The following is a 144,179-nucleotide window of genomic DNA, read 5'->3' on the forward strand; positions in this document are numbered from 1 at the left end:
CTAGGGCAGCTAAAAACGTATACAAGATATTACTGTTATGTTATAAAGAATAAAATCTAAAACTACAACTAACGCTCGGGGATATTTTGCTCTAAACGCCTGACAACCCATGAGCTATAAAAATCTTCTTACTGCACTAAAACTTTAATTGTTTATAAGTACTTTTTAAATGCATTTTGTCAATGGTTATTACGTATGTTAACCTAAGTTTTTTATCTTGATTGTTTATACAAATTTATTCTAGTAAATTAGTTTTTATTTGTTTTGTTGATTTTGTTCAACCCGTAATTTTATTAATAGTTTTAGAGCTTTATTAACATGTAAAGCTAATAGTTTTTTTATAATAGCTGTTTCTTAAATATAAATTGAACTTGTTTTTATTTATCCATGAGTTTAAGATTACTTCACTTAAACATATGAAGAGTCAGCCAAACAACAATAAAAAAAAATCAAATATACTGGATTCTTTATAAAGAGGAATATTAAATACACATTGAAACATCTAAAGTTAAAACAAAGTTAAACTTAAGTTTGTCCTGAGTTGAAATAAAGTATTTGAAAGAGATTGTTTTAATCTAGTGATGAATTATTGACATTAAATAAAACTTTAGATAAATTTTCTCATGCTTTTAGTAATTACAAATAGAAAAAATACCTCCATAAAAATTACCCAAATAAAGTTTAACTTTAAGTTGTGATTTTATTAAAACTTTATCACCAAACTCAAGCTATTCGCTCTAAAGTTGTTTTATTGATTAAAAAAAATATTTTTCTGAAATCTTAAAGTTTTTAATTAAATTTACACCTTTAAAGATTTAATACTTGATTAACTTCCAGCATATAATAAATTTTAAAGAAATTAAAAACATTCAAGAATGGAAATTATTACTGACGAAACTTTTAAATATAAGCTCAAAAGGTTAGATTTAAACGCAGGGGAATTTAAATCTATAAAGGAATTTTTCGATCTAACTATTGACCCTGTAGGAAGTTTCAAAGATATTTGTCAAATAAAAGACTTTCGTATTTACAAAGTCTTTGAAAACAATCCAAGAAAGACGGAAGACAAGAAAAGTAACAATTTAATGTTGTTTCACGGCACCAACAAAGAAAGTGCGACTGGAATATTAAAAACTGGCTTTAAAAACTCTGAGAGCGGGTGGTTTGGCAAGGGAGTCTACATGACCGATTGTTCAGATGTAGCTGAAGAGTATGCATCTGACAAAAACCATGACAACCTTGACGGTTTTAGGTGCTTTAAGTACATCTTTGTTAACGAAGTTTTGGAATCAGAAAAACTACAAATCCACATATACGATAACGACCTTTTTGAAATGGATGAAGGCAACACTGCTGAGCTTCTTCATCCATTTCAAAAACATGTAAGACCTTATAGTCCGCAGCTAACTGAAGGAGACTACAAAAAAGATCTAATGGGAAGAAAATACAGAAATAAGAAAATTGATAGTTTGAACGAGCATGATGAGTTTGTCGCAGATGAAAAAATAACAATACCAAGATACTTAATTGCGCTTGACACTGAATTAAAAACTTAAGCCAGGACTAAGCTTTTTTTATTTTGTTTAGCTTTCGTAAAAGTTATACTTTTTATAAACTGAGTCGTTTTAAAGCTACTATAAGCTAATTCTAACATATATATTAACAACAAATCTTATTTAACCTTTCTAAACGTATTTTACTAATATATTCACGCTTAAAATAGCTTTTGTATGGATAAACTAACTGGGTTATTTGTGGTTTTCATTTTACTAATAAACTTAAGATGAATATTTGTTTACTTTTTAACCTTATTCTTTCAAACATGGAATGCTTATATAATTATATATTTAACACGTAAATGATTTTGCACGAAATAGTTTTTGTATTTTCCTCTACTTATAATTAAAACCATAGGGGAGGTACAAAAGTTTTTACAAAAAAAAAATTGGCTTGTATTTAAAAGTTTAAAGTATATAGTACAATAAAACAAACCAAAGTTTAATTTTAAGATATAACCAGTTTCATAATAAAAAATCCGATAAAACAATCAAACCCGATTTACTGGGAATTTAAAAAAATCACAAAAAATCTATCTCCTCCTTCACGTTTGTAGCGATTTAGTTCAAATTGAAGGAAATGTTCCTTCTAATATATCAAACATCTTTAGAAAGTAATCGAATGATTAAAAATAAATATTTTTGTTCGAAAAAAATTCAAATTTTGAATTTTGTTTCGTTCAAGCTGTTTAAAATCTAATAAATTTAAAAATTGGTAAAAAGCTACAGATAAATTGTTCAATTATGTATAAAATAAAAGTATCCTTCAAAAAAGCAGAGATTTAGTCTCTCCCCTTTTTTTGCCAAAATATTTAAAAAAAAATTTAAAACAATTGTAAAGCTAAGTTATTTTAATTGACTATTTACACAAAACAACTGTGCAATTAAACATGAACTTGTGTTTAAAACGAATGTTATGACTTAAGTTTCTACTATTTGACAATTTTAAAACTTTAATTTAGATGACAAATTTACCGCTGGATTTACAAAAACTTACTTAGCGATTACATGCCACACAGCGCTAGGTTTCAAATGAAAATAATACAAGGGTTGATCATACCAACTCGATCATCAGACCACAAACTTTCGATAATCCGAGACCGGTTTAGTCTTTATTATAACTCATCAGTCAGTCGCAACCGAAAAGCTTGTGGTCTGATGATCAAATGGTATGATCAACCCTTGTTAAACTTGAGCTTGTCTCACGGCATACAAAATCCAGGCTTCTGCTCTGCAGATTTTCGCCGGTTTTTTTTTTTTTTTGATAAAAATAATACACGATTAGATATAGTTCTGACTTTTCCCAATAATTTTTAATTACACAGAAACATATGTTACTATATGTTATCTGTTTTTGGATTAAAGCAGATACGGAAGTTTTCTGATCAATGATTAGGAGGTATGAAAAAAATTAGCTTTTAATTAAGTTAATGTAATTTACTGAATTCGCGCTCCTTCAACTAAAATCATGCTTATTTAAGTAAAAAATTTCATTTATCTTTCGGTATAAGAAACATTTATTTAATTTCTTTAAGTATTCCGTTCCGTATTAAAGAAAATTATAGCAAAGAAAGTATGACTACAGCAGTAAAAGCTTTTATTTGGTTGAAAACATTACATAGTAGTACTATAGTTGTTTTGGTTGAAAGAAAACAAAAAAATGTTTGTAAACATTATGCATCATTTAGCTTGAAATTTAAACTCATTACAAAATTCTAAAAATTAGTTAGTCACATTACATGTAGTGATCATTTATTTAGTTTAAATACGCTAACCGTGAAGATTTTTTCTGCTAAACTTATAAGTATGTTATTTTAAAAGAGGATTAAATTTGTTACTAGATCCTTTGAACTAGTATTTCATTTCGAGAACAAAATTATAGACTTAGTTTTTCTAACGGTCTATAGAAGTAGTTACACGTATTAAAGATATAAGACAGATTATGTAGTCCTGTGACAACTACCACAAGGTTGGCAAACTTTAATTGGAGTCTATTTCAAACGTTTAGGAGTTTCCCTTAATATTTGCTGAGTCGGCATAATAGAAATGTTTTTTTACATGACTTTTTTATTAATCTAAAGTTTATTTTTATCTTCTAACTTTTTTTTATTCTATTAATTATTCTATTAATTCAGTTTCATGAACTTCTCCTATGTATCTCGACTTCTTTAATTTATCTAATGTGCTTGGGTAAGGTGGGTTTAGGGACAAGGGTATAAACTAAAGAAAATCTTCAAAATTTTGGCTGATTCAGAAAAAAGCAGGGGCAACACCTTTACATTACAATCGGATCTCTTTGATTGACTGCTAAAAATTGTTTGGGGGTCAAACTTATTTCAAAATCTTTGCTATTTTGTAAAGTGCTTAAGAAAAACTATGGCCCACATGTTGATGCGTTTGTTCATGAATACCTAGCTTGTTTCTATTATAAAGAAATGACGGTTGCCATAGTTTTTGCACAGATCAACCATACAATTAAATAAAAAATTGTGACACATTACATTCAGCTAAAAAAAAAAGTTTAAATTGTAGGAAAGCATGCTAGTATACTTTGTTTCATTATATAACATTGACCAGAAAAACTCCTTTAACTATGCAGGCAATTAACTATCACTTCTGTCACTAACTTGCTTAACGAGGGAATATTAATGAACATTATTTTAAAACTTATTATGATGTCAAAGGCTCTAAACACTTTAAGATAAAACTTACATAATTTAGTGGAGAAAACAAGCGACTGTTTAATATTAAATTATTGTAAGCATGTTGTACAAGTAGTAAGGGTGGATCTACATGTGATAAATATGATTAAAAGACGTCTGTCCGCATTTTCAAACCTTTGTAAATACAGCAGAGAGAAAAGTTTACTTAAAACTCAGTCAGAGTTAATGGAAAAAAGACTTAGCATTTTTTTGAAAGTTTTCTCTGCTTATTACCATGTTCCTAACCCACCATCCCAAACATAACAAAAGTTAGTAGAAAATATAAAGAACTGATAGTTGAAAATTTATCAAAAAAAAATCTTTTTATGCTGACTCATATTATTTTCCAGCTCAGACTCACCTTTAAGTATAGTAGCCCAGCATAAAGATATCGAAGACTAGGCAATCTGCTTAAAAGATTTAAAGTAGTCTTTTTATATAGAAAACTATCGATAGCTTATTTGAAAGAACATTTTAATAAAAAAGTTTGCAAAGATGCCTTTTTACCTATTTAACAGAAAATAAAAGAATACATTTCAATTTTCTAAACATTTCAGCTTTAAAATAAATCACACCAACTTATGCTTATGTTTTTTGTATTTTATTTTAACTAGAAAAGAAGCTAAAATTTTAAAGTAATAATTGTTGCAAATATTGTGGTATTTTTTCAACAAAAAGATCTGAGAGTTTTTTTTGTTATTTCTCAGAAAACTACTTGTTATAAAGCTATTCCAACGAGCAACTTTTTATAAAGTAGTAGCTCCGTCACTTATAAAAAGCAGCCGAGCCGACCCCTTAACGGTGTCGCTACCTAGGAAAGGTTCTACTTATATAACTATTTTTTGGCCTGATTTAATACGCAACGTGCGCTCTAACTTATAAAGTAGAAGTCCCCAAGATAACGCTTAAATTATAGTTGACTTAAATGAACTAATATGAATTACTTACTATTTACTAAATGTTTGATAAATTAGTTACTTATACTAATTTAAACTGAGTTCGAATTTGTGATCATGAATATATTTACAATGAATTTGCGAAACGAAAAGATGATAAAATACTGCACAACATTACACTAATAAACCAAATTATCTATTCTTTTAAAAGACGACAATCTCGAAAAAAAGAAACTAAAAAACTAAATGTTTAAACCAAACTCAAAAAGTATTGACAACAAGATTGAAACCATTAAAACTTAAGTGCGGCGAAAAGCCGCACTGAGTTCAGACCGCTCAATGAAGTAGAAACTAGAAAAACTGAACTGTCTTACTCGAGACTGTTGAATACTTATACTCGCTTGAGAAAAAAGAAGAAAGTAAAAAGAGACAATTACCACTAGAGTGGCACAACGGGAACAATAATAAAACTTATATTTGTAATTGTTGCAAAATTTATGCAAGTTATGAGTAAAATTTTCTTCTGTAGAAAAGTCTGATAAAATTTTTAACACAAAATTGTCAGATAAATCTTCCAAGCAACCAAAACGTCATAATTTAAACAAAATAAAGTTTTATTAGAAATTCTACTTTTTCAAACTATATCCATTTATGAAAGTATGATGAAAAATAATCTACTTATAGCGTTCACTTTGTGCTTTGGGGCAGTTAGCTTTGTCATTTGGTTGGGCTCCGGACCCAGCAAAGAGCAAAACATTCCTAAAGACAATTTCAGAACCTTTTTAAAATTCCATGCTGGGATCAAAGATGTAGCTCCCAAACCTTACACCGAGATGAGCTGGGTGGAACTTTTAAAAGAAGTTAATCCGTGGCAGCCAGTGAAGAAGATAAACATCTGCAACGATCAGATCTTATGTTTGCTAGCAGAAGTAGTGAAAACAAAACTTGGTAATCTTTTGACTTATAGTGAAGATTTTGCTGCAGGTTTTTGTAATAAGTTGAAAGAACACAAGTTAATTGTTTTGATCGTTTGCAGTGTTTCGACGATCTATATGAATTCGAGGTTATTTTACTTTTATTTGCTGCGTTAAGAGTTATGCGTCTTGTGTTATTAATTATTTTATTAGTAGAAATATATTATTACTTTAAACCTTGTCTATCTATCTAAGTTTGGTTTTTTTTTTTACTTTCTTAAAACTTTATACACAACTTTTTATACAACTATATATTTAAACTCTGAATTTTTTTTTGTTTTTATTTTGTACCATCGCCATTTCTCAAATACGGAGAGCTATGCGTTACGAACATTACCCGTAAGCACATTGTATTCATCAATCTAAGAAGGGACGGTCCCCGACCGCTAAAAGGAGACTCCGGGAGCCCGCTGGTCTGCGGGGACTCGAGGTTGTTCGGGTGGATGAGAGGCGGAAGTATTCGTTCAAATTAGTTACTTATACTAATTTAAACTGAGTTCGAATTTGTGATCATGAATATATTTACAATGAATTTGCGAAACGAAAAGATGATAAAATACTGCACAACATTACACTAATAAACCAAATTATCTATTCTTTTAAAAGACGACAATCTCGAAAAAAAGAAACTAAAAAACTAAATGTTTAAACCAAACTCAAAAAGTATTGACAACAAGATTGAAACCATTAAAACTTAAGTGCGGCGAAAAGCCGCACTGAGTTCAGACCGCTCAATGAAGTAGAAACTAGAAAAACTGAACTGTCTTACTCGAGACTGTTGAATACTTATACTCGCTTGAGAAAAAAGAAGAAAGTAAAAAGAGACAATTACCACTAGAGTGGCACAACGGGAACAATAATAAAACTTATATTTGTAATTGTTGCAAAATTTATGCAAGTTATGAGTAAAATTTTCTTCTGTAGAAAAGTCTGATAAAATTTTTAACACAAAATTGTCAGATAAATCTTCCAAGCAACCAAAACGTCATAATTTAAACAAAATAAAGTTTTATTAGAAATTCTACTTTTTCAAACTATATCCATTTATGAAAGTATGATGAAAAATAATCTACTTATAGCGTTCACTTTGTGCTTTGGGGCAGTTAGCTTTGTCATTTGGTTGGGCTCCGGACCCAGCAAAGAGCAAAACATTCCTAAAGACAATTTCAGAACCTTTTTAAAATTCCATGCTGGGATCAAAGATGTAGCTCCCAAACCTTACACCGAGATGAGCTGAGTGGAACTTTTAAAAGAAGTTAATCCGTGGCAGCCAGTGAAGAAGATAAACATCTGCAACGATCAGATCTTATGTTTGCTAGCAGAAGTAGTGAAAACAAAACTTGGTAATCTTTTGACTTATAGTGAAGATTTTGCTGCAGGTTTTTGTAATAAGTTGAAAGAACACAAGTTAATTGTTTTGATCGTTTGCAGTGTTTCGACGATCTATATGAATTCGAGGTTATTTTACTTTTATTTGCTGCGTTAAGAGTTATGCGTCTTGTGTTATTAATTATTTTATTAGTAGAAATATATTATTACTTTAAACCTTGTCTATCTATCTAAGTTTGGTTTTTTTTTTTACTTTCTTAAAACTTTATACACAACTTTTTATACAACTATATATTTAAACTCTGAATTTTTTTTTGTTTTTATTTTGTACCATCGCCATTTCTCAAATACGGAGAGCTATGCGTTACGAACATTACCCGTAAGCACATTGTATTCATCAATCTAAGAAGGGACGGTCCCCGACCGCTAAAAGGAGACTCCGGGAGCCCGCTGGTCTGCGGGGACTCGAGGTTGTTCGGGTGGATGAGAGGCGGAAGTATTCGTTCAAATTACGTGCGGTTCATGAGACTGGATTTCTTCAGAACGTGGATCACCAACAAGAAACGACAAGTTCTAAACCAAAATCAGGCAGGAAATGTTTGCGGTTTAAATTAGCAAGCCTGGGGCTTATTGTAGTAGCAACTGTCGCGAAAGCAAGCAATAAATAAGAAAAAGTATAATGGTAGATAATTTTGTTTTCAGTGCTTTCCGAGTTGAGGAATAAAGGTTATACTTGTGTTTCAAACAGAGCTTGATATAAAAATTAGTTTTAGTTTGAAAAAATATTTTTAAAAATATAAAAAAAAATACTTTTAAACACGCTTCAAATTGTTACATAGTTCAACATGACAACAATTAAACAACATCCAATTTTAAGGCGATATACAGGGGTAAGACACTCGTTTTCATTTTGATCTGTTTTTGTAAAGGTTTGTTTGAATTTTAGAAACCAGTAACATTCAGTACATTCTAAGGCAATCTGTTTAAATGATTTAAAGTAGTCTTTTTATATAGAAAACTGTCGATAGCTTATTTGAAAAAACATTTTAATAAAAAAGTTTGCAAAGATGCTTTTTACCTATTTAACAGAAAATAAAAGATATATTTCAATTTTCTAAACATTTTAGCTTTAAAATAAATCACACCAACTTATGCTTATGTTTTTTGTATTTTATTTTAACTAGAAAAGAATGAGTAATTAACTAGAAAAGTAGAGTATGCGTCCAGCGCCGTGAAGTAAGATAAAGGCTGACAAGTTACTTTCCTACCATCGTCATCTAAGGTGACCTTAAATGAGAAGGTCTTTATCCTCTGTTGATAAACATTATTTTAGTTGGTCTTTTCAATAGTCAAAAACAATACTCTAACTACACACTACATAACAGTTTAAAATGCAATTTTTTCTTTAACAAAAATAAAATCGACAAAAACAAAGTGTGTATAGTACTTGAATTTGTAAAGTTCGATATTACGTTAGCAGCTGAACTAATCGAACTAACAATCGGTGTCGACTGTCGATACACAAAAATCATCAACGCAGTATTTCACATCTTTGATTTCTGGAATAGAAAGACCGTATGCACAGAATGTCTTAAACATGTCTCCTTTTCTCACATCGAAACTTCCAACCACAGTGACACTTCTCGGAGCTACAAATGTTAATTAATTGTAATTCAAAAAGAATAAAATTGTAATAAAATTTTAAACCTTATTTATTTTCAGAAAACTTTTATCTTTTTAAAAGTTAAATAGCAAATACATTGAAAGCTTTTACAAAAAGTATAAAAAAAATATTTTGAAAAGTAAAACATTTAAAAACAAAATACTTTATTTAACTATCTTTTAGGTATGATATAAACAGAAACATAAACAAGTAGTTTTAAAACAAAATAAAAGATTATTAGCAAATGAGTAAAATTTATACTTACTAGAAATAACGTTAAATATCAGTTTAATTATAATAATTTATATTTCAAGAAATTTCAATTTAGTGATTAAAATTATAGTTCTAACATTTAAGTAAGTTAAAACGTGGTATTTTCTATAAAATTCAATGATGCTTAGCAGAAAGTGTTCACAACGATTTAGAATTTAAAGCAATACTAGTCGTAGTTTTACCAAAAAAAAAAACTAAAAACAGTTTTGTTAAAGTCAGCCGCCAAGTTTTTTAGTCCGTTGTTTTTATTTTCGATTTTCAATTGTAACTTGTCAAAATTTTAAATGTTCTTAATGGAAAAAAAAATCCCACACCTCCCCAACACTCAAACATATTTCCGTGGCTCCACGAAGCGTTCCTCAGGCACTCAGTCCTGTGGTCGTGGTAGTTTTGAACTTTGCCATGAATAACATGACCCTCCCCGCACTTGAGAAACCCCGCGGCTTGGTACTGATTGGAGGCTGATTCTACTTTGAGATAAGGTACTGTCGTTGCGCAGTCTGTGAAAAAGTGCGAATAAGTACTGCAGGATTTTGTAAACTGTAAGTTGTTGTTACTAAGAAAAACATTGACAGCTAAGTGGAGTTAATCATGAATCTTGTTCTTGAAGTTTTGAAGAAGAAAAAATTTATTTTACAAAGCTTAAAAGTAAATGTTAAGCCTAAAATTTTAAGGCCAACAATATAATTTATTGCTATCAAGAAAGGAAGATGTGCAAGATATTAAACTTAGATTTTAGTAAAAAAAATCGGTTGCTATATAATTAACTTTGTTGTAACTAAAATTATAATCAAGTACATAACTAAAAATAACTAACTTTTAAACGTGATATTGCTTATCATACAACTTTTTTCTACTAAGGTATTATCTGTCATAATAAACTCAATATCTATTTCCGTACCTTCAGGTGTTTTTTTAAGTAGATTGACAGAAGAATATATAAAGTCTATAACACCATTTTTAACATTATTTTCAACTTCGTAAAACGTTGAAGACTTTGTTTCATTTTTTCAAAACCGTTCATATCTTTGAGAGTTGTATTCGCTTTCAAAAAAAAAATTCCTTAACACTTCCATTGTGGTTAATTTTCCATTTGTAGCTTCTGACTTTTGAAATGTCTGGCATGTACGCGTTGAAAAAATTTCCTTCATATCCGCTGGTCCATTGTGTTTCAACGTCGCCATTATGGCCTTCTAAAAGGTACCCGTCGACATTAGGATTCTTTGCACAATTTTCTAAACAAAATTGATACAATTGAATCTAGAAAAAAAAATTAGTATTTACAAAAATGAAAGTAATAAGTTTGTTATAAAAATATAAAAAACAAGCTAATTAAAACTCGCCTGGAACTCTGATGCAACGTGTTGGTGCTGTACAAGCAGCTACAAATGCAAACATGAAGTAACTAGGTTTGAAACTCATTTCGTACAACTTGTTAAACAAAAAGTAGAAAATAAACAGCACAAATCGATACTAGCGCAGATTGCGCTTGTAATGATTCACTGTGCCTCTTTTACGTATGAATAAAGTAAAGAGAAACGTTTAGTGATGATTTGCATTTGGTATGTATTTCAGCAATATTTACAGCATTTGCTATTTGTAACAACTTTTAATAACCACTTTTAAAATACAAAATTACTTTAAAAATGCAAACTTAGCAAAATAAGCAAAGTGTAGTTATTTTAATTTATAACAATCTACAAAGTGAATTAAATTTTTACACTTATAAAGCGTGAACCTTTTTATTCGCAAAACACTTAACTATCATTAAATTAATTGAACTAATATATTTATAAACTAAAGTAATTATTTTCTTTGTGAAAATTTTTAAATGGTTCAATTAATTATATAGCATTAGTTTAAGAACAAATTGAAAAAAACAGTAAATCAAACAAAAAAAGCTATTTTTGCCCTAACGAAAAGTACCTTTAAGAAATTTATTTTGAAAGTAGTTTAACATAAAAAAAAAAAATTAAATTTATCTAAAAATCTTTTGAAAACTTCTTTTAACAAAGTTAAGTTTTAATTTAGACGAAAAACTAATTAAGATTATGAAAACTATATATATATATATATTTTTAATATTGAATATAAGTTTAGTTTAAAATTTTTTATTAAACATAAAAAAAACTAAAATAAATTCTTTTTTCAGAATTTTTTTAAATATTTTCTAAGTTAAAAATCACTTTGATTATTTTTATTTGAAGTTTACTTATATAAATATGTATTTAGCTTCTAATATTTTCATTCATTACTTTAACTTTCCATACAGTTTGTAAACTTTAAAATTTCTACATCGAAAAACAAATTTTAATAAGTATGAAAACTAACTTGTTTATCTAAAGAACATTTATCAATTAAACAATATCATTTATAAACATTTTATATTTTTTGTTATAAAATAGGCACAAAAAAATTTGTAGCAAATACAAAATTTACCTCAATAAAAAACTTTATTAAAAATTTAAACATTTTTTCGTTTATTTACAAATCTTACTTAAAGAACATTTTAAAAAAAGTAGTTGAACTTTTTATTTTAATAAGAGTATACAATTACAATTGTTTAACATCGTTTTATAACTGTTTAACAGAAAACACAAGTCATTTAAAAATATCCATAAAATCTTTTTCAGCCTTAACAAAATAAAATTATAAAATCGAAAAGTAGTATGTTGTTAATAACAAAAATAAACGGAAATACTTCATTAGTGTTAATTAATGTTTGTATAAATAATTGAATAATATTTGTTTTTTATAGTTGTAACAACTAAAAAAAATCAGATAAATGTTTAGACTGTTTATAAATTAGTAAATGTTACACATTTCGAAACTTTCTGTATAATATAGATTAAATAGTTACCAAATTTATTTTTACTTGCTTATCTAAGCTCTAAAGTTTGAAACTGTTATTTTAATTCATTTAAATATTTAAGTAAAAAAAAAAAACAGAACTCATCTTGAAAAATATTTGTTTTTAGATTAGTTTTTTATAGAAATCATAACTTAGTTGTGTTTTTTAACTTAAATATGTTTTTAATCCTTATATTTGCGAAAAATTGTTTAAAACCTTGTTTTGCTAGCTGTAAAAATTAGTAATTATCTTTTTATATTCAAGTACAAAATTTACGAATAAGTTTAAAAGTCAGTTTTCAAATTTAATAAATTTAAAAAGGTTTTATTTATTAAATTTGTAAACTGACTTTTAAATTAAAAAATTTCAAATTGTAATGCAGCTAAAACTTACAGTCTTGTAAAAATATTCAAAATTTAATGAAATAACTTTTCAAAACTCGATTTGCTTTAAAAAGTGTGGATCATCTATATTATCACAACTATAGTCCTCTACTAACGTGTTTAGCTTTGAGTTATTTATAAATTCTGGGTTGACAGAACAGAAAGCCTTTTCTGATGTCTGCGCAAGCGTGGTGTGCTTAGTTGCATTTTAACATTTTCGAGCTTTTCTCTATAAAATACTTTTTCTTGCTTATTCCCACCACTCATAGCTTAAAAGAAAATACCAGAAATGGAATAGTAGTTTATTAATTAGTACTTAAGCAATGAGTCCGTAGTGATAGTTCTAAAATTAGTATGTTTAGCTCTATAACTTTAGAGCTACTGATACTAACCAATGCAACGGTAGGCAATCTGTTTAAAAGATAAAAAGTAGTCTTTTTATATAGAAAACTGTCGATAGCTTATTTAAAAGAACATTTTAATAAAAAAGTTTGCGAAGATGCTTTTTACCTATTTAACAGAAAATAAAAAAATATATTTCAATTTTCTAAACATTTTAGCTTTAAAATAAATCACACCAACTTATGCTTATGTTTTTTGTATTTTATTTTAACTAGAAAAGAAGCAAAACCTTTAAAGTATTGTGCAAATATTGTGGTATTTTTTCAACAAAAAGATCTGATAGTTTTTTATTATTTCTCAGAAAACTACTTGTTATAAAGCTATTATAAAGCTATTCCCGCGAGCAACTTTTTATAAAAAATTTGCTCCGTCACTTATAAAAAGCAGCCGACCCGTGAACTGGAACAATAATAAAGCTTATATTTGCAATTGTTGCAAAATTTGTGCAAGTTATGAGTAAAATTTTCTTCTGTAGAAAAGTCTGATAAAATTTTTAACACAAAATTGTCAGATAAATCTTCCAAGCAACTAAAACGTCATAATTTAAACAAAATAAAGTTTTATTAGAAATTCTACTTTTTCAAACTATATCCATTTATGAAAGTATGATGAAAAATAATCTACTTATAGCGTTCACTTTGTGCTTTGGGGTTTGCTTTGTCATTTGGTTGGGCTCCGGCCCCAGCAAAGAGCAAAACTTGCCGAAAGACAATTTCAGAACCTTTTTAAAATTCCATGCTGGGATCAAAGATAATGCTCCCAAACCTTACACCGAGATGAGCTGGGTAGAACTTCTAAAGGAAGTTAATCCGTGGCAGCCAGTGAAGAAGATAAACATCTGCAACGATCAGATCTTATGTTTGCTAGCAGAAGTAGTGAAAACAAAACTTGGTATTCTTTTGACTTATAGTGGAGATTTTGCTGCAGGTTTTTGTAATAAGTTGAAAGAACACAAGTTAATTGTTTTGATCGTTTGCAGTGTTTCGACGATCTATATGAATTCGAGGTTATTTTACTTTTATTTGCTGCGTTAAGAGTTATGCGTCTTGTGTTATTAGTTATTTTATTAGTAGAAATATATTATTACTTTAAACCTTGTCTATCTATCTAAGTTTGTTTTTTTTTTACTTTCTTAAAACTTGATACACAACTTTTTATACAACTATATATTTAAACTCTGAATTTTTTTTTTGTTTTTATTTTTGTAAAAGCTTAACTTAAAAGTTAAAAGAAAAAAAAAGTTACAATGAATTACTAGTTGATCAAACTTAAAGCGCTATAACATACAGTGAGCAATAATTTGAGTACTATTATTATCATTTTTGACTATAAGCTTAAATAAAGTACTTGAAATTAGTTTATTCGGTTTAGTTTTGTATATAAAAATTACATAAACTTTTAGTGTGTTGATGAAAAATACTTCTTGGCTTGTCAGTGCTATGAATAATGCAAAGGCAATAATGACATCAAAAGCTACTCGTAGAAAAGCCAGGTACATCTTGGTAAACACATACCGAGTTCTCATGTTCCTGATGCTAATCACAGCCGACATTTGTCTTCGAGCTGTCATTTATTTCGTAAGAAATTTTGTGCTTACAGCAGAGGTAAGTGTTATAATACTTGTAACTTTTTATTCTTGCAAATTCTATAATGTAAACGTAAAGCTTACACTTTTAAAATATAAAAAGCTTAAAACGTTATAAAAAATTATAAACAGAACGAATTATCTTCAACTGATATTGCTGAGCAACAAAATAATACAATCACTTCAACGTATGGTGAGGCTGCACTTGAATTACCAGGAAAGAAAGCAGCTGACACTGAAAAAGGGGCTTGTGACAAAGAAATCCGCAGTTCTAACAAACAACAAGAACAAGATCAGAAACAAAAACGAACAGAAGAAAAACTAGTAAGAAATTTAGTGTACAAAAGAAAGGAAAGAGTAGTTTTTAACGATCTCCCAACTATACTCGAAGAAGAAGAGGAGATCAAAATCAAAACCAAAAAACTGAAGCTACCGAAACTCATCAAAATGAGGAAAACACTCAGTAGCATTAAGAAAAAAGGAACACAAGTTAAAAGGCGGTTTAAAAAACTTTTTGCTTAAAAGGCTGCCCAATATGGGGACATATATTTTTTGTGTAAAAAAATACTTGACTTGTATCAATAAAAAATATGAAAAAAAAAACAGAACTGTATATTTTTTGTAGCTGTATTGTAGCAGATGTCATAAAAGAAGTTTAACTTTTACTTGATGATTTTTTAACACTTAATTTAATACATATATTAGTAGATAAATTTACGTTTAACCGTAAAGAATTTTTTGTTTTGGAATTTCTATAATTCTTTAAAGAAACGAAATTAAATTAAATATATCAATTAAAATAAACCAAATGTAAATTGTATACAATTTCTAAAACAAATTCAAACTTTTGAGATTTTTCTTAAGGATACATAAAGATAAATGTCATATAAAATACTGAAATCTAGTCATTCTAAAATTTATACAAACTAAACCACAACCATTGAAAAAAGATTGTAATACCGATTTGAAAATTTTTGTAGACTGTAAAAATAACTAACTTTCGGTCCGCTAACTGAAACCTGCCGGCCAAGCAGAAAAATAAATCCTGCTAAGTATTTTTTAGCCTGTAAAACTTGCACGAAACAAATAAAATTAAGCTTTTGTAGAAAATATTTTCGGAAATGTGCTTCCAGTTTGATTTTCAGTACACAGTAATTCTTATTGAATGATCTTTTACTACAATTTTGTTATTAAAAGTTCCTAGTTTCTATTGTTTTAAAACAACACGGCCTGCTCAAATTTCTTTAAGAACTTCAAACTGCAAAACACTCTTTTTCTGGTTTGGACTGCCTACTAGTCACGACTATAAATTTACGATATACTCGGTTTGTGACAATTGTGCTAAAAACGTACAATAGTATTGGTGTAAATAAAAATAAAACGTTAAAGAACTAATTAAGAAGAATAAATAAACAACTATACAGTTTTAAAACGTATGCAGTTTTAAAGTTGTTAATATTTTTAAATTATACTAAGTAGCTTTTACATTCTGTTTTGTTTCACAACTTAAAAACTTTTTTAATTTTTATCAAGTACAATATAAAACAAATTAAAAAAAAATTTTTTAATCTATTATACAGTTTTTTGTAGTATTTGAAAAGTTTTACATACTTTATTTATAAAATATTTAATTAAACTCAGTTATTTAAGTTAAGTAAACAGTTAACAGCATCAAACGTATAATAACTTTGAAATCACTTTTAAAAGTGAAGTTATATTTTTAAATTGCTTTCATAAATTTTTGCATCCTGCCGCTTATTCATTCTAAATTTCAATTGAATATGGCCCGCTAAACTCAATAATATAAACTTTAATAAAACCTGTTTTCATAATTTAAATAAACTGATGCTGTAAAAACTGATTTCAATAACCTTCATTGATATAAAAATATAAAAATTAAAAAAAGGTAATGAACTTACTAATCTCATAAGAAAATATAAATCCATAAGTATAACCTAAAAAAAAACACCATTATAAAGTTCTTTTTTTTTCTGCACAGTTCATGTTTTCTCAGTAAGGTACAAATTGCTTTAAGATTATTAAAATCTAAAGTGTTAGTAAAACTCTTAAAAATGTTTCTAAAAAATAATCATCATTGTGACTAATTCAAATTTGCTTTTTTACTTTAAGTTAAACTGTCAACAGCTACCTAAAATAGTTTTAAACGTAAATATAAAAAACTAATTTAAACATTTTGGTCCGTTTTAAGTGACTAGTTTAAGTTTATATTAATAACGAAAAGTCTATTTGTACACTGTTTATAAAAATAATGTTTATAAAAATCTAACGTTTTAAAACATTTTTTTCCTTAAACTTTTATATCGATAGCAAAAACATGTTTAGGTTTTAGGAGAACCTTACTATCTAAAATGATGGTAGTATTATGTAGCATTTAGGGTCAGTTATTTAAATAACAACTAAAAATAATTTAAAATTTTTACTTTTCTTGTTAGCTTTCATAAGTAAATTTTATATTAGTTACACTTTGATTTTTTTTTATGTTTTAACATATATTGTAAAATAAAATAACAAATTAAAGATTCATTAAAACTAAACCACCTAAGTATTATAAAACCAGCCGTGTTAGCCATCAGTTTATTTTTGGGAACTTTTCTAGTCGGCAGGCCATTTTTATAAGAAAATGTCTTTGATGGGCCTTATATTCTCAAAAAAAGCTTTATTTGTATTGCACAAGTTGCTATTAATCTAAAAAGTATTTCACTGATCAAAAACTTTTTTTAGCTGGCCGTATTGTACGTTTTCAAGCCCTAGTTTATACCGACTACCACTAATAAAACTATCAAACAAACTACACTTACTAGTTGTTTAACATCATAACAATAATACTACAAAACTGAATTTAGATTATCTTTTGAAAGATACAAACGGTTGTAGTTAAATGTTTTGTTTCTATCAATTACTTTTAACTTATAAATCTTTTATTAACAATAATTTAATTACTTTTTAAATTAGTAGTAAATACTTAAAAGTCAACTCTCTTCAAGAAAAGGGAAAACTTTAACATCTCATAAACCATATCATCTTACTTTATAAAGTTTTATCTCTCAAAGCAATACATTTTAGATACAAAAACATCTAAAAATTTAACTTAAAAAACAATAGTATTTGATGTTTTAGTAACAAAGTTAGTGAAAGGTACATACATTACAACAATTGAAATGAATAAATTTTAGATAACTCGTGTACCTAAATATTATATTATATTTTTTAGGTTGACCCTTAAACCAAGCTTTTTATCAATCTATATCTCTTTTAGTTCTCTAACTAATGTACATACGAGAAACCAACCAATTTTTTAACAAGAAAAACATATTTTTTAACAAAGCAGTGTATATTTTAGATAGAAGTATTTTGCAAGGTAATTTGCAATTATTTTTTTATTAATTTTAATTTTGTTCTAACTGTTTTAAAGTCGATATCAATTTCCACAGAAGTTTTGAACAAAAATAATCTTTTCACATATTTTAATTTATTCGCTTGTACTACATTATTTTCAAAAGTTTTTTTAAACTAGTAATTCACTTTTTTTTTGAATTTTCAAAATATAGGCTACGCTTTAACAAGTTTTTTACTTCACTCATGTTGTTAACAAGTTTTAGGCTTATCACGTGGCATATGAAACTTCTGATTACTTTTGCCCTTAGTTTTATTTTTGATATGCTGTCATCGATTATTAAAATTTATTTTACTTGAATTTAAAAAGTGTTTTTTTTTTGTAATGTTTGTAACTTGTATCTACTGTTGTAAGATAATAGTTTAACGGAAACAATCTGACTTAGTTTTTTTTTTATAACTAAGTTAAATATTTGATTCAAAGTATAAAATAGTTTTTCTTTGGTTATTTTTTAATGAAGACTATAAAAATTATTAACTAAAATACATTCTATGTGACATTTGTCTTTAAGACAAAATAGCATAGCTTAGGAAAAGGTTGTTATTTATAAATTTTTGTATTCACAAATGCAACTGAGACTGAAATTATTAGTTAACTTTTATAAATTCCCAAGTTAACGACCGATAAAGCATACAAGAATAAATGCCCTCAATGTTTTAGCTTCGACAATCGTAGTTGTAAGAGCAGTTGAGCCTTTTTCTCCAGTTTTGTCTCTTACCTACTTTGCAATAACACGAACGTCCGTACCGTAGCTCGGATCGTCAGCAGTGCATATTCGACCGATCTCATTGCAACCATGACTGTGTGCAAACACAAATCCGTTGATCAACGGGTCTTGGTTGTCTAGCGCAAAAACAATCGGCGCGCCAGAATCTCCGGGTGGCACTCGCGAACAAGTTCCAGTTTTACATCCGTAAGAAAGCTCCAAACAATTTTTCCAAAAAGTTCTAGTTTTCCCTGTCTTGCAACAGTTGTTGACTCTCCCGATGTAAATTAAAGGTTGCTGTTTCCATCATGGCCAATTTTGTTACACCCCCAACCTTGCACAACGCATTTCACACCTTTTTCAAGTTTTGTGCTGGTATCTAGAAGATTTGCCGGTTCAACTGCAAGCTCTACTGGTTGATCGCTTAAACGGGTTTTCTTGCTAAATTGAAAAGAGCTGTGTCGTACGTTGAACTTATAGGGTCATAAAGCTCATGTGTAATATTATCGTTATTTTATTGTTATTGGTGAATATTTTTGTGTTGGCACCATTTATGTCTTTTGCACCTGCTATGATGCGCATGTTTTCATAAGTGCAATATACTTTAACTCCATTTCATATCACTTTAACGCAACTTGCCTCAAGGTGAGCAGCAGTCAGGACCCAGTCGTAGTTTACAACGGTGCCGGCTAAGAGTTTGCTTACGCCTAGCACGCTTTTACACGTAGCAAAAAACCAAGTCGATCTTCACCAAGTGCTTCAGCGTTCACTCCCTTGCTACTGCTCCTACTGGAACCGGATCGTTTTCCTCGCCAGTTTTATCACTAACCCACTTTCGAATAATTCAGAAGTCTGTTCCTTGGCTCAGCCAGCCCGCAAGCAGAGCATTTCGCTTGAGATTGTTGCAACCCTTGCTGTGAACTGCAAACACGCAACCGTAATTGTCGTCGAACGGGTCCTGACGTTTTTCTAGCGCACAAACAACCGGCGCACCAGAGTCTCCTGGTGCTGCTTGTGAGAAAGTTCCAGTTTTTCATCCGTAAGAAAAAAAAATACACTCCTTGCGTAAAAGTACAAGATGTCCTCGCTACACTTGTCGGCTCATCCCGCGTATATTGGAGGCTGCCGCTTCGACTTTTGATTATCTTGTTGTATCCCCAACCTTGAACAACGCAATTCACACTATTTTCAAATTTCGTGCTGATTTTTAGCCGCCTAGCCTAAATTTTCAACTGTATCTGGTTGCCTAATTTTTTCTCCCTACATTTATCAGAGCTACACCGTATATAAGACCTATAGGATTATATAATTCATATACAATAATCATGTGAAATTACTTTTGTTTATTTCTAAAACTTGGCTGTTTTCACCATTATCGTTTACGTCTTTGACACCGGCTACTAACTTCATCATTATATATGTACAATGGTTTCCAGTTTCATTTACGAATCTGTTGAAATTTTCAACAACGTGACCTGCAGCCAGCACCCAGTTGTTGCTTAGAACTGTTCCGGCCCCTTGGGTAGATTTTTGTCGTTCAACACTTTGTAGCTGAAATGGGTATGTATGTACATCAAGTGTTTCAGCGTTCCTTCGCTGTTGTTCCGTTGAAAACTTGAACTTTTTTTTTGTATAAAAGCAGATAAAGAACTACAAAGTTAAAGGTCTTTTTTACACTGCGAGACATTTAGAAGCTTCCGAAAAACGAGGTTAAAACGAAAAGTTTATTAACAACATTTACACTTGGTAGAAAAAATCAGCTATAAAAACAATTCTTTGACGTAATTATATAAAGTTAAAGTATCTGCAACTTTTTTGCATGAAAAATTACCGGAAAAAGACTATGAAGGATTCGCTTTAATCTTTCAAAAGAGTGAACAGGCAAGAATAACACAAGCTATGATAATAACATATAATATTTAGAAAGTATATATGTTATTTTGTTTTAAGTTTTATACTTATTATACTTAAACATAAAAGTAACACATCTGTCAAATATTTTGCTGCTTTTTCATTATAAAACGGTTTTAAAAACTTTTCGATCTATAAAGAGTTCAATTTTATATTTTTCAAGTAAAATTATTAAGTATAAACAAACTGGTCTGTAAGCCTTTAATGAAGTAACTTGTGAAATTCTTCTATAACTTGTAATATTTTAACAAAACTACCCTCAAGCTAGGCTCTCAGTTTTTTTTATTTAAAAATAGCTTAAGGCTACATTACATACTAACAAAATTTTATTCTGTTGAGACTTAGTTAGTGCCATATTATAACTTGAAGAGTACCGAATAACATATTTAGATTTTTTTTGCTTAGTGTTTTTTATACAAAAATTAGACCATGTTGAAACTATTTTTAAGTTTTAATTTTAGGTTTTATATTTTGTACAAATATGTTTTAGTACATTTTCAGTTTTTATAATCGTAGTTATTAAGTCAAAGGCAAGTAAGTCAGTTATTAGTTGCATATTTTGACTTTATGTTAATATTTAAAAGTTGAAACCAATAAAATAAAAGCTTATTTTGAAAATTCCTGTAAATTATGTTAGCTTTACATCATGTTTTAAATCGATAAATTGAACTATCTCCTTTGAGATAAAAAGTATGTTAAGCTTAGAAAGTAGAATCAAAATATTTTAAAATACTATGTTAAGTTCTGATAATTAGTAAAAATTATTTAGTGCCTAAAGTACTTTTATTAAAAAAAGAATTAAGTTTGAAAAACTTAGCTTTGCAATGAAAACTTTTCTATAATTTAAATAATATACAATCAGTTTAAAGCTCTTATGACCATACTTATAAAACCAAGTGTTAGTTATAGACTTTAATTTAAGTAAATTTAGATCTAATCACTATTTAAAACAATATATACTATTATAAATCATTTAAAAGCAAATTAATAAAAATAAACTAAATATGTTTTACAACTTTACCAACCTTAGGTATTTATTGTCCGTTAAACTTTGAATTTAGTTTTATTTATGGTATCTTTAATCTTTATGTACATAAATAAAAAGATCAGAACTTAATTTAAATTAATTTATCAAGTGCTGGATGTCTCATAAAACAATTTTGTTTTTTTTTATGGTGAACTTATGAAAAATATTTTGAAACATTAAATTTTACTTTGAGTTTGAAAATAAATATTAAGGTCAGAGTTATTTAGTGTAATTTACCTTGTTAGTGCTTTGTTTAGGGAAGAATAAAACTAGTAAAATATAAAATTAAAAATTAGAGTTTATTTAAAAAATTATTTAAAAAGTAAATAAAAATTGTATCTATTTACAGAACAAAAACTATCTTCATAGTACTTGAATTTTTTAGGTTTACTTAGTGTGTTTTTGTTTATATATTAATTTAATCTTTTTGTAGTTTGTTCTAAGTTAAAGCTGTTTTAAGTTAACTCAAACCTTAACGTTTAAAGACTGTCTTATTAATATTCAATATAAGTTAATATAATATTTTTATTTTTTTAGGTGTTGATGTTTTTTAATATTACTTTTGTTCTTAAAACCCATTTTATAATTTTTTCACAACTATTTATCAGAGAAGCACTAAAGAATTTTTAAAGAATTTTTTATTTTTAAATGCGTGTATTTTTCTTTTTAGATTTTATGATTAGTTTGAAAAAAAAAATTTTTGGAACAACCTTAAAATTTTTCTTAATTTTGTTTGAAATTTTTCTTATGCATGGTAAGTTTCGCACATCATTGCTTTTACTCGATTGTAATGTGATTAAAACACAAATTTTTTAACAATTTTTCCGATACTCACACTACTTATTAATCCTAAAATTTCTTTTATGTAATTAATATCTTTATTGTGCTCTACTTCTTACTTAACATAGAAATACAACTTTTATATTTTGATTCAATTACAAGTTGAGTAATAAAAAATTGATAGGTTTTAAATTTAAAATTTTTTTAATGTATTTCGTGGAGTATAAAAATGTCAATTTTATATTATGATTTATTAAAGTTTTACAGTATACCTAAAATTATATATAACAAAATATTTTAGGGTTAAATTTAAAACAAATTTAAGACGTAAACTAGTCTTTGAAACTTCATTGCAAATGTTTTTATAAAAACAGATACTGGTAGTTGAATTGTTGACAAACCAAGAACTTTTTTTTAAGACTTATGTTTTAGCTTCATTATAGTTTTGTTCAATTCTTTATAATTACTTAAGTTTGATCGATACAAAAAAGTTATACATAACAACAAACAAAATCATTTACACCCAACTTATTTAAACTAGTTTAAACTAGTTTATGTAGTAAAAATAACAAAATATTTTAAACTAGATAGTATTATTACTTGTACAGCTTTTATTGCACAATCAAAAAGTTTACTTCTACAAAACTTAATTCTTCATTCGTATAAATTGTTTATCTTTATCATTTTAGTGTAGTGTGTTTAAAAAATAAAAAATTAAAAACTTACTTTTGAGAACTCAATGTGTAGTTAAAAATTGACTAACGGTACAACCGTTATAGGGCGTCAACGCGCTAAAATAATCTTGTAAACAAATTACGACTGCCTTTTTCACAGTTTTTTTATGCATATTAAGCAGCTCTTTAAATACAACCCTGTTGTTTAAATGGAGTCGGCAGTGGTTGTTAAAAAATATTTTTTACGGGCAGGTTTTTTTTTGTAATTTTTTTTCAGTTTTAAAATTTTTGTTTATAAATTAATTGTAGTTGAACTAGTATTATTGCTTACTTAGAAGTACATGAAAAATATTTTGTAGGCTTAAGTGTTAATAGAGAATATGTTTCATTGAGGTTTTTTATTAAAAACAATTTGCAGGCCAGATGTTTTGCTTGAAGGTTCGAATACGATAAGTGACCTGTAGCTTACTGGCCCTCTGCTTTAAACGCTTAAAACTGTTAAACTGTTAAAGTGTCAATAGTAAGTTACAAAGTAAAAAAAAATGTGTTTGTTGAGCACTTTAGTTAATAGGAGATAAGTAAGCGAAAGTTTTGGTTTTTTTATTTATAAAAGCGCTTCTAATTAAAACTAATTTTCAGAAAAATTTGCAGTTGTTCACTTCATTATAAGTGCTTTTTATTAAAAATTTACATCTAAACTAGTTGAAATTAATTAAGATTTAACTTTTTGCTTTTTTATAATTAAAGTTAGCTTAAAATAGTTTTCGTTTTACAAAGCAACTTCGGGTTTGAAGTTAATATTTAAAAAAAATTACAAATAAAATGTTTTTTATCATAATCAAAAAGCTTAAGTTGTAAGCCGTCAAGAAAACTTTTAAAATACCGATTTTTTTTATAATATTTATTGCAAAGGGACTACTTTACTAACTGATTTACAAAAATTGTTTCGTGAGTCAAAGTGGATTAAAATTAACGCCATGTGGGTCTTGTTAAAATTAGTAGAAGCTAAACTTAAGTATACAATGAAGTTATTTATTTAAGTATTAGTTTATTAAACTTCAACTTTAAGTATAAAAATTACAGTTTTAGCTACTAGTTCTTAAACATTATGCTTTATATACATCTTGTTTTTTATAAGTATTTTAATTACAAAAATTACAACGTTTTAAGACATTAATTTACAATAAAAAAACCTAACTAGCTAAATAAAAAAAATATTCATTAAGAAATTTTATAAGAACAAAACCAAAAAGTACCATTAAACGTTTTTCAAATATTGCACTCTTGTTTTAAAAAGTTTATGTGAGTAGAGTACAACCTAATCTCTTATGCAGTTAATAAGTAGCTATTTACCCTTTAACCTTTATAAACTTTTGTATAGCGGTGTAATAACACATGAACTTTCCATAACTCATGTTAGTAGATTGTTTTCTGTAACACATTGTCAAAATGATTTTATAATGTTAAGAATTTTACATAATAAGTTTTACTTTTAGTAAACTAAAAAAATTGTTTTTAAGTTTTTTTTTTTGTTTTAAATGATAATAAAAGTTTAAAAGTTTGGTTAAAAACTTAACTAGTGCAAGTACTAGATTATTTTCTTAAGTACTAAAAATTTGGCATTTTTTTAAATTTCTACAAATATAACACTTTTTACCTTGAAATAGTACATTAAAATATAAAATAATATGTTTTTTAACGTAAAAGTCTATCTTCGTAACCTTGTATAAATTATACTTATTTTGTTTATAAAAGTTGCTTTTGAAGATTTGTTAATGAGAACAAATATAAATAAAACAAAAGGAAATGAAAATTACATTTTCATGATATGAATAGAACAACACGTAATGTTATCGACAAAAGTTTAAAACAATGAACTTTCGCTTAAGTTTCGAATGGTTTGCCTGTTTTTAGAGCACATGATTATTTTAAAGTTGTACTTTTAAGTTGGTTATTGTTTTGTTTTAATTTTAATTTGTTTGTTGAAATAAAAAGTTACAACTAATAGAACATTTAGTTAATAAAGACTTAACATTTTTTAGATTGATTTTTTTTAACAGAATTAAAATTACTTATATTTTTCTTAACACATTGAAAAAAGATTTATATTTAACAAAGTTGTACAAGTATTAGTTTTTTAATTACTTAAAATTCTAAGGATATATTTGATTTTACTTTTCATAAACGTTATATTGTTATACATTTTAAAGTCATGCAAAGTTATTATGATTCTTAAATGCAAACATTTACCTAAAATCTAACATAACTTAATAGACTATAAACTTGTACTTAATGTATATGAAAACTATTAGCTATATTTGAATAAATTTCGAAAGCAAACTTAGTTTTGAAGCCTGCAATTTGAACTAAGCATAGCACAAAGCTATAACTTGAATCCCACTCCAATTACTTCCGGCTTTTATAAATGTAATAAGAACCCTTGTTATATTTTGTGTATTGCTGTATGACTTGTATAAGAGTGTTGCAATTATAGTGTGCTTAATTTAGATTCATTGTAAAGGTTATATTTAATAGTAGTTACTAGTTACAAACAAATATGAATAATACAAACTAAATTTAAAACTCTATGTAAACATAAGTTTGCACAATATGAGCTAGTTCATTAGCAAAAATAGTTTGAAAGAATATATTACTAATTAATTTTGTTTCAACAGCTAATTTAAAATAGTTTTTTGTTTGTACTATACTTCAAAAATTAGTTTTTCAAGCTGGAACAGTTTTCAAACACCATGGATAGAGCTGCGCGGGTGTACACTTGTTCTAATCCGGAACACAGTGCTTATTTTCTCAAGGAACTTAATAATCAACGACTAAAAGTATTTTGTTTTTGATTTTAGTACAACATAATAAATTTATGTAATTTTTTGTATTTGCATACCGAGCTTAAAAACCAAAGTAATATTGTAAAAAAAATTTTTAAGTCATTAATTAAAAAAAAAGTTTTAAATACCTAAATTGACTAAATAAAGCTTAAAGTTTTTTAGTCCTTGATTTTGAACTCTTTAATATATGTATGTTATTTGAATCGTGTCGCTTTAAATTGTTTTTTAAATATTTTAAACAATTTAAGTAACTCATAAAAAAACTTGTTACAAATTTGTTAAAACAGGGAATACACTGTGACGTAACAGTAAAAGTGCAAGGGGCTGAGTTTAAATCTCACGCAAATGTTTTGTCTGCTTCTTTAGGATATTTCAAGTAAGAATTCGGTTCTTAAATAATAGAAGAAACTAAAATTAATTTGAATTGTTTAAACACATAAATATACAATTTTGCTTTTTTATTATATTTTTAAATAGGTTTGTTTTTTTTTTTTTTAGTTTTACTCCTTTCGTATATTTAAACTTTTGTTGTTATAAGTTGAAGTTTAAAACTAATATTAAACTTTAAACATTTTTAGCTAGTAGAGAATATTTAAACTAGTTTTTAACGTTTTTAGTTTGCAATATGTAGCAATAATTATGTGTAAGAGTTAATTTAAGTTCTTATAAATACAAAGTTGCTAACAAGAAGCACTTTAGCAGCTGTTTAAGCCACATGTATCATTTACACAGTTACCAAACAAGCAAACTTACAATCGATTTTATTTATGAAGTGTTTTACAATAAAAAAAAGCTTTGAATGTGATTGACGTTTATATAAACAACTTAAAAAAAATTTCAGATTTGCTTAATATATTGTCTTGCGTATTTTAAAAAACAGTTGTTAATCGCTAATCATCATAAAGCTAACAGTAAACCCTTTTAAAATGAGGCTAATTTAATATAATATCTAGTAAGTAATAAAAAATTTTAATCGTATTAACTATATTAGTTTATTACATTTATTAATTCAAACTTAACAAAACGTTAATAGTTTAGCATATGTTATACCCATATAAAAGTTTTCAATTGTTCAATAATTAATGAAGTTTAGTGTTTTACTTTTATATGACCGGCGTGTATGAATTAAACTTGAAAACATCTTGCATTTTTTATAGTTAAAAATTTAGTTTCCTTTAATGAAAAGTATTACAACCATATTTTTAAGCTTAATTAATAAGCCTAGCCTAAAACATCTCTTAAAAAAATCCAATGGTTAGCAGTTGAGTCACATAGAGTTATAAAAAAATCATTTTTTTTTTTGTATAAACTGTAATTTTAGTTGATAAGCTTAATTTTGATTAGATTAACTTGAAAATAGTTTAACAAATGTAAGAATCAATAAATTAAACAGCTAAACTAAAAAAAAGCTAAAATCAAACTTCAATGTCAGTACATGTGTGTATTTGAAAATTCAAACTCACAAAATATATTGTACCAAAATCATCTGAAAGTTTTAAGCGGAATTTTCAAACTGCTTCCTATGATTACCCCGGGGCCTTGTTGTTGTTCAGTGTGCATCTTGTGCCATCCCACTCACTTATACTTCTTGTTGTTGCCCCCAGGGTCTCAGTCTTCTGTTGTTTGTTCGATGTCATGAGAGCTGTGCGAGTTTTAAAACTTTATGAATTTTTTTTAAGATACTTTCTTGACTTTATATAGTTTTTACTTGGTGTCATTTTATAACATACGCTTAAAGTAAGGATCACGTTTTTTTACAAGTTTTAAATGAGTTAATGCAAAATGTACTTTGAGGAAACATCTTTTTATTTGTTGCATTTATTTCTTATCATGCTTTTTCTGTCTGAGAAATGTTACAAATCTAACCGCTAAACCCAAGGGTATGATCGTTAAATTTGAATATTTCTAAGAGAATATTTCTTGTGGTTTTTGTGTTTTTTATTATCTATTATTTTTCTTTCGTTATTTGTCTTCGAATGCATATAAGCAAAGCAGCTTATATTTCAATGCCTAGATTTGTCAATTTTCGAATATAAAAATTAAGAAAGCAAAAAATCATAAAATTCTGTTGTGATTTTATTACAATTTTCTTACTTAAAAAATAAAAATACATATTTTAACATAAGTATAAAAATTCAATGCTCTCTGTCCGTGGGTGTTTAAACATTTGGACTTAAATTATAAAAATAATATAAACTTCATAATTAATGCTTATATTTTAAAAGTATTTATAGAAAAATTGAACAAATGACTGGGATATTAGACCTGAGGGTTTAATCAATTAATTGTAAAGAGAATAAAGTGCGATCATATAAAGTGTGTTGTCTATGTATAAAACCGTAAAAAGTGAATGATTAATTATCAGTTTATACCTGAAATGTTTTTATAAAGACCGCAAAGGTACCATAGAGAAATGAACTTGGGTAAGTTGTGACAGAATAAGACAAAAATTTGCAATAAAAAAAATGGTTGTTTGTTAACAAATACCACCAACGGGCACTGTTTAAAACAAAAAATTGTTTAAAATGTAGTTAAGTTTTATTATGTATATAAGTAAATAGGTGGTGTATTGGTAACATAATGTGTTATACTTAAGCACCTGGTTGTGATAGCAGCTATAACTTTGAAATGTTTTTTTTTTCTTTTTTTCTTTGTGTTGTCGTATGCTTACAGTTCTATTTTTTTAACAAAAAGGTTTAGTTTATTTGTTAAACTTAATTCTGAATTTACTATATAAGGAAATGTTTAATATACAAAAAAATACTGTATACGTTGATACACCTTTAACTTTTCAAATAAAATAAGCACCCTTTTTGTTACTCATAACATTTAGTAATGCTATTCTTAAAATTTAAAAAAAAGCATACAAAGTAATTTTTATGTTTAGGAAGGTAATTAAATGCAATTTTTTCCAGGGATATCCTCAACAAGACCCAAATGACGAGTCTTCCAATTACAATTGACATCCCTGATATTGTGAATCCGACTGGTTTCTCAAAAGTTCTGGATTACATTTACACAAGCAACTTGTCACTCAGTCAGAATACCGTAATGGAGGTGAATTTGTAGTTTATTATTTTTACATCTTAGCTGCATAATAAACATTTTTTAGAAGTATATGAATTAATCATACAAAAAAAATCCAAAAGGAATAGTAAAATAATAGTTCCTGAGGTTGTTTTATCAAATTAAAATGTAAATTTATGCAAATAACTTATTTTTGCTAAAATATTTATAAAATACACCGTATTTTGTTAGTGAAAAAGTAGGTAAAGGTATACATACGCCTCTATAAAACTTAGTGTATTCAAAATACGACATCAGAAAGTTTGATGATAATAAAACTATTAAAAAAGTTTTTTTTTTTTCAAAATATAGAAGCTAAGTATTTTTCAACATACAAATACTTAAAGCACAAACTGTTAGATTACGCTGTAAGTTCTATCGTTAAAGCTGCGTTCATGTTGCAAAATAATTTCGCGCGCCGAGTTGTCTTGCTTATCAAGCGGTTTTTTAACGACGCATAAACTTTAATTTGCAATAAAACACCGTAATGCGAAAACAAAGCGGATAAAAAGTTCATAAACTTCGTTTGATATTTAATACACATTTTTTCTAAGAATTACTTTTTAGGTGTTTGGTACACAAAATACTTAAAAAGGTTTTAATTTAGGTTATGATATTAAATTTCAAAAATAATGCAGTAAAAAAGTTTACATAAATTATCTATCTATTATATATTCATTTGCATACATGAGCATTAAGATGCATCTGTTGTCCCGAACTTGGAATTTTGCTGAGTAAAATTTTTTGACGTTGGGAAATCACATGAATAGAAAGCACAAAAAAATAGTTGTCTATCTTCAAGTCTGTAGGAGCAAATTATTTTTGAAAATTTTGCTTTATATCGGTATATTTAAAAAGAGTAAAAAAGACTATCTCAATAAAAATTATTTTCTCCTAAGTTTTTTGAGATAATTACCTGAAACGGTTAGGAAATGTTCCTTGCCATATTTAGAAAATTCTGTATAAACAAAATTAAATAAAATTAAAATAAAAAACAAAATAAAAAACTTAAAAAAATAACTTTTAATAAAATTTCTATAACAAGACATGAAATTAACTTCAAACAAAAAAAGTAAAACTAAAAAACCAAGAGACGTTTAAGTTCATGCCCAATTAAGAAGCAGTAAGGCGCTGTTCCATTCCAATGCCCATGACAATAAAAATAAAATCCCCACAGACACTACCATGGAGATAATTTCCCTTTGTTATTCCTGCGTTGCCATGCAACTAATCCAACGTGCCTGTGTTGCTACGAAGGATTGTTGCCGTGCGAACATCTCTGGGGACCTCAGGGAAGTATGGGGATGGAATTTGGTTTGTTCTAAAAGTCCTTATGTTTGCTTCCTTTGCTTGGAACAATGTTTCAAAGCAATTTCTTATCGTTAATTGTAATCCCATTGGAAATGAGATACGCTTAAGTTTTTGAGATGATTTAACTCTGTTACATTTAAGTTTTTAAGAGCCTTTTTGCTGATGTTTGATATTAAAAAGTGTGCTAAGTTTTTAAAATGTGCTTGATTTTTGACTAGTAATTTGCCAAAAAAGAAGACTTTCTTTTTAGTGAGTGTTTGTTAAGAAGAGTGTTTATTATTTAATTTATTATCATTAAGTTCAAATGACTTAAACATGAGTATGTGATATACTTTATGTTTAATAAGATTTGAGTTAGAAAATTATTATGTTATAGCTTTATACAATTTGACCTAAATACCTTAATATAAAAATATACATATGTTTTATCGAAAACAACTACTTAATCTTGGTCAACACTTATAATTTCTTACGATTTTTTTATAAAACGTTATCTTGATTTGTAGAAGCTAAAAAGTTTAAATGTGTTTAAGTTAGTCAATGAGATGACACTATCAACTCTTTTTAATTCATGTAAACTAATGAAATAATATCAAATTTTCAAACCTTTGATGTTAAGCTTTAATTCTTAAAATATTAAATTTAGTAAAGTTAAAACATATAACAGCGAAAAAATTAAAACAGTTTTATTTGTAAAATATAGGAAAAGTCCATTGAAAAAGTTGTAAAAAATACAAGGTTAAGCGAAGTATTCGCACAAAAACTGCAAGAACTAAAATACAACTTATAAATTTTAGCGAAAAGAAATAAGCTGTAAGCTGGCTGTTATAGATGGCCCTGGGGGTTTATACATGGCTCCAAGCAAAGTTAGCTTAAATTCCAAATAAATAACAGTCACAAGTGACTTTCATTTGGAAAGTTTTTTTTATCTAGTGTAAAAACACAAATTTTAGTTAAAACCTTTTTATTTTTTAAAATTCTTATTTAGTATTTTATTTTTCCGATCAAGCTTATTCTATCTTATTTTACCTAAAATTTGTTTTTTAAAAAATAGTTTTAACTTTTAGCTTAAGTATAAGGAATTTAAAAATAGTGTAATAAGTTCCATAGCTTTTAACTTTCAAAGCTACCTAATGCATTGACAATATCCTTAAAATTTAACTTTTAGATACATCTTTTAATATTTTTGAAACGAATACGGGCATAAAGTACATGTTGTTATATTCAAGTTAAATCCTTTTGTATTCAATTAACTAAAAACTATGAATGTTTCTTTAAAGTTTTAAAATAAACTTAAACATTATAGAAAATAAATTATCAAGTTGTGCAAACATAAAAAATTGGATTAATTATCTTTTACCTCAAAAAGCATTACATTTTATATCAAACATTACGAATTTCTCCAAGTAGACAAACAAAAACCGCTATCAAGTATTTTGAAATGCGTCTGTTTCATGTCTCAATAATTGAATTAATGACCTGCTGTACAGTTTAAACCCCTCTTTATGCCCCCTACTGTGTATGTTGCCATGACAACACAGTCTCGCCCTTTCTTATTAATTAGCCTGTGTGTGCTGTGCTATACAGTAAGACAGTGAGCTTAGAGATAAGAAATTTTCCAAGCGAAGTTTAACTCCATCAGATTAGAATGGATTTAGTGTGTTAAAATGTGTTCTACTATAATGTCTGGACTGGCATTCTATCAGTCCGTTAGAATTAAGTTTAAAGTTTTAAAAGAGCTTTCGATCAAGTTGTTTATCTACAAAGTTTTATTATAAAAAAATATTATAACTTTTTTTTTCACTAAACGTTTTCGAAAAATAACTTACTTAAAACCTGAATTGAGTTTTGCTTTTTGTGAAAAAACTATCGTGACAAGCTTTTTAGAACAAACAGAGGCACACTTAAAACTTTGCAGTTAATTTTTAAGTGCCCGGCTCATTATACACATTAAACAAATTACTTCTCTTTCAAGCCATCTACAAAAGGTGATATGAAGTTTTCAGCTTACCCTTAGGCTTACTAAAAACACCAGGTTTTGAGCCTGTCGCCTCGTGAATAATTAAACAGCGGTTTAATGGTTCGGCTGACCTTATGCGAGAAAAATTGAGCTATAATGTACAATTTTACACCCTTCAAATTACCCTTCTTAGATTTTAATCCACTTCTTAGATGTATTTTGCTTTTTTGACAGTGTTTTTCTGCGTCTTTGGACGTGAGTTATGCTTTACTCAAAAATATTTATCTTGAAAAAATCTAGCTTTGCTCAATTAATCGAGTTCTGTTTTACTTAAAAGACTAGAAAGCTAGTTAAAATAAACTACAAACTAAAAAATATTTTTTATTAAAACGATGATATGTTATCTAAACCCAACTATAGCTTTTTAAACTAAACAACTAGTTAAGCAAGTCTTCACAAAATTTAGTAATTAGAGTTTTCTTAGTAAAAATCTTTTTTAAACAGTCCAATACTATTTTATTTTATTTGCTCAAACAGACGCTGTGCACTGCTTGTTTCCTCCAAAGCCCTTTCGTCTACCAGAAATGCCAGGAGTTTCTCCAGACGCACGGGTTTACAGGTGGAACCCCTGATATGAAACCAAACAACATGTGGATGAACAACCTGAGTAAATTGACTGCGAAAATGCAGAAGCCTACGGTGCCATACAACCCTCGATCACATAATTCGGTTAGCAAACTTTATTGTTTGCTTTATTAGTATAAGTATAAGGTATAATTAACTATGAAGTAAAAAAAAAGAATAAAGTTTTTATACTTTGGTAAACAATTATAATGATAAAATTACCAGAAGTGTTATAAATGAATATCTTGTTATTCTGATGTAGTGCCAACTTGAATATGACAAACAGAAATTTTGAGTGTTGATTAAAGCTAGTTAAGTACTGCAAAATCATTCTTTAGAGTTTTAATATTTAAATATTAAGGTACTAACTAAAATGAATTAAATAAGAAAGTTAAATGCTCATGATGTGAGACTAGTTAATGAAAAAAGTACTTTTGTTGCTATTAAAGTACTAAACAACTAAATAAGTTTGTACGTGTGTTGATAAGTTGGTAGTGATAAAGTTATACGTATATATTAACCTTAACCTTTTATATCTTATTTATATCTATAATAATAAAATTTTTACAATTAGTTAGCTTAGAGATAAAGATAAAAATAATAAAATAACTTAAAGGAGTGGCGTCTTAACCCTTACATTTTATTACAATCTAAACTTAGTATGAGTTACCAGTTGAAATCGACAACAATAATTAGTTGTTAATTACTCAATACTTGACTTTGTGATAACCCTTATTTTAATTGTCACAATTAAAGTATTGAAAGTTAGTATAAACCACTTTATCACAAAATTTATTTTCGAATAAACGCTACTTTAATAATTAAACATAAGCTTATTGATTTTTTTTACAATGTTGAGTAATTATAAAATCTCTTTGAAAATATTAGTTTTTTTCTTAACTCTTTTTTAAGTTTTCTACGAAAAACACATTTTTTTAACTTAAGTCTTTCAAGTTAATTAGAAAACTAGTTCATGGCTTGAATATTCTGAGTAACGTAAGTGATTACTCATACAAATTGTATTTAAAGCAGTCTGTTGTTAAATCTAAGCTGAATAACCTAGTTAAAAAAACTTTACGTGAAGTTTTAAAGATAAACTTGTAATCTAGAATAGAAAAATATAAATGTTTTGCTTTCACTTTGAACTATTATAAAAAAAAACTGCTTAGTAAGCTACTCTTGTTTGACTTTTAAAAAAAAGCTTTATAGTAGTTTTAATATATATGGAAAATTGGCGAGTGTTAGAAAATAAAAAGCATTTTACAAGTTAAATCCAAAAAGAAAAACTAAAAAAGTTAAACCTAAACTTTTCTTTCAATTTGAGTTAAATAACCAGTAACAATTTTTTTTGAGACTATACAAAACAAGCTATGTTATTTGTAATTTACTTATGAATAACTTCTAAAAATCTAAAATATACAGATTTTCTTATTAAGTACATACTAATTTTATGAACGTTTTACTAACTTTATTTTTAATGCATTTAGTTTGCAATTTGCGCTGAAATAGAAAACTATGAAATAGCAGGAACTTATTACGTCACAAAGTTTCCTTTCATCATACTTCCTGGGTTAAGTTACTTGACAAAACTGTTAAAAAGTTGCGCTCTATTTTTAAAAGCTGCTGCTGCTTTTTATAAAGCTTTTTTTTTTAGCTACTGGGTGATTGTGTTTTTGTGGTGAATCTGCTGGTTAAAAAAGCATGTTATTTACAAAGCTTTTGTTAAAAAAACTGTCATAGTTAGTTTTTTGCTAACTTCACTAAAACCTTCTTTTTTATTCGTTATGTTAAACATAATTATAGAATATATGAAGTGCTTGTTTATAGTTATTATTTCTGTAAAACTGCAATTACAGTGTAAAGTGAAGAAAAAAAATCTAATAAGTCAAACTGTTTGTGCAGAGTCACATGAGCTTTTAAGAGTGGCAGTTTTTAAGCTATCTTTAACTAAAACTTATTGGTGTTCGTATGAACTTTTTCAACAGTTCTAATTTGTACTAGTACTTGATAACAACTTTCAATTTTTTTTTTACAAAAAAGTTTAAATCAATACAATAACTGTTATAATACTTTTAGTTTCAAATGTAAATACTTATTAAGTAAATCATAATAACTTGTTTAATTTAATGATTTTGATCTACTAGTTTATAAGTTTAATAAGTTTGTTTTATTATTAATGTTGTACGAAGTTTATCATAACAAAAAATTTATAGGACCTAATTGTGTTCGATGGCCAAGGAAAGTCGAGCATTATAAACCACGGAGCCCTGGCTTCCCAGATAGCCATTTCACAAAACGACATTTTGTCGCACAGCAGGGGAATTCCTTCAAACGGGAACAATTCCAGTGGATATTATGCTGCTAACAAGGACAACGTTGAAAAATTTGCCGATAAGTTGGCTGCGTTAGTTTTTATTAAGTTAATAAAATCAATTTTAAAGAATTAAGTGTTAAATGTGTACTGCTAATTAGCTATTAAGTTGAATTTGTGAAGTTTTTACTTTTAAACTAATAAAAAAGTTTTCTGAAAACTTGTATTTGATAAGTGCAAACAAAGTTGCACTTTATTTGCATTTAACACGACGTCAAAATTGTTTCTTTTACTAAAAAAATATTTTAACTCTACGCCAACAGAGAACTAAAAAATTGTTAAAATGTTAGTTGTAAAAAAAAACTATTTAATTTTTATAAAATAATAGTAGATTAGTAGTTTATATTTAACGATTCTTTTTTATATACTGCGAAAAAAAAGCGAGTAAGCAACACTAAAAAGTAATTAGTGTTTCAAATTACATTAGCAAACTGTATTAAAACGTTGAAAGAGTTTAAGTTTCAGGCTTTTACTTAAGTTTTCCGCTATCGCTTTGAAAAATAGCAACTGTCCTCTGCTGCTCATAAACTGCTTGCCTTTTTACCCCCTCAACACTGAACTCCCTAGAAACCAATAAATCAAACTAACTCCCCGGGGAAGAATTATCAAGTAAGAGATTTAGGAGCAGTTGTTTTTGTTGGAACAAAATTTAACGGGGAAACAGGAGATTATTTTTTATAAAAAACAATTCTCAGACAACTTACATGGTGTGTTTTGTAAAAATGCAATACATAGTTTTATGGAATGTCCTTTTAATTTATATATTTTACAAAGCTATTGTCTTGGTATTTATTATCAGCTGTTAAATTCGGTTACTTAATGTAATACTTTATCATTTTTTAAAGCTTAAGTTTTCTCCCTTAAAATAACTTAGTTTTAAAATTGAAAACTTACTTAAATGTTCTAAATTAATTTTTTATTCATAGGATGAAAAAGGAAAGGCTGAATGAAAGTTTTTCAAAAAAAGACGAGGAAAAGCCACGAGTGATGCAGCCAAAAATTAATTTGAACTATCCAACTAAAGGTAAGTGTATTATCAGACAGCAACTATAAAAAAAGAATTGAATCGATCGCAGTATTGTAACAAAAGTTTTTTTTAAATTAAATTAGTTTTCAATAGTTTTTCATTGAAAACTGAGCTTAAAAATTTAATTTAAACTTTATTTCATTGAATTGCTTAGCTTAATTTATACTTAAAGCATAGAGAATCTAGCTCCAACGATAAATACATTTTTATGAATATCTTAGTAATTGCTTTTAAGTAAACTTCATTGAACTTAATATCAATAAATTAAATTTTATTAATCTCATCAACAGCTGATAGTTTCGAAACAGCGATGATAGACCACCAGTCGTTAGCAGACTACTTCAGCAGCAAGAGAAAGCAGCAGCACGTCATAAACGCCGACCAGGACCACCAAATACACCACTCAATCAAGCTTCTCAACGGCCCACCGAAAACACAGGAGAGCGGTATGGCCCTGAGTTTGGTGAAGAGCAATGAGCAGGGCAACTACCAGAAGAAGGAAGGAAGGTATAACTTGAGAAATAAAAAGTCTCAGTAATTTTTGTTGTGCAATGCTTGTGAGATTAGATAGTTTGCTTTGTTGAATGAACAATAAATTTTTGTTTTGAAAACCACTGCATGTAGTTTTTATTATTTATTTTGAGTGTGTAAAGTGTGTTAAAATTAGTCTAGCTAGATAAAAAAAAGTACACTGGTAACTCTTCTTAAGTTATTACAAGTTATGATTATGTAAAGCATCTAAAAAAATTAAGTTAAAATTTAAAAAATAGTTGCATGAAGTATTTTTTGAGTGTTGTAGTATAAACTTAATTAAATTAGTCATCTATACATAGTTTAGTTACTGGAGTTTTAAGCTGAAAATATAACAAAGTAAAAACAAAAAAACTCTTTAATAATAAGAAGAACTGATAATATACAAACCTTAATAAGTAGGATTATCATTTAAGTTGTAATTTTTTTTGTTAGTTCTAATAACTACAAAAAAGGTTTGAACTAATTATTATGCGTCAGTTTAAACAATGGTATTTAAGTATAAATGATTAGAAGTATAAATTTGAAGTTATACTGTAAAAATTTACAATTGTTATTAATTTCAAGATTTTTGATTTATAACATACATACGTATACGGTAATTACAAGTATTCAGAACTTGTCTTCGCATTACTTCCAAATACCAACTGGTTAACTACTGAGAAAACATTAAATGCTTTTGTTTGCCAAAATAATCCGATATTTTAAACTTGTACTAAGCATTTACAAAAACTCGTTCCTTTTAACGAAAAGTTTCATCACAACAAAGAGATGTCATAAAAAAGCTTATCGAATTGAGAAAATGTTTACTTTTGAAAAGATTTCCATGGCAACGAAAAAACTTAACCTCAACGGAAACCGCCCCGGGGCCCATTGCTAGGCAGCGACCGTTGCCATGTAACTAGCGTCTGGTCCGCAAACGTTTCGTAGCCCTGCTGTCATGCGACTGTCGCCCTGAGGGGATTTTTTTGTGAAGTTGCGAGTGTCAGAATGCATTTATATGTTGAAACTTTTCTTTATGCTTTGCGTTATCAACTTCGGCTGTTTTTGTTTGTTTTAACCGACCGTACATTATATCGAGAAAGTTTTTTCTCAGATCTTAGTTATTTTTCTTTTCCTTTGTATCATTGTAATTTCTTCCTTCTTATAATAGAATTATAATTAGTAAGTTGCTAAACATAAGCTTTTAGACAACATTATTTTATCTTTGGTATCTTAAGTCATTTTTTGTTGCAGAAAAAGCTTTCTTTTTGCTGCTTTATGTACTTATAAATTTGTTTTAATACAATTTTGTAAATATATGTTCTTTAGAGTCGTTTAAGGGTTGTACTATTTTATTAGTTCTTCAAACAAGATTTTTGTAATTTTTATTTTTTTATCATGTAATTTATTTTAAAGTCGTTAAAATAAGCTGTTAAAATAATCATTTGAGTTGTATCGATTTCAACAATAGTTTTGTAATTTTAAAAAGTGCGAGTTTTTTATTTAAAAACGTTGTGTTTTTTTCATTTCCTTTGGTGCATTTATTAATAAACTTTCAATCAAAACTCATAAACTTTGTTAAATCGTTTTTCATTATTTATAAAAAATTGAATTTAATACCCCGTATATCTTTGTTATGGTACAATTTAACTAGAGTTAGAATAAGTTTTAATATTTCAGTAAATATTAAATCTTTACGAGTTTTCGAACTACTTTTGTCTGACTTTGCTAGGTTAAATTAGTTAAGTGTGCAAAGGTTTTATTTTTTAATTAATATTTTGATTTTGTAGCTTTTTCAAATAAACATTCATATGCACACAAATAAATTAAAGAAGTTTTAAAAGTTAATTACATTTCAATTAAAAACAAAAGTAGTTTTGAAGTACTTTAAAATCCATAAGTCTTAGTGGTTTGTATCTTACTTTTAAACGATTTATTTAATTCGTTTAAATATTCTTATATAGATTTTGTTTTGCTATTGCTTACTGCTTAAAATTCACAATTTAGTAATTATGCTTAAAAAATGCGTATATCTGCATACATATTAGTACATTTAAATGTTTAAATGTTTTGTTAAACTATAATCACATTAATATGTTACATTTTTTTTACAGTTTTATCTATGACATAATAAGCACAACATAAAAGTTTTAGTCATTGTTTTTAAACTTCATTAAATAAAAGTATTAAAATAATACTCGACTTTTTTTCTTGAAATTAGTAAAAAGGAAAAAATAATAAGTTTAAAATTTGTCACTTTTTCTAAGGCTCTACCTTTCTTTATAAGTAAATTAGTTTTAACATTTTTACCCAGCCAGTTTTATTGATTATTTTTGTATCCGGGTTTTGTAAAGTCCCGCTTCAAACATTTGATAAAAAAATTTCTGAAAATTAATTTTGCTCAATTTTTTAGCACTTTGCTTAGTTTTACTTCCTAAGTAGTTAAAAAGCAAACTTTTCGAAAACTAGCATTTTCATTTTTTAAATACGGTGAAACTCTTGTTGCTTAATTTTAAATTGTTAAAAAACATTAGTAAAGGTTATAAATTAGTTAATAAAAAATGTCTTTTTTAAAGATTGGAGGAACAAAATGACTTTAGCTTCATCAACAAAAAAGAAAAACCAAAAAAGGAGTTTAAGTAAGCAGTTTCATACTTTTAAACAAAAAAAAAAGCTGTTAAAGATTATTTTAAAACCAATTTATGTTGTGAGCAAACTTGTGTTCGAAAAAAACATTGTAAAAAAAAAAACTGTATCAAAATCGTTATATGCTAAACGGTTGTAATCAAAAATTCTTACTGTTTCTCAAAACTTTCTTAAAATTAACTTTTAGTCAGGCATTATGATTTAATGTTTTTGAGAAACGATTTAACTCAATGTTACCACCGGAAGTCATGAATGGAATTCCCAACTCTCGTAGCTCTAAGGCATTTAATTATTACGATTTAGCTCTTTTTGTTCAATCAGACAAAAGTGTTTTTTTGTAGTGTTTTCAGTCTTAACATTTAAAAAAAGGATGCATAAATAATTTTTGGTTTTACGATGGTTCAAAAGTTTTAAATTTTATATTTAAGATGTGCTGCCGAAAAATAAAATTTTTATTTCAAACTCTAAATTAACAAAATATTTTTCTAAGCTATTGATGATAACAAAAACTCTTAAGTTAGGCATAAACTGTTATAACATAGAAATGAACAAACATGTTTTTATACATTACTTTAAACATTTTCAATTACAATTACTCAAAGTTAGCTAGCTACAATTAAAATTTAACAGCGTGAAATTAAACCAGATAGTTTTATTAAGTAATAATCTAAACATACAGTAGGCAATAGTGTTTAAGTTTGGCTTTCGATGCATTTTATTTAAAATTCCAGTTAAACTACTTGACTTATATAAGCTAGTTAATAGCAAGTTAAAAAAAAAAAAAATTTGAACAAAAACTTATATATACTAATATGAAACATAACAATTACTGTCAAATTAATTAATAGAACTAACAGTAAAAAAACTTTCAAACAAAAAATACTAATATAAAAGTTCTATAAAAAATTAAGCAATGGTTCCATTTGTATATCTTAGCTTACAAAAAATGTTCGGAAGTCTTCTGTCTAATTATAACGTTGTTCAGCATATTTGGATTACCTCTATTTTTTGTTAAACTAAGGCTCAAATAGCCATATCAGTAATGTATATGTAAAGCGAGTTTTCAATAGACAGACCATCTTCTACAAATTTACAGCTTCTAATTAACTACGTAATCATTTCAGATGTGAGTTTTGCAGCAAAGTGTTTGGGAGACAACAGCACCTCAAGCGGCACATCCTGACTCACACTGGGGAGAGACCTTATCCGTGCACACTATGCGAAAAGAGATTTAGAAGATCGGAACATCTCAAGGTTTTATCTAAAAGTGTTTTAGGCTTTGTATGTAAATTTTAAACTTATATTCTAATTAAGAAATAAATATTTAGAAGTTTTAAACATTTAAAGAAAATAAGTGTTAACAAACTATTTTATATGATTTTTTTTATTAAGCTAACTGTTTTTTGCCAACCTTTTTAAAGTATCAATCTATATAAACACTTTATAATATGATGTCCAGTGTATTTAAATTCCTCAATTGCAAAAAAAATTGTTTGTTTTCAATATTAGTCTTTAAATATTGTTTTTTAAGTTAGTTTAATAAAAAAATGTTTTCCTAAAAGTCAAATAAGTACTAAAAATAGTCTGAAGCTTAATGTTTTCTAAAATCTTTAGAAAATGTTAGCTAAATAATTTGAGACTAAACTTTTAACTAATTTATTGTGTTTTCGATAAAAATTATTTGTCTACATACATTAAAACATTATTAATATACATGATTTTTTGTCATAGCTACTATTGTAATTATAGATAAGTGTTAGCTTAAAACTGTTAAAAACTTCTTTTTATTATATATTTTGTTATCTTTTTATAATTATTAACATTATTAGAGAGTAAAACTTTTTTCTACATAACAGTTTAAAATCGTTATAATTAAGTTAAGCAGTTCGATTCACTTTGAAAAAATATTAGCAATTTAACTTAATTATGTCGTTGTGTTAAATAGTATTTTATAAATCGTTTCAAATGCATTAAAATATTTTTTAAACAAACGTCTCGACAAAACAATATTAAATAAATCCAAGTGAGTTTCTGAACTAAACTAAACTTTTACTTTCTTCATGTGGTTTATTTTTATAAAACAAGTAGAAACTCGAATCAATAAATGACAACCCCAGCGCCAAAAGACTCCCCTTTTTGCTAATTATAAGATCTATCCGGTTTGTAAAAAATGTCATAAATTTTGAATGATTGATTATCTGTACATGAAATTTATTATTTATAAAATAATGAAATTTGAAAATGTAAAGAAACAATTGTTTTTGTCATTTTATATAATAACACAACTACTCTTAAGCAAAAAAATAGTTTTGAAGTAAAAAATAATTATTAACCTATAAAAAAGTCAAATGTATTTCCTCGCAAATAGTAAAGTTTTAAGCATCCTCAACTAAAAATTCAAAATAAAAGCTTGAAAAAAGTAGAACTAAACCAGCAAAAGTTGATTTAATTTTAGCTTTAAACAAGTTTTTAAAGATGTATTTGATAGAAACTATATGAATAATATTTAATGATTATTTAATAAACTAACAGCATCACTTAGCTAGCCATGATGCTGACCCTGAAGCAGTACAAAGAAATATGATGCAATCTAGAAAGAGGCGAGTTTAAATATATTGTGTGTATTGTACATACTTGTATAATATTTTATGCAATAGTGTAAAGGCGATTATCTATGCTCTAATCGGGTTATTATTGTAATAAAGTTGTATTAGAAGTGCTTAAAGTTAGACTAAATTGATCTGTATATTGTTCAAATTTAAATAGATGTTTGTATAAATAACAATTGTTAACAACAAACAAATACTATTCAATTGCAAAGGAGGTAAAGTAGTGATAAGAACACATTTTAAAAGTTTTATTTAAAAAGATCTTTTAAACCAGTTTATTTAATATACAAACTAATATTTAGTAGAATTTGTAATATAAGATTTATATCTGGTAAACAAAATAATGAATCAGTTTGTTTTATTACATTAGAAGTTTTTTTTTTAAAGCTTTTAAATAAACTATAAATTTGTAATTTTTTTGTATGTTTTAACTACTGGAAAAATTAAAAAAATTACTTACACTTAGCTTTCTACACCCCAGTTTAAAAATTCTTGTTCATTAACTTTGCGCTTATTTTATGCACAGAGCAGCGCGTAAACCCGAAGAGGACGCTTACTCCTTGTCCAAGATGATGCTGAACTACATGAAGAACTCCCAACAACAGTTCCAGCCCAACAATGAACCCATAAAGGCGTTTAATGGTGGTTACCACGGCAACCAACAACAAGCGAGTATTATGAATAGTTTTGCGTTCAATGATCAAAAGCGAGGTGAAGATTATTCAAAGCTGAGGTAGCTAAACACTTTTTTTTCAATGTTTATAAAATTAAAATTCTTGAAGTAATAATTATAAAAAAAAACTAATGTTTTAAATAAAAGTACTAACAACTCATCGTTTTAGTGAGCAAGTAGCGATTGGAAGTCCAATTAATTTGAAAATAAACGGAAGCAAAAAAGTTAAGCTTGAAGCATCTCAATCAGGTTACCAAGAAAATGACGAGAGAAAGAATGTTCTAAGCCTGATGAAAAAGACAAATAATGCTGGTAAGCGCTATTTCTTTTATTTTAGGCAAAAAAAATGTAATTTGATACGAATAAGGACCTTATTTTATACTAACGATCTCTTTTGTTTTATTTTCGTTAAGTAATTGAAGTATACCATTCTTATTCTATACAACTGAATTTCACGTAAAAATTTAAAACACAAATATTCATCAGAATCTAATTTCGATGACTCAGGAATGAGTGATGGAAACACACCGAGCCCATCAAGTCAGCAGGTAAAAGTAGAAGCTGAATGCAACAAAGAAACAGAAGAACATAAAGTAAGAACGTTTATGTTTTTGTAACCTATTGTTAACGGTAAAAAATTAAATTTAACTTAAACTGTTAAAGCTACTCAGTTTTAATGCAATAAAACTTAAGAAAAAACAAAATGAGACTGATTCTTTTTTAATAACGTTTTAATTTTTAAAGTCTCCCGACTTATAACATAGCAAATCACTTAAATGTAGCTTATCAGCAAGATTTAGCACTTACCAATAAAAACATAATAAAAAATTAGTTGGGAGTTCAAACTACTCGTAAAACGTTTAATGTAAAATTTTTATAAATTCAAAGAAAATAATGAAAGGCTAAACAGTTTTACACAGCAAAAATACTGGTAAGTTAAAAAGTACTAAAGTTGTTTCGTTTATAAACGTTTAATGATCGTTTATACTTTTATTAAAAACGTTATGGCGTTCTAAAACAGTCAGTAGTTTTAGTCGTGAATTACAATCATGATATTTGTTGATTTTTTATGGTTAGTTTTTAAAATTTTCCATGTAGTGCACGTTTTTTTCAACAAAAACAAAAAAACTTGTAATGAAATGAAAAGCTTTAAATAAAATAACTAAATTTTTTTGTTGGAGTATTCTAATTTTAGCTGTACATGCTCTTCTTATTTTCAAAAACAAAAATTCAAACTAGGGTATTAGAAGGTTTTTGTTTTAATAGACATAATTTAAAAAACATTCGAACGTTATATATTTATTTTGAAATATTTATCTAAAATTTTACATACTTAAAATTTACATCATTACTTTTAAATTAGTATTATAGTGCCACCAATTAAATTTAATCTTAAAAAACCTTAAAACTCATTAAACTAAATATTTTTCTATTTCTACATAGAACATTTGTTTTTGAGTCAATTCAATAAACAGTAAAGAAATCAACTTAATAATATTAATTCTGTTTTAAGGTGTTCTAAAGTAATTTTAATTTTATATGTTTTGATTTTTGGAAAACTAATGAAAATATCTCAATTTCTACAGGAGAAGTAACCTGAGTTTGCATTCAAAAGGTTGAAAGTATTAAAAAAATAATAAATATTTTAATACAGATAGAACTATACTGTTAAACAAACCTTAAATGTTATAAGATACTTTAATTATCATGTTGAACTTTGAGTGTAAAAGAAGGTCGATACGAACTTAAACTCATTTGTTTTTAAGCAATATGTATAACAATCAAGTAAAAGTAGAAAATTAGATTGTGAAAAATAAAAGTAACAAATAAAACCTTGTTTTTTCAATGTGGTTTCGAAAACACAATTGAATTTTCTACAACCCAAACTGAGCTAAAGACATAATGTGCCCTCAGGAAACAAAACAAGTTTCTAGAAAATGTTAAGAAACATATCTTAATCAAGTTTTTATGCTTTAGGCTTTTTCGAGAATTTAATTGTACCATACCAAATGGTGTAAACAAAAAACAAGATTTTCTTAGAAATGAATGTTTATAGTTTACAGAAAAATATTTTCATATTAATAATGAAATTGTAAATTTAGTAAAACAAACTACTTTTTAAAAAAATGAAGATTTTTTAACTTGTGGTTAACAAGTTTTGTTTATAACTTGTACATCAAAAAAAACATTTTTTAAAGTTTCTGGAATTGTTGCGTGCGTTCCAAAAAAAAATATTCGACAACTAAACGTTATATGTCAAATTTGTCGCGTCATTCTAATAAACAATGTAAAATGAAACTGAAAATTTTAAATTATAAAACACTTTTTATTACTGTTTACATAGAATAGCATTGTTAGTTAATTTTTGTTTTCCTTACAACAATAAAAATAAATTAGAATGTCTTTGTTTTCTTAACTTTTACCTTCGTCGTTAATATAAACAGATCTTACTTATTACAATAAAAAACAGTTATATTGATATTCAAACTTTTCACAGGATATAGAGCCGTTAAAAATAAATTCAAGCACCAAATCGAACTCGCCCACTCCTTTGTCGTTAGATGGCGGTAGTAACTGTGACGTCACAGAGCGATGCAGTGAAGCGGAACTGATGAGTTTGGACAAATCAGAGATGATGAGTGAAGATTTAAAAAGATTAATGAAAAGTCTCAGTGATTAGATAATCTACAAATGACTACCTGCATTTTTTGAGTTATTTCTAAAGACTTTTTTTTCATTGATTTTAATTATTTTTGTTTAGGATGTCTTTAATGCCGTGTTTTTTTATCGAGTGATAATAAAACTTATTCCAGTAGTGTTTAAACAAATTATTTTCTTCGTGAACAGCCTATTATGAAACATAGTTAACATTTAATCTTAAGTTTCTTTTTGCAGTTCTAAAACACCAGAAGAAATAAGATATATTGTTTGCAGCTTTCTCGGTTTCCACAAAACTTATTATTAACAGTCATCATTTAGCGGTTATGATAAGGAAAAAATCCTTTAACATTTTATGCTTATATGTAAGGGGCTATTTAATTTTTAAATAAATTATTTAAAAAAGTAGTATTCACTACGTCGTAGGCGAAAAAAAAGGTTGAAAAATCCTTATGACGGTGGTGTACTGTTCAGTCTTCATGGTTATTCAAAAAAAGTTATTTTGCTATGATTAGCAGTCAGTCGAAACCACTAAGTGTGAAAGAAATTTCAAGTTTATTTTTTTTTAAAACAAGTTCGTAGTATGTATAAATCATCACAAGCTATTAAAAAATATCCTATGGTTTTAAAAACATTTTTAGCGAAATATGTACGGAAGAAAATAAACTAACTTTGGACGGATCGTTTACGTCTGCGTTTGTCAGACAGAATAACATCTATGATTTGTATACCACTAACGGTGAAGTTCCCGATCATTCGATTACTTTGCAAGTACCCTGAAGTTCTTGTTAGTTTAAACACATATTATCATGATAAACTGCGCCCCATGATAACCGTATGACTTGTGATTACCCTTTAAACTACCATAGAGACAACAAATTTACTTTTAAAGTTAAAATTTAAGGTTTAATAGGTCGTTAAAGAGTGAGAAAGACTTAAGTACGACAGAGGAGTATCTCGAAATTAGATGCTACTTAGTAAACAACTGTTTTAGTTCGAATAATCATTTACTTTTAACGTTTTACACATGTTAAAATTTCATTCAAAGCTTGTAAAAGTTTAAATCAATTATGTTTGCTAACTGAAGTTTTTTATTTATTTTCGAATTTATTATTTTTTTCGTACATCTTTCTTTGTTATTTCAACGTCTTTCAGAAAAAAAACTATTTTGTTTGCTTTCTTCCAAAGGTGTGTAAATTTATTCGTATATGTTTATATTTGGTGTTTTTTATATCTTACATTGATATTTAATAAATATTCTATTAAAAAAATTCAAAAATGGAGTATTTAGAAGTGGTAGTTGCATTTTAGAAAACTTAATCGAAATATAAAACTCTATAGTTAAAAAAATCAATAATTCAAGTTAAAGATTAAACTCAAAGTAAGTCAAACTTTTCTAATTGAACAACTAAGTTTATACTAAGATCAATGGCCCGAACGAGTTTGCTAGCGACAAATAAATCTTTAAAAATATCTTTATGGTTAAAACTACTATACATCATTTAGTTCTGTCGTAATTTCTTGTACACATATCAAGTCTCGCTGTTTTATAGACATTTTTATAAAACAGTAAAGTTCTAAGTACTTATAAAGTACCTGCTATTTAAAAAGAGAGTTATCAGTTATAGAAAGGTGAAGTTTGTATATAAAAATTTTCGATTTTTACTTGTTTTTACCTTCTCTTAGTTTCTCATTCTATTGGATACAAACTTTTGAAACTGTTTCTCGCATAAAATACTTAAAATTTGACGCTTTGAAGTAAAACCTTTTTTTTTCCTCCCTTTGAAAAAAAAAGATTAGCATAGAAACTTGTAGTTTTTTATAATAGAATAAAAAGGCGCGTTACAACAAGAATTTTAAAATTTATTTTGAAATCTATTTTTAAATATTCAAGCCCAATCAAAAAAACTATTACTTTAGTTTAAAATTTCATAACTAAAACAACTGTGTTAATAAAGTTTTATCCTATTTTGTATACAATGATAATTAATTTTTACAACTATGTAACATGTAGTTGTTCTTATCTATATTAAATTTACTACTAAATATTATGATTTAAAATAGGAACAAAATAGATTTTTAATTTTTTGCAACATTTACTACATCACACAACACCATTGTGAATTGTGATGCGGCCAATACAATCCATTTAATAATCCCGAAGTTTTTTTCTAAGACCAAAAGTTTTTTTTAATGTTTAAAAATTCTTTATATAAAACATTTTTTTTCGTACTTTACAGTCTTTATACCTAAAAAGTAATATGTTCGTAAAGTATTTCAAAATAAAATAAGCTTCACAAAAATATTTTGCTGATGGTGCTTTTGTAGGTAAATGCGCGTATTGGACGTTGATAAAACAGTGTTTTGAATCAAGCAATTTATTCTTATTTTACTTACGGAAAATATTGACTTAAGAAATAGCTGAAAATGTTAAATTATAAATATTAACTGAAAACCTTAAATTTGTCAATTTTGGTGATAAGCATACTAGTTTTTTTATTAGGTTGTTTTCACAAACTTAAATTTATTTAAATAAATTCTAGACTAATTATTAATGAAAAGTACGATAACAAATATATATTTAAGCCGTTGTTAAACTGCAGACTTAATTGATATGGATATAAAAAGATTAATGAGACAACTGACAAAGTTACTGCTATGATAAATTAAAAATAAATTAATTTGACTTTAATCAAAGTCTTAAATAATCGAGTAAATTAATTAAAGATCAAGAAGCAATGTGGACGAAGGTTAGTACTGGAGAGAATTTTGTTAAATACTGTGTCAAAAATATTTTTCTCAACTCTTATATACACAGTAAGCATAAATTGGAATTTTATACTTATTTTTTGTGAAATAAGAACTGAAGTTGCATTATTCTTTAAGATTAAAAAATATTAAAATTATACTGTTTGAAGACGCAGAATGTTTATACAGTATTCAAAGTTTCTGATAAATCTCATATCTAATATATTATTTAAATCAATCCAGTGAACTAGTTAATTACTTTGTCATTTCATACGAATGAGAAGAAACTAAATTCGAAAACCAACTACTATTTTTTTTAAACTTATTTTATTAGTGCATGATGATAAACAGAAAAATCATTGGTAAGAATAACAAAACTATGATCATAACACAAAAAGAAGTTTGTAACCAAATCAAGAATAAGAACATAAATGTTTCAGCAAAAACAACACAAGCAGACAAGATTCTCACTAAACTCATTTTTGCTTCTTAGGAACAATTCCATTACCTTCATCCTTGTGATCACCACCACCTGACTGCTTTAAATCACCCAACACCGCTTCCTTTTCAATCGCCTCCGCAACCTCAGCTGGAGTGAGTTCATCAGCTTTCACGTTTGTTACGCCAGCAATTTCTGCGGGGACAAGTGCAAGCAGATTAACTGAGTCATCATCTGTGCGGAAAACGACGTAAGTGTATTCATCTAGCACGTGAACCCGATGGCTCAAGTCAGTTGCCAAGAGAAGTGTAAAAAATTTTACTTTCAAATCTCCTTCGTCCGCTTGGTTTTTGCCAATGTGAATCTTCAGTACCCGAACCATTTTTGTATAATGACAACTCAATAAGATAACTTGAAACACTGCCTACTAAATATTTTGTGCTTTTAAAAATGTGTCTGTTCAAAGTTTGTTGGAAAGTAGTTAAGTAAATAGTAATTAGTACGGACTAAATTACTAAACATGAACAGTTTTTATTTTAATTAAACATTAACATTTGTAATTTACTCAGAACTTTCAACTAAAACTTAATTTTATTTTGTGCTAAAGTGACCTAGTAATTTTAATAACTGCTAAAACAAGGTAAAAATCGTAATAAGCTTAAATGACTAATTGCGTGAGTTATAATAAAGCTTATATAGCGAGAAACGTATGGCCTACTTATTTAAATATTGCTAAAAGACATGCATTTTTTTATAACATATGAGTCTAAAATGATAAAATATAAAGTTTTTGAGAAAACATTGAAATAGCTTATTATATTCTTGAATAAATTTAATTTGAAATCGATTATTTTATTATTATCCTTAATAAATTGTAGAATAGTGTTTTACATTTAGCATGGATTCATTGCATTTCATGTTTCAGCCCTTTATTATGCCTTATAAACTAAGTTTGAGGGGAGTAAATACTTTATATACTCAAATAATCTATGAGAATGTTTAAATTAAGCTATCACCTTCTCTGATTACATAACAATTTTGTCAACACTTTCACTTCTACAAATAACCTTCAACATTACTATAATTTTATTGAGAAATAGTTTTATTTTTTAAACGCATTTTGTTTTATTATCAATTCTTCAATTCTTTGTTTGTATAGTAAATTTAAAATCTCTACGAGCTTAAAAGCTATGATTTATTTAATCGTCTAATAAATTTATATTAACTTATTCTTTTTGATACTTTTAGTTAATAAAAGTTTCAACTAAACAGTAAAGCATTATTGTTTAAAAGTATAGAACTATAGAAAAATTTAAAAAGCTTATTCAAATCTATTTTTTTATTGATCTTAAGTTAGATATAATTTAATGGAATTTTTTAATATAAGTTAACTAAATAATAAATAACTGTGTTTCAAAATGCAATACATTTTATGTCATCATAAAAAAAAAACTATAGGCTGTGCGCTACTTACAAAAGAGTGATACTACTTTTTAATTAAGGTTTCTATATGTTTTAATAATAAACTTAAAACTTGTCTGTAAAAACAAACTTAACTAGTATTAGTTTATTTTAAAACTATACATTGTAGTTTTGCATTAAATTACGTAGTTAAAATGAAATGTTTTTTACTCGTAAAATTTATTTATTTTTTAATATTTAGCAATTAAGTGCTGGATTACATTAAATCAGATGCCGGCCTACGAGAAGAATTTTCTTTTTAATATTCATGTTTTTTAGTTTATAAGGTTTTTATTCTTTTAGTTTACAAAATCTTATAACTTAATTTCAACTACTCGTTTCACCGGCAACATCGATATAACGAAATCTCAATTTATCTTAAAATTTGCATTTAGCATAAACCATTATATGTTAACATGTCCTTTTGAAGTTATTTGATTATACTTTAGCTATAACAATAAATATATTGGTAAAAATTCAAGTTATAATTGTTATATTAATTTTTATAGTTATTTATAAACTTGTACAGATTTGATTTATTATTTAAAATATATTCTCTATTAATGCATTATTATTTTGAGTATAACAGTTCTTTTTTAAACTTATAATTGGTTTTTGAAATTTTAACGAGAAATTAATATTTACTTTTTTGTTTACAACCTTTATCTACATTCTTAACCTATATTAGTTAATTATTTATTTCCTGTCTTCTATTTGAATAAGATTTTAAACAACTGAAGATCTCGTTTTTTTAAACGAGTAAAACATTGTATTGTAATAAAATTTTAAAAATTTATCATTGAATTTCCTGTCTTCAACAAACGTAGTACTTATTTTGTTTTAAAAAGCTAACCAACAGTGATTATACAAAACCTTTGTGCAAGTTAATTATTTCTTCTTTTAAACTTGTAATTTTTATTGTTTTAATTTTATATAGAATTAATGAATTTACAAAAACAACAAAAAATAAAATTAAAGAATAGTTTCTGGTAAATTTGAAAAAAAAAGAAGAATATTTCAGAAACATTTGTATATAAAAATAATATTAAAGTTAAAATTGATATTTTATTCATTTCTTAAGATAAATTGTATTTTTAATTGTTCCAAATATGTGTTTTTGATATAATTTATATTTTCTGACAACTTTTTATGACTTTTTAAGCACTTTATGATTTACACAAAGTCAAACTAAACAAACAAAACATATTTTTTATATTGTTAAGAACAATTTTTTTAGTTTCAAAATGTTGTGTTTCAAGCTACTAAAAACTCAAAATTTTAAATTAAACTTGCACTTATCTCCTTATATTTGTTTAATGTGTTTCTTTCTTTCTTTTTTTCACATCTACTCTAATAATGTTTAAGAATAGTTGAAGTAAAATTTATTCTAAATAATTTAAACTAAGTTTAAACAAATTAAATTTAAAAGCTTTACTTCAACATATTAAAAAAGAGCTTTTATGATTTTTATTGATACTATTGTTTTAAAGAAAATATTACAAGATTTGTTTTAAAAACCATATTTTATTAATAAATTAATGCTTCTAAAAATAAATTCAACAAATATGGAAAATTAAACCAAGTTTCGAGTAAACTTATCATAATTTTTAATCTATTTTTTAAACGTAATGAGTTCTAAAGAAAAAGAAGTTGTAGTTAAATAAAACTACTATATGGCATTTTAAGATGAGGTAAGTAACTAGCAATTTCACTGCATTTACTGAATAAAATTTTACTTTAAAGTCTAACTAAATAGAGATGTTCGTTAAAAATCCCCCAGTTTTATAACTTTAAGTTGCCTGGAAACTTAACAAGCTCAATTACTATTTTGAATTAGTAAAACAGAAAAGTAAATGTAGCCAAGTTACAACACAATAAATATATTTGTAATTTTTCAAGCAGTTTTCTCTAAATTAAGTTTTTGGAAAAGTATAAATTTTATATAAAATTTAAGAAAAATTAATATTTTCTAGTTGTATTTCAAAAATTCTAATAATAAACTTCAATTACTTTTTCATCAATAGGTGAAATTAATTTAAAAGAACAAAATTATATAATTTTTATGCACAGTTTCTTTTTTTTTAAATTATGCTTAATGCTAGTTAAAGGTTACTAGTATCAAACAAAGTTATACTTGTTTTGTACGACTAAAATAAAATAATCTTAAAAACTGAATTAAAAGTTAAACAAAAATCATTAAGGGCGTAGGGGGTCCAACAATTTTTGTACAAAATTTAACATTGCCTATTATATGAACTTTGAAAGTATAAACTACAATTATGTTTGTATAAAATAGAAAAATTTAACTAATTTTTGACATAAAGAAGTTTTTGTAAAACGTTTCCAATACAAATGTATTTACTGTAAATTTTGCTGGGTCAGTTTTTTCAAAAATTTAAAAATTCATTAAAAATATGTCTTCTTCATTTATTGAGCTACAGACCGCAAATTTTCAGCAAACGTTCTTATTATAATCTAAAAGATATTTCATGTTGGATTTTTAATTGTATTGAAAAATGGAATTTTTAGATAAAAAACAAAAAAAAAAAGAGAAATTTTATTATTCATCATAAAAAAAATTCTGCATTATAATTATTTAAAGTATTAGTAAAAAACATGTTGTGAAAATTTGAAGAAAATTAGTTAAAATATGAAGGAGGAGATACATTTTTAGTGAAATAGTCTTTCATTGTGTTATTTTGGGCCTTCCAAAAGAAACCTATTGAGGTCACTGATTTTGATCATTTATATCTTGAAAGTTACTTTAATTTTTTTTAAGTGGTTTAAAATTTCTTATAGCTTAGATAAAACTCTACAAAATAAAATCAACGTGTAAAAACTAAGGTGGAACCCCTATGCTCTTAAGGTCATGGTTAATAATCCATCATTAAAATAAAATTGAAATTGGCTTTTAAATAAAACTTTTAATTATGAAGTATAACTCAATTTTAGTAAAAAAAACACAATTTAGCTTTGAGAGTTAGTCAATTGAAAAATGTTGCAGAAAACAAAATTATTTACTGTGATACTTTTATTGTCAATTTTCTAGGAAGTTTTAAATACTCAAATTTTAAAAAATGCTCAAAGTTAATCAAAGTTAATGTTCAACAAAGTTTAAAGTATCTTTTGAGATTTAATGTATCAAAGATAGTGAGTTCAATAGGTTTTTTATGGGAGTACCAAACTAAAAATAATAGGCTGTTTCAAAAAAATCTATCTCTTCATACAGTTTTTAAGCTACTGTTTAAAAAAATTCTCAGTTTAATCTTAAATAAATTTTAAACTACTTTTAGGAAACATATTTAAAACTTATTCTTAAAACTTTCTTTTTATAGAAGATAAACAAAGTAATCAATGTTTTTAAAACTTAGTAATTTGAAAAAAATATTTTTAAGCATTCTGCTTCATACATAATTTTTGTAATATAAAAAAGAAAATTTTGTAAAGTTATTAAACAAATTACCTTATAAATGAAAAAAAAAGTTTTTTTTGTGGATTTTTCTTGAAACTGAAAAAGTTGACCTTAATATTTCTATTTTAACAATTTCTGTTTCAAATGGCTGTATTGGAATTTTTTACAAAACTGGTTATGACTTTTTCACTAAAAATCTATCTTCATCTATGTTTCTTAGGATAATTGCCTCAAACTTTCAAGAAGTGTTCCTTGAAATATTTCAAAAATTCTGTTGTAAAAAAAACAAAAGTTATACAAAAAACTACTTTATTTTACTAAGCAAAATAAGATTAAATTCTAAAAAAAAAGTAATTTAATCCCCTATGCTCTTATTAGTGTTCTTAGATTTTTTATTTTCATTTTAATTTATTTTCTTTAGTGAATTTCATTGTTTACTATCGATGGCATAAAACATCAAAAAACATCTTGTTGATGATGGCCAAAATAAATACTGGCTAAAACTGATAAAACGAGCATAGAGAGTAAAATCTCACATTAAGCTGACAATGTCAAAGACGTTTGGCTGTGAAGATTTGCAAGGGTCAATTTTTTTGACTTTACTCACAAACGGTTGCTTCAGTACTTTGTACTTAAGCCGCTTGGTTAAATTACAACATCAATATCTTGCGACTATTCCTGCCTGATGAGACAAAACCAGGCGTAGGTTTGTCTCGGATACTGTTGTTGTAGATTGTGCGGTGAAGTTCATTGTTTTTTATATATACTTTTTAATTTATAAAATAAAAGACACAACAACTCTACAGATGTACCTATAGAACTTCCTAACTTTGACCCACTATATGTCAACATTTATTTTGAATTGTTAAAAGCAACTGATAAGGCCGAAATGGGGAGGCACTTTTTCTTAGTCTTGAATATATTTTAAACATCTTAATTTAGCTAGCAGTTACTTTTTACCGTTTTGTAAAATTTAAATAAGTTTTTAAGATGTTAGGCTATAAAGTTGGAAAGAAAACTGTTACATTTTAAAACAATAGACAAGCTAAATATCTTAACATATCAAGAACTTATTAGAAATATGTGGTTTATATAAAGCTTTACATTGTAAATGTTATAGTCTACCAATTTATTCATTAGTTTCAAAGTTTGTGCAATTCTATGAAATCAAACTTAATTTTTTTTTCAGATATCGTAATAAATATCATAAATAAAAGTATAATTTAAAAAAAACTCTTTCTGTAATCATTTTTTCAATTTATTTTGAATAATTGTAATATGCTGACACTTCATTAATCTCAGAACTGAAGAAACAATTCAAACTATAGAGCTGCAAGATGGATTGTCAGGTTTTAAAATATCTATTGCATATATATAAGTATACTATTTTTTAACATATTCATTTTAATATATATACGTTTTTAAGTATAAATAGTAAAGTAAGGAGTTTTTATTTTTTCTATTTAATTTTCTATTTTGTTTAGGGTTTGTAAAATAGTTGAGCTAAGTCAAACAATTTTTTTTAAGTGTATAAAAGTTTTCAGAAAGTACTGTAAAAATCAAGTTTAAAGCCATCTCTGGGGTCAATAAAAATTAAAATTGCCTAATAATTCAGACATTTGTGCAAACTATAAATCAATTCAGAATTCCTCTAGAGTTTAAAATCAAGCTGTACACTGAAAAAAAGCCAAATATAAATTAAAATGTTGGTAAATGATAAAAGCTTCAAATAATAGTGTAATAACATGAATAAATTGTTAAAGTAGTTTTTTCTTACTGTTGTATTTTAATTAAGTTACTAAATTTCAACAGGACTCAGTAAAAAAAGGGACAAGAAAGATCAAAGTATCTGGCCCACAAACAAGAAAGTATTTACCGCAGTTATCACAAAAAAGAAGCAAACCTCACTGGTCAAACACTGCTCCATCTTTTATACTGAAAGGTGATCCACCTACTGATATACTAGGAAGGTTTTAAATTGATTTATTAACTGATTAGTTATAAAAAAAGTACTGATTTGAAAAATTAAATACTGTTCATAATTATTTTATATTGTTTTAAATTGAATCTTTTAAAGGTATTTACATTAATGATAATGAATAAGGTTTTTTAATTTTGTTCTGTATCATGTTTTTAAATGAACAAATAAGTTTGTATAAATCAATGTTCATCAAGCTTAAACACTTATTGTGTTTAAAAAAGTAAAGCAAGTAGCTAGCTTGTTAAAAAATACTTATAACATGTTTGTCTGAAAATAAGTATTTGAGTTATAATATTTTTTTGCATTCAAAGGTTTAATACTTTGGCCATCATTCTTCATAATTTTAATAAAATAACATGAAACAGTTATATCATTAAATGAATTAAATTTTTGTTATATTTCTGTACAAAGCTTGCTCAAGGTTAACACTAATTTAGTTGAATTCTTATTTTATTTTTACATTGATGATGTATTACAGCTGTCACAACAATTGATAACTGTATAATCTAAATAATTTAATTTATAGTTTATAAATACTGTTGATATTAATACATATTCTAGTAGAAAACTGCAACTTTTTAAAATTAAAAATTCTATATAGTACTTTTTTAAGCTTATCTGTTAACTTTTTTAAGTAATATTTCTAGATTCTAAAGAAGAAGAAAAAAAGTAAAAATATTATGTAAAAGTGTTTAACATAATTTTCTATAAAAAAACTTGAATGTCAATAAGTTTTGTTTTTCTAAGTTGTATAAAATAACTAAATGCAAGAATCATAGAAAAATCAGCATGTAAATTTTAGATTATAGTCTTATTATACCCATTATTTGTTTAATAGTTCTACTGATTGCAAGAAGTAAAACACTTTTACAGTTTAGGGCATTTACAGTTTTTTGAAGTTCAAAGTTAGAGAGTTAAAGGCAAAAATAGAGTATTTTGATAAAAATTCATAGTCTTTTACAGTTTTTGTGCAACCGTTTTAAAACTTTTATAGCCTAATTTTATAACAAAAAATAATAAAACCTTGTAGGAAACAGGTTTTAGTTTAGGTATACATTTTATTAAATAACTATTTTAAACATAAGTAATCAAAAACATTTTTTTTGTAAATTTTGGTTAGTAAAAATTAATAAAAATAAATTCAAAGTCTTCTTTATATGAGTGTTTTCTAATATTTAAAAGAATACTTCCTGAAAGTTTGAAGTAAATTGCTTAAGAAAATCAACAAGATTTATTTTTTAATTTTTTTTAAGTGCTAAAAGTATTTTATAACTTTATTCCATGAAAAGTTTCTGTTCCAAGTGTAAGTATCAAATTCTTTTCTTTAAACTAGTTATGTCTCAAAAATTAATTGTTATTTTTTTTGATTAAAACTTTTATTTATAGTTTATACTCAAAGCTTTCAAATAAGAGAATATGCAATTTTCTATAACAAAATTATTGAATCCCCCTATGCTTTTTAATTTAGGGTTAGTTTGAAATTTGATGTTAACATAATGATTATGAAATGTGTAACATTTATAATATTATTAATATTATAAAGACTATGTCAAAAAAACATAAAAAGTTGTTTTCATTTTTATTTTAGAAAACTTCGTTCTAGAAAAAGTTTAGAAAAATAATGATTAATTTAGTTTTAAACTAAAAGTTGATGTTTGTAAAAGTACAGATTATTATTTTCACATAGATTGTCAAAATAGCAAAGTATATACTATTTGCAAAAGTTTAATAATAATTTTTTTTATCAGAGACAGAGATGTGCTTGTGGATTTGAAGAGGAAACCCTCCATACCTCCGATTCCCCACTCAAAGAGGAACACAACAAAAAGGAAGACGTCTTCATCCTCATCAAGATTCAGTCAACAGCAGATTCCTCCTCATCCAAAAAAGACCAGGGAAGAGTTCAGAGCTGCTCTCGTTGATATTATCATGTATGTTTTATGTTGCTTTAACTTTTAAACTATTGGAGGTATGGAGGTTTACTAGTTTTCATTTTCAACAGGACATATTTATAAACTTCTTTATTCCTGCTTGAAATGTGAATTACAACTTAAGTATGCTTCATACTTTTATGTGCCTTGTTTTTTGTTTTCAAATACAAAATTTTGTATTATTAAGGGTATAGGGGGGTAAAACACTTTTTTATACAATTTGATCTCATTTTACAATGTTTTTACTAAGCTACAAGATGATTTTTATAGATTAAAAAAAATCTAAATATTTTTTTGAGATATAGCCGGTCAAAGTTGGAGGCAACAATAAGTTCCTTATGGGAGGCGCAAACTAAAATGGCAAACATAGACTATTTCACTAAAAAATCTCTCTTCTCCTACGTTTTTTGAAATAATTACCTCAAATTTTCAGGATGTGTTCCTTGATATATTAAGAAAAATCTGTTGGAAAGAATTTAAAAAAAAATAAAAGAATAAAAATTTTATATGAAAAATAAACGAATAAAACAGTTTTTATATATTTTAAAATACTATAAAAAAGACTCCATTAATTTTAGCTTGTATGCATGGTACGTGTGTATGTAAATATGTTTAGTTAAAAAATGTTTGAGTATTATTTAAAAAACATACAAAAAGTATATTTTTTCTTAATTATTTATCAAGTAAAGCTGTCATTTTGTTTTTACTATCAGATATTTTTTATATTAAGTATAAATTAAGGCAACAATAGTTGTTTCAATAAAAAATCTCCTCTTAATAGTCTTAAAATGAGCAAACTTTTTATTTTACACTTTATAATTTAACAAAAGTTTTGATCATACCAATGCAATCACCAGGCCACAAGCCTTCGGTAGACTGAGACCGGCTTCGTCCTGATTAGAACTCATCAGTGACGTTAGCATTATCTTTTGCCGTGCAATGTTCAGTACATTGTCCACTAGGCAAGACAGCTGGTACGCTCGTATTGTGAAAGTCCAGGCTTCGGCTATGTAGACTTTCGCCAATGTTTCCGTTGAACTTTTTGTAATCTATATTAAATACAACAACAGTTATGTAAAATTTTAAAGGGCAAACGACGAGCATAAAACGAAGCCGGGTGATGTAGAAGTTGAGGTACCCACTGGAAACCCAGGAAATCCGACAACCGCTGAGAAGGATGTACTCAGATATTACTACTACATCCACAACGGAATCGATACTGGTATGTGTTAGCTGCACTAATCAGAATAATATTTGTTTGTTTTGATCTATGTTAGGTTTTAAAAAGACCTTATTATAATCTAATCATTTAAAACCAACCATTGTATTTACACTGGTTTCTTGAAGTTGCAAAGTTTTATAATTTTTTGTAAGTATAACTGTAATATAACTATTAATTTAACACAATGCTTAAGAAAATTATTTCAATTTTTTATAGTTCGTCTACTAAAGATTTTAAATTAAACCAACTCGTATAAAAATATGAAATGCTTTAATATTTTTATAGGAATGAATACCATTACCTAAAAATATTTTCATAGTAAAGTTAGTGCTAAAGTTTTTATAGGTTTTTACTTTCGTATTTTAATTAAATAAATATACAGAGCATGTAGCCCCGATGGAAAATTCCTGGCTAAAGAGTGTCTTGGATCTCGTTCCAGATAGACTCAAGTTCTTCAAGAGATCTCTGGATAAACTCTCAGAAGAAATGAGAGAAGATTATCTTCTTTCTGTCAAGAAAGCTATTGGTTTGTTTAATTCTTAACAAAATAAGCTTTTATTACAGCATTAACATGAAATCGAAAATTTTTGTTCCAGTTGATTTCGTGCTCCGTGATCCCCGTCAGCAGGATGACTTTGAGGATTTTGAAGAAGACGAAGACACGAAAAGGGAGAAAAAGATGCGAAGGAGGAGCTACAATCACGCGTTGAGGAGCATCCACCGCAATCTGAACATCACCAACCCAACCATGCTGCACGTGCTCAACCTCTGGCACACTTCTTATAAGTAAACATTCTTTCTTTTGTAAAATTATTTGCTGCTTATTGAATATACTATTAATTATTGGTTTCATTTACTAGCTTTGAAATTTTGATTGTTAATTTTCTGTGTTAGGTTTTAAAAGCAAAGTTATGTTGCTTATAAATTCAGTTTTTTTGCTGTCCACAAAGTTTAAATGTATTGAAAATGTTTATTTATTTTTTGGTTTTGATTTTTTATGTACCGTAAACAATTTTTATTAAATTTTATAGTAATAATACCTAATATTTTAGTGCCCATATAGTTTTATTTTAAGAAAACAATAATGCTCATTTAAAAAACTAAAATAACGACTGACACATTATAGCAGAACAGTTTTTTAACTGTTTATTACTAAGTACATAGTTATATGCTAAAAATGTTTTATAGTTCTGTTTACTAAATATCTGCTTGAGATATGTGAAAACCTCTATTTTTATTAATTAAGTTGAATGGGAACGGCTCAAAGTTGCACGAAGTCAAGATTGCACGAAGATACTTTTGCAGGAAGACAAATTTTCACGAGGGAAAAAAATTGCACGAAATAAAATTTGCACGGAGGGTCATTTTTGCACGACAGTAAAAAAAAACAAAAAAAAAACTAAAAGATAAATTAATTGAAAAAATTAATTTATCGACTGAAGGTAAGGGTTAGGGGTAACAGTGATAGTAAAAAAAAAAATTCAACCCGTGCAAAATTGTCTGCTCGTGCAAAAGTATCTTCGTGCAATTTTGTCCCCTTGTGCAACTTTGTACGCTCGTGCAAGTTTGACAGCTACCCAAGTTGAATATATTTAAAATTATTAAATACTTTTTAAACAAAAGTGTACTACAGATTTTAGTTTTATATCATGTAAGTAAAAAAAAGACGAGTAAAATTTCTGTCAATAAAAAGTATACAAAAGGTAAAAAAGCCAATAATAATAATTTCTGTCAATATTTTAAAGCCTTAATACATGTATACTTGTAGTTTTTATAGTTTATATTATGATTAAATATACTTTACTGTACGAAATAGTTCTAGTATGATTTGTTTTTTTATTTTTAGTGAATATTAAAAAAAATCATTTAAAAATACGGAACTTCATATTTTTGTTGTAAGTCTGTGCAAAAATTTATTGCAAATTTTATGTTTATAAAGGTGTTATACTATTACTTGTAGTTGGCTTTATTCATCTAAATTTAATATTAGTAAATATGTATATATATATAATTAGATATAATATTTTTTAGTGGCTTACGTCTAGTAGACAAGGATGAGTTTCACAAAAAAATTCGTTCAATGGAGCTTGTTGCTTTTCAGGCGCTTATTGTTAGACAAATTGAATGTGCCAAAGAAATCCTACTCAAGAAGTATGATATTTTTATAACCCTATTCTATAACATAATTTTACTAATAGTCTGTACGTATTTGAATAAATAGTGAAGGATAATTTTATTATAATGAGTTGTTGATAGCTATCTAGGTATTTATGATTCAAATCTAAACTATAGAAAAATACATGCAATTAAACGATATTTTAAACTTTAGCTAATTATCATGCTTACAATATTTAATGGTAATAGAATTTAAAAAAGAAAATATAAAGGTTAAATATTTAACTTAAACAAGTTTAAACTAATTAAAATAAAACAAAGAATACCTTGAAACATGTTTTTGCAAACATTTTAACTTTATATATATTAGAATTTCAAATATTCAAAATTTAAAGTTAATGTTTATTAAAAGAGATCTTAGCGAAGCAAGTTCACTTGTATATGTAATAAAAATTTCACAATTTATATTATACTGGAAGTTAATACACAAAAACATATGTTAGTTAAATAAAAAAAGAGTACGGTGAATATTTGATGTTGTTTAAATTTTATTAATTTTACTTTATTTTACTCTATTTTTTATCCATATATAAAATGTTCAAATAAAGTTACCCTTGTTTTATTTTTTTTCTAAAAGCAAATAATAAGCTACTTTAATAGATTAAAAAGCTGTGAAAATGAACTAGTTTGTTGTTAAAAACTCGTACAAAACAAAAGGTAAACTTACATTACAAAAAGAGACTTACTGACTGTAGATATTATTTTAATAAAAGTATGGTTGTCTACCCAAGGTAAATTCTATCTTCAGTTTTATGCAGCTTTTTGACCTTAATCATTTTGTCGTCAAACACACACTTGACTGTGTAAATTTGTATGGAAATACTTTTTGTATTTGTTGAGTAGTTGAAAGCAAACTTAAAAATAGCTATTTAAAGTTATGTAAATTAGTGTCTATAAAGTCGCATAATTTTTTTTAACATATAATAGTTTTTAAGTAACACAAATTTAAGTGTATATTATAAGTGTATATTGTTTTAAATTGTTATAAAAAAAAAGTTCTTCAAATGTTGCTTTCTACATAGGTGGTTTCCCGAAGTGCAGAACGTATACTACCAGGGCAACAAACGCAAGCAAGTGCCCATGTGCACGGATGCCAGTGGTGAGAAGAAGTTGAGGTGCTTCTTCGACTGCGCTGGTGCTCTGATGACAGAACAACTGAAGAATCTGTGTCTCGACTCCATCAAGGACTACACTGACATAGTTGTTCAGCCTAAAGTTTGTTCATTTCAAATACAATGACTTCAATTGAAAAAAAAACTTAATTATTAGAAATGACTGAAAATTGTTTCAAAAGGAACATTAAAAAACTTCGATAGCTCGTAATAAACTGATTGTGTAGTTTTAGAAATATTAAGAAATTAAAATAAAGCAATAATTGTGCAAATAATAATTCTATCTATCCTTATAAATATTATATCAGTTATTGATCGGCGTAAAAATGTATTTAATGAGCTTCCAAGTTACCATACAATTTATTTTTATAAACTTTAAGTACGTTATCAATAGTTAGTCTACAATAGCATTTACTCAACTTTAGCTTAAATATTATTTCAAAATATGCATAGTTTAGGTATACAGATATTTTGTTTGAAAACCAAATAAAATTATTTTTAAAATGTTGTTGATAATGATAGAACAATCATGTTTATACAACAAAAACTAATAAAAATTTAGTTCGATATTGGAGTAGATATGTTATACTTTTAATAAAAACTAACAAAAGTTTTAGAAACCATTTCGATTTTAAGTTAATTAAATTAAACAAGCATTCAGGCATATTATAACTTTGGAGTTGTACTTGAATATAGTTTTTTTTTCATCATCAACTAATATAAGATAAAATAATTATTAACCACTACCTAAAAAAGTATATATATAGCTTTTTTTTGCCGTATTGAATTTGTTTTAAACAAAAAGTACTTATTTAGGGATCCACAAGGGCATACGAACACAGTGGTCTGATTGTAAACATGATTTTGGAAGACAACAAAGTATCTTTTGATCCAGAGTTTTCGGATTTCAAGCAAGTTATGTTGAATGTGTACGAAAACTTGATCAAAGCTGTTCACATTGTGCCCAGAGTTGAAACTAAGCTTTACTCAGAATGGGTTTGTTTGTATTTTTAGTTTGTGAATTTTTGATAGTAAGTATTTATAAACTTCAAAAAAAGACTTTAAAGCTAAAATAAAAATCACTCTGAAATATTATTTATGTATGAGTATATAATTTTTAACAACTACTGTTATCTAACTGTGATTAATTTATATTAAACAACACAAGTATGTTAGTGCTTGTTGACATGTTAATAAAAATATAACTATGTATAAAAGCATAAACATTGCTTTTATAATATTTTTATTACTTATAAAAAATTAAAAGTACTTTTAATATCTTATATGGTTTAAAATGACTCTAAAAATCAAAGCAGTACGGCTTTTTTCATTTATTTTTTGACGGCCACTTGTCAAAGGGTATAAATGTTTTTTTAAACTTATAAATCTAACAAATGTTATTTTGTTTTATAAATTTTTGTAGATTTAAAAATTCTGTTTCATAAAACTTCAAAATAGTTTTATGTCTAAAATTAAGGTTATTTTAATACATAAAATAATAAGCGCTTCAATTATTTTTTCAGTAGTTTTTAGATTATCACCTTTAATTTCAGGCCGATGAAAATACGTTTTTGAACCCGATTATTTTGGAAGACATAGTTAAAGAGGCAAAAGAAAAAGTAGAAAGAATGGTGGAAAAAGAGAGTGAAGGACCAAAGAGACACGTTTACAAATATGACAAGTATGAACTACTTATCAATAAACAAGTCAGTAAAAATGTTATATATACGAAGTACTTTTTTTTAACCATATTTGTATTGTTAGAGAAGAAAGAGTTTTAAATTTTTGATTATTTTTCTAATTAAACTAGTTTCTTAGAATTTTAAATTTTCTTATATAAATCTAAAATGTACTTTTATATATATGTTTTTGATAACTTAATAATTAATAAAACAATTCATGGTTTTTATTTTGTCAAAATAATTTTTTTTAAGTTGTTAAATAAAATTAAATGTATTGTTATGTTTAAAATTATTTTTAATATATTTTTTCTATATAATCTTCTGATGAAATTAAAGTGTTAAGTAATTTTTGATAAATGAGTTTATTTATATTTTAAACCATTTTACTTTGAATAAAACATCCTGTTTTCTTTGATATGTAGAAGTATAACTAGTTTAGTATTTAAATTATGATAAAGATATTCCAAACTAATTTCATATAAGTATAACGCTTATTAAAATAATGCTATTAAAAAAGTATAAACACATAAAAACTTATGACTTTAATTATCAATCAACACAAACAAAATGACAATAAAAAAGCCCATATAAATTTAAATATGAAAATTTTACAACAGTAGTAAATTATTTTACTTTACAAACTAAAAAACATAATAATAGTTTGATTACTAAAATAGTATTGTCTTTAATTTCCTATTGAATCCTACAACAAATATGCATATAAAAAAGTTGTTTATTTTCAAAATTTTTGATTAAAGTGAAGTTTATAATTTTAAATATTTAAAAAAATTTAAAATTACTAAATACAATAAATAATTTTAAAGAAATTGTTATTTATTAAATATTCCTTCGAAAGGCGGAGATGGAAGTAGATCAAATGATAAAAGATGAACTTCCATTTAAAGATTTAAGCAATCAGTTCAGAAAATATCAAGGAATAGCTGATGAAATTACCTACACTTTGCAAAAGGTGTTTGTTGTTATAACTTTTATGAACATAGTCAAATTTTACACTTACTGAGTTATTTTTATTAGTTAGGTAAAATTTGCTCGTACAAAGATGTATTTCATTACATATTTATATTTTCTCAAATACATTTAAAAGAATAATTTTTGCTGTGACAGTATAAAGCACTTCAAAAACTTTAATATTATTTTAGTGTAATGAAAACTAAAATAACTCCCTATCTCTTTTTGTTATAATAATTTTTTTAAAACCAAAGTGCTTTTTAATAAGTAATGTATTGAATTTAAGGTGATGAGAATGGGAATATTTGAAGTTCACTGCGAGCAACTGAACTCATCCCTGGCAAGGAGAAGCGAAAATCTCGCTCAGAAAATTATCAACTACATGTGCAAGAAACACCAAGCTGAAAATGAAGCGTTTGTTTATTTATTTAGTACTTAGTATCGGTCTTAAGCGTTTACACTTTTTTAGGATATAAGAAAAAAACAGCTTGTCACCACAATAAGGGTTTACTTTTTCAATAGTAACATAATTTTTCAAAACTTATAAAAAATTTAAAGATAAACTGTAATTTAAATATAAATTTATATATATTTTGTTATATTTAGTAAAGCATATTATTAGTTGTAAGACCCTACTCATAATATCTGTGTATTTTTTTAAAAGTAAAATTAGATAAACGTGTATATTTTGTAGTTTTAGATTCTTTATTTAAAACCAATGACTATATGTGTTTACCAATATACGTATTCTAACAATTAAGGTTTAATAATTCAATCTCAAAATTTCGACACTAAAATACAGGTTGTGCAATTATTTCGATGAGGTAGCAACAAAAGCACTCAGCACTCCAACAAATACTGCTGAGCTAGTTCAACTACAAGAAGATGTTAAAAAAGTTTGTCTTGTTGCATATAAATTAGAATAATGATTTAAAATGAAACAAAATGTATTAGTAATTATTTTGGTTAGAAAGAAAAGAAAAAAGCAGTGCTTTCAAAGATGCTTTACAGTTTTTGCTCTTTGAAAGTTTTAAAACTGTACAAAAAACACATTCAATTTAAAAAAGTAAAACAATAGTTTTGAAACTTTGTTTTTAGTAGTTCTGTTTAATTTTAATTAAATATCATATTCGTAACAATGTCTCCAAACCTCCATTATTTTCATTTAAAACATATCTCTTTTATTTCCTGACGAATTAAGCTGTAAGTTTTCCCACAGTTGCAAGCGGAAGAGATGCCGCTGCTGATCACGCGCCTGGAGAAGAGCAAGGACCGCCTCCTCCTCCTCATAGATCCCGCCCAGTTCACGCCCAGGGAGATGCGGGTGAACGCGGAGGTGTTCCGGTGGAGCGATCGGATGGGCCAGGTGTTCCAGGAGCACGCCTCCATCGTGCAAGACAAGACCGCGCAGTTTCAGGACGGCCTCACGGTTTGAATGTTTACTCTTCAGTGTATGTTAAACTGGATAAGGTAATAACAAAAATTGGATGTTTAAACAAACTGAGCTTTTATTCTTATTAAGTTTAAGTAGGAAATTAAATGTTTCAAATAAAAATTCAGTGAATAAAACAAATAGTTTTTAAGGATTTTAAAATGCTTTATTTACTTATGCACGTTTGTAACAAAAATCTTGTGGTTATTAGAGACAATTTACGACTACATTGAGGGTTTTTCGAAGTACAAATTAATAAATGGATTAGTAAGTACTTAGATCTTAATAAAAATTTGTGAACTTAAGTATCATCGGGAATTTTTTATTGAACTTATTCTTTTAAGATTAGTTAATGATTTTAGAACTATAAAAAATATGTATGCTTTATAACAATTTTCTTATCAAATTTTTGTCTCAAAAATAAAATACTTAAATCAGTTTATTTTATAATTAATACTAAAATAAAGTTTTTCTTTAAACAATTTTTCAACCAATGAGGTATTATTAGCGAAAAGCTTTATTAAAATTTTGGGAAAAAAAGTTTAACGTATTTTTGTAATGAAGTAGCTAACAAATTTAGTATACTAAAAAAAACATGTTGATAAGCACTCACATTTATCAATATTAAAAAAACTGTTCATGCAATTTGTAAACTCATTTAAACAGTTGAGAAGAGAGAGGTTTATCGAGGAATTGGAGAGTTATGAGAAGCAAGCAGAAGAATTTGAAGACTGGGGAGATGTTAATGAAGTGCAGAAATATTTCAAAAAATCGCAACAATTGAACAGTTCGTTTTATTGCAATTATTTTTGATAGAATATTAATAAAAAAAGTAGTTTGTCACATAGCTTTAGTTTTATATTTTTTTATAAAACGGTAAAAATAAGTATATTGAAATGATATGAAAATGTAAGTATATTATAGATTTATAGGCTTATATTAAAGCTTATTAACACTATTCTACATAATTTATTTAAATTTATACGTAAACAACTATCAAATATATCGTTAGTATAATATTATAATATTTAAACTGAATTGCATAAAAAGGTTTAATAAAAAACTTAATATTTTGAATAGATACAACGGTTTTTTATAGATAGAATATACAGAGTTCAAAAGTATTAAATTTAAAATATGTCGGAACTTTTTGGTGTATGCCATCTTAATGTTTGATTATACTAGAACTTTACTTTCATTTTGCTTCTTGTAAACTGTCTGAGTGTGTAGTTTTATTTAAAACCCACAATTTGATTTCAGAATAGTAAAAAAAGGAAATAAGTTGAATAAAAACTATCAAGACTTAATTTTTACAGGCAAACTTGAAAAAGCAGCAGAACAGATCGATCAGTTCAACCTAGAAGAAGAATCATTCAGCTGGGAGCTGTCTCAGTATCCTCTCAGAAAGAAGATCGTTCAACAGACTACTCCTTACATGAAACTTTTCAAAGAAGCTGCGGAGTTCTCCAATAAAAACAAGTTCGTCAATATCGAAAAATAGCGATTTTAATTAAATTTTTATGAGTTTTTAACAGAACACGCTGTTGTAAGAACTTTTTTGTTTGTAGTTATTTTTTGAGAAAAAAATACATGTGTAAAATAAAAAAACTAAAATATATTGATCAACTGTATAACATTATTTAAATATATCAAGGTAAACTAAACATAAAACTTTTAATCTCTACATAGCTTGAATCCATTTCACAGAACTGTATAGTTTTACTAAACTAACTTGTTGTATCAAAACGGTTGTAAGGATTTGTTTAGTTAGCTAATAATACTCCTTCCTATATACACAGAGCACAGAATATCGACTTTCAATATTTTATATTCAAGTCAGCTTAAAAATAAAAAAATACTGTTTACAGTTTTTTTTAACCGTTGGATTTCTTTGCGAACTAAATTAGTAAAAAGAATAGTTTCAAAATCAATATAAAATAGTTTAAAGTTCGTTGTAACTAAAAAAGTGAAACTTTTTTTTGTATATATTGTTCTCCTTGCATGATATACTTTAACAAAAAAAAAAGTAGAACTTAAATTTTATAATAAAATTAAAAAAAAACATACATTTTTTAACAAAGGTCGTGGAGAGAAGGAAAGTTTGAACTAGTAGATCCTGAAACAGTTGAAAATGACGTTGGAAATTACTGGAGAAATTTGTACAAACTTGAAAAAACTTTCACTGATAATCCTAACGCAATGAACATTGCTCAAAAGGTTTGCAATCACAAACTTTATTATTTTTGCAATCAAATTTGTGTTTAGAAGACGTGCTAAATGTTTGTTGTTGGCCTTTAGATTTAGAATTGTAAATATATAGTAATATATCTCTAACGTATTACTTGCAATACTAAAAATAAAATGTTTAAATTTTGTTCTTAATTTTTTTTGCACGATATTTTAAAAAAGCTGAATTTTAACTTGCTTATGTGTGAAAAAACTTTTTAGTTAAATTTTTTTCAAAGACACGTGAAAAAGTGGAAGAGTTCAGGGAGCATGTTCCTCTGATCCACATCATTTGCAATCAAGGTATGAGGGATCGTCATTGGGATAAATTGTCTGAAATCGTCGGTTTTCAGCTGAAACCCGATGAGGTTGTTTGAATTTATTATGTTAAAATTTGTTAATTTCCAGATTATTTGGAATATCTAATAGTTATTAAAAAAAAAAATAAATGAAAATAAGTAAACTTGATTGAAAAAAAAAGTTATGGTAAAAAATAAATGTTTATGTTTGAACAAATAAATTCAAAATGAGACAAAATGCAAAAAATATAAACAATACAAAACTGTTTTCGCACTCCCACATAGACTTCAACTTTATCGAAATATTTGGACATGCATTTGGAGCCTTATATTGAAAGGTTCGAAACAATTTCAGAGGGAGCCAGCAAAGAGTTTGCTCTTGAAAAAGCTTACCAGAAGATGCTCGTTGAATGGGAAGATGTAACTATTTGTTTTATGTCTAGTGTTTGAATTATTAAGTAAAATAAAAGTTAAAACAAAATTAACGATGCTTATAATTAACTATTAGTATTTTAATTTTTATGTAAAGAAAGTTTTAGTTAACAATTTTAAAAGACATGCTCAAAAAGTTTATTTTTTAAATTGATAACCGCTGCTAATAAACATGCACAAAATTATTAAATAATAAAATACTATATTTTTATATCCAGTGTAATTAAGACATGTAAAATTAATGCTTCTAAGTATTTATTTGCAAATTAACTCATAACTAAATTTTTGTTTAAGTATGAACATATAAAACCATACCCAAATTAATATACATTCATTTTTACTACATTTTAACTAAATATTTAAACAAAAAGTCATCCCTTTGATTTTGCTTTTACTGTAAGAATTTTTAATCATAACTATATCCATTATCTTTGTAAAACAGAAAATATAATCAATAAAATACGTTTTTTAGACTTGAGTTATAAAGTTCTGCATATAAACTAACACATTACAAATAAAAAAAGAACTTTCTTTGAATTGTTTAAAAAATTGTTGAGTAGTTTATGATAACAGTTTAAAAACTTTATTTGTTGTAATTTCTATTTGTTAAACAAGTAAACTTTTAACAAGACTTTAAATAACTTTTTATTCACTTTTGATTAGATCGAGTTTGAAATTAAACCGTACCGAGAATCAGGAACTTACATTTTATCGGCTGTTGATGATATTCAGATATTGTTAGATGATCACATCATCAAAACTCAAGCCATGCGCAGTAACGCATTCATTAAACCCTTCGAAGAAGAAATCAGGTTAATTTGATGAATTTTTTTGTTTTTATTACTTGTTTGTCGATTTTCTTAATAAATAAAAAAATATTATTTGAATAATAAGTACTGTTTTAAACATTAATACCATATGAAGTGTTTTTATTCATTAATTTTTACACGACTGTGTGGAAAGTTTATTTAAAACATTAGTTGACTCAAAATACTTCGATTTCAATAAAAAAACACTTAGTAATAAAAGTTTAAGTATTAATAAAAGTTTAACAGTTTAACACTTTTAGTTGAAATTTGTATCCACTGTGGTTAATTTTTTACATCAGCCTAATAAGTAAATTTACTTTTTTTTTCAAAGCTGATGTTGTTTCCACTTTATAAATTTTACTTGTATGTCAAGTATGAAGTTTTTCAAAAAAATAAAAGAGTTACTATAATAAAATAAAAAGAATGTATGCAAATTATATTTATAAACCTAAATACCTAAAACTCCCCATTGTTACTGTGCAGAGAGTGGGAGAGCAAGCTGACGATGCTGCAGGACATCTTGGACGCGTGGCTGAAGGTGCAGGCCACGTGGTTGTACTTGGAACCGATTTTCAGCAGCCCCGACATCATGGCGCAGATGCCGGAGGAGGGCAGGAGGTTCACCACCGTCGACAAAACGTGGAAGGACGTCATGAAGCACGCCATCGTCGTTAGTTGTTGTGAAGAGTGAAATTAAAAAGTCAATTTTTAGATTGAAGCCTTGTATGCTTTAACACTCTCTGTCGTCAAAAAAATATTTTACTTAGCTTGATTTAAAATTGTTTACCAGATTTTTTTTTAAAAAGGATAGATATTGAATGCAAGTTTTAAGCAAAACTAAATAACAATAGATAATTCAGTATAAATTCTAAACAACGATCTGCTATGTACGTAGATAAATTAAATAAAGATGATAAAACTTTTAAAAAAGTATATAAATAAGACTGTAAAATACATTATTGATTTAAACAGGCAAATAGAAGGATTGTAATAAATAAAAACTTTTATAACAGTTTTATTAATATTTTAAAGAATAAAATTGAATATACAAATGAGCTATTTCCAATATATTTTGTTATTAAGTTGTTGTAAATAAATTATAAATGAGTAAATATTTAAATTAAATCTAAGAATTATATGCGTTATATAATCTCAAGTTATATCTATATTCTTTTAGCATGCCTCTCACAAGTTTTGAAAATATTAAGTATTAGTTTTTAGTATTTAAAATTAAAATTATATACTACAGGACAAACACTGCTTGGTGGTGATAAACATCGACAAAATGCTGGACAGACTAAAGAAATGTGTTGATTTGCTCGAACTTATATTGAAGGGACTTAATGAGTACCTAGAGCGCAAGCGTCTCTACTTTACAAGGTTTGTTCATATGTGAAACAGCACTGTACAAAAGTAACAAAAATTGAACCGCTAAAATGACTAACACTAAATTAGTTAAGAAATATAAGTTTTACATACAAGTTAAAAATTGTTTGTTTTACATGCAATGTTTTAAATGAAGTATACTAAATTTTTTTAGATGCTTTTTATATTGTTTGATATGTCATCAGTTTTTATCTATTTACAAGTTTTTACCAATAAAGGAAAATTTCAAAATATAATTTAAATGCCCAAAATATAAACAGATTTTTCTTCTTATCGAACGACGAGTTGTTGGAAATTTTATCAGAAACCAAAGATCCTACAAGAGTTCAACCTCATCTCAAAAAGTGTTTTGAAGGAATCGCCAAGCTTAACTTCACTGATATCCTCGGTTTGAACTACTAAACTTCATACAATTGTCATGAAGTTTTCTTATATCTATAATTTTCAATTAATCTATCAGAACTTAAAGGGTACTTACAGTTTTATTGTTGTACTCGCTTTAAATAGTTGAGATAGTACTTTAAATATCTATAGAATAAAATAACAGGAGGTTGTTTAATTTTTAACTAGTAGTTGTTAATTACTACTGTTAGAGCAACATCTAAATTATTAGTATTTTTGTGTTTAGTACTAACTTATTTTGAATAAAAAATTTTCGCTAAACTAAGAGTGTACTTTTGGTTTAAGCAATAATAATATGATAAAATATTTTTTACTGAAATAAGTTGTAGTATTTTGAAGAACTATTCCAAAAAAACTTATAATTTTAAAAGTATAATCAACATAAAACCGAGACATTTTTTGATAGATAGGAAAAAAAAAGTTAAAGTTATCAACAGTTTTATAATAAATATGCATTAATTATCATTACTTAAAATGTAAACTACCTCTCTTTTAGTATAAGTCGTTTTATTATATGCTAAATACACATGTTCAGATATAACTCACATAAGATCAAGTGAGGAAGAAGAAGTAGAATTAGTTGATCAGATATCAACAGTCAGCGCGAGAGGACAAGTGGAAAAGTGGCTGTTGCAGTTGCAAGACGACATGGTTAAAAGTATAAGACATGTTAGTTATTTGTAATAAATATCTAGCAATAAATAGCTCAATATTTTTTGGCTTACTTTAGAAACATACTATAATTGTTTTTCCAAACAAATCTTAACATTAATAAAAACAGTGAGTAAGTTGTTCGAGGTTCAATTATAAAGAAAATTTATTCTAAAACGTTCAAAGCTTTTAATATAATAGTTTTCTGACAAACAAAATGAATGTAATAGCTATTATTTATGTTGATAAGTACATAACATTTTTTAAATGTATAGTATAAGCTATTGGTAATCTTATTTTTTATATTCAGCATAAACATATAGATTTTTACAGTCGGTTATTTTTACAGGTGGTAGCGAAATCACTGGAAGCTTACAAAGTAGAACCGAGGACTGAATGGGTGAGAAACTGGCCAGGACAGGCCATCTTGTGCGTATCATCCAAGTACTGGACAGACAACATGCACCTTTCACTCAGAAATGGTCCTGAGGTATGTTTAGACATTTTGAAAGCTTTTCTTTTCAAAACGTCTATAAATTACAATTGATACAATTTTTAAGACAATTATTTGATACAATGCATCAACAATTGAAATTAAATTGTTTGTAGGCGATGGAGGCGTATTTGAAGAAGAGCAACAAAGACATCCAGGACATTGTGTATATGGTTCGCGGCAAACTGTCCAAGCAGAACAGGGTGACGCTGGGCGCCCTCGTCGTGCTGGACGTCCACGCCAGGGACGTCCTCCAGGACCTCATCGATCAGAGAATCGAATCCGAGCACGACTTCTCGTGGCTCTCTCAACTCAGGTACTACTGGGAGGTGAGATTTTTGCTGTTTAGTAAAAATGATACAGCTTAAAACTGTACTATTTTCTGATTTTTTTTTCGATATTTTAACTTATCTTTTATTAACTAGTTTAAACTATTGTAAGAATCGATAATAATGTTTTGCTAAATCATGTAAAACTCCTGAAAAAAGTATTAGTTGAAAACAAAGTTCTATCTTAACTAATTAATTAAGTAAAAAAAAGAATACCAGTTGTTATTATTTTTATTAAACACAATATAGGAGGGACATATGCAAACAAGAATGATCAACGCGGGACTTCCTTATGGATATGAATATCTAGGAAATACTCCAAGACTCGTTATAACTCCTCTCACTGATCGCTGTTACAGGTTAATTTTTTTTTTGAGAATAACTTATAGTGTTTAAAATGTGTCCTTTAAAAAGTTTATTAGTTACAATGTCCAAGTTAGTTATGCTGTGTTTTAAAGTAACCTTAAACATTAGCTAAGTTAAAAAAAAACACTTGTTAGAAATAATTAGTACTTTACATAAATAAAAAATATCTAATTCAAGCGTTCTTGAACTTGTGCTAGTTAAATTTTAGTTTACTAAAGTTTATTTTAAAAATAAACAAGATTGTAAGTTACTTACAGATATAATTGATTTAATAAGTTTTACTCAATTTATAATTTTTTTTATCAAACAAGCAAAACCCATACTTTTGTTAACAGAACGTTGTTTGGTGCACTGAACTTGTGCTTGGGAGGCGCTCCGGAGGGTCCTGCAGGTACAGGTAAGACTGAAACCACGAAAGATCTGGCCAAGGCTGTTGCTAAGCAATGTGTCGTGTTCAATTGTTCTGATGGTCTTGATTACATTGCTCTTGGAAAATTCTTTAAAGTTGGTTAAAAATCCATGTATCAAAGTTTTACTTAAGCTACATACAATTTTCTTTAATGGTTTAACTTTATTTTAGTGATAACATTGCTTTTGATATAAATAAAATCATTACACTTGTTAGAATCTAACAATAAAAAACAATATTTTTTCAAGTACTAATCATCCTGCTTACAGGGAGTGGCATCGTGTGGAGCTTGGTCATGCTTCGATGAGTTCAACAGAATCGATTTGGAGGTGTTGTCTGTCGTGGCACAGCAGATTCTCACCATACAGGGCGGTATCAGGTCAGGTTCAGACATCCTGGTGTTTGAAGGAACAGAACTGAGCCTGGATAGAACTTGTGCCGTGTTCATCACTATGAACCCTGGTGCGTTTCAAAATCAAAAAGTTTTATTATATTTTTAATAAAATCTTGTTTTAGATTAAGTTAATCATATATTTTTATATTGTAAAAGAAAAGTTTATTTTTTCTTGAAAAGTTTCGTTAAAAAACCTATCGATAATCTGAACCGCAGAGTTAGGCGCTTTATTTGCTATGAATTTAAAATTTAGATATTTCCTACACTATTATTTACAAAATTTCTACTCAGTAACAATTTCGGAATATAATTAAAAAAGTTTGTCTTATTTTCCTATTATCTTAAACTGTTTTCAACCAAAAAATTTCATATTTTCAGGTTATGCGGGTAGATCTGAACTTCCTGACAATTTAAAGGCACTTTTCAGACCTGTAGCTATGATGGTTCCTGATTACGCTATGATCTCTGAAATTGTTCTTTACAGGTTTGAAATTAGTTACCGGAGCAGTTGTTATTTTGCATTTATAAAACAAAATATAGAGTTTTAGTCTAGAACTTTTTTATGGTACCACTTATTTAATCTTTGCCTTCAATCAAACAAACATCATAAGTTTATTTATTTAAAGTTAAGTTCCATAGAATTTTGTTTGGCTATATTAAACTGTTTTTTTCATTATTTAGAAATGCCTAGCTTAAATTATATTCAATCTCTATAAAAAGGCATCCATTTACTTACAGTTAATAAAGAATAATAAAGTTTTAATGATAACAACTAGCTCTAAAGAAACAAATGAATGTTTCTAGGTTTATTTATTAGTTTCAACGTTTAACTTTGCTTCTTAATGTCGCTAAAGTTTCCTGTGTAAGGTCTTGAATAAATATGTTACTTAATAGTAAGCAAGAACAAAAAAAGTTAATAACATAATACTTTTTAGTTGTGGATTCATAGATGCACGTCCACTATCAGTGAAGATTGTGGCAACATACAGACTTTGCAGTGAACAATTATCTAGTCAATCTCATTATGATTACGGTATGAGGGCTGTTAAAAGCGTACTTACCGCTGCTGGTAACCTTAAAGTTTGTTGTTATTATCATAAACAAAGTTTTTTTGTAGCTGATAGAATGTGCCAACTATAACAAAATTTTGCCTTAAGCATATATATGCTTTTTCAATACCATATTCAACTTCGTGCATAAATAATTTTAAATGTTCATAAACATTTTATGATAACTTTTGAACTTTCAGAATTTTAATAATTAAAAATAACTTAGGTTAGAATTCTTGCTATAATCTTAATATTTAGTTTTCGATTTTAAAAACTTAGTATTAGTATAAAAATTACTTAAATAAATTACATTGACTTTTAAAACTACCTATTTATATTTATATAGTAACAAATCTTTTAATACAAACAGTTGGCTTACCCGGATGAAAACGAAGATATTTTGATGTTGAGGTCCATAATAGACGTGAACTTGCCCAAGTTCCTCGCTCATGATCTGCCCCTGTTCAGTGGTATCACGTCAGATCTGTTTCCTGGTGTCACTCTACCCAAACCTGATTATGGCGCCCTGTTGGAAGCAATTGAAAATCAATGCAAGAAACTTAATTTGCAGGTGAAATGTTTGTTTAAAGCTTGTTGGATTAATAAATATAAGCTAAAATTCATAAACGTTCAAGCTAAAACAAAAATAACGTTAAAAAAAAAATTAAGCTATTTCTTGTTTTTTTTTTTAATATTAACAGTGATTAATGTTTCTTTTAACAATTTTTTAAATTTCTTCTTTATTAAGATGAACGAGTTCTTTGTTATGAAAACACTGCAATTATACGAAATGATCGTTGTTCGTCACGGTCTGATGATTGTAGGTGAGCCTTTTGGCGGGAAAACTTCCGCTTACAGAGTTCTTGCTGGTGCTCTTGGTGAAATTCACGAAAAAGTTTTTTTTTCTTTAGTATGATTAAGTATGAGTTTTAATTAAAAGTAAAAACATGTTTTAGCTTTTTAACTTCAATACAAAACCATTTACTAATTATTGATAAGTTGTAAACTTTATTTAACGTAATTTTTTTAATACAAATTTAAACTATTGATTTATTGATTTTAGTTAAAGTTTTAGCAATATTATGTGTTAATTTTTTCTAAAAATAGTATAAAAATGTTCTATATAAGTTTATAACGTTACAAATTTTATTAGGGTTTAATGGAGGAAAACAAAGTCCAAATCACTGTAATAAACCCGAAATCAATCAGTATGGGTCAATTGTACGGATGTTTTGATCCGGTATCTCACGAATGGTCTGATGGTATTCTTGCTGTGTCCTACAGAGCTTTTGCTAGCTCCCAGGTTTCAAAAAATATTTAATACAAATCAAACAACTTACTGAAAAGTTAATATAGAACGAAAATAGCATAATAAAAAATGTTTATATTGTTTTCTTTTCTAAACTTTTGTTTGTTAGTTTGAGTTTAACACAACCTTTAGCTTTGATATAAGGTTTAAATTAAAATTTTAAAAATACTTTAACTTTAGTTTTATAAATAAATACTAAAAATCTAACATTTTAGGTAAAGTTCTTATAATTTTACAATAACCTTGAACAACTTGTACTGTTGTTTTTTGCCTATTATGTGTATTTGTTTGTTTTAAAAAGCACAATAAAGTTGAAGCTTCGATTGTATAAAAATGTATATACTTAGTTATTGTTTAGATACTTTAAAAATAAGTAGTTCTTCAAACCTGCAGACGCCAGACAGAAAATGGTTGATGTTTGACGGACCAGTAGATGCAATCTGGATTGAGAACATGAACACAGTGCTGGACGATAACAAGAAGTTGTGTCTCATGAGCGGAGAGATCATCCAGATGAGTAATCAGATGTCCATGATGTTCGAACCCATGGATCTCGAAGTCGCTTCACCCGCTACTGTTAGTTGATTTGAAAAGTAACTTTTTTTAGAATTTTTTTCAAACTTGAATTTTATTAAGTTTTTTAATTACATTAAAACTAAATCAACTGTTAAGCTTTGAAAAATTTTGGATGAGATAAAAATATATTTAAGAAAGTTATGTTTTTGCTTTTGAACTCATATCCTTAATATAAGAAAATTAAAATAAACTTACAACTTTAAGTTCTGATATACATGCATCATAATTTAATTTTAAGAGATTTGAAAAAATCTTTAGAAGGTATAATGAATATTTTTAAAATGTTTAAAAATCTAAGTTTTTGATCTTAATATCTCACACCTGCTTTTAAATTAAAAAAAAACATTATGTTGGTATAAAGTTGTACGTTTAACAATAATTTAAAGTTAGATTTTCGCTTGTTAAAACTATCGTATAATATTTTAAATGCGTTATTGTTAGTGTTTCCTAAATTGCATAAAATAAAAACTGCGTTTAAATACTAATTTAGAAGTATTTTACAATGTAATTCACAACTAAGTATCATAAAACAAAATTAAAAAAAAAATCGTTTTAAAATTTTCGGTATTTTCAAGTTAGCAAATGTTTAAGAGATATCTTGAAAGGGTTACAAGTTTAAAAGTTTTGTTTACATTTTTTATAAGATTAAACTTATACTACAAAGCATAATTAAATTATCAAAAAAAAAATTTTTTTGAAGTTTTGTATTTGTTAGTGTTCTAATTAAATAGATTATACGTATATTAGTTGTTTTGATGCATAAGCGTTGAAATTAATGTTTTTTAGCGCTAGTTAGTCATTAATCGCTTGTAACTTCTTTAACGATAAAGTTTGTCTGCAGATGTTTTTAAATATTTTAAAATTGTTACGCCGTGAATACAAGTAAAATCTTTATGCAATTGAAAAGTAATAAATAATGAAGAACATTTTAACTATAAACTCTTTTAATAGTTGTGTTTAATGCTAGTAAAAATTGTTTCCAGGTATCAAGATGCGGTATGGTGTACATGGAGCCCCACATGCTCGGATGGCAACCTCTCTTCCAATCCTGGTTGGATCTTCTTCCTCCTAAGATCTTCCAAGATGAAGACGTGAGAAGGTTCATTACCAAATTGTTCAACAGAATGATCCCTCCATTCCTACAATGGATCAGGAAGGGATGTGCTAGGGTCAGTTAAAAAAAAGTTAAATAGTATAAACTTAATTTAAGGTTTTCATTCTTTATAAGAAATGTTTTTTAGCTTAAGTTTTTAAATAGATTCTGAATAAATGCTAGTTAGTTTTTTTTATAATTATTTTAAGTTTTGAAATTTCAATTTGTAAAATTATATGTTACTTTACAAAGTTAGAGTTCTAATAACTTTATTTAAAACTTTTCCTACTCATTACATATAAAGCTTCATTTTCATCAAATTAGGTATTTATTGAAAATTTATTTTATTATTTTCAAAAATATGCTATACGTTTAATATATTCATATTTGTAATTAGATTCCCATTTTTTAATCATCAGTAAAACATCATTTCATTTATACAGGGTGACCTTAAGGTAAGATCATTAGTTAGCATGAAAAATAATAGCATTTAATTAGAAAAATTATTTAATTAGTGGTTGACAAAGTTGTTGTAATTTGTTAATGAAATAGTAATAATTATTTATACGTAGAAGTAGTTAGTTTGTATAAAATAAGCTATATAAATTTTAGTCTAATACCCGTTTAATTTTATAAAATAAGTAAAACAATAGTTTCTGCCTTAGTATAAAACAAAATGCAGCTGTATTTCTGATTTTTAGAACATAGTTTTTTTTTAATAAACTTAAAAAGGTTTTAAGTACAACTACTACTTTTAAAATACTTATGTTTAGGCATTTCGAAGCTATTTATAATACTTGAGTGTTGTTATATATTTTTAAATAAATTAGTCTATTTCTTTTGTAATTACATAGTTCTGTTAGAGTCAAGTTTAAATCAATTATAGGATCTTGTAAACTATCTTTTTCTATACAGTTTATGCATGTAAAACTTATAGTTTTCTAACTATCATACTAGCAAAATATCATGAATCAACTTAATGTAAATAACTTGTTTTTATCCACTAAAATGTTTTATACATTTTTTAATACAAGTTTAATTATAGCTTGCACATTATTTTATTTATCAATATAACTTAAATATAAGTTAATTTTAATAGCATTTTAAAATGAAATAAAATTGAAGACTAATAATGAGTATTTTTCTGAATTAAAAAAAAAAGTTATTTTTAAATAATAAATTTACGACAGCTATGAAAACTTTTTAAAACCATCTCTAGCTTCTAAACATTAAATCATTTAACAATTAGACTTAAAAAATAATTTTATTAAAATAGAACAACAACTGGTTTGTATATTTTATCTACTAAAGTTAGCCTTACAACAGTTTAAAATAAAACTTAGGTAAAACCTAATGAATTTATGTTTTTTTTATGTAGAACGTCAAAGTAACATTTTATATTTACTTTTATTTAGAAAAATAAAGATAGCTTTAAATGATTCTTTTTATACTATCACAAAGTTCATGTTTATCAAAATAACAAATCATACATATCCTACAAAATATTTAAACCCCACTTATATAGGAGTTATCACCGACAACGAATTCCAACTTAGTTGTTTCTCTGATGCGAATGATGGAAGCTCAGATGGACGACTTCAAAGATGACGAGATTGCCGATGATCTCATGAAAGATCCCAGCGTTGTTATTTCCAGAGTCGAGGTATTTATAAGAACTAATTTTTTTATTTGAGTATAATAAATCTAGGTCATGTATGATTTTGTTATACTGTGATTTTTATTGTAAAAGTATTAAATTATGTTCTAATTAAATAATTGTTGCTAAAGTATATACTTTTAAATACTTAAAAAAAATTTAAAGAATTGGATTTTGAGGTCATAAAGTAACAAGTTTTTGTTTAGTTAGTCTTTTAATATTTAAAACCACAAAACAACTAAAGTTCACAGAATCATACAGTTCTTAATTTATCTATGAAAAAGTTCAAATAAACAAAACACATTTACTTGTACGTACTGTCTATCAAGTTCAGCTTAATTTTTCTAGAACAAATGTAAATTTTAATTTCAAAGGGAATATTCAACTTCTCGTTCATATGGACGATCGGAGGCACAACTGACTCTGCGACGAGGGAGAAGTTCGACATGCTGTTCCGGGAGCTGTTGAGAGGAAAGCTCACTCCGGAAACCAAGCAGTCGTACATGATCATGGATGACGTTCCCGCTCCCCAGAAACCCGTCAGCGTCCCCATACCTTCCACTGATGACGTTTACTCGTGGAGATTCGTTCAAGAAGACCACGGAAGGTTAAGTAAAAGTAGTGGATTAGATGTGTTAAAAATAGAAAGTTGTAGAATGAAATAAAAAAATAGCTGATATGTTTTCTTTTGCTTGCTCTTTTAATATACGCATAAAACTATCATAAAATTATTTACTTTATAGAAATTCAGCTTGTTTTATATATCTAAAAGTAAAATTTCAAACTGATAAATATTATTACTGATTTTGTTACTTTAAATAGATGGGAGAAATGGAGTGAGATAGTAGATAAAGCGTCACCGCTTGACAAGGAGATGACATTCAATGAACTGATGGTGGTTACTGAAGACACTGTCAGATATTCGTACCTCATCAAATTATTTGTCACTCATCAAATTCCCTTGCTGTTAGTGGGACCCACTGGTACTGGAAAATCTGTTTACATCAACGTGAGTATATTAAGTTTTTGTATATTAAATTGTAACTTGGGACTATTTTAAGAGGCAGTTTAACTGTTTTTGTAGAATTGTAAATTGATAAAGTTTCTGAACACTCTGATTTAATTATTCAGCTTATTCAATTTTAGTGAAAATTTTACTTTTATTATACATTATCTGTCTATTTATGATGTAAAGTAAAACTTGAAAAAGTTCACAAATTTAGTTATGTAAAAAAATTTACATCAACATTTTAATTTTTGATCGTGTTTACCTCAGAAAGTTGAGATCAGTGAAATTTTTTTTTAATCTAATAACAAAAAGATATTTACTACAGAAGGAGAAAAAATTTTGATTTATGATTTAATTAAACTTTATAGTTGATAATTCGTAATTTAAACGTCTTTTTTTTACTTAGTTTAGATACGCAACATTATATATACATAAATCTGATAAAATATTGTTTGAACAGAACTATCTATCAAATGATATGGACAAACAGAAGTACAAACCGGTGACCATAAACTTTTCAGCTCAAACTTCTGCACAGCAAGTTCAAACTCTTATAATGAGTAAATTAGATAAAAGAAGAAAGGGTGTGTTCGGCCCTCCACTTGGAAAAAGAACTGTTAGTTGATATATAAAGTATTTGAAATGCGTTACAAAACATTTAAGAGCACATTAAAAGGTAGTTTCATTTAAAAGTTTAAAGTTAGTACTGGCATAAAACTTTCATAGTAATTTATAATTCGCTTAAAGTGCAAACTATTTGTAGAATTATTTTAGATTAAAAGTATTATGTGTTTGTTTTACTATTTATATCTTTTTTATTTCCGAATTTTTTGACGTTCCAGTTTGAATTATTTGTTTTTATTCTAAAACATTATAATTAATAAATAATTTAGAAAAACCCAATATTTAAAAAAAATAATTTTTACACACAATAAACAGGTGATATTTGTGGATGACATAAACATGCCGCAACGTGAAGAATATTACGCACAGCCTCCTATTGAACTGTTGAGACAATGGCTTGATCACTGGAACTGGTTTGTATAAACACATATGAATTTGTATCAGTGTTTCTTTAAATACTTGGCTTTTAAAGCCTTATCTTTATAAAAAATGTCTATTTGTTTTACAGTTTATTTTTTATGTTTTTAGTAACTATTCTATGTGTAGTTTTAAATTGTAATAGGATTTTAAGCTGTTGTAACTTAAGAAATTAGTTTAAACATGTTTTTTTTTATGTTAGGTTCAAAATAAACTCTTAATATTTTTATCATAATATTTTGTTAAGTACATAATGAGTCTTAGTTATCTTTTAAAAGCTGACAGAAAACACCAAATATTATAAAAAAGTAAACGTTTAAAAACCATAAACCAATTTGAAAATCGGAACGACCATTCTTTTTACAAAAATTGCAAGGATTAATAAGTTACACCTTGTCAGGTACGACTTGCAAGATTGCAGCATGATCCGACTGGTCGATGTGCAACTGATGGCTGCCATGGGGCCTCCGGGGGGCGGTAGAAACCCGGTGACACCCAGATTTCTCAGGCATTTCAACACTGTTACCATCAACGAGTTCCAAGATAAAACTCTCAACACCATATTCGGTGCCATACTAAAGTGGCACTTTGTAACCAAGTTTGTTCAATTACGTGTTATACTGTATATTTGAATTAGATAGTTTTATAATTTTTCTTAGTTAAGTTGTAGTCTGTGATGTTCTAAATTAATTTCTAGATGTTTTATTATGATAATATATTAAATATTTATGATCATAAAAAATTTGTTATAACATGATTTTGTTTTGTTTTAGGCAATAGTTAAAATGTTTTAAGTAAAAACCTTTTTATATATACTTTAGTAACTAAGAGTATATTTTTCATAGAATTTTAAACAAAACTTTTTGTCTACCCATATTTTTTTAATTTATAAAATATGCATGTGGATAATGACCCTAATACAAAAAAGCTTCATCTTAACCCATCGCACAGAAATCAGTTTACAGAGGACTTCAGTGAGCTGATCCCTCGCATAATACAAGCCACGTTGAGCGTCTACAAGGAAGCATCCATCAACCTACTGCCCACTCCCGCCAAATCTCACTACCTCTTCAATTTGAGAGACTTCTCTCGTATTATCGGAGGAGTGTGTCTCTCGAATACGTCATCTGCACTGACCACCGACGTCATAAAGAGATTGTGGTGTCACGAGGTTTACATTTTGATGTCAATTTTCAATTGCAATGAAAAATTGTTAAGTCAAATTATTATTTTAAAATTTATTTTGTAAATAAGTCAATTGAATTTAAAGTATTTCTTGAAAAGATTACGGAAACATATATATGGTTTTTAAGTATGCTGTAAATCTTTAATTAATGACTATAAAATATTAACTACATGAAGTTTAAATGTATATACTAAATGAATATATCTACTCAAATAAGTATATATAGAAATATGTTGTTTGCTATAAAGGTCTTAAAAGTATCTAAAATAATTTTGTTAACAGATATCCAATCAATCTATAGTACTTTCTTTGAATTATTTTATTTAAAACTTGAAATAGTACAACTTTTATAAATTTTACAATGTTTCTATTTGCAGGTGTTCAGAGTTTATTACGATAGATTAGTAGATGACAACGACAAGTCATGGTTGTTTACTCATGTGAAAACTGTTGTTGAAGATGTTTATCACACCAATTTCAATCACCTGTTTGAACACCTCGACTTTGATCAAGATGGAAATGTTTGTTTTTGATGTATTTTTGATTTAAACTTATTTTATTGTAAATTCTAAAATTACTAAAAAAGCAATTGTAGATGCTCTAAAAACATCATCATAAAAAGATTAAAACATTAATTGCAGTTCAAAACTTGTTTTTTTTCAATACTCAATGTTTACTAATATTTATAGTTTATTACTAAAGTAAATGTTTTATATTTTAAATAAAAAAGGTTTTTAATTAATAAAAAGAAGTTAATATTATTTCGAGTTTTACTTTTCAATAATTTTTCTCAAACACCATTCTAGGTAGTAGAAGATGATTTGAGGAGTCTGATGTTTTGTGATTTCACTCCGAGGAACGACCAGAAAAACTACGAGGAGGTGACAAATGTCGCTAAACTGAGGGAAGTTGTCGAAAAAAATTTGGAGGAATTCAACCAAGTTTCGAAGAAACCCATGAACCTTGTTATTTTTAGGTAAAAAGAAACTTGTGCTCATTAAATTTATTTACATTTAATTGGAGTTTTTTAATATTAAGTAGAGAACATTTTTACTTTTAGTAATAAACTAAAATTTCTTACGTATTTTTTATTTTATTTTAGTATTTAAAAGTTAGTTTACATCAAATACTGCAGACTTGATTAAAAACGTTTATTAAAGAAAATAAATATTAAATTTACACAGGGGTATTTTTTATGATTCACTTTCTTGCAATATATTTAATTAAGAAGTAGTTAGTACAATAAAATTAACTTTTTGTTTAGTTCTATAAAAGTTGTTAGACTTTCTGTGATTTTAAATAGCAGTTGAAATAAAAGTCAACTCTTTTTTATAAAAAATTCCAATACAGAATAACTCAGTTAGAATTTTTTCAGAAAATTTTTAGAATGTTTTATAAACATACAAACAAATTATAAATTTAATACTAAGTATGTATTAACAAAACATTTATTATTGACATAGATAGGGCTATTCTCAAACAACTTATTACTTAGGTTTGCGTTGGAGCATGTGTGCAAGATCAGCAGAATACTGAAGCAGCCGAAATCTCATGCATTGTTAGTGGGAATGGGAGGTAGCGGTAGACAGAGTCTTACAAGACTTGCTGCACAAATGGCCGAATACGAACTATTTCAAGTTTGTATAATTTAATTTTTCAGGTTTAATTTAAAAATCAGTAGTATTTGAAACAATGTGTCAGTATCAAACTTAAAAATAAATCATTATTGTGGTCTAATAAAGTTAGTTATCGTTGTTTAGTTTGGATTTAATTATTCCTATGATATTAGTTATTATTGAAATACTTAACCTGTCTTAAAGTCAATTTTTTAAATTAAGGTATTTTAAGTTTTATAAAGTTTAAGCATAACAAAATTCAAATTTATACATTATAGTTTATCTTATTTACAAACAGGTGGAAATATCAAAAGGGTACAGCACGCAAGATTGGCACGATGATTTGAAACATATTCTGAGGAAATCCACGGAGGGTGATCAATGTGGTACCTTCCTGTTTACTGACACGCAAATAAAACAAGAAAGTTTCCTTGAAGATATCAACAATTTACTTAATGCTGGAGAGGTTAGAAAACGTTTATCAAATAAGTTAGTTACAGCATTAATAATAGAATTTTAATTAATCTTTTTTACAATTTCCTTCAATTGTATAACTAAATAGATAAAATACAGCTTGTTAGAAATATATTTTGTTCTTAGTAAAAAGAATTGTTTTAAGCAAAAAAAAAATATATATGTTAAATAAAGTGAAAAGGATAACTTTATTACTTCAGTTTGTGTTTATAGAATTATACGAATACTTCTTTGAAAGGTACCAAATATATTTCCATCTGATGAAAAAGCAGAAATTATTGAAAAGATGAGGAGTTTGGATCGGCAGAGAGACAAGTCAAGACAAACTGACGGGTCTCCGAACGCTCTATTCAACTATTTCATTGGTTTGTTGTTGAACATGTATAGCATTTCAAAGTTTTAAGTGTTTTAAAGTATTTTTTAATATTTTAGGATAAAGTCTTAGAGCCTTTAAAACTAATTACTAGTATTTTTAGAATTTATACTATAAGTAACTTTGGTTACACTATTATTAATACTATTTAACGTTTAACTTTTAAAAATCATTACTATAAAGGATTGGTAATTTTGAATTATATTGAGTTTAGAAATTTATTCTTGTAGTAAAACAATCTAGTAATAAGTTTAGTACTTGAAAAAAAATTGTTGTAAAATTAAGTTATATAAAAATAGAAAATACACTTCTTTTTTCCGTATCATTGATAAACATTAATCGAGTACGAAATGTCCTACAAGAACGTGCAGTGATTTTTTACAATAATTTTTACGAGTATTGGTTTAAATCAGATCGTACAAGAGAACAACTTCATATTGTACTGGCAATGAGCCCCATTGGAGACACTTTTAGAGAAAGATTAAGAAAATTCCCGTCTCTTGTTAATTGCTGCACCATTGATTGGTTCCAGGTTGTTATATATTGTTTGATATAAAGAATCATATATTTTGTAAAATTAGTTTAAATCAATAAGAACTTACAAATTTAAACATGTTGTTCCTTATATTTTACTGATACTATCTACATACGCAAACTTTTTGACAAGTTGTTGATTGTACTTAAATAAAGTATACATGTTTCTTGCTAAAGCTGATCAAGACAGTTATACACATACTTGTCAAAAACTTAATTCGTGAAACAAGTGTGCATCATAGATGTTTTTTATGTTTATTCTTTAAAGCTATAATTTTCAACAGAGTTGGCCATCTGATGCGTTATCAGCAGTAGCAACAAGATTTTTAGAAGATGTTGAAATGAACGAGGATCATAAAAACAGCTGCATTGAAATGTGCCAGCATTTCCATGTGGTATGTTTTTTAAATGAACTAAAATGTTTACAAACAAACTAAATTAACTCTTAGTCAAACATTGTTTTATAGTTTTTTTAATGTTTTGATATACTTTTCTTGATATATTTAGAATTATTTTAATAAGCAATATTTACTTTTTTCTTCCTAAGTTTACAACATTAGTTTGTTTTTAGTATCCATACTCACAGATCTTTGAAAATATCAAGTGAAAGATTAAATAATTATCATAGTTATCAGTTTTTAAAATTTTTATTAAACTTATTCATTAGTTAGTTTAGTTCATACTTCTAAACGTTTCAGTAAGTATGTACTAAGTTTAAATTTTTAGTTATACCTCAATGTATTTCTTACTTTTGTACTTATCAAAGGCATCAAGAGACTTGTCAACTCGGTTCTACACTGAATTGCAACGCCACAATTACGTGACTCCGACTTCATACTTGGAGCTGATCTCGACATTCAAGGAGCTGCTCAGGAAGAAGAGACAAGAAGTCAACCAGATGAAGAAGAGGTACGAAGTTGGTCTCTCAAAACTCATGAGTGCTGCGTCGCAGGTTACTGATTTGTTACAAAATTACTTATATTTATCGTTCATAACTTTGTGTCTCAAGTTATTAAAGGATTTTACTACAAACTAAGTGGGCTTTTAAGGTTTGCTCATAACAAAAGTAATGTAAAAGTTTCAATTGTTGACAATGAAGAAGTGATGAAAAGTAACTATTAAGTAATTTATGAAATAAACTTAAATATTAGATATATTATTAACTAAAACAAAATATATATTTAAATACAACTTAATATATATTTTATTTAAACTTTATATATATTTAGGTAGCAGAAATGCAGACTGAACTCACAGAGCTTCAGCCATTGTTAGTTGTAGCTTCTAAAGAAGTAGACACTATCATGGTCAACGTAGAGAAAGAGAGTGTAGAAGTGTCCAAAATCGAAAAAGTTTGTCTAAGCTATTATTTTTGCTTACTTTCACACTAGTTGTGTAAGTTACCATGGGTCAATTTAAAACATGTTTATAAAAAAACATAGTTTGGTATGATATAAAAACATTAAGTTCTGTTTTAGTAGTATAATCTTAAAATTGAGTTATACTTACAGTAAAGGCTTTTAAACTTCGTAATTTTAATTAATGTAAATGAAAGGTGGTGAAAGCAGATGAGGCGGTAGCCAATCAACAAGCAGCAGGAGCAAAATTGATAAAAGATGAATGTGACGCCGACCTTGCGGAGGCCGTTCCAATCCTTGAATCCGCACTTAGTGTTAGTTGATATACAACATTAGTTATAAATTATTGTTCTAAACTAGTACGTACTCACTGAGCTTAACTTAAATGCTTATGACTTTGTAATGCAGTCTGACTATTTATGTAACTATTTTATTAGACCTTAAGTAAAGATTCCCCCTGTTATATCGTACTGTACGAAAACTTTTAAGTACAAGGTTTGTTTTGTTCTTCAATCAAACTTCAAGTAATTATTTTTTCAGGCGCTCAACACTCTTACACCGGCTGATATTACGGTGGTAAAGTCGATGAAAAATCCCCCAGCAGCCGTCAAATTGACCATGGAAGCCATTTGTATCCTGAAAGGTGTCAAGCCTGAAAAAGTTAACGATCCTTCTGGTTCTGGTGAGAAAAAATACTATTTTCCTCAAAAAGTATTTTGTTTAAAGCTATGGTTTAGTCACGATTTTAACTAAAAAGTTATGTTAATTCTACAAAGCAACTATGAGCCAATAAGCTTGTTTTAATTTATAAAGTTAGCAGAATTAAGGTAATAATTTGTTGTTATTAAAACTAAGTAATTCAAATTATTTGCAAACTCTAGTTAGTTTCTAAATTAAAAGTTGTTCATCCTTCAACTTCCTTTATTAGTTAAACTTATATATGTTTTGTTTAAACGCATATAAAAATTAATATTTTTTGTTTTTTTATTGAAGAAAAAACATATATTATAAGTCTCAAAATTTAATAAATATAAATGAGTTCACACCAATAGGTCTCAACAATTTTTTTCAGGTAAAAAAATTGAAGATTATTGGGGACCTTCAAAGAAGATTTTAGGAGACATGAAGTTTTTGCAGTCTCTTCAAGAATTCGATAAAGACAACATTCCAGCTGCTTACATGAAAACTATTAGGTATAGTTTAAACTTCTTGTTAATTTTAGGATTAAAAACAAATAATACATAGCTGTTTGCAAGTTTGTTAGTATGTTTTAGTCTAAACTTAAGCCTTAGTTTAGATTTACTCTAATTCGATACTAAAATGTTTTAAACTAGTTATAAATACAGGGTTGCCAAAAATCTTTGAATCCTGGAAAAACCTGGAATTTGACAATTTAGACAAAAAAAAAATGAAAAACTTGGATTTTTGAACAAAAATTACTAAAAAACAGGAGAAACCTGACATTTATAACTATATTTACATGTGAAGTAACAAAATTTCGTTCAGATACAAAATATCCATCATAAAGATAAGACATTTTTAGTATCACTTAATTTTCTTTCTATAAAAAATATGTTTAAAGTAGCTTTGCAATACCTATTCAAAGTTGTTATACTATTGAAGGCGGTTTTTTTTTTATCTAAGTTTAATTTTGTACTAAGAATAGAACAAAAATTTTGTTTTCTAAACTGGATAAAAATTACAAAAACTTTTCGCAACCCTGTAAATAACTGTGTTGAGTCAATAAACAAATTTTTCCTTAAAAAAAATCTTAAATTTTACGTTAATAAAGACTTTGTTACTAGCTCTCAAAACAGCAACAATATATAATAAATACTTTGTTTACAGGAAGAAATACATTCCGGATCCAGAGTTTGTTCCTGAGAAGATCAAGAATGCATCAACAGCTTGTGAGGGTCTTTGTAAGTGGGTGAGAGCTATGGACTCTTATGATAAGGTTATCAAAGTTGTCGCTCCCAAGAAAGTTAAACTAAAGGTAAGAATTTATGTTCCTGCTAAATTGTTTAAAAAAAAAAACTGAAACTTTTGATTTATTTTATCTTAAACTTCATAAAATTAAAAAGTAAACTGGTCATTTAAAACTGTTCAGTTATTTAAAAACACTAAAATTTATTTTTTTTATTTGTAACAGATTTGTTGTGATTATTTATGGTAGTTTTACCTCCCAAGCTGAGTTTTTTAAAATAGTATTGAACATAAAATAATGTGTATAGTTACATTAAAGCTTATAGTTGATTGCTATCTAATGATTAGTTAAGAAAATTTAAGCTAACAGTCTTATCATTTTAAATGCCTTTTTTTAACAAATAACTTGTATTACTCTTTTATTATTGAAAACATTTTTTCTATCAATAAATGTTCATTAAAACAATCAAACAGGCAGCAGAAGCGGAATTGAACGAGGCAATGACGGCTCTTCGTAAGAAGCAAGATGCCCTCAAGGAAGTTCAAGACAAACTGCAAGCTCTCAGGGACAATCTTGAACACAACAAGAACAAAAAGGCTGACCTCGAAAATCAGGTTTGTATGTTGTTCAGTATTTTTAATGGTTTGTTGGTAAACGAATAACTAAGGTACTTTTATATCTTAAGCTTCTTCCTTTTCTCTTAATGACATAAATATATCACTGAGAATGGATAAAGTAAACTACTAACTGGTTCATACAAAACTAAAATTAACAATACATAAATTAACAATTTTTTTTTTAATAATTTATTTTAGGTAAGGACTGAGACAGCTTAAAAAAAAACTGTAATTAAATAAAACTAATAATATTTTTACTAGGTCGATTTGTGTAGTAAGAAATTAGAGAGAGCCACGCAGCTGATAGCTTCGTTGGGAGGTGAGAAAGCAAGATGGAGCGAAATGGCGAAAGATCTAGGAGTTACTTACAATAATCTCGTTGGAGATGTACTTGTTTCATCCGGTGTTGTTGCATATCTAGGTGCTTTTACTAGCAAGTATAGGGAGGTATGAAACTAGTTTATCCAAAATTGAAGATTATTTGTTTGAAGACGACTTGTTTCAATTAATTTTACGTTAAGATTTTATTTAAACTGTTTAAAAACAAAAATGTATTACTTAAAGTTTTTTTAAGTTTTTTGCTACTAGTTAAGTAAGATTTGAAAAAAAAAGCGTTTACTTTTTTAACTCATAGAAAAATTTATATGTTAAAGATTTTTTACTTAAAATTGTATAAAAGTTTTAAATGTAGTAAGCCTTAAGCAAACTTTGTTATGAAAACTCAACATTGTATATTTTCAACGCTAGTATATCAACAATATACAAGTGTATTATTTGTTTAGGATCAAACACACGCGTGGCTGGATAGTTGCAAGGAAAACAAGCTACCATGCTCAGACAACGTGACATTGCTGAATGTCCTCGGTGAACCGGTCAAAATTCGTCAGTGGAACATCGCAGGTCTGCCCACGGACAGCTTCAGTATTGAAAACGGCATCATTATATCGTGAGTTTCATTTGTCGAAAATGAGAAAAACTTAATGTAGTTATACAGAATTAAAAAATTAAAAACTTTTTTATAATGTTAATTAAGGTGATTGATAAAACAACCATGTTAAACAAAATTTTGGTCCATCAGTACTATTTTTTTTCCACTAAATGTAATAAAATATATTAGAACAATTATATTATTATTAAATTACTTAACTTTAATATCTGTTAAAAGGTAATTAAATCCAGTATAAATTACTTTAACATATATGCTTTTTGGTTTATAATCTTTAAATTTCTTAAGATACTTAATATTTTTACTTTTTTTTTTTTTTTGACAAATCAATTGTTTGAGCTTCTAAAAAAATTGTCAAACTATCAAATTTCACTAACTTATTCTCCATAATCACGAAAGAAACGCACGAAGATGGCCACTGTTGATAGATCCGCAGGGGCAAGCAAACAAGTGGGTGAAGAACATGGAGAGACCCAACAATCTTCACGTCATCAAGCTCACTGATGGGGATTTTGTGAGAACTCTTGAAAACTGTATTCAGTTCGGCACCCCTGTTCTCCTTGAAAATATCGGTTTGTTGAATACAATAATATACGAATTACGTTTGAGTTTTTGTTACGAGTTTTAAAAGAGAGTTTTTTTTTATTCAACTTGAAAAACATAACTAGAATATTAAATTCATGTCATTTAACATATAAATTATAAAGTTTGTAGAGAGTTACAATTTAAAAAGCAAAAAAAAAACTGTAATATATATAGTGCAGTATTTTGTACTACAAGTGATCAAAAAACAAATATTCAAAACAGGAGAAGAATTAGACACTTTATTAGAGCCACTTTTATTGAAGCAAACATTTAAACAATCTGGAGCAATTTGCATCAGATTGGGAGATTCTACGATTGAATATTCCAATGACTTCAGATTCTATATAACCACTAAACTGAGAAATCCGCATTACTTACCCGAAACTTCTGTTAAAGTTATTTTTTTATTATTACTATTTGAATTAATTTAAAAAATTCTCTTTCTTCTTCCAAACTTAAATAATTAAATATAGAATATATAAAGTGTAGTCTGTAGCATCTTGTTTGTTTCTATTGTTACTTATAAATAAATTTTTGTTTTAGTTCAAAAAAAAACTTTAATCATTTTAAAATACAGTCGTTAAAAATTTTCTTAAAAGCATTAACTTGTTTTTTTCATTTAAATAACTCAAATGAGCTAATTAAATAGCAAAGTATTACGGTTTATTTATTTAGATTAGTCTTAATGTTGTTAAAAAATTTAAGGTGACTCTATTGAATTTCATGATAACATCGGAGGGTCTTGAAGATCAGTTGTTAGGGATCGTAGTTGCCAGGGAGCGACCTGAGCTTGAAGAAGAAAAGAATCAGCTCATCTTACAATCCGCTCAAAATAAAAAGTGATTTTACTTTTTTTTAATTTTATTGATTATAAAAAAGAAAGTTTAAAGTTTAAAACTTTTTATTTTAGAATTACTGGGTACTTTATGGTGATTAATTGACTCCTACCAATTAAAAATGTATCTGCCAAAAATAAACAAACACTAGTATGTTAGAAATAATATGAAAATATATAAGTTTGATTATTAAAATGAGACAACTACAAAAATAAAATTGAAAACTTTCAATAAACAATTAAAGCTAATTAGTTTTTTATGAGCGTTGCTATCGAAAATAATATTGTTTACCCTTCTAGCTTAGCTTAAAACATTATTTAGGTAAGTTATGGTTTTTAGATTCAACTGATTCTATAAAATTAATGATTTAAAGCATTCAAATTTTTTTGTATAGTTAAACTAGTGTAAAAAATCATTCTAGAACTTGAGATATACATTTAAACAACCCAATTCAAAAAAAAATTAGAAATATATATTGTAGCTATTTGTAAATTATATGAAAATATATAATTTTTATTTATAAAATAAAAAATTTTAAACAGGTAAAATTGAATAAGTTCAATAATTATTAGTTATACCTTATTTCTTTCAGACAATTAAAGGAGATAGAAGACAAGATTCTCGAAGTACTTTCTTCGTCAGAAGGAAATATATTAGAAGACGAGACAGCCATTCAAGTTTTGTCCTCATCAAAAACTCTTGCAAACGAAATTTCTGAAAAGCAAGCCGTTGCAGAAGTTTGTTGAGTAAACTTAAATAAAACTTAGTTAAATATAAAATGAATTATTTTAGTAATCGCAGTGAAGTACCAAAAAGTTTTATTTTTTAATTCTTTTGTTCCTATGTGTGTTTTTAAAATTTTGTTTTATTTTCCTAACTATTTTCCTGATAAGAAAAAGTAAAGATTATATGACATACTAAATTCAATTTATAAAGCTTGATTCATATTAAATAAAATTAAGCTAATAATTAAAAACAAACTTTACGTCTAAAATTCTTTGAAACTTTAACACTTTAAACAAAAATAAAACTTAGGAATTTTTTTTTTTTATTTGCTCTAACAGTTTATTATCAAGTGTGTTAGACTAGTTTTGATACTAATGAATAACTCTTAAAACATTAATGTTAACTTACTTCTTTATTCAGGAAACAGAGAAGAAAATAGACGCAGCTAGGATGGGATACACAAAGATAGCAGTCCACTGCGGTATCCTTTTCTTCTGTATTTCGGATCTGGCATCCATAGATCCCATGTACCAGTATTCACTTGTCTGGTTCGTCAATCTGTTCTGCAATGCAATTGAAAATGCCGATAAATCTGACGATCTTAAAACTAGGTTTGTTACTTTATTTTGTGTGATTTCTGTAACTGACGTATAAAGTTTAATACACATTAATACTAGGTTTTAAAAGTGTCTTAATAGTTTTAATTAAACGAAAAACAACAACAATTTCAAAAAGTATGTGGTTTGAATATAATCTTGTAAAGCTTTTAGAACTTAATTCATACTAATGTTTAAATGTTTCTTTTAAGTTTACGGTTATCAGTTTTTTTAATAACAATTAATAAAAGATACTCCAAGTTGTTAGTACATTAAAACGTTGACTACATTCAAGGTTACTAAATTTAGGGTACGAGTACAAATCTTTTAGAGATCAGTAAAGTTTTCAAAGCAAGTCTAAGTCATATTTTATTGATAATGGTTTAATTATAAGAATTATAAAAATTATTTGTGTAAAAAGTCTTATATAAATCAAAGTTATATTTTGTAGATATTTAAGACCCTTTTTTTTTTTATTATAACTACGTTTTCCAGGTTGAAAAATCTACAAGATTACATGACATACTCTTTATACTGCAACGTGTGTAGATCTTTGTTTGAAAAACACAAGATGTTGTTTTCTCTGCTTTTGTGTGTTGCTTTGCTAATGCACGAAGGTAAGGTTCACGCTGATGACTGGAGATTCTTGCTCACCGGAGGTTGAATATTTTTAATTGTTTATTCTTGAACAGCATTTTAAAGTTAAACTTTGTTTATGTTGAATGTATTTTTAGCTCCATTGAGTTTTAATGATTACATTTTTTTATACAATTTTATATTATTTTACTAGTTTGGTTATTATGGTACAATTCTTTATAGAAATTTCAGTATTATCTCTGTAAATAGAGCTTGTTGAGTTGTTAAATACCAATTAAGAATGTATGTTTACTATTATATTAGATGTTTTAAGTTTTCTAAAAGTTTTTGTTATAAGAACTAGTTTGTTTAAATTTTTTGATAACAGTCAACAATTGGTTTCTTGTTATAATTGATAATATTTAAAGGTGTTGGTTTGGACAACCCGTATTCAAATCCAACTCACTGGCTTCCACAAAAGTCCTGGGATGAACTGTGCAGATTGGATAACTTTTCTGCTTTTACCGGAATAAGAAAAAGATTCCTTCAATTGAAAGATACTTGGAAGGTTTAAAGTTTATTAGGAAACTTATTTTTTACTGACTTGTTTTAGTACTTTTTAGCATATTTGAACTTATTTCAAGTTAAAGTTTTTGAAAGTAAAAAGTTTTTTTTATAAAACCATTAATGATACTGAAAAACTCACAAAATTAAGTTAAATAAACTAAAATATAACTCCAATATATACTTATTCTCTTCAATCGGAAAACGATTAGTTTTAATTATTTGCATTTAAAGTTAATACAACTATAAAACTGTTTTTCAATCAATAAAACATTTGTTTTTTCTTTTCAGATTTATTACGATTCAAACGAGCCGCAGAAGCACCCACCACCTGAACCTTGGGCGAGATTAGATGAATTCCGCAAGATGATGATTCTCAGGTGTCTCAGACCTGATAAGGTATCTTATGTGTAATATGATTTTTTTTTAAACTGATTTCATATCTCTATAGCCCTAGTGACTAAATTGATCATACTTTAAAGCTGTTTACAATTATTTATTCAAAAATATTTTATTTTAAGTTTATTTTCAATATGATTAATATTTTTAAGTAAACAACTTAAATTACATAATATTTGTTTTTTACTTAAAAATACATTAATTTGTATGTTATCGTTGAATATTTTTTTTTCTTAGTAAGTTTTATCAAGTTATTCTCACCAGATAACACCAGCGGCAGTGAACTTCATAGTGAACAATTTAGGAGTGAAATTCACAGAGCCGCCTCCGTTCGATCTTCCGAATACATTTGCAGATTCCACGGCTACATCTCCTCTTATCTTCGTTCTTTCACCGGGAAGCGATCCCATGGTAGCACTACTGAAATTTGCTGATGATCAGGTTCATGTCTACTTGTTATCCTATTTATAAGACTAATTATTTGATTAAAAGTATTTTTGTATTAAAAGGAGTTTGAAACTAGTATCAATTAGATAGTCTTTTTCCAAAAACTTGTTTTTAATTTAGTTTATCGTTTTAACAGGGATTCGGATCGAAGATGACATCGTTGTCACTGGGACAAGGGCAAGGACCAATAGCAATGAAGATGATAGAAAGAGCAATAAAAGATGGAAGTTGGGTCGTTCTGCAAAATTGTCATCTTGCAACTAGTTGGATGACTACACTTGAAAAGATTTGCGCTGTTAGTAAACTTCTCTTATTTTTTAATTACTAATTCTTTTGCACTAGTTTTTATTCTATTTTCTTTAACTAACTAGTTGTTTACTCTTAAATAGGAAAAACTGATTTTAAGAAATTTTGAGGTAAAAAATAATACCAAGAAAATGTTTTGCATGTTTTTATAGTTTTATATGCAAACTTATACGTACAGTAAATTATATATTCAGTAATGCAAGTTTAGAAATGTTAGCAAAAATATGTTTTGAAATAGTTTGACAACAACAACAACAAATGTTTAAAGGATTGTTAGTATATATTTTGTTCATAAATTATTTACTTTATATCAGGAAACTTTGAATCCTGAAACGATTCACCCGGAGTTCAGATTGTGGCTGACTTCTTACCCGGCCCCTCATTTTCCAGTCACAGTCCTCCAAAACGGAGTTAAAATGACCAACGAGCCTCCCAAGGGTCTCAAATCCAACATCTATAGATCTTACCTGAGCGATCCCATCTCTGATCCTGAGTTCTTCACTTCATGCAAGCAACCGGTTTGTTTTCACATAGCTACTTATTAATGTAGAAATAGTTTATAAATTTTGTTGTTTTGTATAGTAAAAAATAATGTTATATATTACAATTTTTAATAACAAGTCGAAAAATCATTAAATAAATGTAATGTAAACACATGTTTAAAAAACCATAAGTTCTAGAATCTAAGAGATTTTGAAACTATGCTTTTAAAATAAGTTCAAAAACAGTAAAGTAATAAATGTGCATTTCAGTATGGGTTTAACTAATCATAAGTTAGTATCACTTTATTTAAATTAAAACTAACGCTATTTTACAGCAAGTTTTCAGAAGATTATTGTTTGGATTATGCTTCTTCCACGCTTTGGTTCAAGAAAGAAGAAAGTTCGGACCACTGGGTTGGAACATTCCTTATGAATTTAATGAGACTGATTTGAGAATTTGTACTCGGCAACTGCATATGTTCCTTAATCAATATGATGTTAGCTTCGATTCATTTGATAAAAAATCACAAATGAAAAATTGTACAAGTATTGATAATCTCCTTATTTATTGTATAGTGCTTACTTTTTTTTTTTGTTTAATTATATAAAAAGACAATAGTTTAATGAAATAATAATATCTAATTAAAAATTTAGTTTGTACCTCTTGTGGCGATCAAGTACCTGGCAGGGGAATGTAACTACGGAGGAAGAGTGACTGACGATTGGGATCGGAGGACACTCAACACGTTGTTGGAGAGGGGGTACAACAATCAGGTTGTTGAGGAGGATTACTGGTGCTTTGACGAGGGCAACGAGTACCCGAGACCTCCCGACGGTGATGTTAGTTTCATGTGTAAAAGAATTATTTGATGTTTTTCACTAATTAATTGCAACATTTTTTGAAGATTGGTTAATAACAAACCTTCATTTAGAAATACTTAAAAATAGTAAGTTTTAAATAATGTTGAGTTTTATGTATTTTTACACAAAGTTATAGATATGAAATGTTAGGCTAGTTTAAGGAAAAATAAGATAAGATTTTTAAATGTTTTACTAAAAGTTAATGTTGAATTTTTAAACCTTATATAACAAACTGATTTTTAACCTCTAATATATTGCTGTAGCACAATTAAATCTACTTCCAGCCAGCAGTTTTAAATCAGTACAAATGTCACGTACAGAAATAACGGTTTATACTTCACAGTACGACGATTACTTGAAGTCCTGCAAGAGTTTACCAGTAGTTGCGAGACCGCAGGTATTTGGAATGCACGCGAACGCAGATATAGCGAAAGATATGAATGAAACCACCACCTTGTTCAACTCCATTCTGCTTACTTTGGTTTGTTAACTATACGGAGTTTATTTTAAATACTATTATCAACTCAAACAAACTTTCATAACAGCATTATTTAAAATAAAGTGTTAAACTGATGTTCGTTTCACTCTAAATTTTTTGAACTGCTTTCAAAATTATTATAAAATTTTGTACTTTTACCAATTATAAGTTTAAAGGTTGTAAAGTTATTAATATTTAAGTAAATCGTATTCAAATTAAATGATTATTTTGCATCCGTTAAGTTTTTAGAAGCTACGTTAAACTAATCACGGAAAAAAATTATATACATAGATAAGTTTTTGAAATTTAATGTTATATAAAAAGTAAAAAGTACTACTAATTGCACTTGGTCATTTAAGTTGTTGATCTCAGAGAGTTAGTAATTTTCTAAAAATATATGATTTATTCTTATTTACTTGTAAGTTTTAATAATGTGTAAAATACTATCAGTCTTTCCAACATCTCTCAACTACTTCAAATAGATACTTTTTTTCTTAGATTTTTCTCTAACTTTAAAACTGAAAATTGTTTATTTTACCTCGAGGTCGGCTACCAACAAGTTATAGTTAACAGTTTGTTCTCAAAAATTTTACAATTTTACATTTTATTTTTTACATTTTTTTCAGTCTCGCTCTGGAGGTGGTGGGGACTCATCAGGTGATCAATTAGTTTACAACGTCGCTAAAGACATCCTCGAAAAATTACCTGAAAATTTCGATATTGATCTTGTTATGAGAAAGTTTGTTTTAATTAATTTTAAATTAGAAGTTGTAGTATAAAATTATGTTTTGATTCTTTTTTTGCAACATTTTTTATGATAAATTCTGTTATTTTTGCCTTAATCTCTTAGAAATTGTTTTTGATGTTAACTTCGAAAAATATTAAATAAAATATTCTATTTAACTACCTATTTTTTTAAAATAAGCATCTGCTAAATAATAATGATTGTAGATATCCAACTGATTATAATCAGTCGATGAACACCGTTTTAGTTCAAGAAATGGTCAGGTTTAATGCACTTTTATCCACAATTAGATCTTCACTTATCAACGTTCAGAAAGCCATCAAGGTTTTAATTAAAAAAAATATATTTTCTGTCGCATGTTGAAAAAATAGTTTGGTTAAAATAGAGCCTATAAGTTATAATACTTATCAAATTAATTAGTTTTAAAATCAGTTATGCTTTAAAGCCTTGACAAATAAAAGTTTATTGTTTATTTTTACTCAAAGTTAACTGTGTTATCATTAAAATAAATTTATTTAATCATTGCGTTCAAAATATTAGTTACAACTTAGAATTGTATTAAATTATTAAATGTATTTTAAACACGTTTAGTAGAAATTATTTGAATTAAGCTACTAGATTACCTCAAAGCTACATTTGTAAACATTTCAGGGTCTTGTAGTGTTGAGTCAAGACCTTGAAGGAGTGTTGAACGATGTTCTTCAAGGAAAGATTCCAAGTATGTGGATGAAGAAGTCTTACCCGAGTCTGAAACCTTTGGGAGGATACGTCAATGATTTCCTACAAAGACTCGAATTTCTCAATGTTTGTTATTGTAAATTTTAATCAATAAAAAGAACTGTGACCTTCTTCAATTTTTTAAAACCAATTTGTTCCCCTTCCACAGAAATGGTACCACCAGGGACCGCCGCCTCAGTTCTGGGTTTCAGGATTTTTCTTCACGCAGGCGTTCCTGACGGGAGTGCAGCAGAATTACGCGAGAAAGTTCACCATTCCCATCGATCTGCTGTCGTTCGACTACCTGGTTGTTGAGGATAAGGACTACAAGTTGCCTCCCGATGATGGTGAGGAGTTTGTTGAGTTGTTTGCTGTTGGTAAAAAAATAGCTGTTTTATGGTTTATTATTTGTAACCGTGTGTTTTTATGTACCGTTCAAGGTTGCCAAAAAACCTGGAATCCTGGAAAAACCTTAAAAAACCTGGAATTTGACAATTTAGGCAAAAAAAAAAAGAAAAATCTAGAATTTTAAACAATTTTAACGTGATCAGTAGTAAAATTTCGACTTAACACAAAAAATCTATCATATAGATTAAAAAAAATGTTTCATCATCATAGTTTTTTATCAAAAAACACATTTAAAGTAGCTTTACAGTATCTTTTTAATGTTATATATTACTTAGCACAGTTTTTAACCTTAAATTAAACTTTAAACTAAATAAAAACCCAAAAACGTGTACTTTTAAAAACCCGGAAGAAATTTCTCAAATACAAAAGACAACCCTGACCATTGCGTTAATTGATGGTTTAGGTATTTACAAGTTGTTATATTAACAATACAATTCTTCTTACAAAAAAATATTTTTCTAAATCTTTTTCTTTTAATAACAATGAAAGTGATTAGTGAAGTATATAGAAAAAAACAAAACTAAGAAGTAGCTTGAAAACAGCTTGTTTAATTGTTGATAGTATTTTTCAAACTTATTTTTTTTACCTTTAATGCAAGCTTGTTTTGTAGCTTCATTGAGACCAGTCTTGAACTTTACAAACTGATACTTATGTACTTGATTCAATGATTAACTAATAGTATTTTATGTCTCATATTTTATTTCTGTGTTTGCTCTTTAATGAAGGTTTGTAAGGTGTATGACTATTTCGTAAGTGTTATAAAGCAACATTATTTAAATGTGCCTAATTTTAGGGGCGTATATTTACGGGTTGTTCTTAGAAGGAGCTAGATGGGACAGAAAACACAAACAGTTGGCTGAAAGCACTCCTAAAGTTCTATTTGATCCCATGCCTAAAATACTTCTCATTCCTTGTAAAAAGGTAATATTTAAAAAGTTGACTTCGACTTAATTCATGATATATAATTTTGATAAGTATACATTATGTTGTAGGCTGGACGTCTTATAGTTATAAAACTGCATTTTTTAATGAGCTAGCTCTGTAATCTGTAAAATTTTATGATAAACCGTTTAAAATCGTTTCTTAATATCAAAGTTTGAATAAGAGAAAATTACAGAACTGTGTTAGAAATGTATAAAAAAGAAATATTATAATTTGAATGTTAAAACAACTTACAGAGTAAACTATTTTGAAAAATCCTGTTAACATAGTTACTATTTTGGTATGCTTATTAAACATACGTAAGCTGTTAAAATGGACTTGATTTTATAAACACAAATATTTTTATAATTATATAAAATACTTTGAAAAACAAACCACATTTTAAGTATTATGAACAGTATAAACCGTCATAATACAAGTGTACTAACTTTAGTACAAAAAAGTTCTAGATCAAATGCTTAATAGTACCAAAAATAAAAAGTGACAATTTAATTTTTCAGAGCGAAATAGTCGCGAAGCCTTCGTATATAGCACCAGTTTACAAGACAACTGAGCGCAGAGGAACTTTGTCAACAACCGGTCATTCCACTAATTTTGTCATCAGCATCAGTCTACTCACCGATAAAAGTCCAAGCCATTGGGTCGGCAGGGGCGTCGCACTTATGTGTCAGCTAAATGACTAATTTATTGTTTATTTTTTTTAATTATTTATAAAATATGTATTTTGTGTATACTTAAAGGCATTAAGATTTTCAGTCTAGCTTAAAGTTTTAATTATTTTCATTAATAGTTATGTGAACAGTTTTATATGAAGCAACTTTTTAAACTTTTTTAGTTATTTTTTGTACCACATAAATAATTTTAAAGCTTTCTGTTTGTTTTTAGGTTTTACCATTGTTAGAGAACAAATCATTACTATTCTTAAAAAATTTAATTGAATTTATTAGGATTTGAAACTGTATATAGCATATCACTTAAGCATCAAGCAAAACTTCGTATATTTAATTTTAGGGGTTTTAGTAAAAACTATAAATTCTTTTGGTTTTTGAAACTCAGTTAAAGTTTTTTTTTTTCTAACTGTTTTAATGCTTTAAAGAATTTTACTGTATAATTTTGTCGACTTTTATTAAAGTCAATATGTAATTGATTTATCTAAAAACTGTTATTGTAATGTTTTATTTTACACTGTGAACTTTCACTGTTCAAACCAAATTTACTGTTTCACATTTTACAAAAAACTGTGATTTTGTTAAACTTTTTTCGTTGCAATTTCGTAATCACTTTGAAATAAAAAACAATTTTGTTCAATCTGAATCAGTTATAACTAATATAATTTCTTCTTTTCAGTGTTAATAATATTTAATGTAGTAGACACAGAAAGTTTGCAATAACTAATAACATATTACAATCAATAATTGTCACTAATTTGTGTTTTATATTTTTGAAACATACATAAATTCTTCCTAGATAATAAAAAATTAGTAAACCCTTTACAACTTTGTATTGCAACTTTGTATTGCATACGTCAAAGCGGACCGTAAACAAGGCTAAGTCTTTCTCAACTCTAAAAGTCTTATATATATTTTGGTTAGAGCGTAATATAAAAACCACCCGCGGGCAAAATGTGGCCCGCCATGCAAGAACTCTTTAACGTTTTTTTTGGCTAGAAAACGACTAGTTCAACATTTTTATGATTAAAGTATACAGTATATTCTTCTTGGATTGTAACTAAACTGCAGCCTGTTCTGTGTTTACTTCATAAAACACTTGATCTTTTATTTATATACTACCTTTATTCAAAGTAGGGTTTTTTAATTAACTTTTCCTAAAATGGACTTTTTTAATACTACTTTTTAATTTTTTTTTAGTAAATCTAACAAATTTTTCATTAAAGGATACCGACCGCTGCTTCAATATAAGAGTCAACGATAGTTTTTGTAAAAAAAAAGATTTTTCTATGGCATTAAGTACTTTAATTTTACAACAATTTTTTTTAAAGAAAAATAGACAACTTTGGAATTCTATCAATAAAAAATATCAGTTTCTCTATCTTCTTATGTACATTTAAAGATAAAAAACCTTGAAAAAACAAATACATAAGCTTTCTAGAATAGTTAAATATATCTTAAAGAGTATCTTATTTCTAATTTATTACTATGTATACAATATAATGTACTTAAACTTATTATTGTCCTAGACAAGACGTTGTAAGGTATTGAAGTGGTGTGCGACTCGATAACCAAAAAGGTTATTCGTGCACCAGGTCCTAAGACCAAATATTTTGAGCGCTTTTATTGTCGTTTAATAAACAATATACATATTTGTTCAAAAGCTTTCAGACAAGTAATAACATTTACTTCTTTGTTATAAAAAATTAGCATTGCTAGCAGTATTTTTAAAACAAATGTGTTTTAATTTTATTAGTTTTTAAGTATACAATTTCAATAACTGTTTTTATTAAAAGAACAAAACACTTTTTTTTACCTTCATGACCCATTTTATTTTTCATTAGACTAATTAATTAAGAGTTTATCAATTGTTTACATACTTTTTTGCAAGTATGTATATGGAAGTTTTTTTTAATTTTTATCCTAAAATAAATATTTGTAGACAAATAAATAAAAATGGCATTCTTTTACTTTTAACATCAATTATATTGGAAAATTGTATGTATTGTTCTATTAACTTTTAACACAAAGCTTGTGAAGGCAAACGTAAATCTGTCGACGAATGCATTGTTGATAATACTGCTTCTAAATATGGCTGTTATGAGAAGAATTACTATTTTATTTATATATTGCTTAAACAGCAAGTATTTTCGAAGGATTAGCTTTAGCTGCAAAACTTAATGACTTTGGAGTTAACTGATTTCATATGTTTTGATTTGTTAGTTTATATACTTAAAGCATTGATTCAGTGTCAAACTTTTTTTTTATATACAATTTTACTTAAATATAAGTTTGTTTCATTTAAAAATATTAAGTTTATACACATGTTACATCAAAAAATAACTTCTGTTAGGACTTTAAATTTTTTTTCATTTATACCCAGAATGTTGAGTTATCATGTTGTCATTTGATTTTGATTGTTTGATTTAGTACTTTATTCAAATTCTCGATTAATTACAACATCTAACTAATATAATTTACAATTCTAGTTTACTTGTTTTGTTTTGCTTTATAGTATTTTCCATGTTTAGTTTTACTTTTATTTTTCAAATTTAAATTGTAACTGAAGATCCCTTAAAGGGTGAAATTAGTTTTGCAAATTAAAATCTTGAATAATTAATCTTGTATTTTTATTAAACAATATATAGATACCATCTTCTTGTTGTAGTAAAAGTTAACTATTTTTTACAGTCTCTCGTTAAAAAAATAAAAATTGTGAGTTGACATTCTTTCACAGATATAAGCATTTCTTAATTAGACAATATTTATTTCAGCCATCATCAACAATGTTGAGATGTTTTATGCCATCGATAATAAACAATGAACTTTACCGCAAGATCAACAACAACAGCATCCGAGACAATCCTACGACCGGTTTCGTCCTTATTAGGACTCATCAGGCAGGAATAGTCGCGAGAAACCGCTATTGTGATCTTAAACAAGCGGGCTTAAGTACTAAGTACTGAAGCGACCGTTTGTGGGTAAAGTTGAAAAAATGACACAGCTATATCATTCACAGCTCAACGTCTCAGACATTGTCAGCTTGTTGTGAGATTGTAGTCTGCGCTCGTTTGATCAGTTTTAGCCAATATTTATTTCAGCCATCATCAACAATGTTGAGATGTTTTATGCTATCGATAATAAACAAGTTCATGTAAATAATAAATATAAATAAACCGATAATAAACTTGCGGTAAAGTTCATTGTTTATTATCGATGGCATAAAACATCTCAACATTGTTGATGATGGCTGAAATAAATATTGGCTAAAACTGATCAAACGAGCGCAGACTACAATCTCACAACAAGCTGACAATGTCTGAGACGTTGAGCTGTGAATGATATAGCTGTGTCATTTTTTCAACTTTACCCACAAACGGTCGCTTCAGTACTTAGTACTTAAGCCCGCTTGTTTAAGATCACAATAGCGGTTTCTCGCGACTATTTCTGCCTGATGAGTCCTAATAAGGACGAAACCGGTCGTAGGATTGTCTCGGATGCTGTTGTTGTTGATCTTGCGGTAAAGTTCATTGTTTATTAATTAGACAACATACATTTGATTAATAAAAAAAAATTCTTAGCTAGCCAAACAAATTATCCGTTAACTTTTAAAATAAGTTTATTTTAAATTCATTTATCCTATGGTTGTTTTATATTAAAATATTACTAAATAAAACAATTCTTGATTCGGGCAGGAGACTGCTCTAGGCCTTGTTCCGGTAGCTTTCGGTCAGCAGACCATACGTTGCCCAACCCTAACTAAATGTAATTTTTTTAAAGCTATTATTTAGGTATATGCTTATTTTCCTTTTAAGATAGTGGTATAGTTTATATAACTTCTAAAATTACTACTTCTCGAAAATGATTATTACATAAGTTTAATTTGTAAATTTATTTAGTAGCTCTAAAACTTCTTAACTTTGATTTTTTTAGAATTTTTTACAAATTACGTTTGGCTTTTATTATTTGGCACATCTGATTTAACTCCTTTTTTTTTTTGAGAAACATAGGAATAATTGAAAATGTTTACAGTTTAATGTAAATTGATATACTCATATGTCTATCAAATTAAGTTTTTAATAAATAATAAGTGTAGAAACAAACTTAAAGCTTGTTTTTTAGCACTATCACAATCCAGCAATAAAAACGTACATCTCGTTTTTTTTTTCTTATATTTTTATTAATACAAGGCAAAAATTGCAACAACACAACAAAAAAATAACTCAATATTGGGCAACCTTTCAAGTAAAAAGTTTTTTAAAACGCCTTTTAACTTTTATTCCTTTTTTCTTAATGCTACTGAGTGTTTTCCTCATTTTGATGAGCTTCGGTAGCTTCAGTTTTTTCTTTTTGATTTTGACCTCATCATCTTCTTCTTCTTTTTCTTCAATGACCGTTGAAAGAGCGTTGAAAATGACTCTTTCCTTTTTTTTGTACAGCGCATTTCGTACAAGTTTTTCTTCTGTTCGTTTTTGTTTCTTTTTTTGTTTTTGTTGTTCGTCAATCAACATAAGTTGATCTTTTTGTGTCTGTTGTTGTTGTTGTTGTTGTTGTTGCTGTTGGCTTTGTTGCTGTATCTCAATGTGACTTCGAACTTCGTTTTCAGCCTTTTCTTTTGTCTCTTCACTAAGTATTGTCTTTTCTGGACTAATTTTTTCTAAGTTTTGTCGTTCAGCAACATTCATGGAAGGTGCTTCGTTCTGTTTAGTAATTTTTATAATCTTTTAATGCTTTGTATAAACTTTAAAATGTGAGCTTTTCATTCACATTATAGAATTCGCAAGTAGAAAAAGTTTCATTTGATTTAATACTTACCTCTGCTGTAAGCACAAAATTTCTTATGAAGTAAATGACAGCTCGAAGACAAATGTCGGCTGTGATTAGCAACAGGAACATGAGAATTCGGTATGTGTTTACCAAGATGTACCTGGCATTTCTACGAGCAGTTTTTGATGCCATTATTGTCTTTGCATGATTCATAGCATTGACAAGCAAAGAAGTATTTTTCATCAACACACTAAAAGTTTATGTAATTTTTATATACAAAACTAAACCGAAATAACCAAGATTAAGTACTTTATTGAAGCTTATAGTCAAAAAAGATGATAATAGTACTCAAATTATTAAATAGTACTCAAATTTAAACTTGTGTTTAATCATCTACGATACCGTTAAAAATAGCATTAATATTGTTATTATTGCTCACTATATGTTAGAGCACTTTAAATTCTCCGATTATTAATTTAATCTAATTTTAAAGATAAGTACTTTTCTTTTACTTTAAAGTTAATATAAACATTTTTTAAATCTAGAATTTATAAATGTTTAGTCGTTTTATTTTTAAAACTACATACTTACAAGGCATATGTTATTTCTAAATTTTTAACATAGGTTTAAAAACTTATTAAAAAATACTTTATACTAAATAATTAGTACTAATGCTAAATTATTAATAAATAGTAAATTATTAATACTAAATAATTTAAATCAGTACTTAAATACGTTTCGCTACATCTAAAATATATTTAAAAAGAACTGTCGTTTTTCTAATCGTCATATAAATTTGTAAATTATATTTAAGAAAACTAAAGAAAAAAATTATAATTTGTAGAAAAACAAGCATTGCATTTCCAACTTATTTTTACCACCAAAATAAATAATAACAAAAGACACAAAATTCTTAAAGCTGCAAATAAAAGTAAAATAACCTCGAATTCATATAGATCGTCGAAACACTGCAAACGATCAAAACAATTAACTTGTATTCTTTCAACTTATTACCAAGACCTGCAGCAAAATCTCCACTATAAGTCAAAAGAATACTTAGTTTTGTTTTCACTACTTCTGTTAACAAACATAAGATCTGATCGTTGCAGATGTTTATCTTCTTTACTGGCTGCCACGGATTAACTTCTTTTAAAAGTTCCACCCAGCTCATCTCGGTGTAAGGCTTGGGAGCATTATCTTTGATCCCAGCATGAAGCTTTAAAAAGGCTCTGAAAGTGTCTTTCGGTAAGTTTTGCTCTTTGCTGGGGCCGGAGCCCAACCAAATGACAAAGCTAACTGCCCCAAAGCACAAAGTGAACGCTATAAGTAGATTATTTTTCATCATACTTTCATAAATGGATATAGTTTGAAAAAGTAGAATTTCTAATAAAACTTTATTTCGTTTTAATTATGACGTTTTGGTTGCTTGGAAGATTCATCTCTCAAAAACGATTGAATAAAATTGTAGGAAAAAATTCTGCACAAACTTTTAAACGATGGCAAATATAAGTTTTTCTATTATTATAGTTTAGGGGGTGCACGACTGTTCAAATTCTGACCATCAAATTGTAATACTTCTTAATTATTTTAAATTATCTTTTTTACTAACTTTTAGTTTCAATTTATGTTTTAATATTTTTATCTAATCGAATTGACCTACATGAACATTTTGTTTTCAATTTTTTCAACTTAAATTGTTTTAATTTGAATAGCCGTGTGTCGTGTTTTCGGGTGGGCAACCTTCCATATGAAACCGACCAATTTTCCTAAAAATGTTGCTTAGGGCAGAACTTTACAGAAAGAAGTCTTCGGCGGGCCGCAGTTGTTTAAAAGGAGAAATAAAGGGCGACGCGTGGTGTTTTAGGTGGAAAGGTGGAACTGTTGGTCCAACTACAAAAAATAAGCAAATGAAAAATAAAGTGTACAAAAACACAGCAAATTATAATCGACCGTCGTTAGGTTTCCTTTTTCAAATTGTTATATTGGATATTCAAAACTTTTTTAATGTTGGATCTTCAAGCTCAATCTGTGTCAGCTAAATCTTGTCAATCTGAGCATCTAAAGCAGGATTTCCCAAACTTTTTTTTCAAATTGCCCCCTTCAACAAGATTACTCAAAAAACTACCAATAAGACTTTTTGTTATGTTCTTCATCAACCACTCCTGGATATCTAGAGAAAGTTTCAAATTATGACCTCATGGCCCCCCTGTGGCTCCTTAACTGCACATGGCCCCCCTTTAGCCCCTTTGCTGCTCATCGCCCGCTGAGTATCTGTCATGGCTCACATTGGGAAACCTTGATCTAAAGCATGCCAGCTTAATGAAGGTGAAGATAGAAAGTAAGCGACACGAGCTAGCAGGCGCGCGCGTACAGAAGCAACCAAACCAGCAGACTACGCTAGCGGGTGAAGCTACAAGTGAAGATTACCAAAAACGAGCAAAGAAGTTTATAAGAGTGAACTTTCACAGCTCAAGACAAAAGTTTTAAGTTTAAGGACTTTTTGTATATGTAAATTATCTGCACTCCTTAAGAAAAAACCACGCGTCGCCACTGCTAGCAAGTAAAATATATTACTGTATTGAGATAGTTGCTTTTGCGAGAAATAAGTAAGATCGAGAATATTTATAAGCTAAGTGTTAAGATATTATGGGCATAATTCATATCTTTTTGTAATCTAAAAATCTATATCATAAAAAAAATCAAAATATTTTGAATAAATTAAGGCTTTTATTACAGTTTGGATATCGAAAAATTGTATACTTTGCTAGTTAGAAAACTTTGAAAGAACAGTTGTTTGTTTTCATAATGTACCTTACTTAATAAACTGTACAGTAAGTTGTCCCATACAAAAACAAAAAGAACCATTTAAAATAAAAAAAATACGCCACTACAAAAAGGTTAAGCTATATCTATTAAATAATTAGTCTAACAGTATATATTTTTTTGTTTTGTAACACCTACACATACTTTCTCGTAATACTATACACATCATAAACATAATATCTGTAAATATATTAACAACATAGTTTGTTTTCGCGATATCAAAAAACCTTCAAACATTACAATAAAAGTTACAGTTTATAATAACACATATGTCAAATGCTTTTTTCTTAATTGAACATTTGTATTATAATATATAATTTAATTTTTAGAATATACTTAATTAAATAAAAAATAAACTCTATTAGTTGTTAAGTTTATTTTGTATAGTATTAATAAGTTTAAGTGTATAAATACTATTTAAAAATTAGTAACACACACATATAAAAAAACAATTAAAATAAAAAAGAAAGTTTTTATCAATTGTTAAAAATAAAGTGGTTTGCTTTTTAAATCGAAAAAAAAAACAGTACAAACATTAAGTTAATATTTAGTTTTGAATGATTAAGTCAAATTTAAAGTTTTGGGTTTTAAGAAAAAAAAACTGTAAGTTTAATAGTTATATGTGAACTTCTCAAATAAGTTTATACAAATTTTGAGGCTTATGAAACACTCTACTGAAAAGTGATGCACTACTGCTGCGAACTACTACATAATAAAATGTTTATTTCATTACTTTAAATGTCTTCTGATTATTTTTTATTCGATTAATTTCCACGCACTTCTGTATTTTAGCTGAATTTCTTAAAAAGCCAAAAATATATTAAATCAATCAACTAATTAGAATTTTACCACAACTAAATACAACAATGGTTTAATATAGTTTGCAAGCTTATTTAAATATGTGATTAAAAGACTTAAAACTGATAAGAAAATAAACAATATCTAAATACTTTGTCGTTGATAGTCTTATTATTTTTAGTTTGAATATTTTTATTGTTTTGTTTTGATTTAGTTATATTTAAAACTTGTTGACAGTAAGTTTTATTTTAGATATTCAATTAAACGCTTATACAATTTAAACTTAACTTTTAGTTATTAGTATCTAATTTTGTTTTATTGTGCCATAAAAATAAATACAATATCTAAAACTTTTATCCTTTAAAAATATTTAAGTTAGCTTGTGTACATAGCATAAACTAACAAACATAAACTGTCTACTAAACCTATGTAATTTAAGCACAATAGCTTTGTAGTAAATAAGTGTTAAACTTTACTAGATCCTTTGTAAACCGATCAATTTGAAACTATGTCTGGTGAAGAAGAGAGAAAAGTTGAGGAGATTTTAGACACTCGTATCAGTAAAGGTGTAAAACAGTATCGTGTTAAATGGACACCCCATGATGGCAATAAGTTTGTTATTATAAAGTAGTAACTTTTTAATTTATTATGAGTTGATGCTTGTTAATATATTTTAAATCTGAACTCCAAATTATTTTTATAGAAATGACAAATTTTGGTAGATTTTAAAAATTTTGTGGTTTTTTTTTTAACTACTGAAAATGTTTTTTTTAATATACTACGTATTGAAAAAACAAACTTTGTAGTATGGAAAGCAGTTAAATAAATTAAGTTTTAAACTTCTCATTTTCCTATATATTCAAATCTAAAAGTAGATCAGGTACTTAATCTATAAATATAAGTTTTGAATTTAGAAAAAGTCAACAAATCAGTTAATGGTTAGTTTTTTATGTAGTGATAAATGCACTTGGGAACTGAAAGAAAATTTGCCTAACTTTAACGAACTATTAAAGAAATTCTTGGTTACTAAACGCACATTGCGAAAAATTATCGGCAGAAATGAAACTGTATTTGAAGTCCAGTGGTTAGATTTTTATAGATTAATTCCAACCTATATGACTACATTTGTACATCTAAACTTTTTTCGTTTGAATCTAGCTAACTACAGTTAACTCGAACAATAAGGTTAGTTAACTTCCACAAAATTTAAACAGGTATGAAGACCCAATCGTCGATTATGTTAGTGTTGATTTCATGAACGAAAACTTTCATGAAAAGGTAATTGAATTTTACCAGGATAGAATTCCAAGACGAAGTCTTAATGTGGTTGACGTTAAAGATATTGAAAATTATTATGATTGAGAAAATTGTTGAAATTTTATATATTTATCGATTTAAAGCTCATTAAGTAGTTTACGTTATGTTTTATTTATAAATTATTTATTAAGTTTTTAGAAGTTTGTTTCTTTTAGTTTTTTGACAATAAATTACATATAGCAAGCTAAAGTCTTCATGTACCTCACTTTACTGTAAAATTTGTTAAGTAAAATTACGTTGAAAGTATTAATTAGTTCCGTGATAATGTTTGTGATAGAAAACCACAGAATTACGTTACTGAATAAAATCGACTGTGATATTACTTAACACCATCTAATACGTAATTTAGCAATGTCTAAGTTTAATCCCAGTAACAAACGATTAAAAAGTGAGCTAACAACCTACAGTTAATTATCAATAAAATAAAATCTAACAGAGTACGTAATAAAACATATTTAAATTAAAACACAACTTAAAACTGTCGACGTCGTTAACTTAAAATTTTCAATTTAAAGTTTTAATTGTTATATAGGATTTTCTATTGAAATATAAAATTAAGCGTTTGATAATAAAGACCCAAGCGAAACAAGTTCACTGGAATATATAATAATAACGATCTTAAGCAGTAGCCTTTCCTTTATTACACTATCACTTGTTTCTGTGTGTTAACAAGTTTACAAACTCAAAGGAGCTCTGTAAAATTTTAAATACTGTAAGGACCGAGTGGAAGCTAAAGTATATACATATGTGTTTATTAAAAATGAGAATAAATATTATAGATAATTGCAATTTAATGGTTAATATTAGAAAGAATATATAGTGTTAAATTCTACTGATTTATAACTATATAAAGAATTGTTACTGTTGGGAAAGAATAAAAGATGAAGTAGGTATATACATATATGTGTTTGGTAATAATAAGAACAAATACTAAAGATTATTGTAAATTAATGTTTAATAGTAGATACAGCGCAATATATAACTGTTATATAACTATATAAAGTTTTACAAAACTTGCAAATTAAATTGTATTTTATAAAATTTAGACTTAATAATTACAAACCTTATATTTTTATAATAAATGTACATTTTATAAAGGCAAAAGTTATATGTTTAAAAGTCGTGGCGATGTATATCATAAAAACTGATTAAATGAAAAAGGTTTACTACAGCAGCAGGGGTTAAATACACATTTTCTCCACAACTAAAAACAAAAGTTTAAGAATTTCTTTTACTAAAGTATAAACTTTTACTTTGAAGTAGTTGCTATGGATTAGTGTTGAACTTTACTCTTTGAAAATAAATTTGTGTGAATCTATTTTTTATCTAATTTAAAAAATATTTAAATCTAAACTGCTTTATAATGTTAATAAATATGGTAATTGTAACTTACTTGACAATAATTAATTAGTATCCTGCACGCTTTTCACTACAAGTTTTATTTTCCCTAGCTATTATTCTAACAATTCTCTAAAAGCTGACTCTGTAATTTCAGCTATTCGATCACTACATTTAAAAAAAAAGGTATTTTTTTTAATTTGAAATTTAACTAAAATCAACACAGCTTTGTCTTTAATAACATTTTTATACTTTTATTGATGTAGTAGTTTTTAGGATGTTGTAGTCTTAGTCACATTTTAGCTTAATTCATAAAAATAAAAACTGAGAGTTACAATTAAACAAAGTAAACACATCGATAAGGTACGCTTAAATTGTTTAACACAAAGAAACATATGGTAGTTGAAAAACAAAGGTACTATGCAAATTGTTGTGATTATAAAACATTTGTAAGTTTTTTATAAAGTTGATAGCTATTTTGAAGTTATTGAAAATTACTTACCTTAAAATATAATTTTTCAAAGCTTTTTACGCAATTTCGTTCGTACACAAAATGTTTTTAAGCACAATTTTTAACTATTAAAAAGTATAAATCCATTGAAATTAAACAAATAACACTTTTCTTGACATACTCATAAACTAAAAGTGATTTAAAGCATATATTTAGAATAAACAAACATTAAACACTTTATTCAAACAAAAGTTTAGATATTATAAATATAATCAATAACTACATGAATAATAAAACTGTTATTGACTTGACTGAAAAAAATAACTTACATATCTACTTATAACTATCTTATCTAAATTTAGAAAGACGTTTTGTTTTTGAGTTCTCATTATTTATTTCAAATTATAGTTTTAAAAAATAAAACTAAAGTTCTTGCGTTTAAAATACTTCTTGTTTTAATCATAAAAACAACTAATGTTTAAAAAAGTTACTGAAAAACTTAATGTTTTTTTTAATTCAAATAAAATATTATCACTTTTGTAGATAAACTGTAGTAAAGGCATTCATAAACTTGTTAATTAAGTTATGTAATTTTTTATAAAATTGATAACCAATTGTAATAACGTTTTTGTTATCACAATACCTATTTGTGTATAACATTAGTTATTTTAAACTACAAAAACTATGTTTTTACTTTTTACTTCTCTTTAAAAAAAATTAAAGTCATAAACACTATTTGTCTGAAATTAAAACGAAAGTGTATTAAGCTAAATCAAATAAAAAAACATCTGCCATTACAAAAAGAAAAACGCCTTTTAGAAGAGGGTTGTTTTATGACAGACTATAATATACACTTAATATGTATTGAGCTCAGTATTTTTAATTTTATATTGTTTGTTTGAAACTAAAATTAAGAAAATAGGTTATCTTTGACAAAATATAACTTATTGCGCTGAATACATTGATACTGTTTTGTTTTATAATAAGCCCTTTTAAACTACAGGATTTTTTTTTAAACTCATAACCTGAAGTTATTTTGTGTTATTGTTTTTTTTTTTTAAGTTAGTTTTTGTAAAAGTATTACTTTTTTCAATTTTTAAAGAAAGCTGTAACGAATGAATTCATTACTATTTTAATAATCTTATTTTACTATAAAACCCCTAAACATTGTTAAAGTTATTAATCACATGGTTGTTAATTAACTTAATTATTTAATTTTTAAATACAATGTATTTTAGATATATAGTTATTTGTTTTTATTAAGTTTGTCGTACAAAATCAAGAAAAATTTTCAAAAAATACGATCAAATAAGCAAAATAATCATATATTTTTGCTAAGTTAGTTTAAATGTACATAGTAAGATAAAACACCGTTTTTTTTTGATATTCTTCTTGATTTAAAAAAATTAATTTTTTAACATTAACAAATAATGCAATTTATTTAATTACTAAAACTTTGGCTTTTATCTTATTTCAATATATTTTAGATATTTTTTCTACGTAAGAAAAAGTTTAATTAGACACATACTGTTCTCTAAACGTTTTTAAGTTTTCATATATTTGGTTTAAACATCTATAAAACAAAATGTTCAAAGCCTTGATAATTTACATAAGAAAATCTCAACTTGTTAATCACTTTATTATTAAGAAGTAGATAATTTTACTGTTATAACAAACCAAAGCTTCAATAAAAATGGAGAAAGAGATACTCCTTACGAGCTCCGAAGATGAGGAAGACTCCTGGGTGGATGATCTTCAAAGGGGAAGGCTCATCATCAGCGCTCAGGTAAGTTTCAGCAAAATTTACGCTTCACTGCTCACCAACCACGTGATCGATCAGCAGGACAAGGAGGAACTGGAAAGCCCCTTCATCAATACTTCCGAGCATCAGCGAATTAGTAAGGCTACTAGGGCTGTTGTAGATTTTTAAATAAAGTTTTTTAGTTGCTTTGGTTTACTTTTATTATCTTATGTGTTTAGAGTGACTAATATGTGCAGTTTTCGAACTATAAACTTTATTTGTTTTTAACTTGAAATTTTGAATCCAAAAACAGTTCTAAAATATCTAAACTTTAAACATTTGATTAATACTTTAAATAACTTTATAACTTTTTTTTTGTGGCAATTTATAATTTTACAGATCGACTTATTGATATGCTGCACAGAAGAGGTAAGGAAAACTTTGACAAGTTTCTGGAAATAATTGGAATTTATTATCCACAAGTCTACAAGCAAGTTGTTGGCAAAGAGGCAGACATTCAAAACTTTTCAATCAAAGTTTCAGGTATAAACTACGGTTTAGTTTTGAAAAAGCTAAAAGTACCGTTTTGCTCACTTCGTACCGTTTTGGTTCATTTTGAGTATAAATATCTTTAAGTATTTTTAAAATAAATTTTATATAAAAATCAAAGTGTAAAACTTGGTTGTGTTTTTTTTAACTTTTGGTAAATGACTTTTGAGTTAATAAAAAGTTTAACAGTTTTCCAAATAATATCTCGATCACATTACTTCCCCTGCCTTATAATTTGGCACTTTTATAAACTTATATTCATTTTATCTTTTAATTTCAAAGTTTTGTTTTCTTCAGGTAAGTATTGAAGCAAAAACTACTAATCACATCTAAATATTTATTTTCAAAAGTTACTAACAATTTAGACACGAATGTTTTTTTTAGAAGACCATTTAAATGGAAAACAGTACGATGAAGACTTGGTAAACTATCTTGTTAGAACGCTTGCATCAGTGAAAGAAGAGAACAATCGCATTCAGTACCAATTAAAAGTTAAAACAAGTCAGCTTAATATTGAGAAAAATGACGCGTTAACCAATTTGAAACGGTTAGAAACTTTTTGGACCTATATATTTATAAAAATATTAATTATACACTAGGGGCGCAAATGAACTCAAAAAAGCAAAATTTTCTTCAAGAACTACCGCAAAATCAATATCTTGCGGTAAGTAAGCTAAGTTAAAAATTCTTTAAAACAGTACAGTTTAAGTATCATTCCACAAGCGATTGTAAACAAAAAATGAAAACAAAGCTAAGCAGTGACAACTCGAGCAGAAGCAACTCGAGCAAAGGCAACTTGAGCAGAGGCAACTCGAGCAGAGGCAACTCGGGCAGAGGCAACTCGAGCACAGGCAACTCAAGCAGAGGCAACTCGAGCAGGGACAACTCGAGCAGAATCAACTCGAGCAGAGACAATTCGAGCACAGGCAACTCGAGCACAGGCAACTCGAGCACCTTCAACTCGAGCAGGGTTAACTCGAGCAGGGATAACTCGAGTAGGGGGAACTCGAGCAGGGGCGACTCGAGCAGGGGCGACTCGAGCAGAGGCAATTCGAGCAGAGGCAACTCGAGCACTGGCAACTCGGATTTTTTTTTCTGCACCACTTTAAAAAAATACCACGCGACGCCACTGTTATATACATAAAATTGTTAAGGATAAAACAATGAAAAAATATAAATTTTAAATCTTTGACAACGTTGAATATGAAGTTAGTTTTTAAAAACATTTTAAAGTTTTGTAAAAAATGATACTTAAAAAGGTTGATTTTTTTTTTCAACAAATACTTTGTTACTAAATGGTCACTGTTCTTTAAATCATTTCATTATTATCATTGAATTATCATTCAAAGTGTAGAATCGAAAGTTAGTTTAAAAATATAGTTTTAACAAAATCATTACATTAGATCTAAATATTAAAACATATATAACGTTTTGATATTTAGATCTAATGTAATGATTTTGTGAAAATATACTTTTAAAACTAACTTTCGATTTTACAACTTGAAACACCTTAAAAAGTTTTTGACAATAAAAACAGTTTATTTGATTTATAAACTTTCTTACAAAAGTAAAAACTTTTCAAAACAGATTGCAGAGATACGAAACGATAGAAAACGAACTCAAAAGAGCAAATGAAGAAATTGACCGCCTCAAGGACGAAAAATGCAATATTTACATGAACATGGTCAAAGTGAACGAGGAAAATTTGAAGTTGAAAGATTTGAACATTAAGCTGCTGCAAGAAAGTGATCACACTAAAGCCGACTTGAAAAAAGTCTTAAGATTTTTACTTTTTAATCTTTTATACTAAGTTTAATCAATGTAAACTAAATGACCCAGAAACAAGCAACTTAATTTTGTTATGTTGGTTAAAGTTTTTAATTTGTTTATTTTAAATGTAAAATCTAAACAGATGGAAAACTGTTTTGAAATGGAAAGATCCCAATCACTGAGACTTCGTGAAAAGATGCTCAAAGCGCCTACTGAGAATGAAATTGTTAAAATTCGCGCACAAGTCGACTTTCTTAAGTTGAAACTGGCTCAAGCTGATACTAATAAAGTTTTTAATTTGCTTTTTCAGTAACTGAATACCTGTATTCAAGTTTTATAAACTGTTTATCTTAGCTATATTTTCATTCAACTAAAATTCCTTGTATAAATAATCAAATATTCTATGATTTATTTACGAATAAGAATACATTCTTGAAATACACATTTAAGACAAGCTGAAATATTTTTACATAAATTTCTTATATTTATTATGTACAATTACAACATTTACTTACAAAAAAAATCTTGAAAATAAGGCAAGCTGTGGAATGTTGGACCGCGATAAGCAAATACTCAATCTACAAAATGCCAAAGACGAAGCAGTGGCTCTATACGCAAAATCAGTTGAAGAACTGAACAAAAAAAGAGAAGAATGCCTGAATTTAAATTTTAAATGCTCAGAGGTGGTTAAAGACTAAATGAATAAGTTTATACGATAAATTAACTAGACAAACAATCACTTGTTGTATGAATATTTTGATGATGTTAGGTGATGTTTAACATTTTTGTAAAGCAGTAACGTACGTTTTTTTGTTGTACAACTTAATTCGCGTATTTTATTTTGTTTACTAAACGTTGAACATAAACAAATCAAAACGATAGAAGAAAACAATGATTCGTACTTTAAAAACTTATAAGATAAGTATAAGTTAAGTATAAAAAGTTATTCTAGTTATACCGAGGAACATATTTAAAATATAGTAATCATATCAAATAGTACATAGAGGAGAGAGACCAGTTGGCTTTGACATGTTCATCGCTGAAAAGTGACTGCAGCATCTTTAGAACGAGAAGGGATTTCGTGTGGCAGCAACTGCAAGAAGTTGAAAAAGAAAGAGAAATGGTTTGATTAAGTATTTTCGTTAATAAACCAGAAGCAATACGCATATATACATAACTTCTTTACATCTTCTACCCCTTAAAATACTAACAGTTTTTCAGAACTAAGTCGAGCTATTTTTAACAACTTGACAATTTCTACTAACATAGAGAAACTAACATGTTTTGTGATGTGAATTAAGTTTAAAGCTGTTGCTCTACTTCTGTTTATACCTTCAACTACAGTTTTCAATAGTTTCAATCAGTAAACTATTTAAGCAGGATTTTCGAAGTCATCTAAACAAATTTAGTCTTTTTCATCACTTTATTCTAGTTGCGCTGTCAACGTTTATACTGGCAGGTGATGAAGGAGCGAAATGACGCTCAGTTGCTGGCCAAAACCAGCATGCAGGAGAAGGCGAGTTACAGAAGACAGTTGCACGAGCTCGAATGCAAGTTTGATGACGTCACACAACAGCTCCTCCAGTGTCAGAAACAACTGATGAACAGCCAAAATGTAAATTGTATTTAATAGTTGTACAAAACTTACAGAATTTAATAGCAAGTTTTATGAAAAATTGATAGATTTATTTTGCTGCATTTGAAACATTATTTATAAAAAAATCAAAATTTGATAATAGAATTTTTTTAATACCTATAAGAAACAAAGTGTATCTGTTTTGCTAAAAAGAATCATCAATACTTAGATAATTTAATTTTCAAGTGCACTTAAAATTTACTAGAAGACATCTGGTGTTGTTGAGCTTATTTAACTATGTTGGTAAGTTTTATTGATAATTTTTTTTTATTTAGGCACAATCGACTTTAGTTCTTTTAAAGGAAACAAGTCAGTATAGAAAAAGAGCCTACAACAAAAAGTATTATGAAGAAGTAAAATACCTAGTAGTTTATGATTAAGTGTAAACATTTTTTAATTTTATTTATTCATTTTGTAGAGAATCATGCACCCAAAGTACAAATCGAAGTCAATTGAAGACCTTAGTACAAGGTTCGATGAAATTACAAATGAAATTCATCAAAACGTTTGTATTAATGTTCTTTATAATGTTGTAGTTTAACAAAACTTATTAAGTTATTTTCACAGAAATCTAATTTGAAAATTGTTCGTAAAGTTCCGTTGCGTGGCAAAAGAAATAACAAAAAAGAAACAAAAACAAAAAACTTACACGATGATGAAGAAATATAAGAAACTATTTTTAACTTATAAAATACTAATAGAACTTACATATCTGAAACTGTATAATTTAACGACTAAAATTTGTTATCTTTTTTATATATAAACTTACTTTTTTAATCTAAATATAAATAAAAAATAAACAACAAAATTTGTAAACTTTTTAAATGGTTTGACTAACATTAATTTTCTTATAAATATTTTTTGCTATAAATATTTTGAAACGTCACTAGCTCAAAAAATTAAACTTTTTCAAATTTTTATTATAATTTCAGTATATTAAGCTCATTTGGTCGGTTTCCTAATAATAGCTGTTAGAAAATTAATAAAAAAGCTACATGAACTAATTTTTTTTCATACTTGTTTTGTTTTCACTAGGATTTCCCAAACATTTTTCATAAGCCTAACTTTGGAGAAATAAAAAAAACTATGGCCCCCTCTAATAAGATTTCTCGAATACCTTATCTTAATTACGACTAAGACCTTTTGTTTATTCCAGGATATATAGTGTAAGTTTAAAATTGTAGCCTTAATGCCCCCCTCCATTGCAGCTTATAGCCCCTTATTTTTCTAAAATTGGTCACTTTAGGAAGCCTAGGTCTAGTGTAAGTTTCAAGTTTTCCCAAACATCTAGTATAAATTTCAAAACTACCGTTACATATGCCTAAACTTTTTTTTTTTGCTCTTCACTATCAACTCCAAAATATGTAGTCTAAGTTTCAAATTATGGCCACATGGCCCACTTCGGGAAACCCTGGTTTACACTGATGAGTGAGACGCTGTCTGTGGAACTTTTTTTTTCTAAAGTTTTAGAATGGATAAATATATAAAATGTCATTATAAATTTTAAAATTTTAATAAAAATAAAAAACTTATTTACATGATAACAAACAAATACTTCAACATTTTATTACGCACACACATTATTTTTTATAGTACTGAATTAACAGCAGTTATAGAAAACAGTTTATAAATTAAAAAAAAGTGTATTTTACAACTTTGAAAGACTTAGAGTTAGACAATGGGTCGTAAAATTGCGGTACATAAAGAGTAAAAGTGTGGCCTGCCAGCATGTTTTCGTTATAAATTGGATTCAGCGAATGATAGCTACTACCTACGGCCCGGGAGAATACGAATCTGATCCGCGTAAAAAAAAATTAAAAGTCTCACGATATTCTGAGTAAGAACAAAGTTATTGTAACAAAACAGTATTACTTCTACTGTCTTTGAAAAAATGAACAAATGCACGCGTAATTATTTCATCTACGTAATTATTTCATCTACCATGATTTTATAATTGCTGTACTTCCCACATAGCAGTTTTTACATTTTTGCTCTTATTAAGAGGAACGTTGCTTCCCTCTTTGGCTATACAACTTATTGTGTTGAGCAATTGACACATACTTTTTGGTTTAGTGAAATATGTTTTTGCAAGTGAGAACAGTTTCTTTTTTTCTTTTGTGATTTTTAACTAAGTTTTAAATTGTGTTGACCAGTAAATATTCTCAGATTTTTTAACTTTCAGTTAATGTGAACTTTCATTGGAATTATACTCACTATTTTATCAAATTGGTTTTATACCATTTTAAGATTAAAATTAGTTCCTATACATTTCTTTTCAAGCTTCGATAAACTTTTCTTAAAATCTTTTTTGATTTTATTTAATCTTTTGAAGTGTTTGATTTCTCCTGTTGTAATTCCTTTAAAGACATTTTGTGGATAGTATGATCTACCATTAAAAAAAGTTGCAGTTTTTCTTAATGGTAGATTATTTTTTGTGTTTAAAACTAAGCATAAAATCGTAAAACACTTTTTTTTTCTTTTATGTCGATTATATCGAAGCTAACTATTCAGACTTTTCGAGTTTTGATTTGGTTTATAATTTTAGTTTATTTATGTGAAACTAAAATTCGAAAACATAAGTCTAGTAAACAAAATAAATGCATTAAACGTAAAATTGTTTATATATTTTTTATCCAATATTTATTTTAGCAGTTTATTACAAACAAAACAATGTTTCACTCCTATACTTGCATATAGGAGATCCTCAGTTGTTGTAAATAGGTCTTATTCAAATAGAATCTCTATTTCTATTTGAATAAGACCTATTTACAACAACTGAGGATCTCCTATATGCAAGTATAGGAGTGAAACATTGTTTTGTTTGTAATAAACTGCTAAAATAAATATTGGATATAAATCTCCTTAAAGACATTTAAGTCGAGAACTTTAAATTGTTTGATTTAAAACAAGTTACATTAATATATTTTTTATAAATTTTTCGGTAGAATTAAGACTTGGTATTGCATAGAGGTAGCCTACAGTGTTGATTACACTAATCTTACACTATTAAGCATACAACCAGTAATAAATCTAATTAATTTTTTAAGCATATGTTAAACGAATTTACATTTGATGAACAAATTTACATTCGATGTTCGTTTTAGAAACTTGTTTAGGTCTTACAAATGCAACAGAAAAAGTTTTCAATATAGTATTTAAACAAAAAGTAAACAAACTGTACAAAAATTGATATACAACTTAAACTAGTTTGTATCAAAAGAATTTCAAGAACTAAAAAACATACATTGCCTTGTTGATAGCAACGAAAAGGTAAATTTTGTGTAGAGTAATCAAAAATAACTTTAAACCTTACGTTTTATTATTATTTAAGTGTACTTATTTAGTAATAATTGACCTTTTAATCTATTGGTTCCGAAAAGAATAAACAATGATTCGAGGAGGTTTTAATTTTATTTAAAACATTTTTGAACCTTTTTTTATAAAAAAGGGCCATAGCTAGTAAATTTTAAAAACATTTATCAAAAAAAAAAAAAAAATTAATTTACTAACTATAAAAAAAATTCCTTATAAAATATTCATTTTATTTATTAGCGGTTACTCAAGATAAGCTATTTTGCTTATAAGAAAAATAAAGAGAATGCAAACCCAAGGTAATCAAGTAACTTTACCAACCAACCAAGTTATAGCTTTTCCAAATCTTAATGAAGACGCTACAAAAGCGGCTGAAGCAAACTTGAAAACCACAATCCGGGGTCTTGGGGTTAGAAATTAATAAAATATAATTTAATTTGTTTTTAGTTGATCGGTTTTCTACTTATTAAACTTTAATTAACTTTTTCAACGACAAAAAATATTCTGCAGATTTCAACAACACTAGTTTCAGTTGTTGTGATATTTTTGGGCATCACTGAAGTAGCGATTGATGCCTGTAGGGAAAGAGGATGCTCTCCTCATGTGTCTTGGGGAGTCGGAATTTGGTGTTCTGTCATCGTAAGTTAAATAAGTGTAATTGAACTTGGTAAGTTTTATAAATCTTACGACTATGAACTTAATTTTTAATAAGTTTTTTAACTATTTGTAGAATATTTATGCGATATAAAATATTTAACAATCTTGTACATTTTGATATTTAGAACTCTTTAATTTGTATAGGCTTTTAGAATAATAAACATGAAATTTAGTTTCGATGTCGTTAAGTATAACTTGTAAAAAATGCCTATGTTATTTAAACATAAATAAACTTTTAGGTGAAATGTTAGTTTCAATTAGTTGATTTCGACTTATTTTTTCTAAGCTTGAATTAAGCTTATAATAATTAAATTTTAAAAATAAAAATCCGAATAACATTAATAATAACTAGGTATCTAAAGTAAACTTTCACAGTCTTTAGTTTTATACTTATAATATATTAATACTTGCATTTTCATATAAAATTGTACTTTTCAAAATGTGTGTATACTGTGTTTTATATAATTAATCGTTTAAAAGACGCACATAAAAAACGCTACAATTCTTTAGATAAGTTTGTTTTTCTATTTAGCCACTAATTGCTGGAATATTTGGAGTAATTTCTGGGTCAAAGTCGTCATCACAAAATAAAGTAAGTTTTAAAAACTGTAGTCTTTATTTTTATTGAATTGTACTATATAACACTCCGTTTTTAAGCAAAAAGAACAATTAAATATTTAATAACTTTAGGTGTTAAGCAAACCAGTGTAGACTGCTTTAAAAATGCATTTAAATAAATTATTCATGTTTAGCTACGAAAATTATTAACAGCTAACAAAACAAATTCGTTAGAACTAAACAGTAAAACTTGTATGTATCAAATCTTTTAACTTAGAATATAAATCAGAGCAATGGATTATTAGTTGGATTTTGCATCGCAGGAATTTGGATTTCTCTCATTTCAATCATAATTCAATTAATTATAACTGGGCTTTACACATGGGTTAGTGATTAGTTTATATTGCGTTTCTGAAGTAATTTATTTTGCTGAAAATGTATTATTAAAGATTAGTTTGTTACTAAAGTGGTCTCTTTTTCCATAAAACTTTAGAGTTCTTATTTTTTTTATTAATTTTGACATTTATTTGTTAATGACATTTAATTATTAATGACATTTATTGTGAAGTTTTTATTTACAAACTTATCAAAACGAAGTTTAATCGTTTTAAACAACTTTGAATTACTGACACTGTCTTTGAAAATATTTGTCTTTTAAAAACAGTGTTTACAAAAAAATTATACAAACCTTAGTTAATAACCTGTAATATTTTAACATTTTAACTATTCTATAAGTTTATAACTACTTTTTAGCCTTAAAGATTATGCTGTTAAAGTATCTTTAACTTTTATATAAATAAGTATTAGCATTAAAAGCAACATATATTTGTTACATTAACAATTTTTTTACTAGGAACCTGGTTACAATGAGTCCAAATACGGATTGCAAATAGCAGTTATGAGTTTTACTGGTTTGAACGTGATTTTGTTGACAATTTTATCTGTTTATGGTGGTTCTGCTTGTTGCTGTGGACAGGTAATTTGAAATAAAAATCAAAAAGCTTACTTATTTTTTATTAACTGCTAAACTAATACCCAACATAACAGTCAGTAAATCCAGTTGAACAGCAAGTTGTATTCACTTATGAAGTTCATGGTACACCAGGTATCATACTGTAATTCTAATAAACAAAATAATTTCTTAAACTAATGATAAATAACCGATAAATTACAAATAAACTAAAAATTATAACAAAAGAAGTATTTTCATAAATGGTTTTAAGTTGATTTTTAACATTGTTATGTTTATCAAAAAGTTTAGCTGTTTTGACTATCAGGTTTTTATACTTTATAAATTTAATTATTTTGAACAAAGGTAAGTAAACTTTTAGCTAAAACATTTTCAAGAAAATTAAAAAAAAAACAGATAATATTGATTATCCTCAAGGAATTCAAACTATCACTCTTAATCGTCAACAACAAATAACGACAAGTTCTCAACCAAATCAACAAGTATTGACAAATTTTCAACCAAATCAACAAGCAATGACAAATTTTCAACCAAATAATTATGTAATGACAAATTTCCAACCAAATCAACAAACAAATTCATTTTTAAAACAACAACCTCAACAGTATGAGATGATTCGGAGATAACAATGTGATAAACTAAATCATACATTATAAAAAAACATTAGATGTATTATTTAGTAGATGTAAAATTATTTTTTGTTAAACCTTTACCGTAAAAAAAAACTTTTAAAAGTCATACAATTTTTTGAATTTGCTAAATACTTTAATCGTTTTGGAAACGTTCACACATGTTTTGTACAAAGTTTGAAATTAATAAAATAGTTTATTTATTCAGTAGCCTTAAACTTAAACTAAACTTGTTATAAGCTTTTCTACTTTTTTTTTTTTGTAAAAAGTGGTTCTATTTTACAGTTTTACATTCAAATAGTCTAAAATATTAAGTTTAATATTATAAAAGTTACTAATAAATTTTGTGTTGTTATTTTTAAAGAACATATCGAAACTAAAGTTGTTTGTAACTTCTAACTTTAAGTAGATTTTTATTTTTGTTTTCAAACTTAAAAAACAATATAACTGATTTTTAGTTTTAAATCTTCAAACTTTTTGTTTATGTATTACTTTTTAAACAAAGTCTAGTTAGTTTTAGAATAAGTGAAAGTTTTTATTAAACTTAAGAAAAAATGAATTACTTTTTGTTTAAAATACCTTAACAATATTTAGTAAACTAAACAATACATTTCTACAAAAATTACTTTTTAATTGTTATTTATCTAATAAATGTTATTTTTTATATTTTCCTTTTTAATTGCAATAAAAAAGACATAACTTAATTTAAAGTGCACACTAAACAGTAAAGTTTATTTTTTATTGAGAACAAGTAGTAATGCAAACTCTACCTAATCAAGTAACTTTACCAATTATCCAAATTCAAGTACCTTTAAATCAAAATCAAGATGCTAACATTTATTCAGAGAGCAACAATAAAGAGAACGTGAAGAAAGTAGTCCGAGGTCTTGGGGTGAGTTTAATTTGTTTAAAAAAATACTTTTGACTCCTTACCTACTGGTTCGGCCAGATCTTTTTTTTTAAAGAACGGAATATGCTGTCATCCGGATCTTAGTAAAAGTCCAGTTAATTTTAGATGCAACTATCTTTTATTTTTGTAATAAAAATTTTTGAATAAATCTATTTTTTACAAATCACATTAAGTTTATAACAAAAATTTCCCTGAACCGACACAAGTAAACCATCAAGCATAAACAAGTACACAGGATTATATTTTTTTTACAAGTAGTAAATAGTAAAAAGTAGTATTAGAATATGGTTCTTTAACAGGTTAAATATAAACATGATTAATTTTACTTACTTCTTTTTATTACTAATCAATTTTGTTTTGTATGATTTAAAACTGTTACGTTATTTCTTTTGTTACTAAAACGATTAACTTTTGTAGAACTGATTTATTTTTCTATAATAAAGCTTGACAACTTCTCTAGTCGGAAAGCCAGATGTGGCATTCTTTTTACACAACAGGCCGGGTTTATCGGACATAGACTTTCAAGGATTCTAATGCATATTTACAATTATGCAAACGAGTATTTAAACCGTGCAAGTACTAAAATGGAACAATAAAATCGTGAAATTAACACTAAAGTTTACTCTCAAAGTAAATTATGTCATATTTTTATATTATTATAGTTTTTTTTATAATTTTATGGGTTTAATGCAATTTTTTACATTTGAAAAACAATTGCGGAGCGAGCCTTACCCACATGTTCTATTTGTCCATCCCTCTTTTATAAAAAAGTTGACTAAATCGAAAATAAATAAACCAGAAGATATTTATCTAGTTTGAATAAATTACTAGTTACGTCACAATAATAGGTAGTAAGGAAGTATAAATTGTACTTGATTATTTATTGAACGACAAAAATAGCGCTCAAAATACTTGCTTCTAGAACCTGGTGCGCGAAAAAACCTTTCGGTCACCTAGTCGTACATTACTTGGATACAGTTTATTTTCTTGTCCATGACTTACTGTTCAGGACTTAAAATTATATTTAGCCTCTAAACTTTCAAACTATTTTCAAACTATTTGGATCAGGCCAGATCTTGATTTGAGGAAAAGGTCCGGATTGTACTTTTTAAGTTTTGTATTTAATTATTTTAAGTGATCAATTTTCAAGCTAAAAAGCTTTTGATGAATTTTAACAAAAATTATATGTGAAGATAACAACAACATTTCTGTCGACTATTGTGTTTTTTATGAGCATTGCCGAAGTAGCCACTAAAGCGTGCAGAATGGATGGGATGGGTCAATGTCATTCTTATCTGTCTTGGGGAGTTGGAATTTGGTGCTCCGTTCTAGTAAGCTATTTTATCATATAAATTATTGTTATACGTCATTTGCTTGTAAGTTAAACACTTTTTGTTAAGTTTGGTATATTTATAAAATATTATGAGAGTAATTTTTATTTAGCATTTTTAAACATATGGTTCAAACTAAAATACGTTTTCCATCAGAAGTAAAACAAGTTTTCTAAGTTTAATCTTAAAAAAAAACAAATCTATAAGATATTAAGAGAATTCTCTTTAAGTATCAATTTAGCAATATCAAAAAAATTTTGTAAAAATATTATCTTGTTATTAAAAAACAATTATAAAAGTTTTCCAAGTATAGTAAATTTAATCAGTTTAGATCCTTTTTGTTCTTTTAAATATTAAATATAAGTTAGTAAATTTTATGAAGCTAAATGTTATAAACTAATAAGCCTTAAAAATATTAAGTTGCTACGGAATCTTTTATAACTATGAGATCTAAACATTTTAATAACTTTATATAAGGAATACTTTGTTTAAATAAAACTTTATGCCAATCAGCTGTTTTTTAACATGATTTTATCTAGATGATTGTTAACAGCCTTGTATTTTAAATTTGTAAAATTTAAAAAAACATTTTGAAGCTGCTATGTTTTTATGTATAACTAAACTAGTTTTAAACAACTCTATAGATAAAAAAAAATTTTTTATTTAGCCATTTATTGCTGGAATATTTGGAGTAGTTGCTGGGTCAAAGTCGTCATCTCAAAGTAAAGTAAGAATAAAAAAAACTGTTTTTTTTTGTATTTAATAAATCAATTTTTACAGTTAATAACCCGTAAATGGCTGCAAAAGTTAGTATTAGTTTTTATTCAACAGAAATTTTTTATATACCGATAATTTAAATGTAAGAATGCAAGTTTACAGAACGGATTATTAATGGGATTTAGCATTGCAGGAGCTTGTATGTCGTTTATTCTAATTATTCTTCAATCTATTTTCACCACTGCTTGGCACTGGGTTTGTAAATTCTTTATTAGGTTTTAAAATATATAAAACAACTAATACTTTTTTTTTTTTGATCTACTGTGGACGCTTTTTATAACACTTAATATGTTTTACAATTTATAATATTTTGCTTCTAATTTTAGTTATGAAACTTATCATAACTAATTTTTTAAATTTTACAATTGTAAATTAAAGTTGTTTCATTAAAGTTATTAAATTTTTAATTGTGTACTAATGCCGTTTACTAATTTTTTAGACTCAAAATAAATCTAAACTAGGAGTCATTTGTTATCTGTATTTTTATAAAAATATTCAATTATGTGTAGTAAAAGTATCAGTTTTGTTTTCTTAACTATTTATTAATAGTTACAACTAACTTATTTAGTTTACTTTATACTATTTAAATATCTAAAACTATAATGATTTTTAAAATGATTTTATTTAGATTTGTCTGACAAAACTTAAAAATGGTGTGATTGATGAAATTAATGTTAAACTATAATGCTTTAATTCAAAGATTACCAAATTTTTGATTTCTCTCAATTTATTAAAAAATACTTTATTAGGAAGCTCGATACACTGATTCAAAATTTATACTGCAAATAACAATATTGAGCACCACTGGTATAAACATGATTCTATTGATAGTCTCTTCTGCTTATAGCTGCTGCCTGTGTGATCCCTGCTGCTGTGGACAGGTAGTTAAAAGTCTTTGTATTATTATATATATTTATATTAAAATTAAAAACTGTATTTACTATTTTGTATGTTTTTATATTAAATTTATACATATCACTTGTAATACAAGAGTAGAAAAAGTTTTGTATGTCATCAGGGTTACTTTAAAGGTTTATCGGTATAAACTTGAATATGTTTTTTCAACTTTGAAAAGTAGTGTTTCGCATAATGAAAACAACTTATTTTTTATATAATTTTTTCATTATTTATATTTTTATACCATATACGATTGATTTGTAATCGTTAATAACTAATAGATAGTTGATAAAATTAAAAAAAGTAAAAGTGTTATTTTTCTAAGTTCACTCATTATACAAAAAGTGTAATTAAAAATATGTTATTAAACAACTTTTATTTATTTCTTGAATATCTTTTAATATGGTGCTTAATTGCTGACTAAAGCTTACTTGTATAAGTTTCAAGAAGGTAACTGATAAAAACAGTTATTTTTGAAGGTTTTTTGTTTTTATTCATAACTATCAGTTGAAAAAAAAATCTACAGTTTCTAGTTGACGTTATTAGTCGTATCTCAATAAGAAAAGGTTCTATTGGTAGAAGGATATTGTAATGTACAGAGATTAATACAACATTCGAAACAAAATTTATCTTTTATTTACATAAACTACAAAAGCATGAAGATACATTATAACTACATCAAGCTTTACTAAAACTACAGTCTAACACACATGAAAACATTAGTTCTTAAATCTAACGTGTTTAAAGCACAGCATTTCAGCACACCAAATACTGCCGAATACCCTGCCGAATGCTCAAAACTTTCAAAATGTTGTTTTCTATATCAAAAGCAAGGAAAACTTCTTTCTTTATTACGTTTTGAAAAGAAATTAACTCCTTTGAATAAATAAAATAATGTTGTTTAGGGAAATAAAAACTTTTTGAGAAAGCTTATCATTGATTTTATTGTTACAAAAAAATTACATATTTATTAACACGCTTTAAAATTATAAAATGAAATGTTTATTTTGTTACAGTCGAGTTAAAATAAATTTTTTATAAAGACTTAAATTTATATAATGGAATTTTTACAAAAAACTAAAAAATATAAAGTAGCTAAGCTTGCTTTAAAACAGGCAGCAAGTTTATTTACTAAGATAATGAAAACTTTAAGGTTTGAATTTCAATGTGTGATTAAAAATGACCTTTAATGATTGTTAAGTGCAATGCAAATAGTTTATACAATTTAAAAATATTATCCTTAAATTATTTAGTCTTTTATTTTAAACTAACTTTTTATAAAATAAACAAAAAAAAATATAATGCTCTTGACACAACTACCAAATAAACTCAGCTTAAGAACATTTTAAACTCAATAGTTTGTCAACAAAATGTCCTGGAGAACACTTTGAAACTGTATCCAATAGGTGTGCGACTCGATAACCGAACGGTTCTTCTTGCACCTGGTCCTAGAATCAATTAATTTTATCTTCTTTTTCTATCTGTCAATAAACTATAATCCCATCCTAAGATATCTAAACAAAATAAAACATAGTTAATATGCAGAAAAACCGCATGATTGGCAAAAATACATTTCTAAAACTAAAGACTTTATTTTATTAAAGGAATCGCAAAAAATTATTTTTAAAAGCATGACTTACATATTTTTTCTTAATTAAAGTACACAAGTTAGTCCTAACTTACATTTATAAAATAATAACTAAAGATAATAGTTTTTAATGTATATTTAGTTATAACTAAAGCTTTAAAAAAACTATTTAAAAAAAAAGTTATTGAAAAGATCTAGTATACTTGTACTGTCAATTGAACTAAAAATTATTTAGAAAAAATGCTGTTTACCTTTTTATTGTAAAAATAAAAATCAATATAATTAATAACAGTCAGTGAATCCACTTGAACAGCGAGTCGTATTCACTTATGGACCTCATGAACTAAACCCACTAACACCAGGTATCATAATGTATATCTTATAAATAAAATAATATTCAAAATTAAGTTGAAAATTATTTACGAATAATAATTAATAACTTTAGAACAACTTTTAGCACTTCAACTAATTTCATTTTCTTATTTTTTATAATCATAGTTGTCTTGGCTGTAATTTTAAAAAGTACTATCTTCTAAAAAACTAGTGTATACTTTAAAAATATTTATTCAATTTTTTTAAGATGAAAAACTTTAACTTCTCTTGACTACTAAAATGATTACTTGAACTTTGTTATTTAAACAAGTATTTAATTTTTACAAATTAATTTAAAGCATATTCACAAAAAATCTATGTATTAGTTATTAATCAAATGTTTAATTTATAGAAGAGTTTTAAATGCAGGTAACTATCCTCAAGAAAACCAAAATATTACTCTCAACGATCAACAACAAAACATTACAAATATTCAATGAAGTCAATAAGTTTTAATTTCGCATGCTTTAACTTTCACAAAACAATCATTAAAAACCAACTAAATTAATAATAAAGTCAAGTTAATTTAATAAAATGAAATATATATACTTTTAAATATTTTCCAAATGAAACTTTTTTTTTTGTATAAACCTCAAGTTTTAGAAAAAGTTAGGGAATAACAGAATAGTAAAACTTTTTTTTTACCTTAAAACTCTAAAGATGTTGTACACAAACTTTAAACTAAGTGTAAATGAGTTAATATTTATAAGCATGTGTTTACTAACTGTAGTTTTTGATATATATCAAATTTTTTTTGTGTTTTTTTTTTCTTTTACATTTTCTTATCAAAGTTTTAATAGCTTTTTTAATGATCTTACTGTTGAAAATTTTAAATTTTTTTAAGAAAATATTTTTTTAAACTTTTTTTTCAACTTTAAATTTAATAATTTTAAGATTTATAATAATTAATTTTTTTTTAAATGCTTAGTTACAAACTTTAATAAAACTATAATGCTGTTTAATTTATAGAGTAAATTCATTCTACAATAATTATCTTTCTAAATTTTAGTTATCGTTTATCTCTTTTAAACATGATTTTAAATCTTAAAAGTATTATTGTATAAATTATGACAAAACAGGTTATTTTTATAATTTATTAGCAAAATTATTTCCCAAGTCGGACTTGTTGAAAATTTATAGCTTGCAGCGTACTTTTCAAAAACTATACTACAAACATTGAAAATAGTTCGTTAAAAGTAAAATTGCAATCACATAATAATTTTTGAAATTTAACTGTTGTTTACTAATAGCACAATTTAGATTTTTTTGATTTTATAACTAAACACATCAGATTAAAAAAACATATAAGCTAAAAAACGTTTTCTTTACCAAACTAACAGAAATTACAGTTTTTAATTTATAAACTTCAAGAAGTTTAACAAGTTTGTTTTTATCAACTAAAAAATAAAAAGAATGGTCATTTTATATGTTTTTTTTTAACTTTTAAAACTATTTAAGTTAAAGCTGTTTATAAAAGAAAATTTTCGATTTTTGTAATATTCTGTCAAAGTTTTAGATATAAGCACATATGTTTCAAAGAAGTTAAAAATTTAAATTGCGTTATAAAAGTTAGTAACTTTAAATATTTTATGCTTTGTTCAACTATTTATTTACACTAATAAAATGATAATGACCATTTAACTACGGAAAAGAAAAGTTTAGAAATATTCAAAGTTATTTAACTCTATTAATAAAAACAACACAAATTTAAAGTATATTATCTGCTTATTTAAGCTAAGAAACATCATATGATAAGAAAGTACTTATAGTTTTTTATTCAAATTCTAGTCTCTTTTGTAAAATTACATAAACTTCCTTTTTAACACACTAACACTGTAGTTTATTAGAGTAGTGACATTTAAAATAAACTTTTTTTCATATGGAATAACTTATTTTTTTCTAACTGTGTAAAAATAATTAGTCTTCTTCAACAAAGTAAACAAAATTTGTAATAGCTTTCTGGCATAAGTAGTAACATATTTTTAGTAATTATAAAATTATATAAAAATTAATACTAACCAAAGTATTTAGACTTTTATTTGTTAAATGAATTTTGCTTTATAATTAAGTCTTAAAACAAAATTTATTTTAAACACAGTTGCGAGGTTAATTCATATATAGAAATCATAGGTATTGATAAATAATTCTTACTATGAATAATCTCATTATATTGTTAATTAAATTAGTAACAGTCAGTAAATCTAGTTTAATAGTGAGTTATATTCACTTATGGACCTCATGGTCTCAATCAGCAAACATAATAAGCTGAGAACTGATGCAAGTATACTGTTTTTTTTTTGCAGTTCTATAATTGTTTTTTTTTTGTATTTATTTACAAACTAGCATTTAATTTCTCCATTTTCATTTTTTAAGTAACCTAATTTTACAGTTATGAGAAGCGATGATTGATACTAGTTAGAATAAAAAAAATATTTCCTACTTCTACGTAAATAAAAATTTATGCAGAGAGCAATAGAAATTTAGTATTCAGACCTAATTATTTGCGTAAAAGTGCATTTATTTAACAATATCCAATGTGTTTCTGAATTTTTATTTAACTTTGACAGTTAAGTAAAAAAAAGGAAATACAAATTGACTAGTTTGATGATACAAGTCTCTAAAACTTAAAAATTTTAAATCTTAACTGTAAATCTTAAATTAGCACTTTAATTGGATACATGCTGCTTTTAATTGGTTGAAGACCAATACGTTTATATAAATTAAAAAATAGTATTTAATAGACGACAAATTACGAAAATATAATACAATAAAAAGAGAATGATCTTGTACCATTTGAAAATAAACAGATAAATACTAAGTTGGAGAAATTTATTTACGCTGTACTTTTTCTAAACACTTCCGTTGTAATTTAGATAACCTTTTCAGGAATAAGTTACTAACATTTTAGTTTAAAACTTTATTACTTTTAACAATAGTTTAAAAAAAACTAACAAACTTAATAAATAATTCTTTTGGTATAGTTAAAGTTGAAATACTTTATTTTAGTTCAAGATAAATGTTTCTAATAAAGTTTGGTTAAAACAAAGTTTACTGTTGTAAATTGACGTTTTTAAAGTAATTTCGTAGACATTTTGATCAGTACAGTTTTTCTATTAATAATAAGAATATGACTATTTAGATGTTATAGCTGATTTTTTTTTAATTAAGCCGTTTGCAATAAAACCGCTCCTGATCTACAGCTAAAACAAAAGCACATGTTCAAATTATTCAAAATAAGTAGCTAGAACGTCTAAAGATATTTGTTTATATAGTTTATAAAAGTTACAAAAAACTTGTTATACATTTATACTGATGTTTTTTATTCGTTGAACTTTTTTAGTTTTTTTATTATCATAGTTTTTTTCTAGTACTAATTAGTTCTGATTTTAAAAAGTTAAAATCTATAATTAAGAAAAAATAAAACAACAAAAAGTACAAATAAATTCGAATAAGCCTTTGTTATATTTATATGAATAGTTTTAAATTAGATTTTTTTCTGTTAACTTTTTTTGCAACTACGTATCGTAAGTACGCTTCTTAAATAAAAAATTAATATTAAATAAGTATTAATTGTTTTAAAGAAGATGAACAGTAACATTATAACAAACTAAAAGAAATAATAAAAGCATATAATTTATTTAACCTTTTAAAAGTGAACACAAGTACATATTTAAAACATAAACCATAAAACTTAACGAAGAATTGTTTAAAAAGTTTATCAATAGTCATAAAAAAGTCTGTTCAAAAGTTTTCATCTTATTTTTTACTTAATACAAGAAATTAAATTTATTTAGTGTTTTCTTATCGTATTTTCTCTCTGTTGAAAGTGTTTTACTGTAAAAAATTAAGACTAAGATTTTTATAAGCAAAAAAAAATGAAAGTAAAAAACTTTTTTATGTTACAAAACTGTATAAAATAAAACAAGTTATGATATCAAGTCCCTTTAATTTTTTTAATAAATATAAGACTAGTGAAAAAATGATAATACTTTTCAGTATATTTTTTTAATATTTGTAGAAGTTTAAGTTAATGATGTAACCAAGTTAATACAGCTAAAATTGTAGACTAGATATCACACTGGTTTACACAAAATTGAATTACAAAACATTTCATCTATTACATTTGTGTATTCAAATCAACTTGACCATACTGTTGAGGCTGCTGATTCAAAAAATGTTGGTTTGTAAAAGCTACAGGAGATAAAGTTTGTTGGGTCAGTTGGAAACTCGTCATAACTCGTTTCTGATTGTGGAAAGCTGTTTGACTCTCTTGAGGATAGTTTTAAGTACCTAAGATTCTTAAGTTCTTTTAAAAGTTCAACTTTATTATGAGTTCACTTTAGTACAGCGCATTAAATCAGTTGTTTATGACAAACTGGTATTTAGTACCAATAATTTTTCAGTTGAAAATGTTTGAAAACGTAAACAAAATATTCATACTTTTTTTCTTTGATTTTATCAAACTTGTGTAAATTACTATTTTTAGGAATTGTAAAATTAAACACTGAACTTTATTGTGAAATATAATAATAAATAATGGATCCTGTTTAGTAAAAAGCGGCCATTCGTGGTATGCTAACTAGGTTTAGGTTCGATTAAATACAAAAATATAAATCAATAGTGAAATTTTAGTTTTCTTTGACTGAAGTAAATTTTCATTATTATATCTATGAAACAATTCAAAGTCTAATTTTGATACACAAAAAGCTAATGTACCTGATGTTTGCTGGTTTGGAACTTGTTGATTCTGATAAGCAAATACAATTTGTTGCTCAACTGGTTTTTCAGACTGTTGTTAAATTATACAAAAAATGTTTATTAATACTAAAGCTTAAAATGTACTTTGAATTAATTTATATGCAAAGCTATTATTATATACTTTTTTTTTGATGTGATGGTTTTACTTATATTTTTAATATTACTATCTTAAATAAATAGTTCAATAACTTTATTAAAGCAAATAAAAATTAGTATACGAATAGACTTTAGAAAACTTATTTTTATATAACACTCGTATTTTAAAAACTATGCTTTAGTATAGTTAACAAGATGTACTATGCTTTAGTAAGACTATTAAGCAAATCTAGCTTTCCTTCTTTTTTTTTGTTTTAATTTAAACTTTTTTTTAAGTCTTTAAACAGACTAAAACTAGAATACAATTTAAAAGTTTTTACAGTCAGTTTTGCCTAATTTTGAAGTTTTAAAATTAGTACTTGTTGCTATGTGTCAAAATAAACTAAATTAAATAAAATTGATTTTAACTAATTAACTCGTATTACAGTAAGATTAATTATTGTTTTACAAAATCATTAAGCACTTGTTTTGTAAATAAAAGCACCTAAAATTTTGGTACTAAAATGCTTTGAGTTTTACCGATTTCATATGTAGGAATATAGATTTTCACCTTTTAGATTTAAATTCAGCTAACTATGTGTTTTTTTTTTTCATTGTTGAAAAGTTTAAGTATTAGTGCTTTTTTTTTTAAACAGTTTTACCTACGAACGCGCCAACAACGCTATAAATAAAATTAAGTTTTAGAAATTGTTAAATCAATTTATATGTTTTCAAATTTATTCATTAATTAAACATTTTTTTATCGAACTACCTTCTTAGAGCAGGATTTACACAGACAGCAACTAAAAGCAGAAGAAATTATCAACAAAATCATGTTTATACCAGTTACGACCATAATTGTTATTTGCAGTCCATACTTTGACTTCGATTCGAACCGAGTTTCCTTGTAAAACAAATTTCTAAATGTAAATTAAAATTTGTATAGCACAATTTAAAATACCAAATTTTTTTATGCAATTTGCGAAAACTTAAAATGTTTATATTCAGAATATAAATAATAAAAACCTGCGCAGTAGTTAAAAGTGTCTGAAGCACGATCAACAGAAAAGACATGCAAGCTCCTGCAATACTGAAACCCATCAATAATCCGTTCTGTGGTAATAGTTATAATTATAACACGAAAAAATGGTTGTACAGAAGTTTTACTGATTAAAAAATTATTAACACTAATTAACACTTAAACTATTTGATTCATTAATTGTAAATAATCTTTACTGCAAAATAGTATACAATAGGTTTCTTTTTAAGAAATTAAAAATTAAAGAAAAGTTTTAACTGAGGTTTAAGTTAACTTAAACAGTAGCTTTTGTTAACTTACTTTCTTCTGTGATGATGAATTTGATCCAGCAATAACTCCAAAAATTCAAAAACTCTAAAAAATGGCTAAGTAAAAAATAAATGAGTATTTGTCAGAAACTAAAAATTTTAGAAATAATTCATTTAGTAATTGATTAAACTTTTAGGCTTTTTTTTTTGAAAGATAATACCTGCAAAGTTGTTTCTTCTAAAATTTTGTTATTTATTTACAATTATTCATTTAATAAACAATGTTCAAGTTTAGTGCAGTTTAACAAAAAACTAGTTAAATAAATAATTATAACAAAGTTTGTACATAGTAAAGCAATAAGAAATATTTTAGTCTGTAAGTTTGGAAAAAATTAAACTAAACTATACAAACCTTTTACCTTTAACTTTTGTAAGAAAGTATTACTTTTCAAAGTTTGCTGCTGTGTGAAAAGTTTTACATTATTTATTTTTTTAAACTTATCGACTACTCAAATAAAAATAAAGAACCTCTTAATCAAAAGGTTTATACATGTTAATTTTTCTAATTTAAACTTTGGATTTTAAATATTCAACTTACAAAAACAGAGAACCAAATACCAGCTCCCATAGAATAGTAACAACAGTCGTGATAATAACTCCCGTCTTGATAACACTCTTTAATGGTGACATCAGCAATACTAATAATAAACACAAGAATAGAAAGAACTGTTGTTGTTATCTGTTTAACGAGTATTTTCTTAATTTAAAAAGCTATCAGTTCATATACGTTTATTTAGTGTTAATTTTATCAGTTCTTACCCCAAGACCTCGAACTACTTTTTTTAGGTTCTTTGTTTTTTTCGCTTTATTTTGATTAGAGTGTTTTTGGATTTCGGCAGATGGTAAAACTACCTGAGCAGGTTGATTAGGTTGCGTCAGTATCATAGCTACAGTTTTATAACTTACCAAAGCTAATTTCTATAAGTAACTGTAACCGCTAAAGTTTTGTAAAATGAAAATATTAATTCTTATGAACGAAATATTACAAAAAAAAAATATTTCGTTTATAAGATAAAAACTTTAAACCAAAAAATTATTTTTTTAACTAAATATTGTAGTGAAATAATCTATAGAAATCTATTTTTTCTAAATCAATACATTTATTTATACTTTAATACTAATCGTGAGTCTTTAATAACTTATTATTTAGTTTTACTTTAGCAAAAAGATATAAAATAATTTAATGTATACTATTTAACTTAAACATTTCATTTTTGTAAAAGTTGTATATAAAATTCTTATACAATATTTATAGGCATATACTAAAATCAATCCTTTTACTAATACCAAGAGTAAAATTTATTAGGTTAATGTTTTTAAGTAGTTATGATGTCAAAAATAAATGCATTTGTCATAAAACTTATAATCAAAAAAAGGTTTATATAAAAAACATTATTAATAGCATTAAACATTTTTATATTTTTTTTATTTACGTTACAATTGAAAAATACAATAACATAACAGACACTCAGTTCATTTTCTTTAGTGTTTTATCAAAAACTAATACAAAAAATACTGTTTTACTAAGGAGTAAGATATGTGCTACCCCAATTTAATACACACAAGCGAAATATAGTATTACTAAACTAAAACGAAACTTTTCACAAAATTTTCCCATAAAATTTCATGTAAAAACTTTTAAAACTATAAATATTTTCTTATTTATTTTTACTTCGGCTTCTGGCAACAAAAAAACTTACACTAAAAGCATCACACATATTTGAATCTAAATAAAAAAAAACTTTAAGAACTTTTAAAACACTTTGAGCAGCTTTTCACTTAAACTAATGGTTTACATAGAAACATTGAACATTAATATATCGAAACTTTTGTTTTGTTGGACTAATAAAAATGATAAAAATTCTGTTGTCACATAAAAGCTGTAAAATATCTGAAAACTTAATAACAAGACAATAAAAAGTATCTGTTAAAACTCATTAAACTGATGATTGTAATCGTAAATATTTCATTACAATAAATCAGACTACGCAGTAAACGTTTTACAAGGTAAACAATTGAATTAGGGCAAAACAATCATGTATTTAAAAACGTTAATGTCTCTTTTAAACAAGAATATTTCATATAGATGTTTATACGCAGTTTAAAAATTATAGAGAAAAGTGTATAACTGCATTTCAATCGTCTTAAAAGAAGTGTAATTCGGAAATTTAAAATAATACAGCTTACCTTACAAAAAAAGAAGTTATGTACTGTTTATGAAAAATACTAACTGAATAAAATGCTGCTAATAATATTGGTTAAAAAAAAAGCATATCAAAAACTCTCTTAATTCTTTTACAAGACTAATAACAACAGATACAGAGATCTTTTGTTTGTTGTAAAAACATTTTCATTTCTCATTTAGATAGAAGCTGGAAATAAAATAAACATTTTAAATTAGTACACTTATATATACTTTTATATTATTAATATGTCTCAAAAAGTTTAACACTTTGTACTTGTTTATAAGCTAATAAAAATAACTTAACTCTATAATTTGATTTAAATACTTAGTTTTTATGCAACTTTTATATAAAGTTTATTTAAAATTTTATTTTAAATATTCTAAAACAAAACAATTTATTAAAAATAATTTTTATTCGGAAAACGTTTAAATATAATCTCAACATAAATAAACAACTAATTGTATTTTGTTTAAAATTAATTGAAAATTGTTTTAAATATTTATAAAATATAACATTGTTTAAATCAAAGTACATATTTATAAAAAAAAACTACCTAATAAAATTTTGTCTTCAAAGACTCAGTACACGTAATAAAAAATGCTATAAGCACAAAGTATTTATAAATAATCTCAACTTTGATGATTATAATCGTAAATCTTTTGTTAGAACATAACAAGTTCCACACAAAACTTTTACCATTTAAACAATAAAATATTAAAAAAATATTATTAAGTGATACAGAAAGCATAAAAGATTTTTTTAGTGTTTTTGAGAATATATTGAAATGTCTCTATATAAACGTTGAAAACGAGTAGTAGAAATTAAATGTTCAGTATTTAATGAATGCAAGAACCAAAATATGAAAATTTAAATAGTTATTATTACCATTGTTATAAAAACATCATAGTAAAAGACTTCCGGAATAATTTCAATATATAATAATTTTCAATTGCTATATAATTAAATCTAATAAAGTTTTCTTCACTTAAGTTTGTTTTCTACAAGCAAGTAAGTAAACTTAAACTTTATTGAAGAGTTTTAAATACTTTTGAAGAAAATTTTACTTTCTAGTTCAAAAACAATGCATAATCATCATTATTACTTTATGAAAGCATTTTAAATCAAAACTTTATGCAACTAATATAAAAATCCCCTCTACAAATAGGCTCTTTTTAGATATTGAATCACTACTACATCACAAGTAAACTTTTAATTATTTTTAAGCTGACAGCTAGTAGTGCACAAGCAAATGATTAAATTTGCTTGATATTTTATTTATCTACTTTATTAAAAATCAAAACCATGTTTATTAAATACAAAAAGCCATATGAGAAGGCATTAAAAAACAGTGGTTTTAATAATGCCTTAGAATACATAAAACAAAATGATGATGCAATTAATAGAAAAAGAAGAAAAAAGCAAGTGATCTATTATAACCCCCTTTTAGCTCAACATTAAAGACTAACATAGGTTAAGAATTTCTAAAAATAATAGACAACCAGTTCCCTAAAAACGGACCTTTCAATAAAGTTCTCAAAAGGTACACAATTAAAATCAGTAATTCATGTATGCCTAACATCGAATACGAACTCACAAAATCAAATCGCAAAATCATAGAAGAAAGTAGAAGCCAGAAAAAAAAGATATACAACTGTAGAATTAAATACTCGTGTCCAATGGAAGGTAAATGCCTTTCCAAAAGTGTAATATACAAAGCTACTGTCGCATATAATAATAAAGAACTGCATTATATTGGATGTACCGAAATAAATTTGAAAACAAGATACAACGAGCACATGCATAGTTTCAGAAATAAAAATCTGAACGAATCCACAAAACTAAGCTCAATTATTCAGACCGCTGAGATAAATAAAAAATTGATCAAGAACAATTATAATAGAAGATAATAAATAAAATTAATCAACGTAAATCAGGTAGAATATGCACTCTGTGTAATATAGAAGATTGGAAATAGCATTCGCAGACAAAAAATCATCCTAAACTCCATAACTGAATTAATCGGTAAATGCAGTACGTTCGTAAGTTTTACTTAAAATCGTAACATTTTCATGTCTATATTTGCAATTTTTATCCTTTTATAATTTTGTTGTATTTTGCTTGTATTTTTATCGCATTTGTAATTTTATTTTTACTGTATACTATATCTAAAAGAATTTTTATAACTTTTATCTAACTCTTTTAATAACTTAAATAATAGTTCTATAATAACTCTTTGATTATTAATTAGTTATTTTGGAATTTTTGTAAATTTAACATACTTAATAAATTTAATAGGTTATAATTATAATCTAATTAGTACTTATTGATAAACTTAATAATATTTACGGTTGTAGCCACGTTGTACATTAATAGTATACAGTATATATAGCCTTGTCAGTCTTGCTTTATAGAAATTTTTTATTTGTTATCCCTGCATAACACATAAAAGACAGTGTTTTATAAAGAACTTTTAATTTGATTTTTTTTTCTAACGAAAAAGTAAAAATTAATTTATTAGTTACTAAAGCTATGTCTATATAAATACTTAAAATTAAACCATTTGCACTTTATTAATTCTTTTATTTAGTTATTGTCGGAAAAAATTTTCGGACTGCCTTCTGGTTTTATTATTGTTGATTATAATTGATATAAATACTAGTTCACAGTTATAAGTAATAACATACATATCATATGCTAACAAAATAGAAATAAAGCTTTCCTAAAAATATTGTACGTTTTTCTTACTTACTAAATACTATCTAACAGACAAAAGATTTTGGGTTTTTATACATATTTTTATGATAAAAACTAGAGTTAAGTTCAAAAACACGTGTGACAACGATAAGTTAGTTTCTAAAAAAATGTATTTTCAGTAATTTGATTTGTACTAAAATTTAAAGCCTAAAATACTTTTTGTAGCATCAATATTTAAAAACACTTTAATAAACTAAACACAAAACCTTTTGAAACAAAAGATACCAATAAAATTCCAACTATCTTACATTGTAGTTTACGCTTATAAAAGTGCAGCAGCTCTTGTATTTTTCAATTTTCAGCCGTTTGCCTGCAGTAAGAGTAGACATAGTTTTTATAGCAAATAATTATTAAAATTTCAATACTACTAAACAGAGAAAAAAACTATAAATAATACAGCAAATTTTTTACAATGAAATGTGAATATTAAATAAAATTATCATAAAAAACTATTTACATCACAGTTACTCTACTTTCATTCCCACTAAACTGTAATCTCATGTTCACCTCAACTGTTCACTCTATTTTTTTAAACAACATATTTCTTACTCTCAAATACTTTGCGACCTTCCCTGCATTAGCAGGTTGACAACACGATGAAATTCAGTAAAATCAACTTATTATAGTTTATAAAACAAAAACTTGTGATTATTTTACATCACAGTGATTCTGGTGTGATCAGCGCTTTCTTCTTCGTTACAAATGTTCTTCTCCTTCATCTTCAAAATTCCCCTTGCCTTTTCAGCCACCTTGCGGTGCACCCTACCGTACAGCAGCGGGTTGGCGAAGGAGGAAACCGGCAGGAGGATTATTGAAGCGACGGCGCACGCGTGCGGTTGTAGCAAGTTCGGGGAAACACCGTTCACGATACTCATTATAATAATGGGTATCAGCATAAGCACGTCGAAGACGACCACCAACGTTATCCTCAGTTTCATTCGGTCGTTCTCCTCCGCCTTCAGTTTTGAAAGAGGGGAATTTCCCCCGCTGTGGTCCTTGGTGGCCACGTTATATATGATGAGGTAGGTCACTGCGACGAATATCAAAACCAAGCCGTTGAAGCAGGCGACGAAAATGCGGATGAAACCCTGGTGGTTGTTATTAAGTTTTATAGTAACAAACTTTATTTCTAGAAAAGGTATTCATCGTTAACTTTAAGGTTAAACATTAAAAAAACCATTGTTCATTGATTAATGACCTAAAATTATATAAAGTGAAAAAAAAGTATATATTGGTTAAGTAAATCTCGTACTTTTATTACTTAGTCTTTATAGTATGTTAATTACAATTACACTAAATATTTTTCATCATATTTATACACTTAAATCTTTTAAATTTTAAGGTATCAAATAAAGAAAATTCAAATTTTAAAATACCTGCTCCGTTGTGGGCTTGAAAAAGTCGGGAAAGCAGACGGAATGCAGGTTGAAGTACCCGAAATACCTGCGAACTTTCACCTCCCTCTCTGGGAAACTCTCGACAATCTCGACAGGAACTTTCCACCACTCGCGGCGCTGCAGAGCCGTAACACTGCTTCTGTTCATCAGCACCAGAGTGTCTTTGACGAACTCGTCCAAAACGGTCCTGTTGACCCGGTTTTCGGCGAAGAAGGGGCTGGGCTCGATGTGGACGAACTCCACCACGCTCATCAGGGGCATGACGGCACAGACCGCCGCGAACACCCAGCAGAAGAATACAAGAAACACAAAAGTGCTCTTTTGCACGACCCGCGAACGGAAGGGGCTCAGAGTTGTCCGGAGACGCAGCACGGTCATCAGGACGACCAGATTGATGGAAGTTTGCGAGGACACCGAGCTCAGGACGCCGATGAGGTTGCAGGTGTGGCTCGTTCTCCACTCGAACTCGTGCTTGCAGTAATTTCCCGACAAGAAGTGAGATTTCACCAGCAAAGTGAAGAGAACAACTCCCATCAGCGAATCTGAAACGGCCAAGTTGCCAATCAAGATTCTGTTGAAGTAGAGCGCTGAAGACTTCACTCGGCTTCTGCCTACTTTTTTCAGTGTGAAGTAAAATATGAAGGTATTTCCGAACAATATGATTATCGTGACGATCCAAAAGTACAGTTTCAATGCGACGTCGCGAATCATTTCCTCATTGGACGAAAAGTCGTCGTACACGAAAGTGCATTCGTCGGAAAAATCCCCACAATCAAAATTTCCGTCAATTTTTTTACGATGAGAAATATTCTTTGTACCATCAGCACACTGGAAGTAACTTTCTGTAAAGTTTAATTTTAGGCTCAAACTTTTGTAAGTTTCCAAGCAGCTTTCACGACTATTCAAACTTCTGTTTGTTTGACAAGCGCATTCGTCCGATTTATCTTTGCAGTCGAACTTTCCGTTGCAAATTTCTGACAATTTTATGAACATTTTGTCTTTTACGCATTTAGCGCAATTTCCGGTGCATCCCGATATTTTCTCAAAAATGCAGCTGGAATTGTTTGGTTTCGGCAAGCACATTTCTCCACACCTCACTTCCGACTCACTGAAGCAGAACGGAAGTGAACTGGTTTCGTCTCCGTTTCTATAACAGTCCTTCTGGCCGTTCATGACGTAGTT

At 26.8% G+C, this 144,179-nt stretch overlaps 3 protein-coding genes across 3 annotated transcripts; all 3 read left to right on the plus strand.

Annotated features, from left to right (window-relative positions):
- Positions 1 to 25,806: 25,806 nt before the first annotated feature.
- Positions 25,807 to 45,577, plus strand: LOC145836018 (uncharacterized). Its single transcript, XM_082943803.1, has 14 exons — positions 25,807 to 25,964; positions 26,258 to 26,346; positions 28,886 to 29,027; positions 32,845 to 33,036; positions 35,145 to 35,335; positions 36,229 to 36,326; positions 36,620 to 36,836; positions 39,419 to 39,481; positions 40,613 to 40,742; positions 42,021 to 42,088; positions 42,624 to 42,830; positions 42,940 to 43,082; positions 43,257 to 43,363; positions 45,268 to 45,577. The coding sequence occupies exons 1-14, from the start codon at positions 25,878 to 25,880 to the stop codon at positions 45,448 to 45,450; spliced, it is 1,917 nt and encodes a 638-aa protein (XP_082799929.1). The 5' UTR covers positions 25,807 to 25,877; the 3' UTR covers positions 45,451 to 45,577.
- A 9,104-nt stretch (positions 45,578 to 54,681) lies between these two features.
- On the plus strand, positions 54,682 to 101,460 carry LOC145835457 (dynein axonemal heavy chain 7-like). The gene is made up of 80 exons (XM_082943052.1): positions 54,682 to 54,837; positions 55,301 to 55,458; positions 57,218 to 57,400; positions 58,489 to 58,622; positions 59,005 to 59,148; positions 59,219 to 59,408; positions 60,654 to 60,773; positions 61,820 to 62,012; positions 62,726 to 62,905; positions 63,463 to 63,615; positions 64,448 to 64,561; positions 64,847 to 64,974; positions 65,363 to 65,456; positions 65,780 to 65,989; positions 66,659 to 66,779; positions 67,309 to 67,471; positions 68,074 to 68,209; positions 68,458 to 68,586; positions 68,803 to 68,937; positions 69,613 to 69,761; positions 70,242 to 70,428; positions 71,008 to 71,138; positions 71,405 to 71,532; positions 72,082 to 72,215; positions 72,547 to 72,687; positions 72,807 to 73,019; positions 73,269 to 73,378; positions 73,721 to 73,889; positions 74,064 to 74,256; positions 74,567 to 74,672; positions 75,124 to 75,268; positions 75,608 to 75,808; positions 75,986 to 76,132; positions 76,391 to 76,540; positions 76,940 to 77,122; positions 78,106 to 78,291; positions 78,659 to 78,670; positions 79,741 to 79,878; positions 80,247 to 80,479; positions 80,695 to 80,881; positions 81,342 to 81,497; positions 81,821 to 81,918; positions 82,323 to 82,520; positions 82,874 to 83,093; positions 83,486 to 83,629; positions 83,915 to 84,084; positions 84,604 to 84,745; positions 85,023 to 85,190; positions 85,437 to 85,563; positions 85,985 to 86,103; positions 86,390 to 86,500; positions 86,872 to 87,057; positions 87,335 to 87,457; positions 87,661 to 87,777; positions 88,004 to 88,145; positions 88,536 to 88,656; positions 89,312 to 89,459; positions 89,864 to 90,004; positions 90,269 to 90,454; positions 90,790 to 90,953; positions 91,353 to 91,525; positions 91,761 to 91,933; positions 92,244 to 92,377; positions 92,967 to 93,111; positions 93,521 to 93,711; positions 94,192 to 94,355; positions 94,701 to 94,840; positions 95,128 to 95,235; positions 95,500 to 95,676; positions 95,819 to 95,977; positions 96,303 to 96,506; positions 96,806 to 96,967; positions 97,125 to 97,310; positions 97,675 to 97,812; positions 98,436 to 98,548; positions 98,761 to 98,878; positions 99,206 to 99,358; positions 99,441 to 99,618; positions 100,473 to 100,600; positions 101,122 to 101,460. Exons 1-80 carry the CDS (start codon positions 54,826 to 54,828, stop codon positions 101,302 to 101,304), a joined length of 12,048 nt encoding a protein of 4,015 aa, XP_082799178.1. The 5' UTR covers positions 54,682 to 54,825; the 3' UTR covers positions 101,305 to 101,460.
- A 13,016-nt stretch (positions 101,461 to 114,476) lies between these two features.
- Positions 114,477 to 119,148, plus strand: LOC145836521 (caspase recruitment domain-containing protein 11-like). Its single transcript, XM_082944316.1, has 10 exons — positions 114,477 to 114,681; positions 114,924 to 115,067; positions 115,458 to 115,620; positions 116,661 to 116,847; positions 116,986 to 117,132; positions 117,380 to 117,526; positions 117,841 to 117,966; positions 118,303 to 118,458; positions 118,898 to 118,984; positions 119,047 to 119,148. The coding sequence occupies exons 1-10, from the start codon at positions 114,477 to 114,479 to the stop codon at positions 119,146 to 119,148; spliced, it is 1,464 nt and encodes a 487-aa protein (XP_082800442.1).
- The last annotated feature ends 25,031 nt before the right edge of the window (positions 119,149 to 144,179 follow it).

This window comes from Thalia democratica, chromosome 5, assembly GCF_965202585.1.
Source record: "Thalia democratica chromosome 5, ktThaDemo2.hap1.1, whole genome shotgun sequence".
Lineage (NCBI taxonomy): Eukaryota > Metazoa > Chordata > Thaliacea > Salpida > Salpidae > Thalia > Thalia democratica.

Excerpts from the sequence above, each read along its gene's own strand:
- LOC145835457 (XM_082943052.1), top strand. Across the intron at positions 75,269-75,607 it reads CCGCTGCTGGTAACCTTAAA|TTGGCTTACCCGGATGAAAA; the intron begins GTTTGTTGTTAT and ends TAATACAAACAG. Across the intron at positions 93,112-93,520 it reads AAAAGCAAGCCGTTGCAGAA|GAAACAGAGAAGAAAATAGA; the intron begins GTTTGTTGAGTA and ends TTCTTTATTCAG.
- LOC145836018 (XM_082943803.1), top strand. The coding sequence starts at position 25,878 with ATGGATAGAGCTGCGCGGGTGTACACTTGTTCTAATCCGGAACACAGT. Across the intron at positions 26,347-28,885 it reads GCTTCTTTAGGATATTTCAA|GGATATCCTCAACAAGACCC; the intron begins GTAAGAATTCGG and ends AATTTTTTCCAG. Across the intron at positions 29,028-32,844 it reads GTCAGAATACCGTAATGGAG|ACGCTGTGCACTGCTTGTTT; the intron begins GTGAATTTGTAG and ends TTGCTCAAACAG.
- LOC145836521 (XM_082944316.1), top strand. The coding sequence starts at position 114,477 with ATGGAGAAAGAGATACTCCTTACGAGCTCCGAAGATGAGGAAGACTCC. Across the intron at positions 116,848-116,985 it reads CTAAAGCCGACTTGAAAAAA|ATGGAAAACTGTTTTGAAAT; the intron begins GTCTTAAGATTT and ends AAATCTAAACAG. Across the intron at positions 117,527-117,840 it reads TAAATTTTAAATGCTCAGAG|TACATAGAGGAGAGAGACCA; the intron begins GTGGTTAAAGAC and ends CATATCAAATAG.